The following is a 144,179-nucleotide window of genomic DNA, read 5'->3' on the forward strand; positions in this document are numbered from 1 at the left end:
GTAATTGTCCCCATATAATCTGCGCAGATTCTAATGTCCCCATTTGCCTTTAATGGGGTAACTATGGGGGTCTCCCAGTCCGCCCCATCTACCGGCGTCAGCACCCCGTTCCACTAACTTATCCAATTCCTGCTCAATCATATGCTTGAGCGCAAAGGGAACTCTCCTCGCCTTCATCCTGACCGGTGGGACTAGGGGGTTTAATTTAAAAGAAATCGGGGGCCCGGTGTACTTCCCCAACCGTTCGTCGAAGACATCCGCGAACTCCCTGCAGATGCCCTCCAGGGAGGTGTGGCTCTGCGTTTGGTGGATCCCGGTGATCCCAATGCCCAACACCCTGAACCATCCTAGCCCCACAAGGCTGGTCCGTTGCCCTTCGACGACCAGCACGCTCAACTTCCCCTTAAACCCTTTGTAGTAGACCGTCACCGACACCTCCCCCCTGACTTTAATCGGAGAGTTCTGGAAGTCTGAGAGGGTCAGTTTGGATGGCCTCAGGGGAACCCGCTGGCTGCTCCGCTTGCAGATCTCGCTGAAAGTCCGCGCGGAGATAATGGATACGGCTGACCCAGAGTCAAGTTCCATTACGCAGGGAACCCCTTGAATTTTGACCCTCAGTTTGGTTTTTGGGATAAGGGGTGGGTGTTCCCCGGTTTCGCAAACAGCCGACCGTCCCGCCGTGTGGCTAACCGTAAGCCTCGGCGACCTCTCCCCTGTACCTGTGGCCAGCTGGAAATCCGCCTCCACCTCGTGCAGACTGCCCCTTGGCCGGCCCCGACAGACCTCCGCGATGTGGCTGGTCTTCCCGCACGCTCTGCACTTCGCCGATTTGAAACGGCAGGTAGACCGGGGGTGCTGTCCTCCGCAGCTGGCACAACAGGTAGACTGGTTGGAATTTCCTGCCCCGCTGCCGATGCACGGGGTAGACCGGTGTTGCCCAAATGAGCCGGGCTGGGTAGACCTGGGGCCGCCGCCGCACTGCTGGGTAGATCGGGAGCGCTGGGTGCTGCAGCCGGAGAACTGGGTAGACCAGGGGCCGCTTGTTCTGCATCCGCACTCCTGGTACCGCTGCTCGGCCGTCCGTCGCTGGGCGCTGCTCCTTCATGCGGTCCCGGGAATAGGTGGTTGATCGCTGCTGGCGTTGGATGGCGTCCACCTCGAAGTCTCCCCCTTCTGCGTCATCGTGGCCGGACAGCTGATGGATGGCCCCGTTCTCCCTTGCGTCGGACTCCTCCGCTACGTCCCAGGCTATGAACTCCTCCTGGACGTCCCGAAGGGTCAGCTTCTGCTTGGCAAACATCTTCTGCCGCAGCTTCCGGTCCCTTAGCCTGCAGACGATCCGATCCCGCAGACAGACTTCGAGGTTGTCGAAGTTGCAGAGTCTCGCCGCTTGTCGCAGGGCAGCCATGTACTGCTTCGCGGTCTCGCCTGGACTCTGGTCCCGTTTCTCGAAACGGTACCGCCAAGCTATCTCTGATGTTTCGGGCTTAAAGTGTTCCGTTAGCTTAGATATCAGTTCGCTGTACCCGACGGCGTGAATGTCGTCGGGCACGCACAGACCAACCGCCAGCTGGTACGTCTCCGTGCCACAGCTGCAGAGTAGCGCCGCCGCTCTCTGTCGGTCGTCCTTGACCCCATTCGCCCGTAGGTAGCACTCGAGCTGACCTACGAACGCCTCCCACTCCTCAGGGCGGTTGCTGTTGAAGATGGGGTATTCTCCATGCCATTACCTCGATCGGGGTCGTCCTGCGTCGGGTCCTGAACTGCCGATGGGGTTTCGTCTGCGGCTAGCGTTTTCCGGAGCAGGATCCCACCTTCATCGCCAGTGTAAAGTCGCGTGTTTCACATAGAGACGGACACAGAGCTGGGGTGAAGATGAGTTTATTCTGAACAGAACGAACTGGGGAAACGGGGAAGCCTGGCGTCTATTTGTACCTGCCCAGGTGGATGGCATCCAATCTGTTCAAACCTGGGCTTCCTGCCAGTGCAGGTGACAATGGATGTAGATCCTAGCTTCCCACCAGGCTGACCATGCCTGGGGCTGTCAACAGCTTAAGTCATTAGGCTTATCCTGAGTGAGCAGTTATCCTGTCCAGCCCCTCTGCTGATCTGCACCATCAGCCTCCTGCTGTGCTGTCCTTTGTGTATGCTGGGAGGCATACACTGCAGACAGCATGCAAGATTGCGTTGCATCAGATTTATTTGGGAGAAAAGCTATTGGTGATAGTTCATTATCGAATGATAGATTGTCTAAACCAGGGGTAGGCAACCTTGGCTCTTTTATGACTCGTGGACTTCAACTCCCAGAATTCCTGAACACCCATTCTGGCTCAGGCATTCTGGGAGTTGAAGTCCATGAGTCATAAAAGAGCCAAGGTTGCCTACCCCTGGTCTAAACGAAGCGCTTCCTTGGGTGACAGGAGAGAATGAAGCACAGCTGCAAAGGGAAATGCAAACATTTAGACAGGAAGGAGTCGACAGCTGACGCATTCTACAGGAGGGTAATTAAACAAAACAAAACAAAAGCTCTCAACGACGCAGCTCACAACACAGAGAAAGGAAAGCGAAGGAAAAACATACGTTTCCGCTTTCCTGGCGCCGCCCCGGAAGTGCATTGGATTTGGGAAAGAGGAAGCTTTAGGTTGGCTGCGGCTTTTGTAGTGGAGTTAAAATGGCGGCGGTGCAGACTCAGAGCGGGATTCTTCTCAGTGCGGTGAGAGACGGAATAAGATTTGGGTGGTTTTTTTTCTGGCCAGGGGAAAGAAGGGGAGGCAAAGGGCGGAGGAGGTCCTTGGAACACTCCTTGCGAAGCCAAGTAAAAGACTTTCAGTGTAGTTATGAATGCATTCTTTTTTTTTCTTCCCTCCGACAGCGCTTGAATTGCGGGGTGGGTTGGAGGGAAGCTTTCTTCTCCAGTCTCGAATCGCGCTTTTATTTTTTGGTCTGGTTTTGTCGTTCGTGCTACCTTGAGAAACGGGAGAGGGGTTGCTTGATTTCTTTCCCGTTAACGGATTTTTGCAGTGAAGTCGCATTTGGTTTTCTGTTTTAGTCCCCGCAGAGCCGCATCGCTGAGAACGTTTTCATTCTTAAAAAGTCTACGGAGATTCTCCAATCATCCAGGTCATGAGGTGTTTTGTTGTTGTGGTTTTCAAAAGGCAACTGGATTTCCTTGTTTTTTGTTGTTGTTTTTTTAAGAAAACATTCCGCTGCTTCTTAATCTGAACTGAAGAAGCTTCTTGGATGAGAAGCGAAGCGTTTTTAAAGCGGGGGGGGGAGAAACCCCAAGAAAATCCGGTTGCCTTTTGGAAACAATCACCCTTGGGAGTTTCATTCTTAAAAGTTATTGTCACTGATGTCTTAAATAATTTGCAGAGTTTTAAGAATTGTGTTAAATGAGCAGATAAGGTCGACCCGAATTACTTCTTTGTAGCTCGGAAAGAGGATAAAGTGCATGACTCTGAAATGGTATTTTCCGTTCAGATCTTTAAATGTACAGGAGTTTTATTGGGAGACCGAGGTTAGGATTTGATCTGCAATCTCATAACAATTTCGTGTTCTTTCTCGTGGGATATGTGGTACCACGACGAAAAATAAGAATCCCAAGGAAGTAACCCATTTGGATATTGGAGATAGCTTTCGCTTCTCTATAAAGTGAGGTGGAGTCTACAATCACATGCTCTTGTGGTTTTGTTTGTTAAAACAGCCAGGACTGCAATCTTTGATATAAACAGGTACAGCTGCCTTATCAATCCATTAGTACAGTGGCTTGTTGCAATTTCAAGGCAATGTTTCCTTACCATGTTGTCTAAGATCTTTTTAATTTTAATTTTTGTAAGATTTGCCTCAGAAATGTGAGAAACAAGGCTCACACTCAAATTGGTGGAAATAACAAAAGAGCCTTAGCAAAAGCTAGTGGACCTTTAAACCAGAGATCCCCAATCTTTGGGCTGCGGCCCACTACCAGGCTGTGACCTCTTGGCCACTGGGCTGTGTGAGTAGTTGGGCAGTGCATGCGCACTTGCCCTCATGCCACTGTTGCTGTGGGCAGCAGCACTGCTAGTATCATGCAGGCAGTGGTGTTGCCATGAACTTTATGTGGACAGCGGCAATGCCACAATGGGCTGCAACAAACCTCACGTGGGGTAACAGTGCAATCGTCGCACTGGTGGTAGCATTGCTGCAAGCCTGGTGGCAGTGCTAAAAGCCTCGCATGCTTGCAGCCTGTTTGTGTGCACACGGGCACATATGGCCACATTCACATTTGCGCATACACGTGTAAAGCGTCTGCCCCTCCCTTTCCCACCAGGCCGCCAACCCAAAAAGGTTGGAGACCCCTGGTCTAAGCATACAAGCAAGAGAGAGAAACCACACTGGTTACAGATTTCAACATATTTTATACATTCCTATCACCGGCCGCTTGTCCATCCTTCCCAGGGCCAGTTGATAGGCCCAGGTCAGTCACATGCTAACAGTCCACCTATAATTTGCCATCATACCTAAATGCTTAAAAGTTAGTTAAGGCCTTATTGTCATCCAAACTTGATAAGCACTCAGCCCCTTCATTTCTCACCTCTTTGGTATTCCCTTATCAGTTCTCTTGCTTATCTGTACAATGCAGCACCTGGTACATATCTGAAGCCAGACGCTGTGCACATCACTTCCTAGCAGAGTTCATGCATTGGGCAAAACATGGCTGTGGTTCGGATATGCAGTAGTTTGGTTATACTTTAAAATACTAGCTCTATAGGTAGTTTGAGCAAAGAATAAACATTATTTATTTATTTATTTATTTATTTATTATTTAAATTTATATACCGCCCTATTCCCGTAGGACTCAGAGCAGTTTACAGGGAAAATTAAAATACATAGCATACAAAATTAAAATCAGTTAAAACTATTAATTAAATTACAGTCCCTGAAGTTAAACTAAAACCCAATTAAATTAAATTAAATTAAAACCCCTCGGTCTGGGCCAAATAGCTCAAAGAACCAGGTTTTCAAGTTCCAGCAAAATGAGCGAAGGTCGGGGGGGCAGTCCTGAGTTCCGTGGGAAGTTGGTTCCATAGGGCCGGCGCACCCACAGAGAACGTCCTTCCCCTGGGAATAACCTGCCGGCATTCCTTAACCGGCGGTACCCTGAGAAGGCCCTCCCTGTGGGAGCGCACAGGACGATGGGAAGTTAATGCCGGCAGCATCACTAAGCTATATGCTAGTCTACATTACGAAAAATTACAACTTATGATATCACAGAAATGTTTATCTAATGCTGTGTGGGTAAGAAGTGCTTTGAATCAAAATAATAAAGAAACCAGTAAGCAGTAAAAGTACAAGTGATAAAACAATAATAACCAAATAATTAACAGTGTAAGAGTGTAAAAGCCACAATAAGGAGATAAAAACTATGGCAATGATAATTGAATCTTCAGTAAGTATACTATATATCTTGTGTTTGCTTGGATACTGATACTGGAGATAGTTGCAAATACAGGTAGTCCTCAGTTTATTTAGTGACCAAAGTTACAACAGCACTGACTGACTGAGTGTTCATGGCTGTTTTCCACACTTATGGCCATTCCAGCATTGCCATGGTCATGTGATCAAAATTTAGACACTTGGCAACGGACTCGTACTTACGAGGGTTGCAGTGTCCCCGGGTCATATGATCACTTTCTGACAAGCAAAGTCAATGGGGAAGCCAGATTCACTTTAACAACTATGTAACTAACTTAACTGTGGCAAATGGGGAAAACTCGCTTAATAAATGTCTCAGCAACAGAATTTTTGGGCTCAATTATGGTCATAAGTCAAGGACTACCTGTATTTAATATCTGGATATCTTATTTACATCTTCTCTGTCTTATTAACAATTATTATATGAAAACCTTGGTGCAGGTTAATATCTACAGGACCATTTGGTAATGACCATAGGATACTAAAGATTGCAAGTGTGATATACAATAAGAGCAGTAAACGGTAAAGAGCATAAATTTAGATGAAAATGAAGGAAAATATGTTGGCTTTCTGTCTATGAAACTAAGGAGCGGAAGCCTCTAATAGATGTAAATGAAGATTTGTTTGATCTTGTTGAGATAAATTGATGCAGGGAAGAATTGATGCATTTTTAATATGAATTAAATGATTAAAATTTATGCTATAAAAATGAATTAATATCATTTAGATTATTGTTTGTATAATTGTTTGTATAAATATGATTTTATAGTTTCTGATGGTTGCACATTTCAGCAAAGACAATGCATTTGCAGAAAAATTGTGCAATAGTTTGAAAGAATTTTATCTAGGAGAATAAATTACTCCATTAGGTGAAAAGAATAAATGAATGGATACAAGATACGAGAACAGAAAAGGCTGTTGGGACATTCGACATCCAGTATTGAATGACAGTAATGACAGTTTGACGAGTATCTCCTAGGAAAAATTTCTGTTCAGACATAAGCCTGTTCGTTTGTGCATATGGAACCAGAATGAATCTTGTTTAGGATGATGATTACATTAGCAATGTTGATACAGTTAGAAGTTCTGAATATGGCTATAGACTAGTGTGTGGGAATAAACTAAATGCTTTCTAAATGGGTCAGAACTGAGCTAAGAATAAACAAGTATGTGTGGTGGTGTCTCCTTGATTGTTTAAATGGTTTATAGATTCATGTATTAGAGAATAGTTATGATAATATTAGAAGTGAAAGCACATAAAATGGGTTAGTGAAGAATGCATAGAAAAAATTGAAGTAGTGCAAGATCAGATGTGGAAAGAATTTATTTGCATGAATTGTTGTAGTTTGTGCATCTACATTTAGTTCTTTTCTTTATTCTTATGTAATGCCCTTAATTTTTAAGCATATTATTTCTTATTCCTTTTATGTATTTTCAATTGCTTTTCCAAAAAGGAATGGCCTGATGAATGGCCTTGTATGTATGGAAAGTAAAATTATTTAGAGATAACATTCTGTAGATGGGACACTGTAGTGACATCTGAAAGTATGGAATCTAATGAAGGACTGTCAGATTTTGCATTTTAATTTAATTTTTCAAATTGACGTTAATCATTGCGCTGGAAGGGGATATTTATCACCAACCTACAATATAGTTAATATATCTTCTTTGGTACTCAGGATTATACTTTGTAGAAATCTCATAAATACAGTACTCTGTTAAAGGTTGGGCTGTTTTCTCTGTCTCATACATTTTACTGACGCTATGAGGTTTGGATCAAGAAAGAATCTTGACCCAAAGGAATAGTGCAGGGGTATCATTCTGCCTGGCTGAGGAATTCTGGGAGTTGAAGTCCACAAGTCATAAAAGGGCCAAGTTTGAAGACCCCTGGAATAGTGTTATGTTCTTTTTTACAGTATTGGCGATTAATGCACCTAAAATGTGCATTAAAGCTATATAGTTAGTGGAGCTTGGTTATTAATTTTAATCTCAGGGAAATATTTGAATTTTATCTAAACGAACTTATTAAAGACTAGTTCATAGTCACAACTGAATCTATTATATTAGAATATTCGCTATTACAGAAGAGTTGATTACATAATTTCCAACTCTGTATCCTCCTCAAAAAGTGTCAGGAAATTATGTTATTACAATTGTTTTTATCCCTGTACATTTTAATTTTTTTGTTGGATTTGGATATGAGGCAACAGTATTGGAAAGCTTAATTTACTCCTTATGTTGTATATAATACTTTTATTATTTATGTTTATTGCACATAGACAGTACAGTGCCTATAACAGCCTCCGGGTAGTGCTCATGCCATTTTCTCAGAACATTACTAACTTTCACAGAATATTGGAGCTTCAACAAGAGAGCTCACGGTGACAATGCTAAGATCACATGAGATTTCAGCCCCCTTCATTTGAAAACAATGCTCAACATTTACTTTTTGAATTGCTGTGTTTCTTTTTGATGTTGCCAACACATTCCAAGAGCACATCCCAGGTGCACTCTTTTTTCCCATTTATTTATCTATCGGATATATCCCAATACATAGGCTCTTAACAACTTTTTTACTTCTTTAATCTCCATCAAATCCTTTAAATTATTTTAGTTGGTTATGGCCACATATTGTAAAAGGTTACTCTATTTGTCCCAGGAAAAGCAGTTCCCTTGAAACTTATATCCAAGACCAAGAAGAATATTCTAGAAGGAGAAGCTGAAAATAAAATAAAATATTGTCTTCTTTCTTCATAAATAATTTGTGGGTCCTCTCATGTCATACAGATGTAGGCCAGCTAGCTATCACAGCTGATTCATAAGCCATTGTTTTAAAATCCTGAATATGCTTAGAGTAATTAAAGTATTTCAATTTCCTATATATCTTTTTTAACTAGTTAAGTACAAACAACAGCTAATACAAATATATGTGCAGTGTAGTTGTTGTTAGTTGCGAAGTCGTGTCCGACCCATCGCGACCCTATGGACAACATTCCTCCAGGCCTTCCTCTCCTCCACCATCCTCCGGAGTCCATTCAAGCTCACACCCACTGCTTCAGTGACTCCATCCAGCCACCTCATTCTCTGTCGTCCCCTTCTTCTATTGCCCTCAATCTTTCCCAGCATTAGGCTCTTCTCCAGTGAGTCCTTCCTTCTCATTAGATGGCCAAATTATTTGAGTTTTAGCTTCAGAATCTGGCCTTCTAAAGAGCAGTCAGGGTTGATCTCCTCTAGGACTGACCGGTTTGATCGCCTTGCAGTCCAAGGGACTCGCAGGAGTCTTCTCCAGCACCATAGTTCAAAGGCTTCAATTCTTTGGCGCTCAGCCTTTCTTATGGTCCAGCTTTCACTGCCATACATTGCAACTGGGAAGACCATAGCCTTGACTATACGCACTTTTGTTGACAGGGTGATGTGTCTGCTTTTTAGTGTGCTGTCTAGATTTGTCATGGCTTTCCTCCCCAGGAGCAAGCGTCTTTTAATTTCTTGGCTACAGTCCCCATCTGCAGTGATCTTGGAGCCCAGGAAAATAAAATCTGTCACTACCTCCATTTCTTCCCCATCTATTTGCCAGGAATTGAGAGGGCCAGATGCCATGATCTTGGTTTTCTTAATGTTTAGTTTCAACCCAACTTTTGCACTCTCCTTCTTCACTCGCAACAAGAGGCTCTTTAGTTCCTCTTCACTTTCTGCCATTAGAGTGGTGTCATCTGCATATCTTAGGTTGTTAATGTTTCTTCCAGCAATCTTAATTCCAACTTTTGATTCATCTAGCCCTGCCTTTCTCATGATGTGCTCTGCATATAAATTAAATAGGCAAGGCGACAGTATACAGCCTTGCCGGACTCCTTTCCCAATTTTGAACCAATCAGTGGTTCCGTGTCCAGTTCTCACTGTTGCTTCTTGGCCCGCATATAGATTTCTCAAGAGACAAATAAGATGGTCTGGTATGCCCATCTCTTTAAGGACTTGCCAGAGTTTGTTATGATCCACACAATCAAAGGCTTTAGCATAGTCAATGAAGCAGAAGTAGATGTTTTTCTGGAACTCTCTAGCTTTCTCCATGATCCAGCGTATGTTAGCAATTTGATCTCTAGTTCCTCTGCCTCTTCGAAATCCTGCCTGTACTTCTGGTAGTTCTCGATCCACATACTGCTGGAGTCTAGCTTGTAGAATTTTAAGCATAACTTTACTAGCATGAGAAATGAGTGCAATGGTGCGATAGTTTGAACATTCTTTGGCACTGCCTTTCTTTGGAATTGGAATGTAAACTGATCTTTTCCAATCCTGTGGCCACTGTTGAGTTTTCCAAATTTGTTGGCAAATTGAGTGTAGCACTTTTACTGCATCGTCTTTTAAGATTTTGATTAGCTCAGCTGGAATACTGTCACCTCCACTAGCTTTGTTGTTGCTCAGCTTTTCTAAGGCCCACTTCACTTCACATTCTAGAATGTCTGGCTTGAGGTCAGTGACTACCTCATTGTGATTGTCAGGGATGTTAAGCTCATTCCTGTATAGTTCTTCTGTGTAATTTTGCCACCTCTTCTTAATCTCTTCTGCCTCTGTTAGGTCCCTGCCATTTTGGTCCTTTATCATGCCCATTTTTGCATGAAACATTCCCTTCATCTCTCCAATTTTCTTGAAAAGATCTCTGGTCCTCCCTATTCTATTGTTTTCTTCTATTTCTTTGCATTGTTCATTTAAGAAGGCATTCTTATCTCTTCTAGCTATTCTTTGGAATTCTGCATTTAATTGGGCATATCTTTCTTTTTCTCTCTTGCCTTTCGCTTCCCTCCTTTCCTCAGCTATTTGCAAAGCTTCCTCAGACAGCCATTTTGCTTTCTTGCATTTCTTTTTCTTTGGGATGGTTTTGGTTGCTACCTCTTGTACAATGTTGCGAACCTCTGTCCATAGTTCTTCAGGCACTCTGTCTATCAGATCTAATTCCTTAAATCTATTTGTCACCTCTACTGTATATTGAACAGGGATATGATTTAATTCATACCTGACTGGCCTAGCGCTTTTCCCTACTTTCTTTAATTTAAGCCTAAACTTTGCAACAAGAAGCTCATGGTCTGAGCCACAGTCAGCTCCTGGTCTTGTTTTTACTGACTGTATAGAGCTTCTCCATCTTTGGCTGCAGAGCATATAGTCAATCTGATTTCTGTGTTGACCGTATGGTGATGTCCATGTGTAAAGCCGTCTCTTGGGTTGTTGGAAAAGAGTGTTTGCTATGACCATCGTATTCTCTTGACAAAATTCTATCAGCCTGTGCCCTGCTTCATTTTGTACTCCAAGGCCAAACTTGCCTGTTATTCCGGTTATCTTTTGGCTTCCTACTTTAGCATTCCAATCCCCCATGACGATAAGGACATCATTTTTGGGTGTTAGTTCTATGTGCAGTGTTATTTGCAGATAAATCTTTGCAGTCTTTGAGAGCAGGTAAAGTTTATATTAGAAGGGACGCGGTGGCTCAGTGGGTTAGGACGCTGAACTTGTCGATCGGAAGGTTGGCAGTTTGACGGGTCGAATCCCGAGTGCCGCGTAGCAGAGTGAGCGCCTGTTACGCGTCCCAGCTTCTGCCCACCTAGCAGTTCGAAAGCACGTAAAAATGCAAGTAGAAAAATAGGGACCACTACGGTGGGAAGGTAACAGTGTTCCGTGCGCCTTTGGCGTCTAGTCATGCCGGCCACATGACCACGGAGACGTCCTCGGACAAGCGCTGGCTCTTCGGCTATGAAACGGAGATGAGCACCGGCCCCTAGAGTCGGAAACGACTAGCACGCATGTGCGGGGGAACCTTTACCTTTACCTTTTAAAGTTTATATTGCAGGAAAACTATTAAATAAACTGTTTTGTACTAACCATTAAATCTTTTTTCATTTCAGTTGTGTCCCAAATTTTTGCATACAAACTCAACCAGTCACACCTGGCCTTTTAGTGCTGTGGCTGAACTTATAGGTATGTGAACAGTAGTCTACCTATTCAGTTGAATATTTTTATTATGTTCAGTGCATTTCTGTATATAGTTCATTAATATCTGTTTCAGACATCTTTGGAAGTCATGATCTAGCTATTCTAACTTTGGAACTCATGATTTAGCTGTTCTTTATATTGTAGATTTGCTGTTAATTTCTGCTGAATTTTTAATGAACATAATTTCAGAAGGTGATTTTATGTCTTAAAGTAAGAGAATATGTCACATCTATTTATTTGTCAAATTTACATAATTGCCCATTTAACCAAAAGACCTCTGGATGGCAAACTAAGATAAAACATAAAAGTTAAAAGAGAATGTCTTACAATCTAAATTGATTTGTGGCGATTTGATAGAACATTCATGTTTGTACTTGTGGAAACAATATATAATTGGTTTGCCATTGCCTTTTCCCATTGTTTTCCTGATTTCTATTTTCCTCTCTACCTAGATGATCTCAGAAAGAAAATTTTTGTTTGATTGTAGTGATAGAATATTTTTGTGCTTACACAAAGTCTATTTTATGTTTATGTTTCTAGCATTACAACAAACTGATGCATATTTTGAGATGAATACAACTGGGGAGGAGAAATAATCATGTAAATCATCGTGATAATCCTAATAATACTTATGCATTGTTATTTTAGATAATGCATATGATCCTGATGTAAATGCTAAACAGATGTGGATTGATAAAACAATTATAAATGAGACTGTATGTTTAACGTTCATGGATAATGGGAATGGCATGAATGCGGATAAATTGCATAAGATGTTGAGGTAAGCAAGGTTTACTTCCTATCCATGCTGAACACATCTTAGAATTTAAAAATATAATTGTATAGTCCTCGAGTTACAGCCACAGTTGAATCAAAAACTGTTGCTGAGCAAGACAGTTGTTAAGTAAGTTTTGCCCCATTTTACAATCTATCTTGTCACAGTTGTTAAGTGAATCACAGCATTGGCTTAATTAACACAGTTATTATGTGAATTTGGCTTAACCACTGACTTTGTCAAAAGATTGCAAAAGGTGATCACATGACCCCAGGATATTGCCAAAGAGGTATGGTGGTTTAGCAGCTTAAAGATGCTGGATTTATCAGCTATAGAAGGTCAGCTCTCTGTATTCCAGCAGTTTGAGGGCTAGTATTGTATGATGGAGTGGGCTCCCCTCACTTGCCTCAGCTTCTGCCAACCTAGCAGTTTGAAAGCATGCAAAGTAGATAAATTGGTACCACTTTGGTGGGACTAATAGGGGAAGCAAGAAACCAACCAGCGCTGGACCAGCCCAAATGAGAGGTGAAAATCTGAGGGGGAAAAGGGCCAGATGATACTTACACTCCCGCAGAATGCCGTTAATTGGTTTATGTATGGAGCTCATTTGCTCCCTGTGGTGCACCCTTCATTCTGCATGAGGGTGAAGTTGAATGGACTAGCAGCCTTAGGCAACCAAACCTCTACTCTGTAATAACATTGTAGACTCCTGGCTTTCATGTACCAATGGCATACGCCAAATAAATAAATAATAAACCGCACCCATCATAAATACATGCAGTTGCCAAGTGTACAAATCTTGATCACATGACCATGGAGATGCTCCAATGGTCGTAAGTGTGAAAGCAGTCGTCAGTCCCTTTTTTCAGTGCCTTTGTAACTTTGAACGGTCCTGTGTAAACAAAGCATAATTTGGGATGAAAGGTTGAACGGTTTTATTTAAATAGAATTGTTTGTTTGCCTTGCATGCATTACACATAAGTCTCTGAAATTGAGTCTATAATTTTATGTAAGTGTAATTAGCTTAACAACTACATATGTTAAAAGAAACAGATACATAGAGGCCTAAACCCACGAAACATTTTGTGCAGACAATTAGAGAGTGCTCTAGAGTACTATGGTAGCTATGTGGGAATATTAGGAACTGCTCTGGAAAGCTGCTTTGAAAAACAGTAGCATAAGGAAAACTTAGTTTTTACATTAAAATAAATATTAGAATCTGAAGAAATATGACCTTGGGTTGCACAGGTTTATATTAAATGCAAATTGGTATTCTGGGGAGTGATGTCTTTAAGGTTTCATAACAAGTTCAAAATGAATGACACCCTATATACACAATCTTGTTCATAGTGAATGTGTCAGTGTCATCTGTATGCACAGAATACACGTGTCTGGGCTTTTGTTAGTCTTTAAAATAAGAGGAGGGGGACAGATAACCATCATAACCAAGATGTGTAGCTTTATCCTGCTATATTTTCAGTATAAATACAATATACAGTGTAGACCTACTTTTTCAATTTCAGATTATATAATTTATAATGTACTATACAGGTCTAGCAATATTAATTGTTGGAAATCAATTATACCAAAAAATGCTTCTAAAATGTATTTGTTGACCAGGATTAAAGTTGCATTGTATTTTAGGTTAAAAGAAGAATATTCACGTGGATATTCAGCTCTTATATTAGTAATGTAACATTAAAATTCTTTTCATCTTTCCAAACACATTTCAGTTTTGGCTTCAGTGACAAAGTTACCCTGAATGGCCACGTTCCTGTTGGATTGTATGGAAATGGATTTAAATCAGGATCTATGCGGTTGGGAAAAGATGCAATTGTTTTCACCAAGAATGGAGATGTCATGAGTGTGGGTCTGTTATCGCAGACATTCTTGGAACTTACAAAGGCAGAACATGTAATTGTTCCCATAATATCTTTGAACAAGAGCAATATCCTTTTGATGCTTTTTCTGAAGGAAATCAGTTATTCCAATCTGTATATTTCCTAGCATCTATAATTTTCTTACAAGTTCTTCAACTAAAAAATTGCTGCATTGCGTTACAATGTAAAATGTATATAGATAATTATTTGAAAATTTGGTTTGCTCAAGAAATTTCACATCTATTGTTCAATGAACTTTTGAGGATTGCTTTCATGCTGATGGTTTCTCTTTTGGTTTGGGTATATTAATGCCCAAATCAGTATAAAGTTAGTGCAAAATTTCAATGTAGCTATTACTCCTAAACTGGCCTTTTAATATACTTAATACTAACCATGATTGCAGCTATAAAAGGTCAGTGACATAGTGTAGGTAGCTCAAAAGCATAGGGAGATGTTCAGTTTATTCTATAACAACTCATAAAATTCCCCTGGTTTTGGTGTGGAGAGGCACACATTCAACTGGAGCTTATTTATGTGAATGGAAAAAAAGAGGGCAGATGTTGCTATATTTATCTTTTTTAAGTACTACATATACCACAGTTCTTGGAGGAAAAGAGAAATGTTTTATGGTCATGATTTTATACGTACTTATGTGAGAACAGATTCTAATTAAAATACTAAGTATTAGGTCTAAGAAAGAGTGTACAGAATTAAGTTTCATCTTCAACAAATCTATACTGCCCTGAATTGTTGGGAAAACAGAAGATGTACTTATTTTATCTCAAAGAATAGAAAAGCTGGAGAGTTATACTCAAAATGATAGTTTTCTGTGTATCCCACTATTATATTTCATAAGAAGGTTTTTCTATTTTTTACTGTGTATCCTCAAACTAGGGATATCCCCCAAACTTAACTCCAAATGATTCTCAAGACTCTTTGGAGGTTCAAAAATAGCAAATGTTAAGAATGTCTCTTCATGTATATTTATCCATACAAATATAACAACTAAATTGTGCATACTATCTTGGCATGAAAACATCTGAATGTCAGGAAAAACAAGATAGGGCAAAAGTGTTTTGAGAGGCAACAAAAACACTTTAATTTCTTTTGCAGATTTTTTTTTCTTCATTACATTTTTGGGGGTGATTTCTAATTCTGTATCTTGCCCCTACCTGCAATCCTGTGATAATGGAAAACTCATTTGCTGACTCCTTTGCAAATATTAATCAGCAAAATGTTAGCCAAATATGCTTATTCCCTTTCCAAAATGCAGGTTAAACAAAGGAATGTGAAAGGAAAATTTCAGATCTGGAGATTGTAGTCTGCTTGTTTGCCTAACATATAGATAATAAAAGCAAGAGTTGTAACATCCAGAAGCAGTACTTTGTATTTTGATTTTTGTCATATATATCTAGTAGCCACAGCTTTGTAGTTTCTGATGTGGTTATTTTCTCTAACAATATTTTACTAAACCAGTAAGGTCAGGAACAATTCTAGAGCTTTTTCATAGGCAATTCCGTAGAGCCAGGAAAGCATCTGCAGTTATTGTGTATTTCAGGGCACAACCTTAAAAGTTATTTTGGTGAAAAAAGACAATAGACTTCAAAAACATAGATACAATCTTTATTACAAAAGGTTTGAATATTATGTAGATAGATTCTGCCAGCAAGCAGGATGTCTGTAAACATACAACCTGTAGTCTTCATTTTCAGAAGATATGAATAGAGAGGCCTGTGTCAAGGATGTAGTACTTTCTCACCCATATGAAAGTTCAGATGTGACATTCAATTTTTGTCTCAAAATTCACTGTATATACTAGTGAGCTCCGTGCTATGTGATCTAGTCTGTAGGCAAAAGAGTTTGACTAAAGAGAAAAAGACACAGTGTTATGTCCACATCTTAGAAGCAAAAGATCTAAATCTGCCTCTATTCAGTGATTACATCTGTGGAGAAGTTAAAAAATGGGACAGAAGAATGGAATGAAGTACTTGAGGTCTTAATAGAATGCTGAGCATAAACATTTCACAATAGAATGCAGTATCCCATATACAACATTCTAGAAATATATTCTGAAAAAAAAATTTAGTTGCAGACCTGCTCTTTGAGATAATGCTGCACTTAATATAGCCTTCTGCTCTTATTTGATCTGATGGGCTTGTAAGAAGCAAAAGGGAAGAACCAGAAATATAGAACAGGAATAAGCAAGCAGGAATAAGGGACGCGGTGGCTCAGTGGGCTAGGACGCTGAGCTTGTCGATAAGAAGGTCGGCAGTTTGGCGGGTCGAATCCCGAGTGCCGCGTAACAGAGTGAGCGCCTGTTACTCGTCCCAGCTTCTGCCAACCTAGCAGTTCGAAAGAACGTAAAAATGCAAGTAGAAAAATAGGGACCGCTACGGTGGGAAGGTAACAGCGTTCCGTGCGCCTTTGGCATCTAGTCATGCCGGCCACATGACCACGGAGACGTCCTCGGACAAGCGCTGGCTCTTTGGCTTTGAAACGGAGATGAGCACCGGCCACATGACTAGGGAGACGTCCTCGGACAAGCACTGGCTCTTCGGCTTTGAAACGGAGATGAGCACCGGCCCCTAGAGTCGGAAACGACTAGCACGCCTGTGCGGGGGAACCTTTACCTTTACCTTTAAGCAAGTTAGAAAACTAAGCTAAAATTACAATTACTAGAATATTTTATAGTTAAAATCACATTTTAAATTATGCTGTATGCTTACAGTTTTAAATATGTATGATGCAGACAGTAGTGCAAGAGCAAAGAAATGTGTAGATTTGGTCAGAGATTTCCACCATTACATTTGCCAGCTCTTCCAGAACATAAGAGCAGAAGGTGTCCAGATATCAGCAGAATTGAATCAAATGCTCATCAATTGCTGCCCTAATGCAGAACATTATAGCAGACAAATTTTGTAAAATTGATACGGACTACATCCTTAACATATTTTACGGAAAGTGATGAAACCAGATGAATCAGCAGCCAGTTTGAGGGCTATTCTGGACCACTCCTTGTTTTCTACTGAAGAAGAGCTGCTTGCAGAACTTGATGCAATTATAGGAAGAAAAGGGACACGTATTATTATTTGGAACCTTCGAAGGTAAGAGGATATTTTAACTTTGATAATGCAATGTTCATTAATTTGTTAACTCTATATAAAATAAGGCTGACTTTATATTTAACATGATAAATTAATGTGGGATTGGAATTAGTGGAAAAAATAGCAAGGGTGTCCTTGCATCAAGCCATATTTAGCGTACTTCAGGAACATGTACTTAGAAAATTGACATTACCCAGAATAATAAGGAAGAGTAAAGTTTAAAACAGCAGGAAATGTCTGCGGTCTTAGCCACAAGAGCTTATGGGAATGCACACGTAACAAAAATATGAACCGCTTATTTTTTTTTCTTATGCCTATGTACATGGATTCAGAGAAATAGGTTCTGTTGGTTAGGCAAAGCTGCACCTACTCACTGCTGATAGAAAAACTAACCTGAAAAGGGCAAAAGCAAACAAGGGGAAGGGGGCCCTAGGCAAAGGGGAGTGGAAGACGTAAACAGGGGCGGAGGTTCACATGGGTTAATTAGGCGCTTCGGATAGGCTGTAAACCTTGTGGATCTTGTCAAATGGGAAAACAAGGGAGGGACCTGTGCTTCAAGCCGAGGGAGTAAAATGCTGCTAAAATCTTATTATTGGATGTGCCTGCTTGCTAGCCACCTGCTCTTGCAAGAAGGTATTTTTCAATAGACTGCTTGCTGCTTCATTGAATGACTCTCAAATCTTTGAAAGCTGAGTGTGCACTCAGATTTATATAGAAATTTTTAAAAGTAAAATAATATTAAACAATGATTTGATTTTAAAACATTCAAAATTTAAAACTTTTATAATGTTTGAAAGTTAGACTAAAAAAAAAAGGCATAAGTTGATTTTTCATCCCAGCCTCAAAACAAAACGCGCAAGGTTTGTTCTGAACTTCAAACAAAACGGCCTGCTTTGGGAAATATTTTTTCAAGTTCTGAGAAGTCTCAAGTCCCGTGATTGACTTATTCTTTTGCAAACTGTAATTAGTTTAGTTTTTGTTTTGACCTCCAACATAAAAGAAGAGATGCTGATTTCAACTGTATCACCAGGAACTAGGTGAGAGAGAAGCAGTTATTTAATTATATATTGAGGTAGCTGTATAGGTGCTGCTGGATTTCAACCACTAAAACATCTGACGCAGACTGGATGCTACATCTGCATGTAAATGCATGAAGAGAAAGCACTTGTGTTGGGAAGTGCTCCCAAAAACAGGAAAAAGCTGAAAAGCAATTGTACCTCCAAGAAATATAGCTGCCTTTTACATTACAAACACTGATACTTGAGGGATTCTCCTGATCCATTTTACATTTTGTTCTGCTGTTTAGGTCCATATTATGTTTTGCTTCATTTATATTTTTCTGCAGTGCATAATATAACTTGTTAATAATTTCTTTATAATGTAAAACATTTGCTGCATTTTTATAAGCAAATGAAAAAACCAATATTGAATTGTACAATTAGAGCAGAGATCCCCGGCCCTTGGCCTACTACCTGCCTGTGGCCTATTCAGAACCAGGCCCGTGAGTGGCGGGCCGGTGCATGTACACAGTTCAATTTGCACAAGCTGAGCTGTACGTGCGGACCGGCTTGCCGCTTGCGTGACCCAGTTCCCACCTTCCCCCTGCTGGGCCCCCTGAGCCGGAAAGATTGGATACAACTGAACTAGAGTGATTCTGCTGCTTTGACCTAGGTAGATAAAGTTTGTAAATAAGATTGGGATATGGACTGCTAAGTTTGCGATACTGCACTCAACGATTTCCATCCCAAATTATGCCCTGTGCTTTTAGCTAAGAATTTAATCAGATCGTGAGATGAGGTTGTTCAATAAAGGACTTATCCTGCTATAATAAAATTATAGCTGCAAAGATGGCTGTGCACTATGATAATTACGTGGATATTGCTGACAGGGTTTTCAAGCAACTGTAAAATGCAAATGTCATATTGATGAAGTTTTGGAGGCATATACTAAAATGTTGTGCAGGTTCTGAGGTTTTGCTTGATAAAAAAAATTACAGGAAACCAGAAGTTGCCTTTAAGCTTTACGTTTTTACTCAGCTGAACAAAGACGGGCTCCTCTAAAAGAGAGAAGCCCTGAATGACAAGAAATCCTTATATTTATTCTTTCTGATTACATAAGCAATCCACCCAACAAAGCTGACACACATAAGATAAAGATTTCACCCAGTAAGTCTGGCACACTGTAGATAAGAAGGGAGAAGGCAGAAGTAGCTAAAAATGTTCCCTTTTGGGTGTTTCCCTAAAGACATCATATGTTCCCGAGTGGGTTAGGACATTGGGTGTTTTCCTTGCTGTCCTTCCGTGACCTTGCATCCATGACTCTGCAAGTGCCCAAAGACAGCAGGGCCATCTGCACATATTCACAATTGATACTTCCTATGCTGTCTCCTAATTCTGGGTCAACAATAACATACTTGATGCTGAGTTTACCCGCCCTATGCTAAATGCACAAACAATCTAGCTTTAATTCTTTGCTGAAAATTACCATTAAATGTTCATTGTAATTGCACAGAGAGAAACTTCATTTCAATAGTTAATGAAGTGTATTTTTTGCTATTACCGGTAGTTATTCTTGGCTTATTTTTAAATTAATTGTCCTATGATCTTTGTTGAGCTTCAGTAGCCATTAAATCATGTTTAAACTGTTGCCTTCACTATTTCCCAAGGAAGATTTTAACATGTTTAAATTTTTTACAAATCCATCACCCTCTTGACCACATTTTCTCTAAGTTGTCTAAATGACGGCATAGCGTATAATACCACCATGTTTTTGTAGTTATAGGATAAAAAAAATGAAACAAAGGCTTATTTCAACTAGAAGATAGAAGATAAATTCATTTCATTCTAAATTCTGTTTGATCAAAATACCACCAACTATTACCCAAAAATGATTTCACATATTTTCTGCATGTAGCTAATACATAATTATTTTATTAAGGATTTGGTTAAGATTTCCAGGTGAAGGTATTGCATTAGTAATTTTTCTAAATATTTTGTTTTTTTTTAAGGATCAGTATTACATACATGCTTAAGTTCAGTTTCTTTGTATTTTCTTTCACAGAGAGAAAAATGAACAAACAGAATTTGATTTTGATACAGATAAGTATGATATCAGAATTCCTGCAGATTTGGATGAAGTAACAGGAAAAAGAGGCTATAAAAAACAAGAGAGACAAGATCACATTGTTCCTGAAAGTGATTATTCATTACGGGTACGTTTATTATTCATATTTTAAACTATAACTTGCAGTGCAATATTCCACAGTATATATGTTAGTTCTTGGTAATTGGCTGTATAAAATATTTGGCTTTCAGGTAGATTCCAGCTGTCATCTTTTAACAAAATAATATTTCAATAAGGAATGTTTATATTTATTTGTAAAGGAAATATTTATTTCCTTAATATTTATTAAGGAAATAAAAAATAATAATAAAAACTTTGTATAGTGTCTAATCTTTTTCTTATCCAAAGTAAAATAACTACAATTATTCTGTTTCATCATTGTTGCTAATAAAATTTCTAAAGTTATTTAAAATGCAATGTGAACAGGTAAAAGATAAAAACTGACGTAAGTAATGTAATAATACTTATAGCCATGGTGGCACAGTAGTTATAATGCAGTATTGCAGGCTGATTCTACTAACTGCCAGGAGTTCGATCCTCACCGGCTCAAGGTTGACTCAGCCTTCCATCCTTCTGGTGGAAGGTTGGTAAAATGAAGACCCAGATTGTTTGGGGCAATATGTGGACTTCGTAAACTGCTTAGAGAGGACTGTTAAGCACTGTGGAGCGGTATATATGACTAAGTGCTATTTCTAAAGTAAGCCATCATTATTCCAAGATGGCTTTCCTCTGCTGCTGGTGATTTGAAGAAATGACAACTTGGTTTCTGTGCCTTTCATATTATCAGAATAACTACCTCATTTTTATTCAATATATTTTTTTTATTCACTTATGTGGATGAACATTTAATTATTATTTTTACATTGTTACTTACATATTTATAACCATATTTTAGATTACAGTGGGTAACAAGTATAGTCCTGTTACACTTTATGGCTGAATGGTTTTTAAATTGTCTGACAATTGTATATGTAAATTCATTAATTTGCTCCTAGAGTCATGAGGCACACATAACTTCGTGTTTTAATCATTTGTGTAACATAGTTATCTGATTTATAAAAATAGAAACATCTAGACCACAGGTCTGCAACCTGCAGCTCCGGAGCCGCATGCGGCTCTTTCAGACGTCTCCTGCGGCTCCCAGTCCTCTGCCATGTGCAGTCCAAAAAAAAAAAGTTCAACCAATCAATTCAAATATGCAGGGTAGGTGCATATCTCGCCTTGGCTCCACTCTTCAATCAAACCCTGTTCTGGGCATGCACGCATGTATGCACATGCGCACACATTTTTTGCGGCTCCCAGTTTTTCCTTTTGTGAGGGAACCGGTTCCGAGTGGCTCTTTCACTGTTTCAGGTTGCTGACCCCTGATCTAGACAGAGTTTCAGTTACATATTTTGTGAGCTTTATAATTATGAATGGGTTATTTAAATTCCTCTGACTTCCTTTAAGATTTCAGTACCTAAGGAAGATATAACTATATACTTTCATTTGCTTTTCAGGCTTATTGCAGTATTTTATATTTAAAGCCAAGGATGCAGATTATTATCAGAGGACAAAAAGTACAAACACAGTTGGTTTCCAAAAGTCTTGCCTATATAGAACGTGATGTTTACAAACCAAAATTTTTGGCTGTATCCTTTATGACTGTGGGCTATGGCATGTTGACTATGAAAAGATAACCTAAAGCAAAATCTCAGTCTGTCTTCCTACCCACTCTCGGACCATATGATAATTATTTTTGGAATGAAATTTTGTCAGAAATGCTCTCTTTTGTATGATTGTATTGATTTTGTTCCAGCATATATTGAAAAACCCACAGTATTCCGGATTGTTCATGTGGAAATTTTAATCTCTAGAATACATAGTGTTAGTGCATGATCATGTTATTCTTCAAGAATTGGTATAATATGTAGCCCAATAATTTAAATTCCAGAAATCTTTGAACATGCACAGATATTTTGATAAGACAAGATCTTTGGAAGTTCTGGACATAAGAAAGCAATCTCCAAATGAGGAACTGAGTAAATCCAGTTTGTTAATGAAAATAATAGTATAATTATAGTGGTCAGAGAAAGGCAAATTGCTAAATAGTTGGAACTCCTCAAATCATCTTTTCTGAGCAAGTAATTAAGGTGAATGAATAGTGTTATAATGAAGTGGCTATATAGCTGGATCAAAAATTGTATTCAAATTGGACATATAGCACAAGATTTAATCCTAGGCCAACTGCAATAATTGGACTTGGAACAAGAGCTAGTCATAATTGATAACGGGGATAAATAAAATTCAAAATAAAATTAAATTAAAAATCGCCTTAACAACTCAGAGAAACTAGTAACCAATTGAAATATAAAAGAGGCAAATGCAAAGTTCTTAAATTAATAAAGATAAAATATACAGATACACGATGGGATACCTAGGTAGGTAATAGACTGTGAAAAATATCGTTGGATAATAATAGGTTGAAATCTGAATAGGATTCTGAAAAGTAATATGATTAGGGTACTAGGCTAGAAATCAGGAGAGAGAAAGTTCTAGTCCTTCCTTAAATAAGTAAACTGAGTGGCTGATTCTCTTAACTAAACTCATCTCACAGGGTAATTAAGTTCACTCTTACAAGGAACCAGAATAAATGTTATGGCCAAATTAATCACTTCTGAGATTCTGTTCAAAAAGCAGAATTTATGTTTATGAGTATTTATGATTAAAACAATGGCTTCAATCTCCTATACAGTAGTTCATTTGGCTAAATTTTAAGGATCCTCTTGTTCTGGACCCATCACTCTCCTATATATCTAGTAAATGTAGCAAATCAGAAGTCTTAAAAAGAGAAATATTACAATGTGCTATTGTATACAATCCTTTTATATGGAACAACTTGCCTCCAGAACTTGTGGATGCTCCCAACACTGGAAGTTTTTAAGAAGAGATTGGAACAACCATTTGTCTGAAGTGGTATAGGATTTCCTGTCAGAGCAGAGAGTTGTACTAGAAGACCTCCAAGGTCCCTTTCAACTCTGTTATTCTATTCTATATATAATTTTAATTTCAAAGTTCTTAAAGCTACCTAGTAAAAAAAGTTTTTTTTAATTTACAATTCTTTTTATTAAGAGGGATATTAAATATTTTTTTTAAAAAAAAGACTGCTTGCAGACTGGTGAAGTTCTAATTTTATAAGACTTTGTATACTGACTGATCATTTTTGGGTAAGAAAAGTCGGAAGAGTCACATGTTTTTCTTAACGTGCACAAATAAGCCCAAAACAGTACGAATTACTTTTGGATTCAACTGCCGAAATAAAGATCATTATGGGATGATGATGTACCATAGAAACAGGTTAATCAAAGCTTATGAAAGAGTTGGCTATCAGCTAAAGGTAAGACAGATTTATATAAAAAGATTTTACACAACATTTTCAAATTATCAATATAACAAGACATTTTAGAATAGAGTGAAATAGTGGTTTTAAAAACAGTCTTTATTTTAAAGCTGTTTGAAAATTTCCTTCAATATCTTGATAGTCCCTGCTCAATGGGTAGCTGAGGCTTGGAGGGCCTTTGTACAACTTTGTCTTGATTGTGCCAGTTCCTGGATTGGGAGTCTCTGCTCAATGCCAGTCATTCTCTAGTCACTTCTTAACTATTGCAGGGCCTCTATCTCTTCATAATGCAGTAAGTCAGGTATTTAGGGATACACTTTGGTGTGTAATGCAGTACCTCTAGATCACAAGCTGCAATGGTTTCCTCTCAGCTTCTCCAGTTCAAGAAGCTTATTCCTTGTAATGACCGATATGGCACAAGAGCAGATTATTTACAAACAAGATCATCTCTATCTAAAGATATCTGCCAGGATAACAGGCTGAGCTCAATTGTGGATCTTTTCCTTGAAATAGTGCCATCTAATAGTGCCCCAAAGGTGACCCTTTTCTGTGGCAGCATCAGCCCTTTGGAAAGTTACCTGTTTGGATGCCCCTGACCCATTATAAAAGTAACTATCCCCCCCCCCCAGGTACTGCACCTGGGTTGAGTAAATTCCCACACGGAGTGGGTCATGAATGTGAGCCTGGCCTCTTATTAATACTTGTTTTTGATGGCTGTTTTTAATCTCATAAGCTGTCAGTGTTGCATTATTTGACTTAGGTGGCCATGTAAATTATTTAATTGAATTAAATAGATTAATAAACAAGGTTTTACAAAGAGCCGGCAATATGGTACTGTTCCAGATATTTTGTACTTTTACCTTCTGTCAGCATGACCGGTAGTAAAGAATTGTGCCAGTTGTAGGAACCAGGTTGCCTGCCCTAAATGTTTAGTGTATTTTAAAAAACATACCTTTTAATAAAATATTTTCACTATGTGGAAAGATAATTTTCTGTTTTTCATTTATTTTTCTGTATTGCAAATTCCCCTACCTTGTTTAAGTTTTATCCTAACCAAGGAAAACAAGGTAGCTATCAGTCCAAAAATATTTGCTCATCTTAACTTATGTATACTTTTGCATGCATCTCTTGTTTAAATAATTTGTAGATAGTTTTAATATAGGAAAAACAGCCTGCTTTTCGGATATTATTTTGAAAATTGAGCTAAAAGAACAAAAGAACAACTATGCAAGATCAACCAATGGGTTGCCATGAATAATCTAGCGTAACATAGCACACAGGATCGCAAATTCTGCATCCTGGAACGTGAATACCAAGGCCTGAGATGTTTGTTTGAATTCCATAGATGGTGCTTAATTCTGTTTTATCTACAATTATTACTTAAAATACATTGATAATTTAAATGAGGTATTTTAAAGAGCTAGCTGTTCTTTGCTAATTGCAGAGTATTTCTGGAAACTCATTCTTCTGGAAGTTAATTTTAGATTTAGTAAATGGTTAAAAAGTGAAAAATCAAAACATTTATAGTGTCTGATATATACTTAAATATACAAATTAAATATATTTTATGGTCCGTTGAGAATTATATTTCATTCTTCCTTGCTACATTTTTTCCATTCCAGCCACATTCTGAATATCTTGGTGCCATCCCAAGCTTTCTGATGTTAAACCTGATGGAGTTATTACATGTGCCAGCTGAATTCTTTGTTACTACTTCACATTGAGGTGGCATCTGTTCAAGGCCCAAGATGTAGCTAGATATATGAGGTTTATTGAAAATCATCTTGAGAGGCAGGTTCTCTTTGTGGGATTCGTTGTCTAGTTGAAATAAACAATCACAAGCCAAAACTTGCAAGAGAAAACAATGGTAATTTATTTGTACTCATTTGCAAAGGGGATGCTCCTTGTGCATGCAAGGACACAGTGGACACACCCCAGATTTTCAATATTCGTTCTTTATACTCCATTGCCATTACAAATTTATCTCCCACCTCTTCTTCATTGGCTTGGTAATCATGCTGTAATCATAATAGTCACAACCTATCTAAAGCGAATACATGATCTCCGCTCCTGATTACTTCACCCACTCCCCTAATTCTATCGCCCCACCCCCCACCCTTATTTACGAATTACCTATTATGGTAGTTAGTTCCGAGGGATTGTCTCTAAAGTTGCTATCATATCAGTAAATTCTGGTTGGGACCAATTTTCAGCGTAGCAGAGACCTTCCTAGATACAATTCTCAAGCTTCAAGCTACGCTCATGAGATTAAAATATATACAATGTATTTGCTTCACAGGCTAGCACGTCATCTCACAGTTCTGTAAAACAATAAGCTCTTTTTTCCCACATCTAGAATAAAATACAAACATTATATAATTTATATATATATATATATATATATATATATATATATATATATATATATATATATATATATATATATATATATATATAGTATTGTCTCCTCAACTCCACAGACTACTAATATAACACAGAGGGGGAAAAAGAAAAACACAATTTTTCTAGAAAGAGAACTGACATTAGATGTTACTAATATGACTTTTATAAAATAGGACTGCTTTCATTCAATAATTTATACTTCCCTGATTTTTATTACTAGTATCCTGAAATACTGAAATATTTACATGCTCAGTTTTAAAATACATTTCCAGAATCTTAGATATTCAGTTTTACTATCCATTATTCAAGATGCCTATTGTGTTATCCAAAATATTTCCTTTATTTAACTTTTCTCCCAACAAATTGTGCTTGGTGGTCCAAGGATATTTGATTCTGTTAATTATTGCCATTCTTTCCTAAAACCATAAAAGGTCAAAACCTAGATGTCATAAAACCATAAATGCATGCTGTAAAACCATAAACTATGAGAACCAGTTCTCTGGTTTCCATAGTTTATGGTTTTACAGCATGCATTTATGGTTTTATGACACCTAGGTTTTGACCTTCATGGTTTTAGTTTTATTTGTTCTATAGAAAGGATTTGTAAAATCCTGTGCACAGAAAATACTTTTTCTCTTTACAAACATCTCGGATGGATTGGCCCTACTATAAATACATGGTATACCATTCACTTGAATATATTAAGATACTAATTTTTTTAATACATTCTGCTGCTTTCCAGATCATACAAAGTAAAATCAGATTGACAAAAAATGGAGGATCTGATTTTGAACTTTGAAAGAAAAAACAGCATGCTTCACTATAAATGCAGCCTTCAATTATAGAATAAAACTTTAGCTGAACAAGCCTAAAATATGTATTATAAGCATAAGGGCATATGACATTTTAATCTGCAAGCTGTATGAGCTGCAATAGACTCAACCAGCCAGTAAATTGTAATACAAGTAGCAAGCAGTATTTGCCCCAAAAGGAAGGAGCCATGTTTTGGGAGACAGGATGTTTTTCCTTGTTTATAGCCGTGGGTTCCCAACCTGAAATTAGCAATATAGCTATATGGCAGGACTATTCCTCTTAGGAGCATACCCAAAGCACAGTTTTGCTACATTACTGACTTCAAAGGGTTCCTGTGGTTTTAGACTTAAAATATGTTTAATAAAAACAAGTAAAAAGGTGGATTTCTAATGGCATATTTCCCTATGTAGAGTTGTTATTCTTGGTTTAGACACCTATAGTAAACTTCTTCTAATGGACTCAAAAATTAGACGTAAAAGTTAATAGAAGAATCTTCTGAAACAAACATTATGTTAGCTACTTTGCAAAAATCTTATTCTGATCCAAAAATACTATTCTAGAGCTATGAACCCTAAAAACCTAGTGGATTAGCGTGTTATAATAAGACAGACATTTTACGGCTCCCGGATCACATCCAGCCCTTTGGCTGTTCCCATATAAGGTCATTTGGAAATTAGAAATCAAATGTAAATAAATGTATGCCATGCAGTACAACTGCATTGCTTTTATTTTGAAGGCAATTGGTATTTTTTTAATTTAGGGGTGTGTGTGCATGCATGCCTATGCATCTTCACAATCCTATTGGTTTGGCCCTCCACTACAATCTCAGTTTCTTATGTGACCCCCTGAGAAAATTAATTTCTCACTTCTGCTTAAAAAATGGGATTTCATCAGCCCATTTTTCCCCTCTTTTAAATATAATGTCTTGCAGAGAGGCCTGTTTTTTCTTGTGCTAGCTAAACCAATTTGCTCCCCGCCATGATGTAAAATGTTCACATAGTATAAATAACCTTATTTTAGTTACTTTTAAAAGCTTGAGAATATTAATAGTTTCTCCCAGTTTCTCTATCATTTTAATCGTACCTTGCTGCACTATTTTCTGTTTAACCTTTGAAGTGAAAAACTGGAAAATTATGTTTAAAAACATTTTAAACAGTTTTATTTAAAATAAAGAACTCTTAGGTGTATTTTGGAGATTTGTGTTTTATAAATATTTGTGTAACACATCTTGATTAAGAGCATGAATGTTCAGCTATAATAGTTTTGAGATATTAACACATATAAACATATGTGCATTTTTCTCTTTTTTCTTCCACAGGCAAACAATATGGGTGTAGGCGTAATTGGTATTATTGAATGCAACTTTCTGAAACCAACCCATAATAAACAGGACTTTGATTATACTAACGAATATAGGTAAATGTTTATAAAAGGTTTTGTGCATGTTAAATATTCTTATTTATAACACTAGATATTATACCAAGCTGGATGAATTGAACTTCATGCCAGATGGATCCTAGCTTCTCTGTGTTGAGAGAAAGACCAAGGGTGTGGCTATTTAACTTTCCATAGAAATAGAAGACATCATGCAAACGGAAGCCTTGCTTTATCAGGATATTTGATACTTAGCCAGATAAAAGCCATATTCTACTCTGAAATGATTTAGTGTCTGTCTTGTGTGTGTGATAGTATTAAAAGGAAGACCAGCATACTGCATGTTTATCTTATTCTGATGCAATTGCTTACTTCTATAAACGAGTGCTCATATTGTAGGTGTTTCAGGGAAGCTATTGAGGCGGAGAGCTTTAGCCTTTTAAGTAGATCCAGTTCTCAATAGTCAATTTGGCATAGTGGTTAAAGGCACTGATAAGAAACCAGGAGACTGTGAGTTCTAGCTTTGCCTTAGACATGAAGCCAACAGGCCAGTCATTCTCTGTCAGGAATAAAACAATGACAAACCACTTCCAGAAATGTTGTCAAGAAAACTACATAGGTGTGTCCAAGCAATCACCAGGAGTCAAAACTGTCTGAAAGGCACAAGAAAAAAAAATATTACCAGCAACTTATGGTAAAACAATGGTGCCCAAGGAATAACAAAAAATTGACTCCTTTTCTCTGGGGAGGAATATGCCATCAAAGATATTCATTGGACATTTGAGTCCAAATCATTGCTTTCTTATTCTCTGTTTCATTTCTGTGATAATTATATTTGCTGTTAAGTTGTATTAGGAACTTCAAAGTAGTCTTTCTTGTTTATTAGGCGTACAATACATGCCCTTGGTGAAAAACTTAACGATTATTGGAATGAAATGCAAGCAAAGAAAACAGAATATCCTCTGGAAGTATTAGTTGACGATACACAGTAAGTTTTTATAAGCATAAATCTTTCCATAATACTTCTGGGCTTGAATAATTATAAACTATAGTTGTACTTTTCTAGGTCTTATATAGCTCATAATTTGTTACAGGAAACGGCCTGATCAGACCTGGGTTCAATGTGATACTTGCTTAAAATGGAGGAAGCTTCCAGATGGAATTAATCACTTGCCAGAGAAATGGTACTGTTCATATAACCCTGACCCTCAGTTCAGGTAAAATAGGTAGAAATGAAATAACATTTTAGGTGTAATGTTAGCTACATAAAAATTAACAATATCTTACTACTTTTTAAATTAGAAATTGCAATGTGCCTGAAGAGCCTGAAGATGATGATTTAATACCATATGAGAAAACACATAAAAAAAAGTGAGTATTCAATAACAAGCAATTTGAAATATACTTTCATGTATCTTAAAAGCACTTCTTAGACTGTGAAAAGACAAGGTCAGCATAAATGCTATTCATTCTACACAGTTTAAAATTGGTTTATTTTATTTGCCCCTCTATAACGGATGTAGAATTCAGGCAAATTATGGTAGGGTTTAACTGTTTCAATGAAAGAGATCAAGACGATTATACTTTTTATTGAAGATTTTAGTTATAGTAATAAAAACAAGTACAAATTAAACTCAGAGAAAGGAAAATAAAAAGTAAAAGGTACCAAGAAACAAAAAGAAAAAAGAGTGGGAAAAATATATTGTTATCAACTGAAGACCACAATTGGACTTGAGATGATGCCAGGGATGCTGCAAGTGTTGTCGATACATGCCAGTATTGACTTTTTTCAGAGCCATCTTAATTTTGAACAGTCATTAAATGTATGATCATAAATCAAGGGCTACTTGTAATAAAGAAGTAGCTTCCAATCTTTAACATTAAGTATGATACTACATAAATAAGTTTGGTAGCTTTTCACCTCCTATTGACATCTCTTCTTCCCATAACCCATCCCATAAGACATCAACGCTTTGCAGGCATTAGCAAAAAGTCTATAAAACGTTGCCAGAATTTTATAAAACGTGTCCTATTTTAACCTTCATCAAATAAGCCAACTTTATATTCCTTCTTTTTTACTTCTGAAAGTCTTAATCTTCAACTTATTCAAAACTGTCATAGAATTTATTTATTTATTTTTTCAATTCTTTGTCCCATCACATAGGCTTTTACAAGGCTTTAACAAGCCTCATTTGTAAATCTAATGTAAAGATATTACCCAGGTTGTTCCCCTGGTTTATCATTTATATTTGCTCTGTAGTTTTTTCATCCAGCTTTTGTATAGTTCGGGGGTAGGCAACCTCGGCTCTTTTATGACTCATGGACTTCAGAATTCTGGGAGTTGAAGTCCATGAGTCATAAAAGAGCTGAGGTTGCCTACCCTTGGTATAGTTAGTAAAGTGTCCTTATTTGGGTCATTCTCTTAGCCCGTCACTTTTACTTTCATTTCAAATGCCTTCTCTATCAAGTAACCAGAACTTTTTTAAATATATCAGTATTTATAGTTTAATATTTCTGCATCAAGCAAGATTTGTTTCACATCTGTTGAAGTAAAGGTCAAAAGACTCCTTTCCCTAAAAATTTAATGTCTGTAAGGAAATCTTATTTTAGCTTTGTAAACATTTTGCAATCAGTTGCTAGAATATAAGCCGTAATGAAAATAGCTTGGTCAGTAAAACACTCAGAAATGCTTCCTCTAATGAAACCGCAAATGTAGTTAAGAGATAAGACAGCTGCATAGAAAATAAGAACTTGGGGGTAGCAAATGCTGAGAATTGCATAAAATGATGATTGTGCTACAATATATATACAATTTGCTAAATATAGGTAATGAAAGTAATTAGTCTTTTGGGTGATCTAAGGGGATGGCTTATGGGGCTTATGAGCAAGTAAATTTATAAAAAATATATTATTTAAGGTGTGGCCTTTGTACTGGCCTAGTGGAAGTGATCCCCCTGTGTCCTTCTGTGCAGATTAAAATCTTTTGTAGTCTCATCTTGATGTGTTTTCATTGGGCACTGCATAACAGACAAGACCAGTTTTCTGTGATAATACTATCATTCTTTCATTAACATCCTTTAGACATAGTCCATCCATAGAAACAGACAGTGTTAAATATATATTTTTGTTTGTTTGTTTGTTTGTAGCCACCCCTCTCTGGGTGGCATGTACCATAAAACATAAAAACAAATTTAAAACAATTTAAACAATACAAAATAAATATATGTGTTTGCCACATAGCACTATTGCCATAGATGCTAAAACAGCCAAGAGGTGGGGCTCCAGGCCAGACACACAACCAAATCTTCCTGTGTTTACAAAAGGTCAACAGGATGGGGGTCATTCTGATCTCTGAAGGGAGAATATTTGAGAGAAGTGGGGCTACAGCAAGGAAGGCATGTCTTCTGGTCCCTGTCAGCCAACATTCCTTGGCTTACAGGACCTATAATATGCCCAACCTGCTGAATGGATAGGAATTATTGGGAGAAGATAGTCCCTTAGGTAATGCGGCCTCAAGCCATGAAGTATTTTAAAGGTGATAACCAGTATTTTGAATTACTAGTAGTAGTACAGCTCACATAGTAGTGGTGTTATTTACATGAATTACCCAACACTCTTTACTATCTGTGCAGCCTTGCCATTGGAAGTTTCTAAAGGCTCTTTAAGGGCAGCCCTGTATAGAGGGTGTTGCAGTAATCCAGATAAGAGGTCATGAATGTCTTGTCAGCAAAGCCTTCCAATCCAGGACTGGATGCAATTGCTGTACATCCGTAAGGGGTTAATGACTTCAGAAAAGAGGTGGAATCCCTGACAAAATGGCCTTAAGGGGCAGTTATCAATGATCAGGCGAGATCTTGCCACACCACACCCCAGAGTAGCCATCTGGAGTGGAGACATTTATTTGCAACAAAATAAAATCAACAGGTGGACCAGGCAATACTGCTTGTACCAAGCACAAGTTATAAAAATCTACTTTTGAGGGAAAGTGCCTATCCTATGGGTTGACATTGGGCAAGTCTTCCTACCTTTAAGTAATAATGGTTTGTACTTGTGCTGAGCATCCAGGTCAAGCAGATTAACCTCTCAAAATAGAACACAGTTTCCTGCATCATAATTTATGTTAAAATCAAATCTTGAGTGTATATAATAATACTTCTTTGTATCAAACAGAGACAGAGAGAAATTAAAGAAAAGACTGGAATACAGCCAACAGGTAATTGAACATATTAAAATGCATATGTGTTTACTTTTATTTTAAACAGTTCCACCAGTGAATATGTGCTTTTCAAAAAGGCAAGTTCTTCCGGCAGAAAAAATTAAGGAGTTAGAATCAGGGAAGGAATGAGGGGAGAGCTTTGGTGCAGGAAGGGTGCGAGAGAAGAGGGGTGGGGAAGTTACATGGGTGCATAACTGGCCAATATGATACAAGCACAAAGGGACTAAGGCCACATGGATGGGGAGATCTCAGCAACTTGTGATCTTCCCTGCAAGCTTCTCCATTGATTTTCTGGAGAAGCCACAAGGAGAGTTGCAAATGGCAACAATGTGATTGAAGGCATAGCAACCAATCATAAACTGGTTACCAAGAGCTCAGATTATGATCAGGTCACCAGGAGGTGCTGGGATGGCCTGAACTGTGTGGACTGATTACAACACCATTCCTTCAGTCATGACTTCAAATGTTCACTGAACAAATGATCATAGGTCATAGAATAGACTATATTTATATGTATAAATATATTCGGTGAACATTTTATGTTCTGTTTGACATCTAATTCAAACAGTTGTGAGGTAAAAAATAAAGTAATTGTCCTGGTGTTATCATATCTGTTCTAGTTATATATCACCACTTTAAAGGGAAATATCTTGAAGAAAAGTGATTCCTCTCTAATTAATATGAAATGATGCATTTTCTACAGATATATAATGAAATGTATTTGCCAATATCATCCGTCTTGTCGAACGCATCCCCAGCAATGGATGAAAGTATTTCAGGATTGCATGTAGAAACTTCAAGTACACCTCTAAACAGGAATTTAAATATATCAGATACATCAGTATCTTCTCCACATTCAGATTCTGAAAATAGGTCAGTACATTTATTTTTTAATGCAACTTTTATACCATTTCAATCATTTACTGGTTCTACAGAATAATATAACTATCAATACATCCCCATATATATTTTAATACAATATGTATTTATTTCCTAATGTAACTTGATATAGCATTGATGGCACCCTATCTCTATCAAAATAGTAATGTAATCTTTGAAAGCCTACCAATATTCCACAATTGTGGAAGAGGAAAGGGAAAACCCCTTGCCCTTTAAGTGTATGGTTTGAGCCAAGTTTATTGTAGCTGTGCAGGTGAGGCAGGGGTTTCTACCCACTCATAGGGCATCAGGAGAAAATTTATTTAGTGATTTTGTTTACATAAGCAAAAGCAGAATCCCTTAGTAACTACCCCACCCCCAACTAACCTGATTTTCCCTTTTAATTATTAGTCTTGATTCTATCAATTCAGCATCCGTAGCAATTTTAGTGGCCTGCTTGCCTGTTGTTCCTGAGGTTTCTCTGCTGTGATCTTCAAGCTGTGTTAGCTTTTTAAATAAACTCTGCTTTAAGCATCAGGCCGTTGTTTTAATGTCAGCCAAAGCCATTTTTAGGCAAACTCTTTCTCTATTGAGTTTGTCTTTCAAAGACCATGAGAGGGAAGGACAGACTGTTCCAAAGTGGGAAGCCACCAAATAAAATATCTGCTTCTTTCCCACCTAGTAAGGCACACTCTGTACATATTGGGTAAGCAAGTTTGTCATGGGATAGATAGTCTTAATGATACCCAGTTGCCCAATTACATAGGGTTTTATAGATAACAATAAGCAACTTGAACTGCTAAATAAATTAGCAACCAGTGCTGCTCCCATATCAGCAGTGTAACATGACAATAGCAGATACAAGTAACACACAATCAGTTACATTTTTCATTAACTGAAACTTCTGGGTATCTTCAAGGCCATCTCATATAAGGTAAATTACAGCAATCAACAGTAATTTGACAAATGACAGGTATGAGTGACTCCACTCAGGCTACATTATCAAGCTATATTATCTAAGTTGCCACAGATCTGTTCATTTGGGGGAGCACAATCCTATAAAGAGGCAAAGTTGGTAACAGTTCTAGGAAAAGCAGGCTTCTGAATGAGTAGTCACAGTATTTTATTTAACTTGAGTTTAGAGACCACATCTCTTCAGTGGGCAAATCAACATATCATTCTACTGGCAGCTGGTACCTCTCCCACCCATACGAGGCATTACCTACCAATATCCAGCTGCTTGTCCTTTCTCTAAGTGTGTAGGCCCACCCATTGCAAGAACCTTTCAATTTATTATCTCTCTTTAAATGGACTTTCTATTTAGAAAGCAATGCACAGAAATACAACAGACATGTCAGACACAAGGCCCGGGGGCCGGATCCGGCCCGCAAAGTGGTTTCATGTGGCCCGCGAAGCCATCCTGGAAACAGTGAGGGAACGGCCCCCACTGCCTTGGCCCTGGCCCAGAGACCCTCCTTCTGCCAGAGACCCTCAGATCTGTCCCACTCCTGCCCAGGCCCCCATAGGCACCCTTGATGCGAACGATGTAGAGCTGGCCATGCCCACCCAGTAGGCCATACGCACTCTAGCCACACCCACCCAGTAGGCCACACCCACCCTGGCCATACCCACCTGGCCCCTTGAGGGCAACTGCAATGCTGATGCGGCCCTCAGTGAAATTGAGTTTGACACCCCTGAAATACAATGTTACTTTTCAAATGTTGGTATAATATACATCTTTTGCTGTTTCTGTAGGCTTAAACGAAAACACAGCAATTCTGATGTACCGCTGCAAATTAAGATCACGCGGGTGACTAGCCAAGCATTTGAGAACAAAAAAAATGATGATGATGACAATGATGTCATCATTTTGGAGGAGAACAGTACTCCAAAGCCTGCAACAGAAGACTGTGACATCAAAATAGTAAAAGTTGAAGGTGGTGCCAATTTAGATTATATTGGTGGTGATGGAGAAGATTCCAAAAGCAAAGATGCTTGCTCGGAAGTAGAATGTACAAAAGGAACTGCAGCCACCCAAACAGAAGTAGAGTGGCTTGCAGTAAAGAAAGAAGAAGAAGAGGTCAGTGTTGAAAAGAATCAGCTACCCAGATTGGAGCCTGAATTGACCATATTAGAACCTGCTGGCATTTCTGAGTCTGCTTTGGGGGAGGTGGACAGCAAAATAAATGAATTCAATTTTCAGTTGCAATTAGCCAAAAATGAAAAAGAAAAATACGAAGAACAGTGTAAAATGTTGTTCAAAGAAGTAAAGACATTGGAGCAAAAAATTGTGGAAATGAATGATAAACAAATGAAAAAGGAAATGTGCCATCAGTCAACGGAAACAAATATCATTCTATCAGATGAAGAACTAGAAAAAATTAAAGGAAGAAGTCCAGAGGAGATTTTGATTCTCTATGAGCAGGCACTAAATGAGATGAAAAGGCTGAAAAAACTATATACTACATTACAGAATTTAAAATCTGAATGCACTAAGTGTAGAAACAGTGAAAGGAAAACTGAAGTTGATGAGATGGCTGTACAGCTGGATGATGTCTTCAGACAGCTGGACAGGTGCAGTATTGAAAGAGATCAGTATAAAAATGAGGTAAGTTTACAAATACATATGTAATGAATCAAGTTGATTGTAGCTAATTTTTTCTCAGTTTTTGCAGTTATTGTAATATTGCACTTTTTATTTTGTTCCATCAGATATTTATGTGGTAGGACTGATGCATTGCAACTTAATTTATTCTCAAGCTGCATTTGTCAGGATTTGTCCTGCACCTTGTGTATAACAACTTTTATTTTTCTGAAAATCCCATTAGTATTAATAAATACATAATTATTTAGTAGGACTTCAGTCTAAATAAAAGTGCATTATTTCTACTTCAGTGGGTTCTGTCAAATTACATCTGATAGAAACAGAAAACTAGGTAAATAAAGAGCAGGCCCATTTTGATATAAATATGCTGTTGGTCATTTAATCTAACAAACTAATTAATACAAGACATCAGTTCTTATTTCCTAAATAGAGTAGTCAACAATACATAAAAATGAAGTCTTTGATTCAGTCTTGTTTCCTAGTGACTTCATGGACAAAGTGTCTACCTTGAAACTCTAGTATTTTATCTAAGTACTATTCACCAGGTCTAGTTCTACTTAATTTTTTTGACATTAGGTAAGATTGGCTAGTTGCTACTGTGTTTCCCCAAAAGTAAGGCCTACACCAACAATAAGCCCCAGCTTGATTTTTAGCAGTGAGCCTAATATAAGCCCTAGCCCAAAAATAAGCCCTAGTTTTGGGGCAAGGCACACACCTAAAAATCAAGCTTGGGGGAGTGGAGCTGCCCCACTTACCCCGCACCCACTTACCTTGCAGCCAGGCCTCGTTGCCAGTCCACTTCTTCTTCTGAGGCCACTTCTGCAGCCAGGCCTGCATTTCTCAGTCACAGGGCTTTCTGGAAGGCCTGTGCAACCGAGCTAAGGATTCAATCCATAGCTCAGTTCTGCAAGACCTCAGCAGCCGAGCACCAAGTTATGGATTGAATCCATAGCTTGGTATTCAACTGCTTAGGCCTTCTGGAAAGGCCTGACTGCAAAATGCAGGCCCGAATGCAACTTCGGCTCCTGAAGAAGTGAACCAGCTGGGTGGAATTGTTGGTGTCGGAGGTGAGGTAAGGCCTATCCCGAAAATAAGATCTGGTGCCTCTTGGAGGCCAAAAAAAAAGACCTGGTCTTATTTTCGAGGAAACACAGTAACACTTTAAATGCTTACAGCCCAAAAGCTAGCCTTTACATTGAGGATTCAGTGATTTGACAAAAATCTGTACAGCCCTGTTTTCCGAAGTCAAATAGCAACAGAAGAATTAAGTGTTGAATTCATATATAAAATTGTTTTTTTTTCAGTTCATATAATCTAAAGTTAAGAATTGCTTTTCCAAGATAGCAATTTTCATTTTCATTAATATAATATCCCAAGAGGCACAGTAGTACGCATATGAATTATAAGTTTTCAATTGGATTTATTCCAATCGTACATAGGTTTGTATTTGTTGGAATTTGTTAAAAAACAGTTTTGTAATATTAATAAACTAAATCTTACAGTTGCTTATGTTTTGAATATTAAATTAAATCAGACCATTAGTGTTATAGACTGATATGGCAAGATTAATATTTCGGCCAAAATTCAAACAGATCCTTGTGGCTTCCCTCATTTTTAAAAAACAGTAAATTTGATTCCATATTCCATCTGCATTTGTTCATCTTCTGAATGTTGGAAGACAGGCAGCCAACGAGAAAGAAGATTGTGTTTATCTATCCATCAACCTACCTATCTATCTTTAACTTTTGGAAGGTCATCTGAATTGTATTTAAACAAAAACAAAAGCTCAATATGCAGTACTGTATTGGATAATACTATATCAGTATATAGCAGGGGCCAGCCCGCAGGCCGGATGCGTCATCCCAAAACCGTGCCCATCCCATTGCCGGCAACGGAGAAAAAGCTCCAATACGTTGCACGATGTCACATGACGTCACGAGTTTGACAAGTCTGGTATATAATATTATAGTCTAGTATTTTTGACATTTATGACTACAACTCTCTTCAGCCATAGTCAAGCTATGAAATAATGTGAATTATTGAGAATACTTATTTTTAAAAAATCTGGAGAACATCTGGTTGTTTGCTTCCATTCTTTCTTTGGGCTTTCTTATTTCTTTTATATATTTGTATACAAGAGAACCTATTTAGTCTTCTTTAATGTAAATAATCAGAAAGCTGTACCATAAAAACATTTTGAAAATTCAGTCAGTGTAGGGGTTTGGTTTTGGTTTTGTATGACATCCCACTAATAACATATCCCATTCTGTTCCTAGGTATTTTGTGCATGGTGTTCAAAAATTTAAAGCCAGGGGTCTAGCGATAATACTAAACAACAACAATAATATATTAAAAACTTGCTCCCCCAACTTACATGTATATAATTCTGCAGAGCCTTCAAAAAGGTACTTCACAATGCATATAAGTACACACTCTTTCTGAATTGTTAAAATAGCTGCATTGTTTGCAAATCTTGCATGCAAACTTTTAGAAGCTGCTGCCATGAAACAACTTAGAAGTCATCTATGCAGTCTTAAGCATTGTGAACCTTTTGAAAATTTTGCACAATCTGAAATATACATAGTTTAAATACAGAGTTGTGAATATTTTGAATGGAAAGTTTTGACTTATCTCTTTCAGATTGAACTCCTTGAAATGGAAAAAAACCAACTGCATTTTCAGTGTGAAGAGCTAAAAACAGAAATTGGACAGTTAAAAGCTTCTGTTCCACAAACGGTTTCACAAACAAATGATTCTGTGGCTAGTAATCTTGAAGAACCTGTAAATTATTCTGATGGGGAAAGGTAGATTTTTTTTTGTATCCATGAAAAAGCGTATTAAAATCTTCATTAATACCTGAAAATTCTATCTACTCCAGTGGTTCCAACTTCTATCTACACACGTGGTCTGCAGACCCACGAGGTCCGTGAAGACTTGAAGAAATGTTATGATTTAAATCTTAACATTTAAAGGTGAAGAAAAGGTTGAGAACCACTGATCTATTCCATAATGATTTTCACCTAAAATTTTATCTCCTTAATTCATCCACATGTCTGCTAGGAGTGTGCAGTATATTGTGAGTTAAAAGTTTTTCAAATTCAGAATATCCACCAATGGTTCTTATTTTAAACATCTGTTTTGAATTGAAAACAGTATAAACAAAAAATGTTTTGCACTGTACTGTGGTCAGCCAAAAGAAACACTAATAATTTTCATTCTAAATTATGCTCTTAAGCATGTAAGTGGTTTAAGCAGGGCACTTCTCACAATTTTTGTCCTTCGTGATTGAAAGTGTTAAACAAAACTCCTTGCAGAAAATGTTACAATTTGTCAAGATTTTTGAAAAAGCTGAAACTTTGTTCTGAAGAGCAGAGCAATTCCTAACTCATTTTAGTTCAGAACTAAATTTATTCAAAGTTCTTCTCTGTTCAGTAACCACATTGTCAAGATGCACTTTAAGGTGGGGTACTTTAATATATATTTAGAATACCTTAAAAATAAGGAAAAAGTAAAATGCTCAGGAAGTATATTAAGTGTTGAAGTTGCATGTATAATTGTACGTAAAAGTTGTATGTAAAACATTTTAACTAATGTACTCAATGTTGTCTTTTCTGTAGCCTGAAGTTGCGATCACTGCGAGTTAATGTGGGACTGCTACTGGCAACAATAATGCCCGATCTTGACTTGAAACAAGTGAACTACGACGTTGATGTAGTTGATGAAATTCTAGGACAAGTTGTAGAACATATGAATGAAATTAGTAGTGCTTAATGTTTTTTTCACTGCCATATCATGCTTTGCTCAAATTTGTACTCTACTGTGAAGCTTCAAATTTCAAAAAATAAATAAATAAATATCCAAATTATTTAGGAGTTAAATATATTCTTGAAATGTTTCAGCTAGATTTTTGAAGTGTTAATAGTGCCACAAACAGAGTGAACGTCTTGAAGACATTGTGGAAGGAAATGTTTCTTTACTGTTGTGGTTATGACAATAGTTGTGGCAAGTAGCAGCTCATGAAAGCAAGATCTGTGGTGGAACTATAGACACTGCTTTCTGGGGTTTGTGGTGACAGGGAAGGACACTTGTCATTGCTAAATTGGAAAGAAAACTTGGGTTAATATTTTATTTAGCATAGCTGGTGAAAATCAAAATGTGCATGTGTGGTACTATTAACAGAAAGACAGTTATAACTCCATGTCAAGTTTTATCCTAATTTCAAAGGCTTCAAATGCCACTACAGGTGCATTGTATTACCCCTTTTGAATTTTCAGCATTTCTTATAGATATATTTAATTTTTATAACGCATTTAGAAATTAATCACAGATACTATAAATAGTGTTATATACCTTTTTAACTTACTTTAAAAAAACACTGGCAATTTTGTCAAGTAGCATTTTCCCCAAATTACTAGTATTTTATAGTGGCCTATGAGTATTTCTGAGTTTTGATATCTGATGATGTATTATAAATACTGATTAAGAGTATTGCATAATGATTGTTATACTATGAGATCACATTTTGTTGAATAGGTATGAGTGTTTTATCAAAATAAGCTTTAAGGGTTTATTTTTTCCACATTGTTTTTCCTAACTTTGTAAGTTATATATTGTTCACTATTCACATTATTGCTTGATAGATGAATGTACTGTAAAGTCTGAATAAAATAAATCTTGTCTGTATGGAAAATGTTATTTAAATTTATACTGTACATTTACACTTTCATGAAAATAAATAACTGGAAATAAGTTTTTATTTACAAAAATGAGAAATGTATATATTTTGTACTAAATGGTGAAAACATTCTCATGTTCTGCATAACAGGAACAAATGTAAATACACAAATACATTTTTTCTAATAATAAATCACATACACATATTGACTTCTGTGTTTTTTATTCTATCCAATCCAATAAAAATTTGGAAATAAACAATGTAAAAGCACTTAGGATTCTATCAATAGGACAACCTGCCAAAAAGAGAATAGGTTCAAATTTTGTGTTGAGGAAGAAGCTTACAAAAGGAGGATTGCATTCATAAATGAATTGGAGAGCAGTGGAGAAAAAAAATGGATAATTTCACCTGTGCGCAGTGCAGCAGTTGAGGGGTTCGGGACTCCATGCGCTCCAGCTGTGTTTCCTGTTAGGGGACCCTAAATAGGCCAGAAGCTGCCCCGGAGAGGTGGCAATGAAGAAAGGAAGTACCAGGGACCTGGGAGAGATGGCGGTTGACCTGATTAGTCCAGGAGAAGCCTTCCAGAAACCAACAGGAGAAAGGCTAGCCTAACTCCTGAATCTAGCCTAAGCTGTGAGCAACCGAAGTTAAAAGCACACTATTTTAAGCTGATCGTAAACAGTGTGCTTGGTAAGAACATTGATTTTCTCTATCCTACCTATCAACTTTCCTGAAGGGGAGAAATTCCCAAAAAGCAAAAAAACCCCAAAAACCTCAGAGTAAAGGAGGGGGGTTTCTGCCCCACCCTTTCGCTAATAGAAGCAGTGAATTGAACCTTTCATACAGGAATAAAATCTGAAAAATGAACCAGTGCTGACACCTACTGGTAGATGAGGATTATGACAGTTGTAAAATGGAAAAACTAATCTCTACTTTGACGTTCAAAGCTTTAACAATAGAGAACAGCTGTGTAGATAAAGTGAGACTTACAGACCTGAGGGGAAAAACCTCATGGAAAATCAGATTTATAGAAAATACTTATCAAGAAAAAATATTTTTCAAGAGGAGATATATGTTGCAACTAATTCAAATAACGATCTCAAATCACAAATTCAGAATAACTTTGAAAATATAAATCAATTCAATTTTATACCAAAAAAACCCTCAGGAAAACACAACAGAGAAGGAACAGACAAAGCAGATGACTGAATATAAATTTGAGGATAGAGAATTAAAGATGGAATTCTACAAAACAGGAGCATGATTTAATCCAAGTGGAATTTTTTTTACAAGAAATACTAGATTTGGAAAAGACAATTTATATTTCAACAGTACAAAACAAACTTGAGGACAAGAAAAAAAACTGGATAAAACGTACTACAGAGATACCAGGGAAAACACTGGAACTGGAGAGAGAAAATGTGATGAGAAGCAGAGAGAAAAAGAAGGGAAAAGATTCCCAATAAAAATGAGTGGGCAAATGCCCCTAACAAAGATACTGATTTACTTTTTATATCTACAGCAACATTTATGAACATACAGAAAAACCTTTTGATTCAGCAAAATACATCAATTAAGAAAGATACTGGGCAAAGGAAAAAGACTAAGGTGGAAACCAAGAAAATAGATGATGGGACTTATCAGACAGAATACTTAAAAAAGAAATATTTGTTTGAATGTTGTTAAAGAAATAGAAAAAAATTGGAATATATATGCTATTCTAAGAGGGATGAATTCTCTAATGTATGCTTTTTTCTCTTGTGTTCTTTTTCTTGATATGAGTAATATAAAAAAGTTGAAATGACTTAAATAAAGGAAATGTTTCAGATACTTAAATATGACTGAATTTAAGAAAATTATAATGGATAAAAAATGTTTTGAATAAGAGTTAAAGGACTAGATGACTAGATGTATTGAATGGAATGTTTAAAGATTAAATATATTCTTAATTATGGTTAAAATAAGAAATTGATGAAATAAATATATATTAGCCTAGGAGAGAGAGATATTTTAAGTAGTATGTTATTTCTTATGTTTCTTTACTCTTGCTCTCCTTTCGTTTTTTTTTTCATCGTTTTATCTATTTCTTAACAAATGTAAAAGTGTGAGATGGCTTATACGGAAAAAATAGAGTTAAATTTGTAAATTTAATTAATTTTTGAGAAAATCTTCACCAGTAGGAATATCTAGAATTTGGTGGGAGAAATAAACTAAAATAAGGATTGTAACAGGATCTATGATAAGGCAACCAGAATGACTGAATAGAAAAGAAATATTATACTGATATAATTAGGGAGAAGGGCGGTATACAAATCAAATAAATAAATAAATAAATAAATATGATTATTATTTTTAGGAATATTGGGGAAAAATATATATTCAATTGTTATTTATCAAAACAATAAGAATTGTATTAACCCAATGTTTGCAAAAGAGAATATTTGGGGGAAAGAGGAAATCAACTAAAATTATGTGGAATATGGATTATAGAAATTAATTGTTAATGATTGTTTTACAAATGTAACCCAGACAACACGCTGTTCACCAATTATTAAGTGATTTATGTTTTTTTTTAAAAATCAATAAAATATATTACCAAAAAATTTTCTTCAGCCATTTCAGAACGCTGCCAACTGCTCCATTCTCAAGTTTCCCTCCCTGCTAAACCACATGAACAGTGCAAAACTGCTACAAATTTGGAAAAGTGTACAGTAGTCCTTGTTTAGCGACTGCCATTCCAACAAAATGTTCATTATCAGCATATTTGCTAAGCAAACCACCCTGCAAAGATCACTGGATGCTATCATCTCATTCAGATAAAAGTCTTCATACAGTGTCCTGTGCCTGACCTGTATCCCCTTCCCCTCCTTTTCACCCACTCCTAGGATAGAGAAATTGCCAAAACAAACTATCTGTGAGCTGATGTTTCCCTAGCACAGTGCTTCCTTAAAAAAATACAAAGGTCAAGTTAAGCTCAGCACTGGGACCTTGATTTAGATCTCTTGGGAGTTCTTCAGGCAGTTGCTGCCTGAAACTGACCAGATCTTAAATCAGTTTCAGAATGAAGGCTTCTGTGATGTAAATGCAGCCTAAATTGTTTATTGCCATCCTATTTGAGGCATTTTCTAAATAAGGGCTATCTGCATTTTGCTTTCTTTCCCTACCTAGCTTGCTCTTACTACAATTAACTTAGTTCAGTCATGCATGATTAGATATATACAGTACTCAGTTATGGATAAAATGTTAACACTTGGCTAAATACATTACTGTATCCAAAGTAATGTTTATGAATTGTATTTACTGAAAAAATTAACTTGCTGTATATGTACATATATAAATTAGGTGGTTAATAATGTGCCATATAAGATAATACAACTGAAAATTGAAATGTAAAACCAAATTCACTACTCACCTGTGGTATCTAAACTGCTTAAATGTGCAAATGCTTGTTCTCATAATTCTGTAATGTAAAAAAGGATGGTCTAAATTTTCACATGTATAGGATGATCTACGTTTTCACAAATTTTCAGAAAATGGGACAATTGAATAAAATTGCTTGTTTGCTTTTGATGTCCAAAGTTCGAACAATAAGCTCAAGTGCATAAATTGGGTAAAACAGAAGAATTGTCAGTGTTAATATTTAAACTTTGGGTATGGGTTTTAGCCAGGATATGTTGTTAAATACACTGGCAATAAAGGTAAAGGTAAAAGTTCCCCTGCACATGCATGCTAGTCGTTTCCAACTCTAGGAGCCGGTGCTCATCTCCGTTTCAAAGCCGAAGAGCCAGCCCTTGTCCAAGGACGTCTCCGTGTTCATGTGGCCGGCATGACTAGACACCAAAGGCGCATGGAACGCTGTTCCCTTCCCACCATAGTGCTCCCTATTTTTCTACTTGCATTTTGCACGTGCTTTCGAACTGCTAGGTTGGCAGAAGCTGGGACGAGAAACAGGCGCTCACTCTGTTATGCGGCACTTGGGATTCGACCTGCCAAACTGCCGACCAAGCTCAGCGTCCTAACCCACTGAGCCACCGCGTCCCTGGCAATACATAATCCAAAACAATTGTAACCTGCCCGAATTGCAAAGGCTTTTTAATAGGAATCTGATATTTTTTATTTTAAAAAGTAAAACTCGAGCATCAAGTCGGGTCTGAAACTATAACTTATGGTAACATACGTTTTAAATGGTTAGGCATCAATTATATAGTGAAGCGCACAACCCTGTAAATTCTGACCCTTGCAGTCAGGGGAAGCCTAGTAAAGCCTAGCGAGACGAAGCGCGTCGCGTCCCGGACGCTAGGTGGCGTTTTTCGACACCCTAACTAGGAAAGCCTCCGAGCGACCTGCTCTTCCTTCGGGACGCCCAATGACTCCAATGCGCAAACGCGAGCGCGGGAACCTGAATTAGTTTCGTTGGGCAACTGGACCTCTGTGCCGATTCCTTTTTGCAGGTATTACGGGGTGGGGGGTAAGAAACTGGCAGACAAGAAAGCAAAAGTCCGGGTCGGGTGCACGAAAGAACGGATCTCTCGCTTGTGCGGAGAAAGGGCGGGAAAACGGCTTGGGCACAGTAGGAGGGAAACTCTTATATGGAAACTGTCACAAAGGGTTGCGTCCCTGAATTGTGCTGTGTTGTCGGTAGGTTCGGGGGAAGTTTTCCTTTTTTCTGGACAAAAGTGGGTGCGCTGTGCTACTCGCCGAGGGTTAAGATGAGGGCGGTTTATTTTAGATTAAATAAAAGAGTCCCTTCCCGGCACACGGTGCAAGAAAGTAGCTCTCTGGACTCAGACGGTCGCTCCTCCTCCTCCTCCTCCTCCTCATTGCTTATCTAAAAACAAGGTAATATGTTGACACACAAGTAGCCCTTGGCTCCAGGATTAAAGGGAGGGTTTTAAAATAGAGAAATGAGTAAGTTGAGTGAAGGGCTTGCTAATTTAGCTAAGAATATGGCATCCTCAACAAAACGTGGATCCAGATCTTGACTCCAAGAAGCGTTTATAAACAAGTGGAAGAGCACTTTTATTTGTGCGGGTTTGGGATCATTTTCCCCTGCTTCCAAGTCTAAAATTCCGTGATCGAGGAGAATAATAACCAGCCCCAGTCATGAACGGGAGGACAGATAGGTTTAGGGTGTCTGTCTCTCATCTTCCATTGTTTGTATTGTAACCCTAACCCTTGGGTGCCTCAGAGAAGCTTAGATAATGTAAGTTAAATGCTTTGAACGTTTCTGAAAGAATAGAATTTAAAGTGTTATTTTTGCAAGCCCAGCTTTGCTCTAGTCTTCTTGTGACTTATGTCTCCTTGAAGTTTCAGCAGTCCCACTCTTGCTTTTCTTAGTAAAAGCTGAAGGATTTATTCAGTTAGAAGAGAAATCAGAGCTCTCATCTTTTGTTTTAACAATATATTCCTGTGTATGCTTTAATTATATACAATTCAATTTTCATCTTATGGCTTCATTGTCATTGGTCTCCTTTTGAAGAAGCTTAATTCTTAGCAAAAGAACTATAATGGAATGGTTTTATTGAGAAAAGACCAATGTGTGAGAAATGAGAGCATTCCTCTTACTTGTCATAAAATCCCTAGGATTGTAACAGTATCACTACATACACTGGGCTTTTTAAACCTTTGCATTTTTATTCTATAAATTTATAAGTTGTAGAATATGGTGAAACTAAGAACAAAGGGGGAAATGATTAGCTGTCTACCAGCCATTTGAATAGATCTAGAATATCCAACTGACATACTATAAATTACAACAATGCTAATTTGTGTGATATTTGTAAGATAACAAGCCATAGGGCATAATTCTTTGATATGTTTTCCATTGTTTAGGTTAGTATTTTTCAGAATGGTAGGTCAGTTTTATGTTTAAGTTTAAAACCATAAATATACAGGACCAGTACAGTGATAGCCATGCATTGGGCAATGCTAATTTCCATCAAAATAAAGTTATCTTCAAACTTTTTATCTGCTTTTTACAGAATGAAAGTAATTACATGTGAAATTGCATGGCACAACAAAGAGCCAGTGTACAGCTTAGATTTCCAGCATGGAACTGATGGTAAAATCAATAGACTGGCTTCAGCTGGCGTAGACACAACTGTTCGTGTGAGTTAAATGTCAATGATATTGCTGTATTTTTACATGTTCTCTTCCAATATGAAAAAATTAATTTATGGAACTGGACAGTTTTATGTATATATCCCCAAAGATTTAGAAGTTTGGTCATAGAACAGCAAATATTTTATTTCTGTACATATATTCAAATTGATCATGAAAATATTAAAATATTTTATCATCACATTTTATATATAACGTACTACTTTCAAACTGTGTTATCGTTAGGATTTGTTTTGGAATTTTCAGTTTTTTAGTTATTCTGATATTTTTGCTTTGGACGTTGTGTTTTTATAACCAGATATGGAAAGTAGAAAAAGGACCAGATGGGAAAGCAATTGTGGAATTCTTGTCCAATTTAGCTCGTCATACCAAAGCAGTGAATGTTGTACGTTTTGCTCCCGGTGGTGAAATTCTGGCATCTGGTGGTGATGGTATGTGTAAAGTTGGCATTGAAATACTGATTTTAAGTTTCTTAACATTCAGTAAGAAAATAAGTGTGTTTATTTTATATACTGCATTTATTCCCTTTTATAAAGGAATGAGGGTGCAATGGCTCAGTAGTTAAGGACTCTGGGTTTGTCAAAAAGCTGATAGTCCAGGTTTTAGACCCGAGTGCCGTGCAATAGAATGAGCTCCCTTTGCTCGCCCCAACTCCTGCTCACCTAGCAGTTTGAAAGCATGCAAATGCAAGTAGATAAATAGGTACCATATTGGTTGGAAGGTTCTGGGCACCTCGGAGTATAATCATGCTGGCCATATAACTATGGAAAATATCTTCGGACAACACTAGCTTCCTCCCTAAGAAACAGAGATAAGCACTGTCCCCTAGAGTCGGAAATGACTGGACAGGGGAAGCTTTTACCTTTACAAAGGAATAGCTTAGTAGCTTTTCTTGTAAGGCAATTATGGTTATTTTTCAATCTCTGAATCTTATAAAAGACAATTATACTTTAAACATTAAAAATAATATTATAAAGTTATCAGGTTATTTAGAGAAATGGAATTGCAGTAGTAGCAATACTGTCTATATCTTGTTCTTAATTGGCATGTAATTTTTTTTCCTGAATTTCATAATTGTTGTATAATGCATTGAGTTGTGGAAACAATTTTCTACTGCAGTCGTATAGTACCCTTGATGTAACAAGGAGCAAATAAGCTGTTTGAGTGCTACAGATCCCAAAATTTAAATGAAAGGCCAGAAACAACTAAAGAAATCCCAATTTTACACTGAGGTTTAGTACTCGGTGATGGGGGATATATATTGCTTAGTTCAGTCATTTATTTATTTAATTCCATGAAGTGTATATTACACAGAAATAAGTTCCATTAAATTCAACAGGTTTTATTCCAGATAGACCACAATTCTATCTATGCCTAACTCTAATTCTGTAGTGGCTAGCCTCATAAACCACTGTTGTGGTTAAGGCATCAGGCTAGAAACCAGGAGACATGAGTTCCAGTCCTGCCTTAGGCACAAAGGTGACCTTAGGCCAGTCATTCTCTCTCAGTCCTAGGAAGGTGGCAATGGCAAACCACTTCTGGAAATCCTTGCCAAGAAAACTTTGAAGACTGGTCCAGGTAGTTGCCAGGAGTAAAAATCTGACCTGAAGGAACAAAATAAAATTTTGTAATACTATGTCATAATAATAAAATAATGGTTGGAAAATTGCCAAAGATTTTTCAGAGAAATTAATGTCCACAGATGCTGCAATTTTATTATGGAAGTTGAATGACAACAAAGAGTTAGAAGCAGTTGCATTTCAAGATGATGAGGATGATAACCAGCTGAACAAAGAAAACTGGACAGTAATCAAAACTTTAAGGTAGCTTTCTTAGCTTTTATTGAAATTTCACTGAATGAAATAGTATCTTGAGCCAAGCTGCTAATATGACAAAATTGTAACAATATAAGACTGGCTTACTTGTGTACTTGAGCTCTATTTAAATAGTTAGCTAGAATATTTACCAGCATCATCCCATTAATAACTTACTTCCTTTTTATCAGTTTGTTTTTACTATGCTTCTTTTAAGAGGTCACCTGGAAGATGTATATGATATTTGCTGGACTCCTGATGGAAATTATATGGCATCTGCCTCAGTTGACAACACAGCTATATTATGGGATGTCAATAAAGGTAACTAATTGTTAAAGCTCAAATTGCATAAAATTACATGCAATGAAATCTGTAACAACCAAACTATTCACATGCTTTGAATAAATGTACGTATGCTATGTAGTCTTCTACATATTATTACAATCTCTTTCATTTTAATTGTAAAAGCAAATTGATGAGTCAGATAAAGCAGCATGCTAATTAATTTACTTGCCTAATGTATCAATAGAAGATTAGAAGAATTCAGTTGTGTATAGTATTTATATGCTGAGATAATTTATGGGAAAATTAGGAGTTATCTTTATTGATAATAGCAATAACAGTTTCTACTAATTGGAAAATGCTATGAATCGTAAAACCATGTCTATTTTTTTTATATCTGTTATACTTGCTAGAGCAAATCTTGACTGTTAGGCCATCACAGAACCCTTGACAAGGCACTGTGTAACACATTGGATCTGCAACATGAAGCAGTCGTAGTGTTTGATAGCGTAGGACAGCTGGTACACAACTTTCTCAAAGTTTTCTCCTATATGTTTGCATGTCCTGAACCACTTTTACCAGCTATTCCAGATAATAGAATATCTGCTGCTAACATAAACATTTGTCAAGATAACCTTGGAAAAGCACTGAAGCAGCCATTCGAAGCCTTCAAGTAGCTGTTATCAGTTTTATATCTTTGCTGTGTGAATCTAGAACAGTGGTTAAATTACAAACGAAATATTTTGTCAAAGCATGCAGACCTACTATCTATGCCAAATAACATTAACTTGGACTTAAATAGATTTGTAAGTGGATTGAGTGCCAATGTCACGGTACAACGTTACATCATTATAGAAAAGAATATTTCCAGCTACAGTAAAAGATTTCAGAACCCATTAAAAGGGATATTTACTCATGGTTTTCTTTCTTCCCTTTTAAATTTTATTTTGTAACATTTGTAACTCTTTGTGGATAATATGTTAGAAGCAGCAAAAAGAAGTATTAGTCTTAAGAATATTAAATTTGCAACCAAAGAGCATTTCAAAATTATTAGATTGCTGACTCTCCTATTTAAAACAAATATGCAGTTTAATTGCTTATAATAATACCACATATTTTTATATCATTAAAGAGTACATATTGATTTTAACTGCATAAAAATGAAATTGTTATTGTACTTATTTTTCTAATTAGTTTCTAAAATGGAAAGAAAAAATATAGGGTTATAAAAATTGATTGTCGATTAGAAGGTTGGCAGTTTGGTGGGTCGAATCCCGAGTGCCACGTAACAGAGTGAGCGCCTGTTACTCGTCCCAGCTTCTGCCAACCTAGCAGTTCGAAAGCACGTAAAAGTGCAAGTAGAAAAATAGGGACCACTACGGTGGGAAGGTAACAGCGTTCCGTGCGCCTTTGGCATCTAGTCATGCCGGCCACATGACCACGGAGACGTCCTCGGACAAACGCTGGCTCTTCGGCTGTGAAACGGAGATGAGCACCGGCTCCTAGAGTCGGAAACGACTAGCACGCATGTGTGGGGGAACCTTTACTTTTACCTTTACCTAAAAATTGATATGAGGGAAATTGCTATAAACAGAATTATTTGTCTCACTGTTTTGAAAATTAACTTAGTGTTGTTTCTAGGGCAAAAGGTTTCTATTTTTAATGAACACAAAAGTTATGTGCAAGGAGTTACTTGGGACCCTGTGGGACAGTACATTGCGACTCTTAGTTGTGATAGGTAAGTTTTTACTGCTTGGAATATGAGATTGTTATTTTAATTGATTCTGCATTGTTTAAAAATGTTTACAACAGTTAGGCAATATATCTAATGGTCCATAGTAATGCAGGCTAGGGGCCATAGAATCTTTTGTTTCATGTGCTGCTATGCACCAATAAAGTTTTAAGTTTTTTTCTAATATTAAAAAAATCATGTACTTGTTCTATTCAGATACATATATATTCAAAGATCATTGGAAAAACCCCTCAGATATAATACAGTAATCTTATGCATCAATTTCCTTTAAATATTACTGTATTATTATATTGTTCCTAAACAAAAATTGTATAGAACAGTGCTAAATGGTATTGTAGCCATTAGCGTTGCACAAGGCTTTGGTTTTGATTTAGCCGAGATGCTTCAGGATGCACAGGAGCTATCTCCAACTTATTCAGACAACTTCATCTTTTTTCATAATTTTACAGTTGCTGGAGACAAGCTTCCACTGCAGCCATGTGTGCCTAGAAATATGGCCTGTCTTAATGAGTTGTGGTCTGGTACTACGTTTATGATTCTGCACATCCTTCCAAATCAAATCCAAATCAATGTGCAAGCCTAATTGTAGAAGTGGAAATTGAAACAAGTGTTTTTTCTCGAAAAGCTGTAGAACGCACCCTTTTTTTTGTCACCATGCAGTCAATTAGTTCAATGTTTGTAATTAATACTTTTCTTTTATTTAGGATACTGAGAGTGTATAGCACACAGACCAAGAGAGTGGCATTCAATGTTACTAAAATGTTATCAGGAGGAGGATCTGAAGGAGAGGTCAGAATTAATTAAAACTCTTTCTAGCTATAGTTCTGAAATATTAAAAATACTTAGATATTTTGATAATTTTATTTTATTTATTTTATTTTAATTCCGTTTATATCCCGCCCTTCTCCGAAGACTCAGGGCGGCTTTACAAACTTAGCATAATATTCATATGATAAATAAAATTCAGCGTATTTATATTCTTTATCATTGAAAATATACACTGAAGAATATTTTCATCATTGCTTCTAATTAACAGGTTCTGCCCTTCATTTTTGCCCCAAAGGAGAGCAAAAGTGAGGAGACCAAGAAGGAATGAGAATTTTCAGAGACTACATCTCCTTTTTATCTTCCATTCTACATTATTGTCCTCATTTCAGATAGTAATATAGCCTTCCAAAAGAAGCTACTTTCATTCTAAACCACTCCAGCTGGACAGTGATGTGGGGAAGAGAACACCAAGCTGTTTTGAATGAATTCATGTCACTGGAGCCTGGCGGATTAGATGTCAGGGTGTTAAAGGAACTGGTGAATATTATCTGAGCACCGTTGAGGGTAATCTTGGAGTGCAGGGGATTTGCAGAAAAAGATTATATTATAATCTTTTTTAAGGGCAAAAAAAAAATTGACCCAGAAAGCTGAAGATCAATCAGTTGTACATCAATAGCTGGGAAATATTTAGAAAAAGATAATCAAGTTGTGGCTTTGTAAACATTTAGAAAGGGATAAGATCTTCACTACATACAAGATGGTTTTATTAAAAATAGATTGTGCCAGATTAATCTTATTGATTTTTTTTCTGATACAGTGACTAGATCAGCAGATCAAGGGAATGCTTTGAATATAGTGTACCAAGACTTCAATAATGCATATGATAAAGTTGACTATAGCTTCCTAATTAATAAAACGGAAGAAAATGGGATGGATGGTTTGATTACTAGATGGATTCAGAATTGTTTGAACCAATGTTCTCATCGTGTGTTCTTAATGGATCTACTATATCTATATTAAGAGAGTTATGTAGTAGGAACCTCAGGGTTCTCTCCGCGGCCAGGTATTCAACATTTTTATAAGTAACTTAGACAAGGAGATAGAAGGGATGGTCAGCAAATCTCCAGATGAAATACAGCTGATGTTGATTGCTAATATCTCAGAAAACAGGCTCAACATTGAAAAGGGTTTGCAGACACTTGAACCTTTTGCCTTTTTCAATAAAAATCCAATTCAGCAGTGAGAAATATAATATTCTGCACTTCGGCAGGAAAAAATCAGATGCACAAATACAAGACAGACAATTCTAGGCTGGTGGCAGTGCTGGTACATCCATAGATGAAGGGCAAAAACCAATGGATCAAGCTTTACAGAGAGGAAATGAAATTCAGTAAGGAATTCTTTATTGGTTATAGGAGCTGTTAAGCAGTGGAACGGCTTGCTTTCTGGAGTTGTGGGGACTTCATCAGTGGAGGTTTTCAAACAAATGTTGGGCAGCTATTTGTCTAAGATGGTTGAGGCTTCCCACCCATGGGCAGGGATGGAGCCAGAAGACTCAAGTTGCTTCTGCCCCTATGATATTCTGAACATTTAGACAGGATTGCTGTCACCACCATGCCTATAATTAGATATGGGATCCACATGTACAAACAGTAAAATATCAGAAGTATGTGGTGTATCATACTCAATTCAAGATTGTTTCACTCCCATTTTTTTAGTTAACTGATTAAAAGTTCCTCTTATGCCTTTGCTTCACAACTGGGTTTCCTAGCATGAGTCTTGCAAGTGTCTGTACCTTTCATTGGAACCTACAAAGCTTTCACATCTTTTTACATCTTTAAAGCTATTTTTTTATTAAAAAGTACCTGGCGTGCTGTAAAACAATTTGACTGAATTATATTTATTTCCAAGATTTTTTTAGCCACCGTATGAGCTAATGAGCTTTCTCAAAAAAATAAAAACGAGCAGCTATAGTCCAGTACTTTGTTTGAAAGAGTACCTATTTTTGCAGGAAAAAAAGAAATATAAGGGGGGTGGGGGGATAGTTAGCAATATAAGGTGCAGTATATTGGTGCTTTTAATTTTGTGACTAGCAAGATTTCCCAGCTACCATCTTGTGAAAGTTCCCAATCATATTCTCTGCGAGAATCCCAAAATTGGTAAACTGGATTTGCTTCAGTTGCTTCAGTTGAATTTTTTTTAATACATGAAATTATCCACTGAGTTAAATCAACTTAAAAAAATACCAAAAACAGGAATCAGATTGTTTTTAAGGTTGTTGCTTGTTATATTTGTACGTTGTTTTCTTATCTGACAAAGCAGATCTATAGATTCAATAAGCGCAAATTAAAAATGCACAGATACATGTAAAAAAGAATAATTTCCTAAAGATTGAGACATTATTTGTAAGTAATCCCCAGATATTACTGGATTGCAAGTCCCTTTGATAGAATTGGAATTTAGCAGCAGATTGTGATCATAGTATAAACTAGACTATGACTTTCTGAATAAAAATATCCAAAATCACTGTGTTTGTTCGTGCAACAATTGGTATTGAACAGAATTATTTTATCATTGTTAAAAAAAATTCAGGTGAAAAGCTATAGAATGTTTCACGATGACAGCATGAAGTCCTTTTTCCGGAGATTGACTTTTACTCCTGATGGTTCTCTGCTACTGGTTCCTGGTAAGCAGTTTTACTTTCGTTATTTCATACAGTTCTGTAGAGGTCATGGGTCTCTGAGCATTTTGAAAACAAAAAACAAAAACCTGTTCATGTTAGCATGTAATGTGAGGCATGTTGACATTTATTATTATTTTGATTACTCTAAATCAGATACATGACTTTTGTTGTCAAGGCCTGCATTCCAAATGTGAAATATTTTGGAGAGATTGGATTTTGCTCTTTAATTCCTCAACTCCCAAATACACAAGTATTTATATTTCTTTTGAGTTCAAAGGGGAGTGTTTAAATTGTGGGTTTTTAACTGTAGATTTTTAATGTTGTACACCTCCCAGGGTCACTGGTTGTGAGTTGCGTGGCTATATAAATTTGGTTTAGATAGCTAGATGGATGGATGGATGGACGGAGGGATGGATGCATGCATGCATGCATGGTGTATTGGGCTGAGAAGCTTGACAATCCTAGAATAGATCCAACTCACACAACGGCAGTTGTAGAAATTAAGACAATGGGGAGATCTCTGTATGTGTTGCCTATGTTTTGTCAAAAAATTAGTCTCCAAATCTACATTCCTGAAGTCATCATTAAGTATTTACTAGACTGGGAATGTCACCCCATTTATATCAAATTGCCCTTCCCAACTAAATCGATTTGCCTTTTTTTAACTAGTTTTAATGAAAAGCAGAACACTTTACTCATTGAAAGAAGATTGTCTCTGTTAATATGTTATCCAGATTCTCTTCCTCATAATATTTAAAACTTTTGAAAAATAAAAAAGAAAAGAGAATGTTGTTTTAGAATCACAAATACAGTAAAACAAGACATTACTATTATTTATTCCTGAAGACTTCCCATAGCATTGTATCACTGCAATTGCCATACAAAAGAAATGACAGGGCAATGTAGAAAAGATTTGCATTCCTTCACACTTTCTGTTTTTTAAAATTGGAAATCTATTAAATGAAATGACATCTCAACCACAGAAGATGTAAGAAATCTAACTCAAAAAATAAGACTGAATACACAGCATATAAAGCCTGAACCTTATGCAAAATATCTTATTTTTCCTTGTTTTCTTCACCTGTTTTTCTAAAGTGTAAGCATGTGAACTGTTTAAAATCAGAATAATTACTCAGTTTATTATCTTGTTGTTAGGTTCTTATTTCATTTATTTATTAAGCATGTGCCACCCACCTTGCCAAAGGTGACCCTAGGCCACTTAACAATGATATGGTATTTAACTTCAATTTTTGCCAATATCAAATTATCAAAATTAAGAGATTCTAAACTAATTAGATTTCTTTAGCTTATGATTCTGCTTGAATGCAAAAGCAAAAACATTTTAAAGCAAACTCAATTAGTATAATTACAAATGTAACTAAATTATATACGTACATTTAATAAGTATTCCAAAAGATGCTATGCAAAATAATGTTACATATAGTTTCATGTTTCAACAAAAGTGTTCCACAAATTTCTGCTGTACCGGGAATCAGGAATATGGCTGTTCCTTTGCATCTTTTAAAAAGAGCATTTTCTATTGCTGTCATCTCCTATGCGTGTTATTCTTTTGTAGTAATGAATTATGAATCAATTGCTTTCATGTTGAATGTTTTCTCAATAATGTGCCTCTAATGAACTTCTTTTAATTTGTCTTAATAGGAAGATACATGGTCAAAGATGTGCATTTCTAACTTTTGTCACATGTTATAAACCACTTTAAGTATAGTATGAATATATACAAGTATCTTAGATATAGATATTAGAAATTAGATTCTTTTCAATAAAACAATAATGCAAATCTTCATTATGGGCTATGTACATTTGAAGGAAATATAAACATACTGATTATTTAAATTGGCAATGTTGATTACACTTGGCATTATCCAACATTGTAAAACTGACATTTTGGCACTTTCATATTCTCAGCAGGCTGTGTGGAATCAGGTGAAAATGTAATGAACACTACTTATGTCTTTTCCAGAAAAAATCTGAAAAGGTGAGGGCTGAATTAACTCCATATTTTATGTAAATATTAAATGCATTCTGTAATTTCTATTTTTATTTTTAAAACCTGCTGTTATTTTTTTTTAGACCCATTGCTCATCTACCTTGTCCTGGAAAGGCAACATTAGCTGTTCGTTGCTGCCCTGTCTACTTTGAATTGAGATCTGCATGTAACAAAGGTATTTTGAATCTGTTAGATAGTTGTTTATATTGCAGGTTTATTAAAAATAAATTAAATATAATTAAACTAGTGACTATTCTGTTCTACATCTTCCTCTTTTATAATGCAAAATCACGAATCTTATTTGTCATCTCCAGCTCTCTGCTATTTACCATTACTGAGTTTTGTGCTGTTTCATTTTATTTAACTTAGTATATCACTAACCCCTAAAGTCTATATTAGCTTATCTTAAAAGAATATTTAGAATTAAAATTAAATTAAAATTAAAATGTTACATTATGGTAACCAAGAGCCTTGGTGGAGCAGTGGGCTAATGCCTCCTTAAGTAACACCAGCTGCCTGCAATTATTGCAGGTTCGCATCCCACCAGGCTCAAGGTTGACTCAGCCTTCCATCCTTCCGAGGTAGGTAAAATGAGGACCCAGATTGTTGGGGGCAATAAGCTGACTTTGTAATAATGCTGCTTGGGGGGGGGGCGAAAGCCCTAATAAGCAGGCATATACATAGAATGAAGGCTATTGCTAAGCACACTGATTTGTAAGCCGCCCTGAGTCTTCGGAGAAGGGCGGGATATAAATGGGAATAAAAAAAAACAAGTTAAATTATGCTATGACTTGTTCTACATCTATAGTAGGAAATAATTGTTTGTGTGTGTGTTTGTGCGTGTGTATACACACAAATACATATATACATACATATGGGGCGATGTGGTAGCTCAGCGGTTAAGATGCTGGGCTTGTCGGCTGGAAAGCCGGCAGCCCAGGTTTGAGACTCGAGCACCATGCGGACAGGGTGAGCGCCTGTTCTTGCCCCAGCTGCTGCCATCCTAGCAGTTTGAAAGCATGCAAATGCGAGTAGATAAATAGGTGTCACTTTGGTGGGAAGGTAACAGTGCTCCTTGATGTCATGCTGGCCACATGACCGCGAAAATGTCTTTGGAGTGCACTGGCACAATGGCCTTGAAACAGTGATGAGCACCGCCCCTATAGACAGCAATGAATAGCGGAGTAAAATCTGCAGAGACTCCTTTATCTTTTTTTTTATGTGTGTATGTATGCAAAAAGTTTTGGCAATTCAATATTCTTTCATTTTTCCAGTGCCAGTAAATTGTTTTCTATTTTTGGTAATAATATTCAGAGAGAGACTTCAAATCCCATACTGAATAAGAGTCCCCTCTACTCTGAATAATAATCAAGTTGATAATAAAACTTTACTAATAAAATTTAGAATAATTAAATTCTGTCTTTAATCATTCTTAAATATAAGAGAATCCTGCAGCAGTTTATAATCTTGTCAGTAAGGTATGATTTTTATAAGACACATTTTTGGTTGTTGTAGAAGAAACTTCCCAAAAGATTGGTCTAACAAATCTGCCTTATCGGTTGGTTTTTGCTGTTGCTTCAGAGGATTCTGTGCTCTTCTATGATACACAGCAAACCTTTCCTTTTGGTTATGTATCTAACATACATTACCATACTCTAAGTGACATTTCATGGTGAGTAATTTGTCTTTTTTCATGGTAAAAATCTGTCTTAGTTTGCATACTTAATACTGTTGAGTTTCTTACTACCTTTCTTCCAAATGAACAAGAAAAATATTGTCTAATTTCACAGTTTGATAACGTATTTTTAATATTGGCAAAAATGCATGCATGTATAAGAGAGAGACAAACGTAAGGAAAAGTAAGTTATTACTTTTGCAAATAGTTGTTCTTAGGCAAAATAAACAATACTGAAGTATAGCTTCAGAATGACTTCAGGACCCCAACCCCCCAGTCCGTGGCCCAGTGCCGGGCCGAAGTCTGTTCAGAACGGAGCTGCAGAAGTGGCGAGTGCCTTAAATGACATATTTTAATGAAAAAGGTCCCCAACTTTTCCGGCTCAGTGGACAGGCGGTGGCGGGGGGAGGGAGAGGGAATGTTTTGGTGCACGCGCATGAATGCCACTTTCACAACTGCAGCTTTGTGCGCGGGTGCGAGCACTCGCCACTTCTGCAGTCATTCTGGATAAGGAAGATATAAGTGTGTGCGTGTGCGTGTGCATCCCATTGACATGAGAAATTAGTCTTGCCACTTCCAGCTGAAACATCCTGTCAATTTTCTTCCCACCCCAAGAAATGTCAATGGGATGCACAAGCGCACACGTACACACACACACACACACACACACACACACACACACACGACATTTTGGAAAAGGACACAATATGTACAAAAATATTGAATTAATAACTCTTCAGTTTAGCTGCCTGTTAAATATATTAATAAATTGATCTCTATATGCAGATATATTCTCTTTTGCATACAGATTGCTCTCCCGTACCAGAACACATAAGCACTGAGACACCAATATGTTTTCTTTCCCTCCTTTCAGCAGTAACATCAGAAAAGAAGAAAATGGATGGGGTAAAATGAACATAAAATTATTGAGATGAAAGCAAAATGCTAACTGGATGAGGAAAAAGAGAACAGAATTCTGACTTAGACATTACACAAACATCAAATAGGTTCCTATTGGTTCCCTGTAATCTTGGCTGATTTATTTTATTTTTTAAAAAAACTGGATTAAAACACATTAATCAATCTTGCTCATCTTCAAAGGCTTTTCAGCATTGAACTCTGAAGTTATTTCACTTCTTACTCATGCTTCTATCTTCAACAATTTCTGTTTTTATCAATCAAAGTAATTTGACCCTTGTCAGGCAATTGAAGTAGAGATTACTCATTTCCTATTAGCTAAATCTGATAATATGTCCAAATATTTCACCATGTTTAATAGTTTCAGACGTTATAATCCATTTATGCTTTCATTCTGAATGGATCACTACTTGAAAGTAATCAGTTTTTATCTACTTTCCCCCCATAAAATATGCCAGGTCCAGTGATGGATCATTTCTTGCTATTTCTTCTACGGATGGATATTGTTCTTTTGTGACATTTGAAGAAGGTGAACTTGGAATCCCATTGAAAGAGAAGCCAGCCATTAATATCAAAACACCTAGCACAGCGGAAAAGAAAATTAAAAAGGGTCAGTCTCCGAGTGTTGTCTCTCCAGTTTCAAAACCAGTGGATGGCAGTCTTAAGTCTGGAGAACCATCATCTACACTGCAGACTCCAACCAATAGTAAAGACTTGTACTCCATACCTGTTATGGTTAAAAACATTTCCATGTCATCTTCGGAAGATAAAAAATCTGTGCAGGCATCAGTTCACACATCAAAAGTAAACCAATCCAGGAGGGTTACATTGAATACTCTACAAGCATGGAGTAGTAAGCCACCAAGGTAAGTTTAACGTTGCAATTTGGAATCGAGAAATAAACAGGCTTCCAGGAATGATACCTCTAAGGTGGAAGAGTCGGGAGAAACAAGGGGAAAGGGGAAGGAAAGTTGAAGGAGAAATGCATTAAAGAAAGCAGGTAGGAGGAAAACATACTTGCATATCTTCTAACGTGCCATGGGTTTTGTTCTTGTTCTCAGGAGAGTTGCATTGATTCCTCTAAAAGCAGCTACTCCAGATTCTTCCAGAAACACAACTCAGCATGGTAAAATGTCTTTTTGTTCATAATTTATTCAGATGTTATTGTAAAACAATTACTAAGTAAATTGATTTTATCTCTGTTGGTCATAATTTGATGCTGCTCATTCTGGTTGAACAACCCGTGCAGGGATAGCATTATGAATATATACGGCATCAGTTCAGGTTTTTAAAATACTAAAATGTTTATTGAATTCTTCAATTTTTCAGAGAGACCATCACCACCTGAAGACCAGTTACAAAATCCACCATCACCTAAGCGACTAAGAATGGATGAAACTCCATAACTGGATTTCCTGAAAATGAAAACAAAATATAAATCCATTGAAATGCTTTATTACAGTGGGGACCTTTTTCTACAACACAGTTACCCTACTCTGTGAAAGAGATTTACTCAGAATGGCATTTGCATTAAACATGACTTTGTGGTGAGGAAGAAAATGAATCAGTGGTTTTAGTATTGGCTATATAATGGACCAGTAAGGATTCACATATTATATGAGAAAGGCATAAGTGTTCTGCTCTGTATCTGGTGGTGAAATCATTGCTTTTCAATTGGCATTTACTTAATTATTTATCTTAACAAGCTAATTGGCACAGTATAACATTTGTAAACTAATACATTCCTTCTCTCTTTCAAATCTTTAAGATGGGCAGTTGGTTACTTAATTGCCCTACATTAGTTAAATGAAAGTATCAGTAAATCTGAATGTTTACCTTACACACCAAGTAAAATGTACCAGAGATTAGAAGTTGGATTTAAGTTTGAAAGCCTTCACTACTTAAATTTTCTACATTAATTGTATCCAAGCTCATTAAAAAGAAGTCTTCAAATGTCTATGTGATATATATTTGTTTATGTGTGGGCAATGGGTGCATTGTTTTAAAAAGTTATGAATTTCTAATTTTAAAGATTATGTTGTAAGAAAACTGTTTCAACTGTTGCCATAGTTATATAGAGCAGAATATTTAACATTAACATTCACACTTTTATCTGGTGTACATTTTAGTCATTTGCTTTTTAAAAATGGTTATTTCAGATTTAATTAAAAACAAAGCAAGATGGTATGAGGAAGCATGAGAAAGAAAACAGTCAACTTTCATTAAAAAAATAATGGAGGTATATAATATAGTATTCAAATAAATTGTGTTGCTGTTCAAATTCTTATTTAAATGTTAAGATTAATTCATAAGAAAGAACTTGGATTATTTTGCACTCATTTCCAGAAGAGCTAAACTATATTGTGACAAAAATATAACAAAGCAGAGCTGTGCCATTTAGGAGGCAAGCCTGAAATTCCATGCCTACTTGTCTAAAAATAAATCACATGATGCTTTCAGGCCTTTTGCTTCCATGTAACTGTTCATAGAATGTAGCTAATTTCTGCTTCACAGAAACACCAAGAGTCATTCAAGCTGAATGCAATTAATTCTGTGTGACCACTACATTAGTGCAAGCTTTTTTTATATTATCATTTATAACTGATTTTCCCTGTTCATGCAAACTCCAAGAGATTCAAGGTGCTGGTGATGACCTATAAAGCCCTAAATGGCTTGGGTCCGGGATATCTGAGGGAACACCTGCTGCCGGCATCAAGTTCCCTTTGTCCTGTGCGCTCCCACAGGGAGGGCCTTCTCAGGGTGCCGCTGGCAAAGGATTGCTGGCGGGCAGCACCCAGGGGGAGGGCCTTCTCTGTGGGCGCGCCTGCCCTTTGGAACCAGCTACCCGTAGAGCTCAGGACTGCCCCTCAATTCTTTGGCACTCAGCCTTTTTTATGGTCCAGCTTTCACTGCCATACATTGCAACTGGGAAGACCATAGCCTTAACTATACGCACTTTTGTTGACAGGATGATGTCTCTGCTTTTTAGTGTGTTCTCTAGATTTGCCATTGCTTTCCTCCCCAGGAGCAAGCGTCTTTTAATTTCTTGGCTACAGTCCCCATCTGCGGTGATCTTGGAGCCCAAGAAAATAAAATCTGTCACTACCTCCATTTCTTCCCCATCTATTTGCCAGGCATTGAGAGGGCCGGATGCCATGATCTTGGTTTTCTTAATGTTTAGTTTCAACCCAAGTTTTGCACTCTCCTTCTTCACTCGCAACCAGAGGCTCTTTAGTTGCTCTTTACTTTCTGCTATTGAGAGCTGTATCATCTGCATATGTTAGGTTGTTGATATTTCTCCCGGCAATCTTAATTCCAACTTTTGATTCATCTAGCTGTGCCTTTCTCATGATGTGCTCTGCATATAAGTTAAACAGGCAGGGTGACAGTATACAGCCTTGCCGGACTCCTTTCCCAATTTTGAACCAATCAGTGGTTCCGTGCCCAGTTCTCACTGTTGCTTCTTGACCTGCATATAGGTTTCTCAGGAGACAAATAAGATGGTCTGGTACTCCCATCTCTTTAAGAACTTGCCACAATTTGTTGCGATCCACACAATCCAAGGCTTTAGCATAGTCAATGAATCAGAAGTAGATGTTTTTCTGGAACTCCCTAGCTTTCTCCATGATCCAGCATATGTTGGCAATTTGAACTCTAGTTTCTCTGCCTCTTCGAAATCCTGCCTGTACTTCTGGTAGTTCTCGATCCACATACTGCTAGAGTCTAGCTTGTAGGATTTTAAGCATAACTTTACTAGCATGTGAAATGAGTGCAATGGTGCGATAGTTTGAACATTCTTTGGCACTGCCTTTCTTTGGAATTGGAATGTAAACTGATCTTTTCCAATCCTGTGGCCACTGTTGAGTTTTCCAAATTTGCTGGCAACTTGAGTGTAGCACTTTTACTGCATCGTCTTTTAAGATTTTGAATAGCTCAGCTGGAATACTGTCACCTCCACTAGCTTTGTTGTTGCTCAGCTTTCCTAAGGCCCATTTCACTTCACATTCTAGGATGTCTGGCTCGAGGTGAGTGACCACCTCATCGTGGTTATCAGGGATATTAAGCTTGTTCTTGTATAGTTCTGTGTAATTTTGCCACCTCTTCTTAATCTCTTCTGCCTCTGTTAGGTCCCTGCCATTTTGGTCCTTTATCATGCCCATTTTTGCATGAAACGTTCCCTTCATCTCTCCAATTTTTTTGAAGAGATCTCTAGTCTTCCCTATCCTATTGTTTTCTTCTATTTCTTTGCACCGTTCATTTAAGAAGGCATTCTTATCTCTTCTAGCTATTCTCTGGAATTCTGCATTCAATTGGGGGTATCTTTCTTTTTCTCCCTTGCCTTTCGCTTCCCTCCTGACCTCAGCTATTTGCAAAGCTTCCTCAGACAGCCATTTTGCTTTCTTGCATTTCTTTTTCTTTGGGATGGTTTTAGTTGTTGCTTCTTGTACAATGTTTTGAACATCTGTCCATAGTTCTTCAGGCACTCTGTCTATCAGATCTAATTCCTTAAATCTATTTGTCACCTCTACTGTATATTCGTCAGGGATATGATTTAGTTCATACCTGAGTGGCCTAGTGCTTTTCTCTACTTTCTTCAGTTTAAGCCTAAATTTTGCAACGAGAAGCTTGTGGTCGGAGCCACAGTCAGTTCCTGGTCTTGTTTTTACTGACTGTATAGAGCTTCTCCATCTTTGGCTGCAGAGCACATAGTCAATCTGATTTCTGTGTTGACCGTCTGGTGATGTCCATGTGTAGAGCCATCTCTTGGGTTGTTGGAAAAGAGTGTTTGCTATGACCATCGTATTCTCTTGACAAAATTCTATCAGCCTGTGTGCTCTGCTTCATTTTGTACTCCAAGGCCAAACTTGCCTGTTATTCCAGTTATCTTTTGGCTTCCTACTTTAGCATTCCAATCCCCCATGATGATAAGGACATCATTTTTTGGTGTTAGTTCTATAAGGTGCTGTAGGGCTTCATAGAACCGGTCAATTTCATCCTCTTCAGCACTGGTGGTTGGGGCATAGACTTGGACTACTGTGATATTGAATGGTTTGCCTTGGATTCAAACTGAGATCATTCTGTCATTTTGAGGATTGTATCCCAGTATTGCTTTTCCTACTCTTTTATTGACTATGAAGGCTACTCCATTTCTTCTGAGGGATTCTTGCCCACAGTAGTACACTAGTAGTATACTACTACTAGTATACTAGTAGTAGTATCTGAATTAAATTCACCCATTCCTGTCCATTTTAGTTTGCTGATTCCTAACATGTCGATGTTCAGTCTTGTCATCTCTTGTTTGACCACGTGCAGCTTTCCTTGATTCATGGATCTTACATTCCAGGTTCCTATGGAGAATAAAACTTTACAGCATCGGACTTTCCTTTCACCACCAGATACATCCACAGCTGAGCGTCCTTTCGGCTTTGGCCCAGTCGCTTCATTCTTCCTGGCACTACTAGTACTAGCCCTCTGCTCTTCCCCAGTAGCATATTGGATGCCTTCCGACCTGAGGGGCTCATCTTCCAGCGTCATATCTTTTTTACTTTTGGTACTGTCCATAGGGTTTTCATGGCAAAGATACTGGAGTGGGTTGCCATTTCCTTCTCCAGTGGATCACGTTTTGTGAGAACTCTGCTATGACCTGTTTGTCTTGGGTGGCCCTGCACGGCATAGCTCATAGCTTCATTGAATTACGCAAGCCCCTTCACCACGACAAGGCAGTAATCCATGAAGGGGCCAAGGTTAGTAGAAGACCTTAGTATGAACAGGAGAGAATAGTTTTTACCAGTTTATCTCCCATCTGTGATCTCCATGCTGTCTCAAAAGAATCTTCCCTCCCTTTAATCCCCTGGAACAGCTTGAAAGTTACAAAGGAAAGAAGGAATTCTGGAAATACAGCTTAATGTTAAATACTAGAATAAATATATTAAAGGGTTACCTGTAGTAAGTAGCTCCAAATAGGCTAATATTTTCTAAGCTGTAAAAATGAAGCTAAAAATAATACTTCACCAAATTGTACTCATAATCATTTAAATTGGTGGGTTTTGCTAATGTAAATTAATTCATATTATTGAACAACCATATCCAAGTCTTACCAGTCTCATTCCCAAAATGAATTCCACTAGAAATCATTTTAGCAATTTGAACTGCAATTCAAATGGAAATGCAATTTGCCTTAGACTACAGATAAAGTGCAGACATGCTGCTTGTATTCTCTCTCTCTGTCTGTCTCTGTGTGTGTGTGTGTGTGTGTGTGAAAGAGAGAGAGAGAGAGAGAGAGACAATAAACAACAGGAAATATGGAGCATATTAGCTCAGGTTTTGAAAAATATTCAGATACTGGCAGTGTAATGTTATGCACAATTTGGCCACTTGATGTCACTGTTTTATAATAATTCACAAAGTTTATTCTGGAAAAATTTTAAGTTTTTACAGATTTATTACTTCAGAAGGAGGAAAGCAAGTATAATCCAAACTACCTTTCTCATCACTTTCTCATCATTGCTAATGCTAATAATCTATTTTCAACTACATTTGAAATATATAGTACTAGCTATAAGATTTCTAGCATATGACCTGCAGGTAAAAACAGTTTTATTCTTTAAATAATGAATTTTCATTTTGCTTTTTTTTTAAAGGATATAACTGTACAATATTTTTCAAGCTGACGTTTTAATTTTTTTATCCCATATCCAATTTCCCATGAACAACTAATATGAAAGAAATAATAGTGGCTTGTTTTCATATACTAATATAAATGCCCCCACAAATACAGCTTTAGCACATGTCATGGATTGCAATAGTCTTGCTATAAACCATCCCTTTCCAATTTAATGTGCCTCCTTATGATGTCAGCGAGGCCTCTGGCTAAGAATTCTGGAGCTTTTGGTTTTTACGAATCTGAATGTACCAGGTTGAAAAAAGAAGCTCTAAAGAGAAAGCCATGTCTTTTGTTTTGAAAATAAACTATAATAAGCATAGGACTTAACTATATGAACTAATTTTGTTTCTTACATAAACATTAGCAAGGGCTAAGAAGAAACATAATGGAAAAAAATTATTAATAGGCATGATTATTCATAACTTTTGAATTGTACGGCAACCTTCAAGAGGGCAGGAAAATATAACTTATTTCCAACTTCCCCTTTCTCTAGGAACAGTTGTACAGAAAGTGGTACAACTCAGTCTTAGAGAAAGCAGACTATTTGGAGTCATGGTAAATATTTCAGGCCAGGATACAACAGGAAACTACATTTGTCACGCAAAGGGAAGTACAACGCTTCTGGTCCTCTTTGACCTTTCTGGCTTTTGATACCTTCAACACTGGCATCCTTTAATGGATTGATTATATCCAGAATAAATATGGGACTAAAAAGTTTCATTTAGCATTTGAATAAGTATTGATGTGATATTTATATTGCTTGTAGTCATTTTACAAGAGCTAAAGTGCGGTAGACTTAATAGCTCATTGTTGTTAGCATATGGTAGTTTATGATTGTTTTTACTTTTATACCTTGTATTTGGCTCTGGGAAGTCGGGGAGGGGGGGAGGGTTGGGTTGGGTTGGGAAGGGGGTGGGTGGGTGGGGAGGGGTTGTTTTGTTAAAGATAAAATGTATTGAAAAACTTTTCAATAAAAAAAAACACTGGCATCCTTTGGGACTGTCTCTAATGAATTGGGGTGGGGGGCACTATCTTGCAGAAACTGTTCTTCCAGAATGGGTGGTTCTAGTCAGGGAAGAGATGAAAAATTAAACCAAAAATCTTTACTTCTTTCTAATATCTTGGGAGTTTCTCCAATTTTCTATAACATATACACAAAATTGCTAGGGGACATCACTGTTAGTGTGTGTGTGCGTCTCTCTCTCTCTCTCTCTCTCTCTCTCTCTCTCTCTCTCTCTCTCTCTCTCTCTCTCTCTCTCTCTGTGTGTGTGTGTGTGTGTGTGTGTGTGTGTGTATGAAACAGGTAATGTGGTAGAAATAGCAACGCAGTCCCTGGAAACTGGCAAGGTTTGAAGAGAGAGAAACACACTTAGACTGAAACGTTCTGCCACAGAGCATGAAGTTTTGACTGGAGAGCATACAAAATCAATCGATCGATCACACTCAGCCTAAATAGCCTATGCTAATCAAATACGCTAATCAAATTATAGTACTGCTAGAGATTAACATGTGCAGCGACTAAAGACAAAAGTGAAGGGAAATAAGTGTACCTTCGAAGAAAGCGATTGACCAAACTCATAATTAATTGGTTCATTGTGGTAAACAATTGAAAGGAGCCTGTTTTCCCATCAAGTCACCCTATCTTCTTCTTTTCTTCCTCTTCCACCTCCTCCTCATCATCATCCTGAGTCATGCTCAAGTCCTAATGACTACATACACATGAACATATCTGTCTACTGTTCTTGACAATCACACAGGTTTGTTACTGCATTCTTCCGGGTTGCTTTTTCAACTTCCTAATATAGTTTGAGATGACACTCCCATATACTAACCACTGCACATTGTTAATTATATCTAGAAGGGGCAAATTTTCTCATTTACAAGGAAATGAAAATTACCTTTACAATTACCTTTACAATTTAAATGATAATTTGTCATTTACAAGGAAATGGAATCAAAAGGCTATTGAAATGGAATCATAACTGTTATGTATGTAAATAGTTAGCAATAAGCCATGGAAGAGATTGCAAACACAGTGCAGCTTGCAAGGTTTAAAGCGGGAAAATAAGGTGCAATCATTGGACGCCACAACCAGGGAGCGGGAAAAGAGACTGTTTGTATTGGTTACAGTTCAAACGCTTTCTCTATAAAAGGGTTGCAACATTTGACAGTTGGCAGTTGACTTTGTGTATTCAATAAACTCATTCCTTGTTAAACCACTCTGAGTCCTCGTCTATCAGAACCAAACAATTGGCGACGAAGGTGGGATAGACAGAAGACCAGAGAATTGGCGGAATTGTCGCGCAAAGGCGGCAAAATTCGAATACGTGTCTAAGTCAACCGAGCGGCCGCGGCAGAATAAGAAAATTCTCCGAATGGCGCAGATTGGGTCACTGAAGGAATTCGACCCTAACTTCCCCGAAGATTGGGAAGAATACATCGGTCAGGTCGAAGGATTCCTGTTAGTGAACGGAATCACCGACGACCGGAAAAAAGCGGCGGCACTCTTGACAATCTGCGGCACACCGGTCTACAGAGTTGCTGTCGGGCTGTGCCAGCCTCAACCAGTCTCCAGCGTGCCCTATGCCGACCTCCTCGCAAAATTAAAAGTTCACTTTACTCCCCGAAGGTCCGAACTCTTTTGGCGGCGCATCTTCGAGAAGAGAAATCAGAGACCGGGGGAGTCCATACAGAAATTCGTCGCTGCCGTCAGGGAAGCCGCAGTACGTTGCAAATACGATAATTTAGAAATTAGAATCAGGGACAGAGTCGTGCTGGGCTTACGTGATGAACAATTACAAAATAGAATAATCGCCAAACCTACCGGCGATTTACAGGACGTGCTCGACGAACTTCTAACGTATGAGTCAACCGGCTATCGCGACCCCCCCGCAGTAGCATGGCGGCAGCACCCGAAATTAACCAAGAGGGCTATGTGGACTGTGGGGAGGTGGATCAGCAGTGGGAGGAAGAGATCGCCGAAGTCTCCAGGCGATTCGGTAAGATGGCACCAAGACAACTCAGAAGCGAGGGGCCTGAACCTGGCCGCCGGCAACAACCCGCAACACCGCAAAGACCACCGACCGGGGCACAACGACCGTGGCGGGACACCGCAACCAGACCACGTGACAACGAAACCCAGAACCGATGTGGCAGCTGCGGCGGCAACCATTCCCGCGCTTCCTGCCGATTTCGTACCGCCAAGTGCAGGGCTTGTGGCAAGACTGGCCACATCCAGGCCATCTGCAGAAATCGCGTTCGGGACACCCGTCTGAACGAAGTCGATGTGTGGCCAGAGGGTAAGGTAACCCCTAATGCTAGTGGCAAGGAGACCCCTAAAACCCGGGTGAAAATTCCAACCCTAAGGGAGGTGGCCCGCGTCAATCGGAGACGGCGGGGAAGGGGGCACAATTTTCCGGACGGAAAATTAAAAATCACAGTCCTTCTGCAAGGGGTCCCTTGCAGAATGGAAATCGACTCAGGGGCTTCAGTGTCGATAATTTCCACTGAAACCCTTGAGAAAATTGAACAACTAAGCGGAAAAAGAATTCCACTTAAACCAACAAATATTCAATTAATGGACTTCCAAAAAAGTCCGATAATCGTAAAAGGGAAGACCAGCCTTAAAGTAAATTTTAAGGGGTTTAAGGGGGTCTTAGATTTGATAGTTACGGAGGGGAATAGGACCAGCTTAATAGGGCTTAATTGGTTTCCTGCCCTGGGAATTTGGATAGGGGGAATAAATTCTGTGATTAGAAATAAGACCCTCGAATCCGTCTGCAAAGAATTTGCAGACGTATTCGATGGGTCTCTAGGCAAGTACAAAGGGCCCCCCATTAATTTTAACCTAGACCCCTCAGTAAATCCAATCAGGCTAAAGGCCCGGAGGGTACCTTTTGCCTTAAAAGAAAAAATCGAGGCCGAGCTCGACCGGCTTGTAGGCCTCGGAGTTTTAGAACCTGTTGAGGGCGGTTTGTGGGAGACGCCGATTGTCACACCCCTCAAACCCAATGGGGACGTGAGAATCTGCGCCGACTACAAAGCCACCCTCAACATTGGAATGAAAAAGCATGCTTACCCGGTCCCGACGGTGAAGCAGGTCCTCGCCACGATCCAGGACGCCGCCATCTTCGCCAAGCTCGATTTGGCGCATGCGTACTTACAGTTGACTGTTTCCAAAGAGGCTGCAGAGGCACAGACAATTGTTACCCACAAGGGGGCGTTCCGAGTCCACAGACTGCAATTTGGAATTGCAGCAGCTCCAGGCATCTTCCAAGAAGTGATGGAGAGGACCTTAAAGGGCATACCTGGAGTATGCCCTTACTTTGATGATGTCCTAATAGCTGGAAAAGATGAAGGAATGTTAGTAGAGCGGCTGGAACAGGTACTGGGTAGATTTAGAAAGGCTGGATTAAAATTAAAAAAGGAAAAATGTAGCATAGGGGTTAAATCCACTGATTTTTTGGGGTTCAGGATTGACAAAAGCGGAGTCCACCCTACCCCTGAAAAAATTAAAGCAATAAAAGGGGCTCCTGAACCAAGGAACAAGGCTGAGCTACAGGCCTTCCTAGGCTTGGTAAATTTTTATCACACTTTTGTGCCACATAAGGCTGCCATTGCAGAACCACTGCACAGGCTTTTAGATAAGAAGACCCCTTGGCATTGGCAAGACAAGCACAAAGCGAGTTTCCAGACCTTAAAAGACATCCTTTCCAGTAGTTCCACAGTAACCCACTTTATAGAAAACAGACCAATCTACCTGGCGTGCGATGCTTCGCCTTATGGCGTTGGGGCAGTAATCAGCCATTTAGACACCCAGGGAATGCAAAGACCCATTGCTTACTACTCCCGCACACTAACCAAGGCAGAGCGGAACTACGCCCAAATAGACAGGGAAGCTTTAGCCATAGTGGCAGGAGTTAAAAAGTTCCATGACTACCTGTATGGCAGGAACTTTACAATACTGACAGACCACAAACCCCTGCTGGGACTGTTTACCACAGATAAACAGACTCCCCAAATTATGTCTCCCAGGATGCTGAGATGGTCCATTTTCCTCTCAGCATATTCATTTTCCCTCCAATACAGACCGGGCAAAGACATGGGACACGCTGACGCCCTCAGCAGATTGCCCCTTAGCATAACAGAGGAGGACCCTGCACCTGTGGGACAAATAATGTCCCTACAGGATATTCCTGATTTACCCCTAACTGCTAAAGACATAGCTGAGACAACCAATAAGGACCCCATCTTAAGGAGAGTAATGGCCTGGGTCATGAGTGGTTGGCCCAACGCCAACCCGGATGTAAAATACAGTCCATTTTTCAGAAGGAAAGATGAACTATCAGTTCATATGGGTTGCTTACTCTGGGGAACTCGTGTAGTAATTCCAGAAATCCACAAATCAGCTATTCTATTTGAATTGCATGAGGGACACCCTGGAATAGTAAGGATGAAGGCCCTGGCTAGGAGTCACTTGTGGTGGCCAGGTTTGGACCACGACATTGAGGAATGCGTTGCCAATTGCTATCTGTGCCAACGTTCCAGGCCCGAACAACAACACATCCGCACACATAAATGGGAGCTAGCTAGGAATCCTTGGTCCAGGATTCACATTGACTTCGCTGGACCTTTCCAGGGGTTAACGTTCCTTGTAGTGGTCGACAGCTACTCTAGATGGCTAGAAGTAGTACCGGTCAGTTCAGTAACGGCAGGCAGAACAATACAGGCATTAAGGGGCCTCTTTGCCACTCATGGGTTGCCGGATTTAATAGTGTCTGATAACGGGCCACAATTCACATCTATTGAATTTCAGGATTTCCTCAAGGCCAACTCGATTAAGCATAAGACGTCTGCACCCTTCCACCCCTCCTCCAACGGATTGGCTGAAAGGAATGTGAGGACCACGAAGGACGCGCTTAAAAGAATCATTCGAGGAGACTGGCATCAGAGACTAGCTGCGTTCTTGTTGGCTCAACACACAACCCCTTGTTCGGCTACAGGGAAAAGTCCAGCCGAAATGAGGTGGGGCAGGAAAATATTGACCAAGTTGGATAGATTACACCCTGACAGACTCCAACCAAACATTGAATTAGACATTCCTAACAGAACATTTGAGGTGGGGGACTTGATTTGGGCCAGGAACTACGGCCAAGGGGACAAATGGATTCCAGGGGTGGTAACTGAAATCTTAGGTCCCCTATCATACATCATTGAGGGGGAAGGGAATAGGATCTGTAAAAGACACATAGACCAGCTGAGGAAAAGATCTAGTGGGTGTGTGCCTGCTGAGGGGGACCAAAGATCAGTAAGGGGAAACAGTACAGACAACATTAGGCCTGAAAGCGATGTAGAGGTTGGGCATGATAACACATTCCCTGATGCCCAACAACAACAATTCAGTCCAATTGATTGGGAAATACCCCTGCGAAGTAGGCCAGTGACCACTGAATCCCAAACACAACCTATTACTCAAGACAGTACATCTGTAGCCAGTAACCCAGAGCCCAGGTCCAGTAGTAACCAGCAGCCTAGCAGTCAACCAGAAAGAAGGGTCCCTAATAGCCAAAGCAACAGATACCCATCCAGAATACATAGGCCACCAAAATACCTAATGGATTTTGTAAAGAAATGACACCAACTGGGGGGTAAGGGGTGTTATGTATGTAAATAGTTAGCAATAAGCCATGGAAGAGATTGCAAACACAGTGCAGCTTGCAAGGTTTAAAGCGGGAAAATAAGGTGCAATCATTGGACGCCACAACCAGGGAGCGGGAAAAGAGACTGTTTGTATTGGTTACAGTTCAAACGCTTTCTCTATAAAAGGGTTGCAACATTTGACAGTTGGCAGTTGACTTTGTGTATTCAATAAACTCATTCCTTGTTAAACCACTCTGAGTCCTCGTCTATCAGAACCAAACAATAACACTTTTAGATTCGGTCCTGGTGGTCAATGTCAGAGCCAGATTAACCTTACATCCACATTTCCTGCCTTACATCGCATGACTGATAGGAAACCAATACAAAGGGCGGAGCTATTACACAGCTTTGTTTTCTTTGTCTACATGTCTTAGAATCAGATACACACAAACACACATGTTTGTCAAAATATCCCGTAAGTATACAATGAAGTACAAATACAAGATTATCCATTTACATGATCAAAATACTTAGTATGAGACTACTTTGTATGATCACTACTAAAATAACAACACATCTGGGCCTTATTGTACCAAATGTGCCTTGTTACTCACAGTTCCACAGTCTGGAACTCTTGTGCTGAGCAGCCTGTCTAAAATCACAAACCATTTTTTGTAAATATTTGCAGTCTTTCTCTAGGAAAAGGCTACTTATTCTAATTTCAAGCTCCAAAACATCTTTTCTTTTAAAATTGCATTAATTATACAAAAAGTAAAATAGTAATAAACATGGAAATTATAGTACATTGATAACACTACAAACATCATAGATGTAATAACATAATTTGTATACACATATACAAACGTATTTAGAGAAACACTGACAGCAACATATACATAAGAGAAGTCCCACAGAATTTATACATAATCATTTAACCTGTAACCATTGTAAGAAGCGGATGCTTGTGAAGGACTGTGATTTGACTTGTAAGCCATTGGTGGTCTGCAGGATGGAGCTAATCTTGCACTTCTTGATTGTTGTTGGGAATTTATGTCATTCTCCCCCTGCTGACATGAAGCACACAAGATTATTCCACCAATTATACTCAGTGAAGCACACACAAAGCCAAGGTAAAGGGCATGCCCAATCTCATATTTCATCCCATCGGGCAACATTGGATTGTAGAAATTAGTCACCGCAACATTTGTCATCCAAGAAACAGGAATGAGACACACAATTCCAGCCAGTATGAAAAGGATGCCACCTAGGACAGCAAAGACCTTTTTGGTGGAGGACCCTTTAGCACATTGGGTACACTTCATGCCAATAACAGCAGTCACACAGGCTAGAGCTGAAAGAATGCACGATATCACCATCATGGCCCGGGCCGTTTGAAGGTCACGAGGCAAAGCGAGCGGTGAATGGTGGAACTGACACTGGGAGATCCCAGTACTGTGCCAAACACATTCCATCCAGAGACCCTTTATGTATACCACGGCTGTGATGATATTGGTTCCCATATGAGCACTGTTCCACCAGTGAGGCAGGATGGTTGCAGCGATGGTTCCAGCTAAGCCAAGAAGACTCAAAAAAAAAAAAAAACAACCCAGCAGCTGAAATGCCATGCTTTCCATTTCAGTGTCCACAGTACCCTAACAAGACTGTTGGAATTCTTCTGAAAAATCACCTTTTCCTGGTACATATATGGCGGATTTGCTTTGACACCTCCTGAACGCCTAATAAAGAATAATTGCAGAAGAAGAAGTTAAACATTACAGGAATGAATTTCCCGGTGACCAATAATGTACATTCCAAAGGTACTTAATGTAATGATTAGCATATTTCACTGACTTTAATGAACTCCATGAAAATGGGGAGAAAGCTCATTATTATTTACAAAATTCTGTCAACACCAAGAAGAAGACTATTGGAAACAAATTATGACTTAGAACAATGTTTTCAAGTGATTTTTTAAAAAAAAATTCTTTCTTTTAATAGCAATAACAAAATTAGAACATTCACTCATGAGACAAAAACAGATTTAGAAATTGTTTGCCTGAATGATACTTTGCAGAATGAAATGTCTGAAAAGTTCATCCTGAATTCCATAAACGTGTCCAAATGCATCTGGATTAAGTACAATGATAATAGTAATAATCATCACCACCACAATTATCGCAATAAAAATAACATAGGCCTTCCAGAAAAGTCTAACAAACAATGAATTAAAACCTGTTTTTATCACCTTCCAGTATTTCTTGAGACTGTTCTTTTAATAAAGGCCCTTGAAAGTAAATAATTTGCATCATCTTGAGGCAAGTGACAGCGTGTGAAATATGAAAACTATCTTATCATTTCGGCAGGGCTGTGCCTTCAGAATTACTGCAATTGTTCCACACAAAATCCAAGCTGAAACAGCACAAAAGAAGAACATTTTTTCCAACTGGAAATCACATTTTCAGTGGTTCCTGATAATGGATTTTTGCCAGATGCGTGCATACGGTAGCCTATGTGCCTGGTTACCCTCACATGGTTTCACCAACCTACCAGATCTGAGCTGCAAAAAACCAGATGAACATTCAAGATGTCACCCAAAGAATCCTACAAACATGTTAACATTAAGTAAAGTTAGACCAATCTGAGATAAAAAAGATTGTCTTTTATCAATATTAAATATTTGAGGACTATAACTAACTTTTCTTAAGTAGATTCACCTGCTATAAAAGAAATACTTCCATACATTTGGAAAACTATACTAAATCAGCTGCAAGTAATCCACAAGACATTTACCTATTGGAGAAGACCGCTAACTGTTCTGAACTTATTTTAAAATAATACAATCCTAAAAAGCCTTTCTTACAACCATGCACTCTTTGCCCAAGCACCCTGCTTATTTCATTCCATGCAAGATAACAGCTGATAGGAATGAACAATTGGTTGGCACGATGGTATGAAGATAGTTGTATGCTGATGATACCCAGCTTTTTCTTTCCACCCCGAACCAACCCAGTGATGCCCTTGACGTGATGTCCCGTTGCCTGGAGGTGGTCCGGGTTTGGATGGGGAGAAACAGGCTTCATCTCAATCCTGCCAAGACTGAGTGGCTGTGCATACCGGCATCTCAGACTAACCAATCTTTTCCATCGTTAAGTATGGGGGGTGAGGTGTTACCCCCCGTTGATAGGGCCCACAACTTGGGCGTCCTCCTGGATTCACGGCTCAGTTTGGAAGATCATATAGGAGCCATGGCCAGGGAGGCTTTTGCCCAGGTTTGCCTGGTGCGCCAGTTACGGCCCTATCTGGACCGATATGCCCTACGCACAGTCACCCATGCACTCGTGACCTCCCGGCTAGACTACTGCAATGCTCTCTACATGGGGCTGCCCCTGAGGACCACTCAGAGGCTTCAGCTGGTGCAGAATGCAGCCGCACGAGTTGTGATGGGAGTCTCCTGATACTCCCATGTAACACCTCTTCTCCGCGAGCTGCATTGGCTTCCAGTTGCCCTCTGGGTGAGATTCAAGGTGCTGGTGATGACCTATAAAGCCCTAAATGGCATGGGCCCGGATTATCTGAGGGAGCACCTGCTGCCAGCATCAATTTCCCATCGTCCTGTGCGCTCCCACAGGGAGGGCCTCCTTAGGGTACCGCCGGTCAAGGATTGCCGACGGGCGAACCCCAGGGGGAGGGCGTTCTCTGTGGGTGTGCCTGCCCTATGGAATCAACTGCCAACGGAACTCCGGACTGCCCCCGTCCTTTGTTCATTTCACCGGGACATAAAAACCTGGCTCTTTGAGCTATCTGGTCTGGACTGAGGGGTTTAATGTTTTTAAATTGTGATTTTAATTTTTTGCGGCTAGACTTAATTTAATTTAATTTTAATTTTATATTGTATTGTTTTTACATTTTGCCTTGTAAACCACCCTGAGTCCTTTGGGAGTAGGGCGGTATATAAACCGAATAATAATAATAATAATAATAATAATAATAATAATAATAATAATAATAATAATAATAATAATAATAATAATAATAATAAATGAGACATGTGGGCTAGATTATGGTTTGCTGTGTCTGTGAACTCTGTAAGTTGAATTACTTCAGTATGCATGTAGTTATTGTGTGTGGAACAATATTGACAATACGTTTAGATAAAAAACAACTCAACTATTACATTATTCAATAATTCTTACTAAGAATTTTTTAACCTGTTACCATGAAAGATTATCAGTATTTACAGTATATTTTGTTGAAATAGATAACTGCACCAAAGACTATATGCATGTCTTCTTAGTAGCAGCCCCCTATTCAGGTCAAGGAAACATACAAATACTATGAATAAATTATGCTTTATAATTGCTGCAACCATGCAAGCAATCATCTGAAATAATTCTACTTTAAATCATATAATCATATTTAGTAGTGAAGTACAAGAGACAATGGAACTTAAGACATCTAATCTTACCTGAATAATGAAGAATAAAAAATTTAAGATGTTTCAAATTTATGTCATGATTTTTGAATAAAATGAAATTTCAGATAATATATTCCCCAACACATTCCTCTGCTGATTATTTTGATTTCAGAAACAACATGCTGTTCAACACACATAGTTTATGTAACACCAATACGGCTTGATCAGTTAAAATAAATGCTGTTATTGAATTTTGTTTTCACATTGACTTTCATTTAACAAATTACTAATTTCTGTATTTTATTCGAAAGCTGTCTTATCTAAGAATCAATAAAGGTACCATGTGATTGTACCAAGATGGGTGGCCAATAAATTTTACAAATAAATTAGTAATTAACTTGAATAAACTCAGATTAAAAACAGAAGAATTGACGCAAATATAAATGAAGAATAAATATGGTTATAAATAGGAATATCATGTTAAGTATACCGTCAATAGCAGGTTATTCAACCTTGGTTGATTGAAAAAGCTAAGAAGTGTTGGACTTAGTACTTGGAGGGGAGCCATCCCAGGCTTGTAGTCCAAGATGTAAGAAAAAAAAATCCAGAAGAAGACAATAACAAATGATTTTTACATCAAAGGACACTATATAGGTATCTATATATGAGTAGTCCTCGACTTACAACAATTGTGATTGGAACTTCCATAGCTAAGTGATGCAGTTTTTAAGTCATCACATGAGCACACTCAGTTTTATGATCTCTTTTACCCTAAGTGTTAAGCAAATCTCATAGTCTGAATCTGGCTTTTCCCATTGACTTTGCTCCTTGGAAGCCAGTGGGAAGGTCACAAATGGTGATCACATCATCCTGGGCCACTACAATCATCATAAAGACATGCTGGTTGCCAAGTGCCCGAATTATGATCACCATGACCATGGGGATGTTGCAATAGTCGTAAGTGCATAAACTGCCATAAGTCACGTTTTCAGTACCAGTGTAATTTCAAAAAATCACTATATAAATAGTTGTAAGAGACTATCTATACATAAATAACATGTACAGTATATTATTAAGTTGGTGTATACTTATCTATTTGAAGTAAATCCCACTGATTAAAGACTTAGCAACAACTGAGAATCTGGAAATTATTACTGGTGTACTGATGACTGAAATTATTATTGTTGATGTTGTTATTGAAATTGTGAGATAGTCTGTTTGTGGATTTTTGTTTCCAGTAAAATTATTCAATGTTTGGCTTTATTTCATTGTTCTTTAATTGTATGCCTAGATCCTAGTACACTCTTGTTTTAACTATTTCCAGTTCAGTAAAAATATATGGTACCTATATGTACGCTGTATTTATTTATTTATTTATTTATTTATTTATTTATTTATTTATTTATTAAATTTGTATACCGCCCTTCTCCAAATTGTATGAGATACAATTTGGACACTTATAAGAAGACCTTTCAAGGTCAGGCCTAAAAGCTCACTGCTAATCCCAAAGAATCCCAAACAGAATATAAATACATGTGATTTATGCTACTAGTCACAGGAAATAGATTCCTGATTTAATGTAGGGCATGATACTGAATAGGCAGCAACTATTTTTAGAAGTCATTAAGCTGTTATTTTACTGAGTCTTGCTGATTTTGGAAACTGGTGTGTGATGGTCTCCCTTGCTTGACATCATGTTTTCCACACTTGTATTCCTTATATACTTTACCAGCTACGGCTTTAATTACCAAAGAATAATTGTTCATTTTCTATTTAATATTATCAAAACTGCTGAAAATCAACACATGCATTTGGAAGAAATTTGGTGCCTTAAAAACCCACTGCTATCCATATGTTTTATTTCCAGTGACTTGTATTTTCAAAATTTCTACCAAAATTAACATAATATAACCTCGTTCATGTTGCATACAGTTAACAATATATACAAGTACATAGAATTGATATAATGATTGATTTGGTTTACAGCACAAGTCATAAGCAACAAAAACAATATTTTCAAATAAGCACCCAATTTACAACTCAATTATGTTTTAATGTTTAATATATATAAAAAATATTTTCTGTTTTATTACAGAGGCACCAAGAACCATAATTTAAATTGTATCTTTTCTTAGGGCTAACAGAATTAGGTTTGGGAAGAATAAACTACTAGCAGCATGAAATCATTGAGATATGCTATGCTATGAGATAGGATATGATATAAGATGAGATAGGGTATGATATAAGGGTCACAGTGACTCAGCAGTTAAAGATGCTGAGCTTGTCAGCTGGAAGGCTGAAAGACCGGAGTTCAAGACCCAAGTGCCACACTATGGTGTGAGCTCCTGCCCACCTAGCAGTTTGAAAGCATGCAGATGTGAGTAGATAAATAGGTACCACTTCAGTGGGAAGGTAACAGTGTTCCATGTGTCTTGGCGTATAGTCATGCCAGCCACACGACCATGGAAATATCTTTGGACAACGCTGGCTTGCTCGGCTAAGAAATGAAGAAAAGCATCACCCCCTAGAGTTGGAAATGACAGGACATGGGAAACCTTTACCTTTATGATACAATATATGATTGTGGAAAACTGATCTGCTTTATTAAATTTAGTGAGAAAATTGGTATCATATCTGTTCCGTTTCAAGTAGAGATGTGAATGCTGATCCCTCTTGAAACAGCCAGAATAAACTCAAATGAAATGGGAATAACAAATCACTTTATTTCACATGCGTCCAATGTCAATAACTCACGGTTACATCAAAGGTCCATCCAGAATACAAGGTTGTAATTTGAACCCATCTCATTAGGTAAAAAAATGATGAACGTTCCATCCTGTGCAAAGTTACATTTATTTATTTATTGAACTTATATACCGCCCTTCTCCCGTAGGAACCAGGGCGGTTCACAAGGCAATTAAAACAACATTACAATACAAAAAGTTAATAACAATTAAAATAGATTAAATTATCCTTGATTAAAAATCTAAAACCCCTATAACTCTGATTAAAAAACCCAATTACAATAAGTTAAAAATTAAAAATTCTCAGTCCTGGCCGGAAAGTTCAAAGAGCCAGGTCTTCAGGTCCCGGCGGAACAAACGAAAATCAGGGACAGTCCTGAGCTCTATGGGTAACTGGTTCCAAAGGGCAGGCGCGCCCACAGAGAAGGCCCTCCCCCTGGGTGCTGCCCGCCAGCAATCCTTTGCCGGCGGCACCCTGAGAAGGCCCTCCCTGTGGGAGCGCACAGGACGAAGGGAACTTGATGCCGGCAGCAGGTGTTCCCTCAGATATCCCAGACCCAAGCCATGTTGAAAATGGAGCTTGATATCCCCAGCCACGCCAGGGTTCATCCAGAGAGATAGTACAAAGACAAAGGCAGAAAGTCCTACCATAAACTATGAAAGCTCCACCCACTTAACTAGAAAGCATGGTATTCACTATACAGCTAGACTACAATTCCCATAAGACATCTCTTGATGAAATAATGTTTAACCCTGTAAATGCTACATGTTCTTACATACAATGCTACTAAGGGTGTTGTATTAACTCTGTAAATGCTGTATACACTAACACAGTTCTTAATTCCTAAACTAGATATAAAATGGAGCAGCTGAATATATACTGGTCCAGCACAATATCTGAAATTATATTAACAGAACTTTCCCATATTATGTTGGACCTGTAACTGTTCCAGCATAGCTGATTCTTCTACAGATGGAGCTCATACAGCAGTAGGTTACTAGTCAGTGCAAAGTACAGAAATCATATTTTGTGTGTGTATGTTGAAGATCTGCAGTGATTGCCACAAGCACAATTTAAAGTACTGATGAATCTTTAAGCCCTAAAAAGCAGATTAAAGGGGACAGTTTTTCATGTTATGATCTTGTTTGTCCATTAGGAGCTACAGAAGAAGCCCTTCTGGTTTTGTCCCATTATCTCATTTATCTGTCACAAAGAAAAAAAACATTTTTGTTTTGTTCCCTTGCTATAGAATAAACTCTTTCAGGACTTACGTTTAGTACCTCCTGTCTCATATTTCAGAAAAGGAGCCAAAAATTTCATTGCTTTCCAAGGCAACTATTTACCTTTCAATTTACTTGTTATTCTTTAGCTCTATTTTTGTGTATTCATTAGTTTAACCTTCAGTGTTCTTTGCAGACAGAAAGTCAGCAGGGTATATGCCTGATTATGATTACGTATTCCTGGTTATTATAAGGGCTAATATTCTGTTTGTCTTAATAACAATTATCCATGTTCAGGTGCTACGTTTGGTGGTTGTAAATTGCCAGTATCTTTGTAAATATCTCAAAATTTCAATCATGTGCAAAGCTATTCTTTATATATTACCTAATTTCCCTTAGTTTGAGGCAGATTGTCTGTGATGTTTAAAGTAAATTGCATTCCAAATTCTCCCTAAGCTACTTATTTTATTTGGAAGTAGTAATTAAATATTATCTACTCTATGGTTCACTGCACAGTCAGCCAGATGTTCGGAGGGGATTTGACATTTTTATACATCTATCAAGTCCTTCCCAAGGATCTGGGATAGGTGGATGTTTGAGGGTGTTAAAGGTATTGTCACAGGATGTAAGCCATTTCAAGCTGCCTTTTGCAATTAACTGATGGTGAGTTTGTCAATGCCAATGGTATTCAAGTGGTACAGTTGTTTTGGGATTGCATCCAAGGCACCTATCACTATTGGTATTATCTTTTCAATAGACACAGACCTCTATTTGTAATTTTCTCCAGTTCTTTTTCTTCTATTCTGATATTTCTAGGTATTGCCACATCCACTATTCAGAATTTTTTCTTATCAACAATGGTTAGGTCTGGGGTGTTATGTGGCAGGTGCCCATCTGTTTGAATTCTAAATCCCAGAGCACTTTAGTTTCTTCATTTTCTCTTACGTTTCTCTATTTTACGGTCCCATTATTATTATTGATATATAAACAGGATGAGTTTTCCTCTTAATTTTTTAAAAATCAGATCTGTCTATTGTCATAGAACAGAACTGGAAAGAAAAATGTGTCGAAGGCACATCATGAAAACTCATCATGACAAAATTTATTTTACTAGTGCAGGGGTCTTCAGACTCGGCCCTTTTATGAGTCATGGACTTCAACTTCCAAAATTCCTCAGCCAGACACGCTGGCTGAGGAATTCTGGGAGTTGAAGTCCATGACTCATAAAAGGGCCGAGTTTGAAGACCCCTGCACTAGCTTATTCCAGATATTGGAAAGTATCAACATCATCCTTTTAAGTGGCCTTTATTTCATAGTCATACATCATCAGAGAAGAACTAAGTTAAGGAGGATTGGTCTAATGATGGTCTATGAATCAGTTTGATGGAGTTGAGTCACTCTTCACAGAGTGCCACAGGCAGATTCTTCTGCAGGCTTTTCATTGATAGAGGCAGTGTCAGCTTGGATTCACCTACCAGAATGGAAAGATGGGAAGAGGACAAAACAGTCAATGCTAATAATGCCACAATTAAAATCCCACACCATTTGTTCATTTGCATAATATGTGACTTTCCTAACCTTTTTCTTTTCTTCTTTGCTCCCTCTCTCATCTTGCAGATGCTACTGACCAGAAGGATTCTAGAGAAACACAATAAATACACAAGACATGAGTATTCAGACAGAGTCCTGAAGCCAGACCAACTCTATTTAGTTGCCATAGCCTGGCTCTCAGGTGCTTTTTGGATGAGATGCTGAAGAGGAAGAACAGCAAAGGAATCATGCTTTGCTTATCATAATCTGCATGTGTGTAATCAGCACAGCCCCTTTAATCAGTGAGGCAAGAAAAATAAAATATGGTTCCACAATTGGGAAGCAGATTTCAGGCAGCAGTTTTCTATTGATACAGTGAATATGAGTGAATAGGACTTTAACGGTAGAGAAAGGCTCAAAGTTTGCTTTAAATGAATTTGTCTATGACAGGGGTAGGCAACCTTGGCTCTTTTATGACTTGTGGACTTCAACTCCCATGTCTGGCTCAGGAATTCTGGGAGTTAAAGTTCACAAGTCATAAAAGAGCCAAGGTTGCTTACCCTTGGTCTTTGATATCCAACTCCTTAATTTGGGAGTATCAGATTTTCCTTAGCAACAGAGTCTATGTCAAAAAAATGTTTACACGTTTCTCAAATTTATTGATTTGTAATGTAGATACATACCTGTAAAAATATATTCAGTAAAAATTGTGTTTTTTATTCCTCACATGCAACTGAAAATATTCAATATTAAAAATAATAAATATTTTCTTGAATATTCTCTTTGTTGCCGGTGTCAGCAGGCTAAAAAAAAATAGAAATTAAGTGTTATTTTTCTTGACCCAGAGATATTGTGATCGTTAAGGTACAAGCCAACTTACAGAATTCTTGGGTGAGTTTCATTTTTTTCCACCATCACACACATGTTTGAAGTAAATTGTTTGGAAAATCATCAGAATATAGAAACTTTGTATACTTTAAAATTCTGCTGTTAGTGTTGAGTGTAAATAAGTGTTGGATGGCACTGTAATTGAGGTTTGTTTACTTTGGTTGACGGTGATTTTTTTTTAAAGTACAGCAATAAAGACATATGAGGATTCATAATGGTTGCCAGAGCTCCTACTTGCCTAAGGGAGAGATGGGCCTTCCTTGTATAACTTAGAAGCTATCAGTTAACCCAACTCCCAGAAAGATTGAACCAAGCACCAGGACCACTACCAGATAGATATTGTTAGTACATCTTAAATATAGCTGTTTTTCACATTGTTCTGATGAAAGTCTTAACACTTTCAAAAGAAATTTTCTGATCATAGGCTTAGGAGTCCAGGAAAAGAACAAAGCACTGCCTTTAACAAAATGCAAAGAACATTCATGGACAAATAAGTCAGAACCTCAATTCTTTGTCCTTCTAGACTTGATAAGCTAATTTGAAATAGAAAATAGGCCAAAAGAAATAAATTACTATAAAGTGAATTATTATATAATTATATAATAAATATATATGCTTGTATTATATTACTGGTAAAATCATTATAAAATAATATAATACTTCTAATTAATGAATTCTAATTCATTAATGATAAATGAATACTTTTTTCTCACATTCTTTGAATTTCCATTTATGTTAGCCTGAAGAAATAGAATATATATTAATGTTATCCACCATAAATGAATTCATCTTTCCCATAACACTCATGAACACTGCCATGATTTAACTTCTTTTTTTTAATCTTACGACTCTCATAAAGCTTAACTCTTCCTATTTTAGATACGGCTGTGATTATTTAATCTAGTTCAGTCCTTTTTTTTAAGTAAACCAGGAATGGAAGAAATGCCAATGAGCAATATACCTTATTTACAAAAATGGGACTTTTACGATACAGAGATACTGGGGCTCCTTGCATGTGCCTTATCTAAACAGTGCTTGTTTAATTTTGTCACAGTAAGTGAAACTGTAGCATGGTTATTTGAAAAAGCCATACATCTGGTTTAGCATTATTCCTTTTTATGTACAGCATCTAATGAAATACCTCTGTATTTTAATTCAGAGAGGCAACTTTTTTTTTCTTTTAACAGTAGTTAGATTTGGCAGAAAGGAAAACACAAGACCATTTTTTTTCATCATGAACTATTTTGTTTTTCCAAACTTAAAAAAAAGACCATTCCAGATATATTATCACATCACATTTGTTGATTTGATGTGAATTGTGGGGTTTTAAATTCTTTTTTTTAAGGAGGAGTTGACTGAAGTTTCTATCTGCTTTGAGCTTGCATGCTATACAGCAGACATGTCAAACACAAGGCCCGGGGGCCGGATCCGGCCCGCAAAGTGGTTTCATGTGGCCCACGAAGCCATTCTGGAAACAGTGAGGGAACGGCCCCCACTGCCTTGGCCCTGGCCCAGAGACCCTCCTTCTGCCAGAGACCCTCAGATCTGTCCCACTCCTGCCCAGGCCCCCATAGGCACCCTTGATGCGAACGATGTAGAGCTGGCCACGCCCACCCAGTAGGCCATACGCACTCTAGCCATGCCCACCCAGTAGGCCACGCCCATCCTGGCCACACCCACCCGGCCCCCTGAGGGCAACCGCAATGCTGATGCGGCCCTCAATGAAATTGAGTTTGACACCCCTGCTATACAGGGATTCCATTCATATCCATGGTGGTTTTTGAAAACTTAATTCTAATATCTTTTTTAAAAATAATTTTATTAAATATAATTACAATAGTACAACTAATGCAAACTAAAAGAAAGAATAAAAATGGAAAGAAAGAGTAAAGGAAAAGAAAAGAAAAGGAAAAGAAGAAAGAAGAAAGAAAGAAAGAAAGAAAGAAAGAAAGAAAGAAAGAAAGAAAGAAAGAAAGAAAGAAGAAAGAAAGAAAGGAAGGAAGGAAGGAAGGAAGGAAGGAAGGAAGGAAGGAAGGAAGGAAGGAAGAGAAAGAAAGAAAGAAGAAAGAAAGAAAGAAAGAAAGAAAGATAATATAGTGAAGAAAAAGAAAAGAAATGTGTAAAAAAAAGTAATTTCCAACCTTCATCACAATGAGTATAATTTTTCACCTCTTAACTTACAAATCTCTTCATTCCATGTTCTGCCCCATATCTGTAAATAAACTATAAAATATTATCATTTCAATCCTGGTGTCAGTAAAAGTTAAAGGTTGCCAGAAATAACAACATATCAATTTTAACTAAGCCAACTTAATATTCTTTTCTTTTACTTCTAACAATCTTAATCGTTAGTCCATTAAAGTAATGCAGTACAACTTTCTTTTCATTTCTTTTTTATCTTTTTCCACAAGATTTTCCGAGCTTTAAAAAACCTCTTTCATAAATCCAATGTAAAAGAATTATTCAGGTCACTCTATTGGTTAATTATGTGTTATTCACTTTTCATATTTTAAAGCATCAATCTATTTCTTTTATATGCTCAGTGAAATATTTTTCCTATGTCATTTGTGTAGCTTGTCATTTATAGATTTACTTTCAATGCCAACTTGGTCTCTTTTTTGTCAGATAAATTTTTTTCTGCCAGTTCATCCAAAACATCTTTTGGATAATCTATCCATAGAAGGAAAGATCTCTATAGATGTTGTTGGGATTAACTTCTGATTCCATTTTTCAAAACATTTCAGTATGTCCAATGAAATATAGTTATGGTCCTGAGATATGTTTACTATCATTATTTAATGATGCAAATCAAAGAACAAAAAACTAAACTAAACAGCTGATCAATTCATGGCTGTTTATAACACAATATAGAAAAAATCCAGAGCTCTATCACTAAGGATCTAGTATTAAAAACTATGGAAAACTCTTATTATGGAAAAATGAAGAAAAACAGGAGATGTTGGAATATTTTTTATTCAATTTGAGAAAAAGCAATCCTTTCACAATACATGTCAAATTCCATTTCTTTTTATTTATTCCAGTACATGAAAACATTGGTATGGGAATCTTAACTTGTTCTTAGATTATGTTGTTTTTTAAATTAATAAAGTACCGGTATATATTTTTAAAAGATCACAGAAATATTTTATTTCCATTTTTTGGTTCTTTTTTTACTGTAATTAAAAATATATTTAATCTTTAAATATTCCATTTAATAAATCATCCTCTAGGCTTTAAACTCTGATTCAAAACATTTTTTAATCCATTGTAATTTTCTTAAAGTTAATCGCCTTTAGATATCTAAAACATTTCCTTTATATAAGCCATTCCAACTCTTTTGTATTAGTCATATCAAGAAATAAAATAAAAAAAGAAAGTACTATGTTAGAGTTAGTTCCCTCTTAAAGTCAAATTCACATCCAAAATTTTTGTATTTCTTTAACCATATACAAACAGGTGTTTGTTTTTTAAATATTCTCTCTGATAGGCCCCATCAATAATTTTCTTAACTTTCACTTTTAGCCTTTTTCTTTTGCCCAGTATCTTTCTTAATCAATATGTTCCGTTGAGTCAAAGAATCTTTCCATATTCTTGTAGGTGTTACTGTAGATATAAAAGGTAAGTCAAATACAATATCTTTGTGAGAGGCATTTGCCCATTCATTTTTGTTGAAAATCTATTTCTTTCTTTTTCTCTCTGCTTCTCTTATCATTTTTTGTCTCTCCAGTTCTAGTGTTTTTCCTGGCATCTCTCGAGTCCATTTTGTCCAATCTTTTTTCTTATCCTCAAATTTGTTTTCTGGTGTTAAAGTATAAGTTGTCTTTTCCAAATCCAGTATTTCTTGTAATTTTTTTTCCACTTGGGTTAAATCATACTTCTTTGTTTTGTTAGGTTCCATGTTTAAGTCTCTATCCTCAAATTTGTATTCAGTTGTCTGTTTTATCTGTTCCTTCTCTGTTATTGTTTCCTGGGATTTTTTTGTTGTAAAGTTAAATTGGAGATGAATCGGTTTATATTTTCAAAGTTATTTTGGGTTTCTTTGTGGTTTGAAATCATTGTTATTTGAATTAGTTGCAACATATCATATGTCTCCTCTTGAAAAGTATTTATTTTTTTCTTGATAGGTTCTTTCTATAAATCTCTGGTTTTCCATGATGACCAAGAATCCAAATTTTATTTTCTCTGTAAATGGCCTTGGTGTCAGAGTTAAATAGATATTTGTAATCCAGAAAGTTTGGAAAAAAATTTTTTTGTTCCCTGAAGTTTGTAAATCTCACTTTGTCTGCAGCCTAGATTGTTTCTTTTTTGTCACAGCTGTTCTCTATTGTTAGAGCTTTCAAGGTCACAAGTAGAGATTAGTTATTTTGCCAAGTCTTGCATGAAAGCCATAGCTGTTGTAGTCTTCATCCACCACTAGATGTCAGAACTGGTTTATTTTTCAAATTTTCAAAATGAACAAATGAACAAAAATGAGAATCTTAACCATTCAGTAATTTCATTTCATTTCATTTCTATATGTTTTGGTCCTCCATAAAAGGTTTAATTTCTTCAGGAAAGTTGATAAGTAGGATAGGAAAAATCGATGTTCTTACCCAGATTCAAACCCACTGTTTACAATCAGTTTAAAATAGTGCTTTTGACTTTGGTTGCTTGCAGCTTGGGCTAGCTTCTGAAGTTAGGCTAGCCTCTGAAGTTAGGCTAGCCTTTCTCCTTTTGGTTTCTGGAAGGCTTCTCCTGGACTGATCGGGTCAACCGCCATCTCTCTGAGGTCCCTAGGACTTACTTACTTCTTTGCTTCCTCTTTGGGGTGTCTTCTGGCCCATTTAGGGTCCCCTAACAGGAAGAAACTCAGGCAAAGGGCACAGAGTCTCAAACCCCTCAACTGCTGCACTGCTGCGCAGGACCGGAAGTCTCACAGAAATGTTTTCACCATCGGGAGCCCTGGTGAGCAGTGGTTAGAATGCAGTATTGCAGGCTAACTCTGCTCACAGCCTGGGGTTTGATCTTGACAGGGTCAAGGTTGACTCAACCTTCCATCTTTCCAAGGTCAGTAAAATGAGGACCCAGATTGTTGGGGGCAACATACTGACATTGTAAACTGCCCAGAGAGTGCGGGAAAGCACTATGGAGCAATATATAAGTCTAAGTGCTATTGCTATTTCTATCAGGCATATTCAGGTGAGGGTGAGAGCAACACAATCAAGATGGTGGCCATGATTATGCAGTTGAAGCCCTGCCCCCCTTTTGCATCTGATGCACACACACAAAAACTGAGAATTCAATTGTGTGGTCTCATTGCTGGCCAGCTGGTGCAGAGCTAGATCACTCCCCAGTGGAGCACCAGTGCAAGAAAGGGACTAGCGACTCTTGGCTGCCAGAACTACTACTGTGTGTAAACATTGTAGACTCCCTGGCCTTGTAAGCCATACGCTAAATAAATATAAACTATGGATCCTGACCATGTGGCTAACAGCCACTACCTACATGACCCTTGCTTCCACTTTTCTATCTGCTCATTGAACTGTCCAAAGGAAAGTATGTTTCACATTCTTAAGCTATCTCCTTACTAAATCCTTACTTTTGCCTACAAATACATTTGAATATAGATAGGCCAAATTATATTAAAATACAAAATGCTTACAGGTATTTTTGACAAAATGACAGTTACGTAAATTGTTTTGAAACAATTTGAATAAAAAATAAACAGATTTCATTCATGGATACTCCAACTACCCAGACAAACAATTTTGTACGCTTACCAAAATGAATCTTGCAGAAACAGTAAATTGTTGGAGAATTTTGCTTATTGTGCATTATTTAAAAATGTAGTTAAATTATCCTGTAGATAACAAGCAGACAAACAGGTTCATTCTTAATCTGAAGAAAGTCTTTTGCCACAATTATTAAATAAAAATTTGTGTAGCAGTGATGGAATGCTTTATTATCCTTGTGACACCAGGCATAGACTTCTTGATATTTTCACAATGTTAAGAAAAATCAGAATTGCCAGTAGACATTCACATTTAAATATGAGTTGTACATTTTGTTTTATTTGCATTTTAAATGTTGGCTTTGTGACCCAATTTGGAAAAGGGATTACAATGATTTTTTTTATGTTTTGAATGTGAGTTGCCTTCAATAGGACATGTTTTAATAATTTTTTATTTTTATTTGTTTATATATTTATAATGATTTTAAGCCTCTGTTCATCATCCAGAGTCTCGTGGCAAGTGGATGGCTATACAAATTTAAGTAATAAATACAGGAACAAGTTGAAATACCAAAACTATAATAATCACTCATAGGATTACTATACACAGGCTTAGCTGTAGTTAAGAGTCAAATTATGAATGCTGTTCTTAAGGTTCTCTTACCATACCTGGAAACATGTTTGTCAGTGAAAAGCATAATATGCATTTTAGGCTATATTTCACTTGGGCCAAATGACATGGAGACCCCCTTCATCTCTCCCTTATTAACACAAGGAGAAATTTTATTTTTTCCCGTTACCTGAGTTTACAATTCCAAAGTTACTTCTAGCGCTTGCAAACACTTTTATTTAAGGTACTGCTGTTTGCTATGGGCGATGGGGTGAAAAATACATTCACACAAGGAAGTTTCAAATGCCAGAAATACTGCCGTTTTGACTGTTTCTGTTTTGTAGGCTGCTTGCTTTAAAGTTCAGTGTTTTAGCTCATATGCGTTATGGCCCTGATCCAGGAAAACACTTAATGCTGACCTCATAGACATACACCTCATACACAGAATTATATTAATTCTGCTGCTTGACTAAGGTCTAGTCCAGGTTCTTCCAACTCACCATTTCCTTCATGTATAGTTGAAGTAGAAAAGCAAGTGGACTTATTCTATTAGTAGTGCATACAGGATTTGAACAGGTGTCTAATTCAACTTAATCACAGTCAGTGTTTTATTCTGTTGCCTGCCACCCAGCCAAGAAAAATACAGAGCATACTGTACTAGGATGTTTGCAAAAGGGAAATAATGTTGGCCCTCTGTTAAATGTTAACTTCAGTAGGTCACTCAGGGTCAAATGAGTACCTGAAGTTTGATGGACAGTATTTTTCACGTGTCCTTGTGTGAGTTTCACTTCTGTGCTGATGTACACATTGTTTTATGTCTTCTAACTGACCCTCATAGAAAGTTTCAGTGGATACTATTGATTTATGGAACTTCTAATTTTCATCATTACTTTCCAATAAAAGCAATAGAATCATTGGCACTTAAAAAGGGACTTCCTGGGGCAAACGTTGCCGTTCATGCTTGTACAATAATAAACTTGCTATAGACATAGACATAGGGACGCGGTGGCTCAGTGGGTTAGGACGCTGAGCTTGTCGATCAGATGGTCGGCAGTTTGGCGGGTCGAATCCCAAGTGCTGCATAACAGAGTGAGCGCCTGTTACTCGTCCCAGCTTCTGCCAACCTAGCAGTTCGAAAGCATGTAAAAATGTAAGTAGAAAAATAGGGACCACTACAGTGGGAAGGTAACAGCATTCCGTGCGCCTTTGGCATCTAGTCATGCTGGCCACATGACCACGGAGACGTCCTCGGACAAGTGCTGGCTCTTCGGCTTTGAAATGGAGATGAGCACCAGCCCCTAGAGTTGGAAACGACTAGCACGCATGTGCGGGGGAACCTTTACCTTTACCTTTATAGACATAGAGGGATCTCAAGAATCTTTGTTATCACTGCTGTTTTCTGGTAGCAGTGGTAGAGCCATTTTGCTGTTTTCTGGATCTTTGGGGCCATGGTTCTATTACCTATCAGCTCTTTGTCATTTAATTCAGAGAAAGTAATTTCCACCTTTTGATACTGACTATGGTCCAAAATAGACTGGATGAAAAGGAACAAGCTGAAATAGACGTCTGGCAAGATTACAAGTTCTTAGGTTCTGTGCCGCTTGGGAAGATGATCCACTTACTTATCATATCATGCTGCTTATCACACATTAGAAAAAATGCTGAAGAATCACTTTTCTCCTTGGCTTGAATTTCAGGGATTTTCCACACCCTGTCTAGCCAAGATGTTATCTTTATCTCCATTCCCACTCTCCACCTGCTCTAGCTGCCCTGCTGCTTTAACTTTAACTATAGAGTTGCTGGTTGCTGGTTAATGGTTTTGTCATACACAACATTTTTTCCCCACCCTTCCAGTGGTCAGCTGAAACAATGGCTGACAGGCAAGAGAGCAGAGAAGAGGACAGCAATCTCGATCTCCTTATGTTTCAATTTCAACCCAGCTCTATTAAGTTCAAGAAATAATAAAGAGAATTGGGACTTCGGGGGATTGAGACACTCTTCTCTCATCACTCATATCATATCTCATTTTGATCATTGTAATGTTGTCTACATGGGGCTGTCCCTGATGACCACTCAGAAACCACCACTGGTCCAGGATGCAACAGCGTGAGTATCAAGGAGCAAGTCTTGTTGTGCCCATGCAATATCTCTGTTTTCCAAACTATATTAATTTCTGGTTGGCTTCTAGTGCAATTCAAGGTGATAATTGTTACTTATAAAGCCCCTCATAGCTTTGGAATTTGATATCTATAGAACTGATTTTGTCTGGGTTTTTTTTCTGACTGTCCAGTAAGATCAAGCAGGGTTGCATGCTCCATGTCTTATCAATGAAGCAATGCTATCTTATGGGACGGCATGTCTTCTCTCTGCCCTCTGGAATATGATTCCCTTTGAAATCCAGTAACCCCAGCTTTGATGATATTTAGGACAACCTTGAAGATCTGGGTTTTTAAGCAGGCCCTGGTTCAGAGAGTTTTATGATCCCACTCATGACCTTGTTTTGTAGACTCAGTATTGGTACTGTTGGTTCCCCAAAGTGACTTGTTCCTTTTCCTTTCTTACTGCTGAATCCTTGTTGTTTGTTATTGCATTGTTTTTAAATGATGTTGTTGTACATCATCTAGAATTGCTACAGAGTTTAGCTCGAGGCAGCCAGCAAATCAAATAAATTCAATAAAATTAACAACCTTGGCTAAGTACCCATTTCCACTGTACATTCCACAGTGGGAATGTTCCTTGCATACACCATGTTCAAACTGTTTTGCCTGAAACTTTTTAGGTTGCCTTTCAGGTTGTGCTAAAACAGTCTCACTGGTCCTTAAAAGTAGTTTTGCAGAAGATGTACTGCAAAAGGAAGGAGGGATCACACGACTGGTCTCCCTCCATCCTCCCTCCAGAAGAAGAGAGAACTTCAACTAAGCAGTATTTGGATCCAGCTCAGTATTTAATAGAAGCTTAAGATTCCATTAAAAAACAACCACAGTATTTTCCAGTAAACATGTGTAGCTGGCAAAGTTTTGATGAGTGCACCTGGCTGAAAGAGTTAGCTATTCGGAGAAGCCTAATATGTTAACAGTCACATCCTAGTTACCTTAATTGAGACATGCAAAGCAGAGCGAACTTCTCTGACAAAGCAGCTTTTCATTACTCAGAAATTTTCCCATCCCTTCTGTCTCACTGCAACCGAGGAAAGCCATCAAGCGCTAAACCTGCACATCCTGTAACCATTTGTTAAACTTCAGGAACAACATACTCTTTCCAGTCCAAGCAAAGTTGTTAATTCTTCTATTAAATCACCTGCACAGGCTCAAACAGAGGTGGTTGCTATGAAAAGCCAGTAACATTTTAAAGGATTCTGTGTTTGGGATTATAAAAAGAATTGGCCCTTGTGGAAAGAGGGCTTTGTCAAAGGACTCAGTGCAATTCGTGAGAAAAATTATTCATACTGCTTCCAGCTTGGCTCCGAAAGTATATATACAGTGACAGGAGTATTTATTTATTTTGGAAAGCTTCGGATAACTTAAGCCCTTTTTCTTTAATGTGCATCTCCTCAAACCATATGCCAATGCATTTTTCATGAGCTGATGAATGTATCAAGTTAAGGTGCAGAAGGAAACAGGAGACACTTTTACTCTATTCCACTAAATGAGAAAAATATAATTTCTTAGGTTTATTTTCATTAATTTAAGTAGAGCCCACTTGATTGCCCTGGGTGCTTCTATAAATATGTGCAAAGGAGGAAACATGGAGGTGAAGAACACATTCCCAGCCAATAGCAACGCACAGAGTATTCTGTATCCATTTCCCTTTTTGAATTAGTCACGTGGTGGAGAGTGTTCAAGGTTAGTTTTTCAGACACTTTTCATTCCCATAGCATTTTACTTAAAGTGTTGTTTATGTAGCAGATAGAAAATTGGAGCTTTTTCCTTTTTAAGAAGAGACTGGACAGCCATTTGTCCGAAATGGTATAGGGTTTCCTGCCTGAGCAGGGGGTTGGACTAGATGACCTCCAAGGTCCCTTCCAACTTTATTATTATTATAATAATAATAAAGCTAGTGGCTCAGTTTGTTTGTTTGTTTGTTTGTTGCTTGTTTCCAAACAGAAGCAATCAAGCAACTCCACTTTTCTCTCTATCTCATCCTCTGGAAATTGTTCAAACTTGTAGTTGCATTTGAATGATATAGAATCCTATGGCACTGGCTTTCCTTCGTGGATGAACTTGATGCCCATACACACGGAAGTGTATAAAAGACAATTGAAAGGAAGATTTGTTTTGTTTTAGTTTGCCAGAGTGGCACTAATGGAGATTTCTTTTCCTTCTAAATTTAAAGGTTGAAGGAGTGGATTTCTTTTTAGGATTATGTGAAAAGGTAGACAAATGTATGAGACCAATAAGCAAGAATGATGCTAAAAGAACATAATACCAAGTTCCAAAGAATCATTACCTATAAGGGTTTGTAGGAATCATCTCATGCAGCACGGGTCTGCACATCCTGCCAATTCTGGAGGACATGAACTAATAGCATCATCTTCAATTCACCTCTAATCAGTCAAGGAGGCAGCTTCTACTCATCTTTTTTTGTTCCACATCAAGATATCTACTGGCTTAAACATTTGCAATATCTACTGGCTTAAACAGTGTTGTGAGATCTGTCTGCTGCACTTCCTCGCTTTGCAGGCGATTTCTTTGCTCCAACTAGTTAGTCTCTGCTGTGCATGCACTACCCCTTCTCTTCTACCATCAGTTGCTGTCCTCCACAGCCGTTTTTCCTTGGGATGTTGGGCTCATGAAACAGTAAAGTTGTGTGTATGTGTTTGTGTGTGGGTTTAGCCAGCCCTTTTTCTAAAAAAAAGTCTACTGATAACCACCATTTGGACAAAACATCTGGCCATCTTTGTTGCCACCGTTGGGAACAAGAAGAGCAATTTCTAAACCAGCTATATTTCAGCCAGTAGCAATACAGAATACAAACAGACTGAGGCTGTTAGGGATAATCTCAGTCATCCCTCTACCCATACAAGCTACCACACAGTTTCTGTTTTAAATAGTTCCAGTGAAAGAAAGTCCTTCTAGCTTCCAAGGAGTAGGTCCCATTCTTGAGAGCTCTTAAGGTTAGGAAATTCTTCCTGACTAGAATCTGCTTTCCTTTCCTTTAATTCTATTGGTCCTTGTCCTCTCTTCAGAAAGAAGTTTGAACAACTCTACACACTGTTTTCTACATTACAGCCCTTCAAATACTTGAAGACAGCCATTGGGTTTCCTGTAGTCTCCTCTATTTCAGGCTAAATATGCATAGAACCTTCAACTCTCCCTCTTAAGTTTTCCCTTCCAGACTGTTTATGATCTTGGTTGCTCTCCTCTGAGAATACTCTAGCCAATTTTCAGAATACTCTACAATTTTCAGGCAACTGAGCTCATAATAACAGATTTGTGGCTCAATATCTCCATTTCTTCTTCTTTTTCTTTCTTTAGTACCATTCAGTTAACCTCTAATTCTATCATTGCTCCTTAGGTGTGTAACCTAGGTTGGGCATAATTCATTATTCGGTGGTGGTGTGCTGCCTGCATAAATGCAGGTTGTGGGGAAGCTTCATAAAACCCCAGTTGAAAAGAACAAAGAATTCCCAACAAGAGTGTTTTGAGAACTACTGTGGTTGTCTAATGACGTTATAGTTGGTATCATTGCTTTTATACAGCAAATTGATCTCCCAGGAGCTTATAACTACTCAATAAATTAGCAGGAAAAGTCCCACATCACACCTATCCCCTTTCTATGAAACAGGACTGTGTTTTCCACAGCAATTAGCCAACTGAAGGTACCCTTGCAAAACTAACTACAGATGTCAAAGCGGTAGACAGTCTGGCTCCAAAAAGTTACGACTGTATCAATTGTTCATATATAGCCCCACAAGAAACACAACAGATCACTGCATCAACAGGTTTCATGAAATAAAAACTCATTCTATATGATTAAGAGAAGCAAGGGAACAATGTCATAAGGGAATGTGAAACATAGAAAAGAAGTGATAAATGCTTCCCGGAAATCACTTAATCCTGTTTTATACTTGTTTAAGAACTTTGAATTCGGAGAAGATAACAACAGCTGCTCAATCCTTGAATGGGCTCAAGGAATAATAAAAATAATATGTGTGTGATGTGCATTGGATTTTTCTTAAGACCACTTTGTGTAGAAGAATTCCTGTAAGAGTTATCTATTATCACAAAAATATTTTCCTTTTGGGAAGTTTGCTATGAAAAATTCAGTTAATGAAACTAGTTACAAAATTATGAATGGGTGTGTTTGGAACGTGGCTCAATGTCCCAAAACAAACAAACTCCCTTGGAATTCCAGCAACAAAGTTTTATTTAAAAAGAAGCGTTTGCAAAAGCTTGGTGAACTGAAACACACACAGGAGTTCAGTCACACCTTACAGAGCTGTTTGACACATTTTTATATCCTATCCCCGACGCAGATTCCACCTCCCCTATCGCACTCAACACCCCTTCCCTAATCATCCGAAAACTACTCCGAACCGCCTAAAACCACTGCCCCCTACCCTACCGTTTTCCAGGAAGTCCCCTTTGTGCCCATTCTATCTGTCACCATCTACTATTCTATGAATAAAGCTTGCTTTTTATCTGTCTGCAGTTATATATTGAGCTCTAAACTTACAGGTGTTATTTTTCCACTACTTGTGGTTTTAGGTAGCTAGCGATTTCAGCTTGTCACATTTGTATTTGTCAACTTTTAGATGAGATGAGACAACCGTTATTACTTAGGATTTTCAGGTGGCTTCTTCCAATGTCCTTTAGACTCATTAGAAATTTCTGAATAATATTTTATTCCTTTCAGGTGCTACTTACTAAAAGAAAGTAAGGTTTTTCGTTATATATTAAATGACATTTATACGTTTAAGGGACGCGGTGGCTCAGTGGGTTAGGACGCTGAACTTGTCGATCGGAAGGTCGGCAGTTTGGCGGGTCGAATCCCGAGTGCCGCGTAGCAGAGTGAGCGCCTGTTACTCGTCCCAGCTTCTGCCAACCTAGCAGTTCGAAAGCACATAAAAATGCAAGTAGAAAAATAGGGACCACTACGGTGGGAAGGTAACAGCGTTCTGTGCGCCTTTGGCGTCTAGTCATGCCGGCCACATGACCATGGAGACGTCCTCGGACAAACGCTGGCTCTTCGGCTTTGAAACGGAGATGAGCACCGCCCCCTAGAGTCGGAAACGACTAGCACGCATGTGCGGGGGAACCTTTACCTTTACCTTTATACGTTTAATTCATTCGGTAGTTGCTAAGAAACTGGCACTTTGAACTGAATCATTTTTTTGACTCCTCTCAAACTTCTTGCCTCTGGTAAACTCAAAATGACACTCAAAATGCTTATGGAGCAATGCCCATGAAAGTCATTTGTTAGAAATAAGATTTAGTAATGGAACTTGTTAAAGATCGTAGGATAATCAAGAACTAATAATGGTGGACATTTGGGGATGGTATTTACAGTAGATCTTAAAAATTAGTATGTTGTTGTTGTTGTTGTTGTTAGCTGCGAAGTCGTGTCCGACCCATCGCGACCCTATGGACAACATTCCTCCAGGCCTTCCTGTCTTCTACCATCTTCTGGAGTCCATTTAAGCTCATGCCTACTGCTTCAGTGACTCCATCCAGCCACCTCATTCTCTGTCGTCCCCTTCTTCTATTGCCCTCGATCTTTCCCAGCATTAGGCTCTTCTCCAGTGAGTCCTTCCTTCTCATTAGGTGGCCAAAGTATTTGAGTTTTAGCTTCAGGATCTGGCCTTCTAAAGAGCAGTCAGGATTGATCTCCTCTAGGACTGACCGGTTTGATCGCCTTGCGGTCCAAGGGACTCGCAGGAGTCTTCTCCAGCACCATAGTTCAAAGGCCTCAATTCTTTGGCGCTCAGCCTTTCTTATGGTCCAACTTTCACTGCCATACATTGCAACTGGGAAGACCATAGCCTTGACTATACGCACTTTTGTTGACAGGGTGATGTCTCTGCTTTTTAGTGTGCTGTCTAGATTTGCCATGGCTTTCCTCCCCAGGAGCAAGCGTCTTTTAATTTCTTGGCTACAGTCCCCATCTGCAGTGATCTTGGAGCCCAGGAAAACAAAATCTGTCACTACCTCCATTTCTTCCCCATCTATTTGCCAGGAATTGAGAGGGCCAGATGCCATGATCTTGGTTTTCTTAATGTTAAGTTTCAACCCAAGTTTTGCACTCTCCTTCTTCACCCGCAACAAGAGGCTCTTTAGTTCTTCTTCACTTTCTGCCATTAGAGTGGTATCATCTGCGTATCTTAGGTTGTTGATATTTCTTCCGGCAATCTTAATTCCAACTTTTGATTCATCTAGCCCTGCCTTTCTCATGATGTGCTCTGCATATAAGTTAAATAGGCAGGGCGACAGTATACAGCCTTGCCGGACTCCTTTCCCAATTTTGAACCAATTAGTGGTTCCGTGTCCAGTTCTCACTGTTGCTTCTTGACCCGCATATAGGTTTCTCAAGAGACCAATAAGATGGTCTGGTACTCCCATCTCTTTAAGAACTTGCCACAGTTTGTTATGATCCACACAATCAAAGGCTTTAGCATAGTCAATGAAGCAGAAGTAGATGTTTTTCTGGAACTCCCTAGCTTTCTCCATGATCCAGCGTATGTTGGCAATTTGATCTCTAGTTCCTCTGCCTCTTCGAAATCCTGCCTGTACTTCTGGTAGTTCTCGATCCACATACTGCTGAAGTCTAGCTTGTAGGATTTTAAGCATGACTTTACTAGCATGAGAAATGAGTGCAATGGTGCGATAGTTTGAACATTCTTTGGCACTGCCTTTCTTTGGAATTGGAATGTAAACTGATCTTTTCCAATCCTGTGGCCACTGTTGAGTTTTCCAAATTTGCTGGCAAATTGAGTGTAGCACTTTTACTGCACTGTCTTTTAAGATTTTGAATAGCTCAGCTGGAATACTGTCACCTCCACTAGCTTTGTTGTTGCTCAGCTTTTCTAAGGCCCACTTCACCTCACATTCTAGGATGTCTGGCTCGAGGTCAGTGACCACCTCATTGTGATTATCTGGGACGTTAAGCTCATTCTTGTATAGTTCTTCTGTGTAATTTTGCCACCTCTTCTTAATCTCTTCTGCCTCTGTTAGGTCCCTGCCATTTTGGTCCTTTATCATGCCCATTTTTGCATGAAACGTTCCCTTCATCTCTCCAATTTTCTTGAAAAGATCTCTGGTCCTCCCTATTCTATTGTTTTCTTCTATTTCTTTGCACTGTTCATTTAAGAAGGCATTCTTATCTCTTCTAGCTATTCTCTGGAATTCTGCATTCAATTGGGCATATCTATGTTTTTCTCCCTTGCCTTTCGCTTCCCTCCTTTCCTCAGCTATTTGCAAAGCTTCCTCAGACAGCCATTTTGCTTTCTTGCATTTCTTTTTCTTTGGGATGGTTTTGGTTGCTACCTCTTGTACAATGTCGCGAACCTCTGTCCATAGTTCTTCAGGCACTCTGTCTATCAGATCTAATTCCTTAAATCTATTTGTCACCTCTACTGTATATTCAACAGGGATATGATTTAATTCATACCTGAGTGGCCTAGTGCTTTTCCCTACTTTCTTCAGTTTAAGCCTAAACTTTGCAAGGAGAAGCTCATGGTCTGAGCCACAGTCAGCTCCTGGTCTTGTTTTTACCGACTGTATAGAGCTTCTCCATCTTTGGCTGCAGAGCATATAGTCAATCTGATTTCTGTGTTGACCGTCTGGTGATGTCCATGTGTAGAGCCGTCTCTTGGGTTGTTGGAAAAGAGTGTTTGCTATGACCATCGTATTCTCTTGACAAAATTCTATCAGCCTGTGCCCTGCTTCATTTTGTACTCCAAGGCCAAACTTGCCTGTTATTCCAGTTATCTTTTGGCTTCCTACTTTAGCATTCCAATCCCCCATGATGATAAGGACATCATTTTTTGGTGTTACTTCTATAAGGTGCTGTAGGGCTTCATAGAACCGGTCAATTTCATCCTCTTCAGCACTGGTGGTTGGGGCATAGACTTGGACTACTGTGATATTGAATGGTTTGCCTTGGATTCGAACTGAGATCATTCTGTCATTTTGAGGATTGTATCCCAGTATTGATTTTCCTACTCTTTTATTGACTATGAAGGCTACTCCATTTCTTCTGAGGGATTCTTGCCCGCAGTAGTATACCTGATGGTCATCTGAATTAAATTCACCCATTCCTGTCCATTTTAGTTCGCTGATACCTAAGATGTCGATGTTCAGTCTTGTCATCTCTTGTTTGACCACGTCCAGCTTTCCTTGATTCATGGATCTTACATTCCAGGTTCCTATGGAGAAAAAATCTTTACAGCATCGGACTTTCCTTTCACCACCAGACATATCCACAGCTGAGCGTCCTTTCGGCTTTGGCCCAGTCGCTTCATTCTTTCTGGCGCTACTAGTACTAGCCCTCTGCTCTTCCCCAGTAGCATATTGGACGCCTTCCGACCTGAGGGGCTCATCTTCCAGCGTCATATCGTTTTGCCTTTTGGTACTGTCCATAGGGTTTTCATGGCAAAGATACTGGAGTGGGTTGCCATTTCCTTCTCCAGTGGATCACGTTTTGTCAGAACTCTCAGCTATGACCTGTCCGTCTTGGGTGGCCCTGCACGGCATAGCTCATAGCTTCATTGAATTACGCAAGCCCCTTCGCCACGACAAGGCAGTAATCCATGAAGGGGAAAATTAGTATGTATGTATTTAAATTGTTAGTCTAAATGTTGGAGATGTGGTTGTGATGATGCAATGTATGGTTGGTTGAATTGTACAAGATTACAATTTTAAAAGTTAAAGTAATTTAGTGGAATATGTAAGATTTTTAAGAAAAAGATAAGGTTTTTTTTCTTTTTCTTTTTTTCCTTTTTTCTTTGTATAACTATTTTTGTAGGGTACTATTATAGATTGTATTGTTATATAAATTAAATTTAATAACTATAGTAGAATTTTTGGTACTGTTATATTGGAAGAAGGCTGATTTGTTTATTATAGAAGAATGGATTTTGAAAGTTTTGAATTAGGTAGAAATGGTAGAATTTGGAATATGTGAAGAATATTTGTAATGGAGATATATTGTGATGTTTAAGGAGAGTTAAAGCGCAATTGGATTTAAAGTGTAATTATAGTTAGTTAGTATAGTTTAGATTAAGATTGTGAAAATAATACCCTGTATTCAGCTTTGGGAAGTCGGGGTGTGTGTGCGTGGGGGGAGGTAGGGGTATTGGGTGGGTTAGGGTATGGGTTAGGGGTAGGGGTAGGGGGGGAGGGGGTTTATGTTTAAAAATGTACTTTAAAACTTTTTAATAAAAAAAGAAAGTCATTTGTTAGAACTGGTAATTGCCACATCCCTGTCCTTGAATCTCAGTTGATGCCACATCCAAAACCAAGCTGGGCATAATTCTGAGAGGGAAACACTCCATTCTGGACCCAGCGGGTTACCTTAAGGCTGTTCAAAAAGAAATAGTGTTAGCTTGCAGCATGAAAGGAGCCAATTTTTTCAGGCAATAGGCCAAGAAAGCTGTTATCTGTTGCCTGAACAATATATAACTGAATATGCCAGGTGCTTCGTGTCCAGGTGCTGCCTGACTGTGGATCAAGACTGTGGATCAGCACTAGTGTCTTTTTCCTTTTTTTCCCCTTTTCTTGGAGAAATAGTCACTCTATAATTGAAATAAAACAAATAAGTAAGCAGCAACAGGAATTATTGAGCCCAGTTTTCTGTGATCACCAATACTTAACTTGATCACCCATTATTTATAGCTAAAACAATAAGCTCAGATTGCTAACAGAATTCTTCATGTCTGTTTATTTAGGAGGAAATCGCTTTGATAATTTAATTTCTGCTAAGTATCAGGGCATTCTTCAGCAAAATGTTTTCATGTCATCTTCAGCGCTATACTCATTTCTACTCAAAGCAGCTATATACTGTATATTTCTGCATTCTTAATGCAAAAAACCATCAGAGCAATGAGAACAGCTGCCGTAACATCTTTATTACCATGCCTTGTTTTTCCTTCTAGGGATTTCAAAAATGAGTCATAGTCTACTTAAGCTCAGTGCTTCAATTAACAGTTTAATTTCAAAATGAACAGCAGAGAGAATATATGTATAACGGCTTACTAAATGAGTTCAGTTTTGTAACTTGATTTTATATCCTGAAGCAAATGCACAGTGGGACCAGATGAAAGCTTTTATGCAGGATATAAATATGTGTGTCTGTTTGTGTTTATAGCAGACTACTAAGTGAACGGCAATCCATGTTTATATGAAAAAGCACAGGTAATTTCTGGCTGGCATCCAGTCTACAGATTTGACAAACAAACTTCCTAAATGAGATTTTACTCAGTTTGCAATTATAACACTAAATAAATACAAGAGTCAGGAGAAAGATTTGTCATGTTTTTGCCATTTTCGGCTCATTAATTCTGTAAGAAAACTTCCTAGTAAATTTTCCCATGTATTAAGTAAAGTTACACCCAGGTTTCGGCTCAGTTTTTACTATAGTTGGGTAGCAAAACATTTCATAAAAGAGACCAAATGCTACAGCAAACTTTACTTGAGTAGAAGCAGCCAGCGCTTCACTGATATGGGATATTCTGACAACGTAATCCAAAAAGGTAGTTTGAAATGTAGGAACCAATGTCCTCTCATTTATTTCAATTGGGAGGGGAGAAATTTAAAATAAATTTCTCCAGGTTTGTTACCAGGATGGAGCACTGAATATTCTGTTTTGAAAATTTGTTGCCACTTCAGTACCTCTTTCAGAGGCTTCATTACCAAATATTCTGGATATGTCTGTGATACGGTTTTCCTACATGCTTTGCTAGAACATCGAAAATGAGTAGATGTTTCTGTTAGTGGAACTGTTTTCCAATCCATCCTAAATTCTTTCAGAAAAGCAGTTGAAGGAAGGAAGGAGATCATAATACATTAAATATGTTGTTGTTTGGTGTATGTGGACTTAAAAATAGCCCATCTTTTGCTCATAGACTGAGTTCATAGCTCATACTAAACCATAATATTTCTTTGATTTGAGTTTAGTAATTGTGCAACTCAATCATACTTCTAAAACTATAGTTAATGACTTCTAATCAGTCAATTTAAAGAATGTCTATGGAGATTCTCAATCATCCAGGTCATGGTTGTCCCAAAGGTGCTTTTTCACAAGGCAACTGGACTTTCTTGTTTTTCTTTTCAAAGAGAAAAAAGAAAGTCCAGTTGCCTTGAGAAATAGCACCTTTGGGCCAATTTAAAGTAATTGTGGATTTGTGCAATGCATGAATTGAGTCCATCTAGACCAGGCATGTCAAACTGCCGACCTGCAGGCCGGATGCATCACGATGAAACCACGCCCTCCCCATTGCCGGCAATGGGGAAAAAGTCACGATACATCGCATGACATCACATGACGTTGCGAGTTTGACATACCTGATCTAGACAACAACTACAAAAACCAACATCTTGCATTCTATAATGCAGTCAGACACATATCTCTGGGTACCCAAAACTGGACTTAAAAGCAACCATTCTTTTGCCCAGCAACCCTTCTTTCTACCATCCTGCCTCTCAACACGATGTCTACATGGCCATCATGGCTTCTAGTCTTTGAGATTTCCTTTCTTCAACATTCAAAACATAAGTAGTGGCCAAAATTATGGAAATCTTTTGGGGAAAGTGTGTTTTTGAGGTTTGATGGCTAATAACACCATTTTTGTTTGGAGTAGGACCATAAAATTATATATCAATGGAAAGATAATTTAATCAAGAATGTAATGCAACAAAGTTTGTTCTATTATCTGTACTGTATTCTATGAAAAGTTATTGCCAAATAACCAGAAAAAGGAAGCACAACTTGCTTAAGTTGATATCAGGTAGCTTTCCTTCATCTGATTGTAGCAAATGAGCATGAGTGTTTAGAGAGCAAATCAGGTGTCATGTTGTTTTGGCAATGAACCAATCAGATCACAGTAGGATTCAGTTATGGATGTCATGTATTGAAGCTGAGAGGAGGACATTTGTCAGTGAGTTATGTGATCGCTATCAAGTTGGTTGGTTTTTCTTTTCTTTCATTTAGTGAGCTTGTAAAACGTAATAAAATTAAAGTAATGGTGCAAAGAGTTGACTGGTTGCCCAGAAAGCGATGTAAAATAGTATTATTAAGTGAACAAGGCTACAGTTATAAAGAAAATAGAAGAAAAATTGGTGGAAACTTAACCAAAGGTGGCATTTCTACTGTACATTTTTCCCAAAAGGTTTCCACAATTTTGAACACTATTGTAAAAAAAAATGTCTTTAAGGAAAATTCAAGTTTCTTTCTGTTGAGTATATATATATAAAATGTTTGTGGGATAGTAAATAATATAAAAAGAAAGAGGATTTTGAACTTCCTTCTCTCATTTTTATAAGAGACAGTATTCCATTAAAATGATATAATGATCAATAACCTGTATGTAAAGTGTCTTGCAAAACATCTTGCCTAGTTGAATAAAGCAAATCAACCAATATCTATCATTCAGAAGAACATGAAGAATCAGAAATGAAACACTTTTTTACTGGGTTTCTGGCAGGAAAACTTCCTCTGGTTTCTGAAAGGTGTGTATTGGTTACTTATCTGTATAAACACATACAACAGATTTTTAAACCAAAAGGGAAAAAGTTCCATAGTTTTTCACACTGCCATTGTTACTATTTAGTAGATAAGTCTGAAGCAGAATATGATTGAATTAACATTCCCTGTGTATTATGTTTGCCTAAAACTTGTTCTGTTATTCATGGGCTACAAAGGACATATCAGCAGTTTCTTTGAAATAATTTTAGGGGATCTGTGCTCTTTTATTTTTTAAAAATTGGAATAAATCACACTTCTTCTTCTCCTGTCCGTAATCAATGGAGTTTGATTCAAGATCAGAACTTGGTCTTTTAAAATCAGTAGTGTGCCTTTTATATTTCAGATCCACACTGTTTCTTCTTCTTATACTTCTTTTTAAAAATCAAATACATACCTTTTGTCATATGAGCTTTGAGAGTGTAACCAGTAAATATTATATATTGTTTTGTTAACTGTAATATATGAATCACAAAATACAACTTTTTAATCTTTAGATTTAGTTTTTTCATTATCTAGCATTTTTAACTGTTTTAAGTTTTGAAAAAAATATATATACCTACAAATGCTACTACTTAAAATGCTCAGTCAGATATCAGTTCTTATAGTCTGAAATCAGAGAGAAGATAGCTTGCCGTAATCTTTTCAGAAAAGTATATACCACTTTTTTTTCAAGGTTGGAACAATTCTTCAAGTGATCACTAGATGCCGCTCTCCTCTTATCATAATTGTATTTTGCATTGTGGCTCTATAACTTGCTTAGTTTCGTTTGTCTATTCTACAGTCGCTATGCACTTCACTATTAAATGGTTATTAATTCTGCTGCTTGTCAGAAATCATTTGGAGAGGTGAAGAGTTTGTCATTAATTTGTTTAATCAGGGAAGTGAGGAAAGTTCAACAACATCTCACTCACAATTGGTTTGATTTCATGCAGTTGTTGGGTGCCATGAAGGAGAGGATTAAATCCTGTGCACCCAACACCGAAGCAACTGCTAGACCAAGTATTCTTTGTCATGGGCAATCTCAAATCTTGTCCAAAGAGAAATTATGAAGAATAAATTATCTTGCCAGCTCTTTATTCTGTCACTGTTGTCAGCTCCACTTTTACCAGAGCCGTCTTTGGTTTGCCATTTCTTCCCTTTAAAAAAAATCCCAAGAACCCTGCAAGTTTTTAACAGTACAATTTCTACATAACTATTGATATTTTAATAATATTTTAATGTTTTTAAATTGTGATTTTAATTTTTTGGGGCTAGACTTAATTTAATTTTATTTTAATTTTATATTGTATTGTTTTTAAATTTTGCCTTGTAAACCGCCCTGAGTCCTTCGGGAGTAGGGCGGTATATAAACCGAATAAATAAATAAATAAATAAATAAATAAATAAATAAATATTACAGAAGATGCAATCACAGATAACAATTGTTATCCTAACAAATAATTATCCAAAATGATTAAAATAGCATGCACATAGAGGAAAATTTAATAGAGCCCCAAACTGGCCTGCATTCTACTTCAGTTGCCTCAGCTGTAATGAGGGAGCAAAACAGGAAATACTATGGCCATTGGGCATTAAATAGGTCTAATGGGTTACCTCTTCTAATCATAGAACTACTCACTGTTTGACCTCTTTCTGGTGGAAACACAAGAAATCATAAAATGGTTTGCATATCCTTTCTAATCACTAGGGACGCGGTGGCTCAGTGGGTTAGGACGCTGAGCTTGTCGATCGGAAGGTCGGCAGTTTGGCGGGTCGAATCCCGAGTGCCGCGTAACAGAGTGAGCGCCTGTTACTCGTCCCAGCTTCTGCCAACCTAGCAGTTCGAAAGCACGTAAAAAAATGCAAGTAGAAAAATAGGGACCACTACGGTGGGAAGGTAACAGCGTTCCGTGCGCCTTTGGCGTCTAGTCATGCCAGCCACATGACCACGGAGATGTCCTCGGACAAGCGCTGGCTCTTCGGCTTTGAAACGGAGATGAGCACCGGCCCCTAGAGTCGGAAACGACTAGCACGCAAGTGCGGGGGAACCTTTACCTTTACTTTACCTTCTAATCACTAACTTACTGCAGCTTGTATATAAATGAATATTCAGAGAGCCTATGTTGATCCACTGATTAAATTAAAGCCCAATTAAATTATTAATTAAAGCCCAACCAATTATTATTTTCCCCCTTTTCTGTGGTTACATATGGGTTGTTTAAAGACATCTCTGTATAATCTGTTATACTTAGAAAGGCAATAAAATTGTTTCTTTACTTGGTGGGTCTGGAAATGTAAGTTCTAATTATTTGCCTTTATTTTACAGGATGTTGTGCTTGCATTTTTAATTAAGTTTGAAACACAGCTCACCTCTTTGCCACTGAGCCAAAAGACACCTAACAACATATAAAATAAATAACTCTTTTTGCTTCGGTATTTTTAAAAACATATTTCTGAGCTCCAATATCTCAGGGGCTGCCACAAAGAAGAGGGAGTCAAGCTATTCTCCAAGGACCTGAAGGCAGGACAAGAAGCAATGGATGGAAACTAGTCAAGGAGAGAAGCAGCCTAGAACTAAGGAGAAACTTCCTGACAGTTAGAACAATTAACCAGTGGAACAACCTGCCTCCAGAAGCTGTGAATGTTCCAACGCTAGAAGTCTTTAAGAAGAGACTGGACAGCCATTTGTCTCTAGGGTTTCCTACCTGAGGAGGGGGTTGGATTAGAAGACCTCCAAGGTCCCTTCCAACTCTATTGTTGTTGTTGTTGTTGTTTTAAGCTTCTAGATATAAAATATACAAATAAATGGTTTTTACATTTTTTATATTTAAATTGGATAGATGAAGCTTTTACAGTTTGGATTAAATTATATCAAGATGCATAAATGGCACTAACATAGGAGGTGTTCCAGATAGTATTTTTTTTTTTTTCAAAATGTCAGATACTGTAGTAGATTGATTCCTCCAACTTCTCAGCTTGAAACTGTGGGAGGTTTTTCCAGTAATAAGAATGAATATAAATCCCAAAGCAATGAAGAAAGTATTCTCCATCTTTAAATAAAGTTTGATTGCATAGTTAAAGTACTTTGAAATATATATCCAGATTTCGTTACAAGTAAATCAAATCCACTAAAATCAGGCAGGAAAAACAGCACGATTAAGTCTGAAGCCAACTAACTTCCCAACATTCCCTTTAATATTTTTTACTGTGTTTTGCACTATAAATATTGCCCCTTAATATTATTGCTATTTCAAAAACAGCCTTGATTTTCTATGAGTTTCTTCTGAATTTCAAAGAGATCTTCTAGCCAATACATTTTTAGATGCATGTTTTTTAGATCTTGTGAAAGGCTGAAATTCCACCTGTAACAATTATTGAAACTTTGTTTTATGTTTTAATAAAACTGACAACTGGTCAGCTGATATCCACTAAATAAGATCAGGCCAATTTAAATAAAAGGAATGTGGGTAATATAACCAGAAATAAAATACCATCAAAATTTTTGTAAGTGAAATGATAAATTTTAATATGAGAGACAAAGCTGGCTGTACATCACAAATTCAATCAATTCCTTGATTTTGACTACCTGCATGCCAATTTTAAAATATTTTTGAAACATATAAAAAATGCCAGCTTCAAATTGATTTGATCTATGGCTCTTCCCTCAGAGATTAATTAATTTAGTTTCTTTTATTACCTAGAAGAAATGGTGGCTGTTTTTAAAAAAAACACTTATGCATGCTTTCACTACAAATGAGATAATTTTACTTGGTTGTTGCCCCAATAACTGAAAATTATTATTAAATTTTTACAGAGAGCTAAATAATTATTGTACAAGACAACTTCCTATATTTTCTGAAATATAGGAACTGGGGTAGATACAATTCAGAAAACTACCTGGCCAGCTTTGGAGCAACACTTAGGAAATGTTATGTTCCATGGTACTGATTTGGACATTCTTGGGGACCTCAATATTGCCACATAAAAATTATACTTGTAATTATTCTACATTCTATGTTCAAATTGGTCTTCAGACCAGAATGCCCTAGTTTATATAATAATTTGGCAAATCTTATAAAAGATAAACCTATGAAATATTCAGAAGTCATTCATAGAAATCTCACCCTTTTGCTCTTTGTGATATAAATTTATATTTATACTTAACATTTTGGGTGTTTGGGATGTAAATGTTACTAGTATCAGTGATGTTGCATAATTTGGTAATAAAATGTCTGCAAGAAGACCGTCAAGCTCAGAGAGCACCAAGGGCCATACAGGATGTAAAAGTCACTGCTTATACATCTAAAATGGCTCATTCGTGGAACGAAGGGCAAATGGAGAATCAGTAAGAGAACAAAGTACATAATACTCTATGTGGATTGGGCAGCCATATAAATTTGTCTGATAAATAAATTGATTGATAGAATAGAACACAGAAGCACTGCAAATTTCATCATTTAATGGAAATCTGTGGATTTCGAAATATGTGAGAAGTACTGCAACTATCAAACAGGTTAAAAGACAAACTGAAGTGACTGAGATGATACAATGGTCAGACTGGATGAGAATTGGAAAAAAATGCTTCCCCTTCTCTAAGAAGACTAATATTGCATATTTCAGAAAGTTTTTTTTAATCTGAATCTCTTTGAAGATTGTTGATTAACTTTGGCTTATTTAGTGTAGATTGAAATTGAGCTGCAAGAATTTCATACTGGAAACCTTTAATTAATACCCATTATTCTCAAGGAGAGCTGAATGTTTCTATCAATAAAAGAGGCTTCTAGAAGACTTCAGCAGATCTCAAAACATGGCAAATCAATATGGGAAGAAATCTTTCAATGTTTAATTTTCGCATCTCGTTTTAGGTTTTGGATGTCTGTGTACAAGCACTTTGTATTGAGCCTAGATTTATTTATTTATTTTATTTTATTTTAATTCCATTTATATCCCGCCCTTCTCCGAAGACTCAGGGCGGCTTACAAGGTTAGCAGTAGCCTTCATTCTATGTATATGCCTGCTTATTAGGGCTTTCACACACACCCCAAGCGGCATTATTACAAAGTCAGCTTAATTGCCCCCAACAATCTGGGTCCTCATTTTACCTACCTCGGAAGGATGGAAGGCTGAGTCAACCTTGAGCCTGGTTGGATGCGAACCTGCACTAATTGCAGGCAGCTGGTGTTACTTAAGGAGGCATTAGCCCACTGCTCCACCAAGGCAGATAAAAATAGGCAGCCAGCGAAACTCTAAGAACAGATGTCATGTGCATAAACCTAGCTGTACCACTGCGGCAGATGTATTCTGCGTCAGCTGAATTTTTAAAATCACCTTCAAGGGGAGACTATAATATGATGTATGAATCCAATTTGAAATTTACCAGAACACCTGGATTACAGTGGACAAAATTTCCCTATCCCAAAAACAGTACAGCTGATAGAGTAGCCAGAAGGACCCCAGGGGCTCAAGTCTACCAAAATCATCTGCATTTCTATAATATATACCAGATTATGAATGTACAGACCGATAGAACTTTGAGGTTATTCTGATTCCAGATTGCAAATGAATATTTTTCAGTGTTCTATTGTGGGGAAAAAAATTAGCAGCAGGGACTTGCTGAGGCTAGAACTGTTTTCCATGATATTCTGTTATTTATACAAAGAGGAAATGATTGCCATAAAGTTTGATATTAATACCGCAGCAGGAAAGAACGCTGGTAGTTCAATTCAATGTTTATTGTTGTGAATTCATCTTTCCAGAATTCCAATATAAGTACAGTAAGGCTTATCTAATATTCTATGATTTGTTTAGTTTTAAGCAGTGTTAATCATTTTCAACTTTCTTCAATGTTACGTAATGTTATCTATTGGGGCTGCATGGGAATGCGGAAGGAATACAGGTGAAGTTGCACAGACATGGATAAAAAAAAATCCCATTCAGAAGCTGAGAAATTAAAGAAACTATGGATAGAGAAGAAAGATATTGACATCCAAGATGCAAACTTATTGTTTTCATAGCATGACTTATTCCTGTTGAGAACCAAGCTTGCTTTTTCACTTGTTCACTGCATTCATAAAAGGGCTGCTTTGGCAAGAAAACACTAATGCCTCGTTCTCACATGGAAGATAAATAATGTGAGCAGGAAGGACCTGGCAAGTCACATTAATCATGTAGGCAGGATTTTTTTTTTAGTTCGCGGATTGTTTTATTAAATCCAAAAAGCATCCATCGCATGCCTAGCTGATAAAAGCATTTTTATAACACAGAGCGTGCACCTTTATTTTATTTTTCTAATGTTCTGAATATTTTAAATGTGGTGGAAGCAATCTGTGTAAGATTATGAGATATTTTTTTTAAATTCGGTGTTCATAATATTTGCAGAATGGAACATCTCCGTGTCTGTTAATGCCTAGTAGTCAAACTATAAAAGCTTCCCCAAATGTATAATTTTTCTTTCAACTTTTCTAATGATGGCTTAATAAGAAAAATTGCATAAACGCTTTCATATCAAGAAGAAGAGAAGAGAAGAGGATACATAACAGACTTATTATCAAATAGCTTTTTTCCACAAATGTTCTCAGGAATGACCCATTCACCGGGGAGCTGCCTAACATTTCAACAACATTTCCATCCACCCCAGATGTGTTCATTTGCCTACCTCTCGCTTTTAAGCAGCACATTTTATTGTTACATTTCATGTTTGCTGATTTATATCAATGTGATATTACTTGGCCTACTGTTTGTAGTGCTTTTGCTGTTGTTGGTAATATGGTTGTTCAGGTATGAGTAGAAAGGAAACACATAAATATTTAAACAAATAAAATAACTGTCACGCTCAATATTAGCTTAGTTTTTTTAAGTCCACCCTCTTCTTTTAGTAATATAACCCTAACCTCTGGAGAAAAAAATGAATTGTTTAATAAAACTATGTATCTCTTTGTATTGAAAGAACTACTATTCATATTACAGTACGCTGGTTGAGTGTTTTTATGTACAGAGCTAATAGTTAGACGCATATGTGGTCTCAATTGAATCTCAAGTCAATTGCAAAAACATTGTTTCCAATCTCAATGTGCTTTGGGAGGATTGTAAAAGTAAATTGATATTCCAGCACTTTTGATGTATTTTGTGACCATGAATCTGAAAGAAGCATCAGCACTATGATTTTCCAGTAATGAAAGACAAGTGATGGTGAAATGTTTGCACACAGTTTCCATTCAGTGAGTAACTATAGTTAGCATTCTTCCCCAAGTATGTGGAATTCTACATACAATCTTCCCCCCCACCCAAAGGCTTTCCAAGCACAATAGATGTATATCCCAAAGTAAAAATACAGAAAGGGGAAGAATTCCTTTTGGGAAACTCCAGTCTTTATGATGTGATGTGTTGTGATGTGATATGATATGATATGATATGATATGATATGATATGATATGATATGAAGAAATACTATGGATAATTCATTGAAGCATACTCTGAGTATAGTGCCATCCATCTGCTTCACCGTGAATATGTTGCATGTTATACCAGTTTTGAGAATAAAGCTTTTCCACACATCCTACACATGTACCAGGGGTAGGAAAGTTTCATAGAAGTATCTCAATACACTCTTTACAAAAGCACAGCATGAGATATGAATTCTTTGTTTCCCACACCTAAATTACTGAAATTTTGTAGGTTATTTACCTAGAGAACCCCACATGTATGCCATTTTATAGACCTTAGTCTTAAAACAAGAGAAATGCACATTTCTGGCTAAAAGGTAACATGTAATCCTTCCAGATCTGCAAACCTCATTAAATTCTGATGGGAAATTATTATATCACATCTTTTTTTAAAGACACAAAATTTATATGTTATTTATATGTAACATCCCAACTGCGTATGTCTAAAACTTGACATTTGATCTATTTATAAGAAGCCATCTTGATTTTAAATTGAAATTCAATTATACAAAAAAATGTAGTTATTATCAATGTGGTAACAGGAAACTTGGTTTCCAAAATAAAAGTCTGCTTTGGATTCAAAATGAAATTGGTGTTTTCTAAAGTAGCCTGAACTTACTCAACTCACCAACTAAAGGGGTTCTGAGCAGAATCTTGTGTTGTATGTCTGAATGGCTATTTATAGTAGCCAAAATAAACTAAAATCTAATTGGTCAAATATTTAGTAAGCATAATAATATATAGAAGTTTTGGTTACAAGTTTATTTGGATGGCAAATTGCCTTGTTCTTTGTAGACTCCGAGAGTTCTTATTTTCCTGGCCAGCTGAAATGGAGAGTAAATGTTTTAAAATTTTCTATTTAAGCTTCTGAATCGAATAACTGTCCAAAAAGGGCTCAGAAAACGTTGCTAAATAGATGTTAAGTGCTTTAAATTGAGCAAGATATATACAGTGTTGAAATATGAATGAGGAAATGAAAGTTCACTTGAAAGGGCTTTCTATTATCAGTGTTACAGTAGGTGAAATATACTGCGGATTTTCAAGGTTGAGCACATTTCTATACAGGAAATTGAGAGGGAAAACATGGTTAGGTTGTAACATGTGATGATAATGGATGCAGGTATCGTGTTGCACTATCTACATATTGGTTTCTTATTATTCTCCGTACAGAAATATCTTCCATTTTAAAAAACCTTTAAAGACTAATACCTCAACCTGTTTTCCTTTTACAATGAAGATAACTTAAATGTAAGCTAGTCCTAAGTGGTCCAGGAATTAATTTATGTGAGTACCATAAATAAATAAATAAATCCCTGAGAAAATGCTCACTGGTTTCTTAATAAATGTATTTTTCAAAACTTTCTTTAATTCATTATAAATCTTTTCCCAGAAGATTAAGAAACCAGAAGCCCTCTTATTGGGTATAGTCGGAAAAGAAATTCCCAAAAAAGATGTTACTTTCTTTCTCTATGCCACAACAGCGGCGAGAATTTTGATAGCCAAGAATTGGAAGACACAAGAAATACCAACGGTGGTAGACTGGCAGATGAAAATGATGGACTATATGGAACTCGCTGAACTGACAGGGAGAATCCGTGACCAAGGAGAAGAGTCGGTGGAAGAAGACTGGAAGAAATTCAAGGACTATTTGAAGAAATATTGTTATATCAACTAGTTTGAAATGGACTTGGAAGTGTTTATAAGTTGTAGTTTTAGAGTTTAATGTTTAATATTAAGGACAATATGAAATGATGATTGTTAAATGATAAGAAATTAAATATAGATAGATATTAAATACGATTTAAAATTATGAAATAGAAATTGCTAATGATGATTAATGAAGAAACGCAGATAGGGGGGACTCGAGGAAGTCACCCGAAAATGATTAGTAAGATTAGGAATAACGGAAGCTAAGTATTCTTGTTGTATTTTTGTTGATTGTATTGTTTATGTTATGTCTTTTTTTTATATGTATATATATATATTTGTTTAAATATATGTTTATATAAAAGCAATAAAAATTTATATTAAAAAATAAAAAAAAGAGAAAATGCTCACTGAGGCTTACGTATGTGCAGACAAGTATAGTATAAAATTACCATACAACAGGTTTCCCCTCACTTTTGCCATCCAACGTAAAAGTCAGAAAATATACACCCTGATGATGTTTTTCCAAGCTATGGCCTTTCATTCTTTTGTCGGTTTTTATTTTTCATGGTTTCTAGCTCCCTCAATTGCTTTGCTAGTTATTGATGTATACTGATTTTGAAATATTGTCTACAAAATGACGTTCGGTTTGATAGAAACTTGCTCTGACTCTTTGTCCTCCGACCTAGGCTCTATAATGAATAGCTCTCCAAGGCTAAGGTATAAATCTTTCTCACCATCTAGCAAGCAATTGAACTTGAGACCTTCACTATATCAAAATGAGCAAAGATTTTTGCTTTACCGTTCTGGTTTCAAGTTCTTAATTGAGTTGTTCCTTGCTTTGGAATGATTAATGAATGAAAATATGGGATACCCACAATGAAAAAAATAATAATATAGTAGATCTTAAAATATACTTCAGCGGATAATTTCCATAACTAAAGTAAAATATCTAAAGGATCCATACCTTTTTTATATTTGCTTGTCATCGATGACAAGCAAATAGAAGCAAGACAAGCAAAAAGTACCCTCTTGAGAAGACATCTGCCAGCAATTCACGATATGCAACATGAAGGAGCACATCCCAAGTCCCCAAATCATTAAACTATTTGTTCAGATGCAGTTGGAGCAGTTGAGCTTTGAAGCCATCTAAGCCAGTTTGGAATTGTGGAGTCCCCACCTGCTTGCTTTTAATCTAAGGCAGGGGTCTTCAAACTTGGCCCTTTTGTGACTTGTGGACTTCAACTCCCCGAATTCCTCAACCAGGCAAGTTGGCTGAGGAATTCTGGGAGTTGAAGTCCACAAGTCATAAAAGGGCCAAGTTTGAAGACCCCTGATCTAAGGCATGAAAGACCATTCATTTCTGATGGCCCCTTTTTATTATTAATGTTTGCTAGTTTATGTGGAATATTTTATTGGGGTTGAGATTTTATTGGGGTTGGGATTTATTACCACCCAGTCCCCACCACTGAATTATATAGAAATGTTTGTCTAAATAAAATAAATAAAGCATAAATCCAGATTGCAGAATCAGCACAGTAAAGGCTTGTGGCTATATCTAGTTTCTATTCTTAATCAATTAAGCCATTAAGAAACAGTCTTTTACTTATCTAGGCATTGGTTGATGAAGATAATGTGTCTGAGTTCTTTGTTTCCTTCTTCAACTCTCGGTTAATATTTTTTAAACTGGTATATTGGTGGTTTACATGTCTGCTAATGGCTGATTTGTCAGAATAAGCTTCAAGAAATTTCCTAGCATTTTGGGATTTGGTTTGATATAATATCTTTCTCCCTTTCGCAGTAAAATATAGGGTTGAATTTGTCCATGTGTTGGGAGATGAAGGAATTTGCATCATGTCTTGACTGATATTTAATATTGGTGGATAGCTATCAATCCTACATAGTGACTGTTATAGTTTTATTTTGTTTTAATAAATAGTTTTTGTTTATTTTATATTTTGCAAACATCTCTAGCTGCCTTTGTACAAGCAACAGTTTAAAACTATGTTAGTAACAACATATAGCTTTGAGATTCTTAAGAGTGCATCTCATATTCTGCTGAAAATACATAGATTTACAATCATTCTTCATCAACACTGTCACACAAATTCTTATATTAAGAGTCTTCTCATTTTTACTTACAGCATACATAACTGAATGTATACGTTGTACTGTTGGTCACAGTCTTCACAATTTTGTATTATTAAAAAAGAATCTGTATTTACATGAAGAAGGTTCTTCTGTTTACCATGTTCTCAGTGACTTGAGAGTTTAATAGACTATCCTGGAAAATGTAAAGCAAAATTAAAGCATGGCAGATCACTTCACCTTTGAGATTGGTGCCAAACATATTTTGTGGTGTTCTAGTGAAACAGGACACTTCCACTCCAGTGGCTTGTTAAGTCACACAGAAAAGAAAGCAGCACGTGAGCAATTTTTTTTTATTTTCACAGGATAGCTGGAGTTTCAGACTTTCCAAGTTTTATTATTAGAGTTTATTAGTAATTTTATGTATCTGGTTTCATTAAACGATTTAGATAGTTTTAACTTGATCTTTTTCCAAATATTTGCACAGTATGGATCAACATGCCAAAGTATTTTGATATTCTCACTTTCATAGGGCCAGGACTTTGAAATCTAGATGAGGCCACTTAAGTGCTTTGTATAACTTTTTCCTTTAACTAGAGAAGCCATGTTCAGCCTGGCCTCAGCAACCTTTCTGAGCAGATTATAAATGGTGTGTGTGTGTGTGTGTCTTATGTGGAAGAGCACTGAAAGTCGGAAGACATATGTCTGCCATAAGGAAAAAGGGGGTATTGGAACCACTAACTGACTAAGAGCTATTAACCTCTTGGGAGTGTGAAGGTTAGGACAAAAGGAAATAGGGAATATTAAAGAAGCAGGAACTACATTTTCCAGAGCATATATTCCTATCATTGTGAACTGCAGTGAAGCTCTGGATAACATCATGGACAATAATAATTCTTCTTCAGCAAACAAGGAAACATTTTGGAATCACATTGATTCTATATTTGATTACTTAGATGATAAATAGATAGCTATACATAGATAATTTAATTTAACAGGAAGGATACATTGTAAAATAACAAGAATTACAGAGTGAAAGATTACTTTTACCACAATTTTTCCTCAAACATAGATTTTAATATAAAGAATCCCTTCTGGGATAAAGGCAGATGTTTGTGTATTGCCAGGAGTACATGAACGCCATGAAAAAAAATTACACAAAATATCAGTACATTATTATAGATATGCACATGTATCATCAACTGATATTGTTTATTTCTAAATCCTAAAACGTTACACCCAGAACCTCCTTAATTGTTTTCCACTTCAGGGATACATGATAAAAATAATATTTTCTGTACACAAGATCATGGTTCATATTTATATCTACTTAATTCATAATTAAATGCTTTTATTTATTTACTGATTAATTTAGCTGGTGTCAATCTCCAACAACCCTGAGCAGCTAATGGTCAGAAATATCTTTTTAAAAAACCCTTCAACAAACAAAAAAACAAAATAAACTTGAAATATAAATTAATAAATAAATCCATTTTGTAATAAAGAGGCAACTTAAAAAAAAGATACAAAATCATGAGAACATTAATGCATCGCAAAATATGTAACCTGCCTTCTTCTTAATCTTCCTAAGCCTGAAAAACCTAGGCTTGAAGTACACTTCTGAACCCTGGGGGGGGGGGGGAAGAGAGAGAGAGAGAGAGAGAGAGAGAGAGAGAGAGAGAGAGAGAGAGAGAGAGAGAGAGAGAGAGAACAGGTGTCAAATTCACTGCGTCACATGACGTGTTGCAACATATCACGACTTTTTTTGCATTGCTGGAGCTGGGTTGGATATAGCCTCTGTATGATGCAACCAGCCCATGGGCCAGCAGTTTGACACCCCTGTTCTGGAGCACAGGTGTCAAACTTGCTGCGTCATGTGATGTGTCACAACGTATCGTGATTTTTTTTTGCATTGCCAGAGATGGGGTGGGTGCGGCCTCGGTATGATGCAACCTGTGAAACACAAGTCACTTTTTTCAGTGCAATTATAAATTGAACTGAACTGTTGTAAATTGAGGACTACCTGCATTTCCATGGTATATTGTGATTCCTACTTTTAATTTTCTAGTAAGTATTTCAAAATTATTTTATAACATCAGATTATGTCTCACTCCTTATTCTTATGTCCATTGGAGCAAGCACACTCACTAAATATGCACAGAACGCTCCAGAGAAACCCTCCTGAGTCAATATCAGTGACTCAGAAAATGCTGAGCCCAGTTATCTTTTTAGCTTCAATACTAAGATACCAAAAGATACAGAGAATAAGAATCCCCTGAGGTTATGGGTTATAATATGGAAACGCTTTCAAAATGGCATCTCCTACCTAGAATATACTGTAGTACAAGTAGCAGTTCTGGCAGTTATTTGGCTGAGCTCTGTTCACAAGAACAAAGAGAGTGTTTCTAAGGAGCAAGCCTTTAGACAGAACATGGAACATAGAATAATAGAGTTGGAAGGGGCCTTTGAGGTCTTCAACCCCCTGCTCAAGCAGGAGGCCCTATACCATTCTGGACAAATGGTTGTCCATTCTCTACTTGAAAACATCCAATGATTAACCATCCACAACTTTCAGAGGCAAGCCATTCACACTCTTAGTTCACACTCTTAGGAAATTTTTCTTTAGTTCTAGGTTGGATTTCCCTTTAAAGATCTTCCACTTATTGCTTCTTATCCTGTCCTCAGATGCTTTGGAGAACAGATTCACCAAGTGTTTTCCAATATAACCCTAAGAAGCTTTTTAGAGCTTTGTTTACATTTGCCTTTCTAATAATGAAGAACATAAATAGAAGGCAAGAGGGATATACAGTATGTTTTACAGTCAGCATAAATCTCATTCATAGTAGGTGATTTAAAAACAAAGCCAATCTTAACTCTATAGGTCGCCCGTGCTTTTAAGCAGTGCTTTTTTTGTAAAAGAAAAAGGTGCCGGAACTCACACGTCATACAACCCGCCTTGCCTACCCTACAAGGTTCCATCCAAAAAAGGTGCTGGAACTCCATTCTGGGCGTTCTATGACAAAAAAAGCCCTGCTTTTAAGGCTTCCCCATTTGCAAGATTTTCTCCCACGAGAGTCATTTTATAGTGATTCCCACAGAGGAATACAGGTAGTCCTCAACTTACAACAATTCATTTAGTGGCCATTCAAGGTTACAACATCACTGGAAAAAAGCGCCTTACGACCATATTTCACACTTACAACCATTGCGGCATCCCTATAGTCAGGCAATCAAAATTTAGATGCTTAGCAACTGACTCATGTTTATGACGGTTGCAGTATCCCAGGGTCACGTGATGACCTTTTGTGACCTTCTGACAAGCAAGGTCAATGGGCAAGCACTTAACAACCATGTTACTAATTTAACAGGTGCAGTGATTCACTTAACAACTGTGGCTGGAAAGGATTTAAAATGGGGCAAAACTCACTTAACAAAACTCTCTCTTAGCAACAGAAATTTTGGGCTCAATTCCAGCCATACATCGAGGACTATCTGTAGCTGATAAAAGTATTAGCATCAGATATTAAGACCTTATCTCCCACCACAAAACCTTGCATTTTGTTTGGGAGACTCTCACGGCATTGGCCTTATCCTTGCATTGGAAGTTCAGTTCAAGCAGGTAATAAAAGTGCAAACTGCTTCCACTGCAAGCTAGGAAATGTCTTGTTTTCCTAGCTCTTGCCTTTACATTGGGAGCCATCACCTTTGAAATACATTTCTCCCATACTTTGCTTCTTCCTTGGATAGGCTGACTGCCAGCCATTCTTCTTGCCCCCCAGCTGATCACTTAACAGAAGCTGCAATCCAGAAAGTGCAATTGATGGGAAGGCAGAGATATGGTGCCTTACAAACAGCTTGTAGATTGCGGGACGGGGTGGGAGTTTAGGGCCAAGGGATGTCATGATGGCTGGCACCTGTTCAGAAATGTGATCTGTGATGGGAAGTTTGGGAGGATTCCCAAAGAAATCCTCCCAGCTTTGCAAGACTTCTAAATTGTTTTTCTCATTTCAATTTTTCTACACCTACACCTACATTGTCATGAGTGATTGGATATCTGGATGTTAGGAAGAGGAAGGTTCTAATATAATTGCTAACTTTTTTCTCTTATAAGTTATGGCCACATCTAAATTCAGCCTTCTGATTGTATTCTGAAAATTTGCTGGTTTTCACATTGGTGAAAAATGCACTTAACGTATGTAAGCAAAGAGTTGCTTATCATTCTTTTCTGAAGAATACCATATGGGCCCTGAATACTAACATATCTGTTCCTGAGAAATACTTCCAAAAGGAAGGCATGACATCAACCCCTTCAACACTGAGGCAGTGCGTATCAAACTGATCCAGTTAGAAAACAATTAAATACGTAAAGCCTATATGATGAAAAGTCTCTCTATCTGTCAAGACTAATCGTCTTTCAAAGTTACTTGCTAATGGCCAAAAGCCAGCTGGATGGGCCTGGATGGGGCCACCTGTTTCACATCTAATATCCTATCATTCACTTTGTTCTACTTCTCCCTACCTCTTTTTATTTTGAATAACCTTTCATCTGCCCTCTTCTCATCTTTATTCCCCCTCTGGTAGAATGATAAGGAAAGGCCATGCATTGTTACGAGAAGGCAGAACTGATGATTTTCAGAAAAATTCTGAAAATTACACAGGACTCCACAAAGTTGAGCTGTGAGACACATTTCCTATCCCTGAATGAAGAGACCAAATCAATGTCATCATCAAACGTCACCGGGCAGTGTACAGCTAGTCACTTTATTTCAGGACGCTTGCACTGTACAACCTAAAGCGGTGCCATACCATTTTTCCAGGCTCTGCTGCTGAACAATGCCTCGTTTTCAAGAATTTTGCAGTGCCAGCTGAGAAGAGAATCCTTGTTTTGGAAAGTTCTTGTCCTGAGCAAGCAGCTTAGAGGATGAGAGGACCTCTATGGGAATACACACAAAGGCAGCCCACCCCCACAAAGAAGGCTACCTGGAGCATGGGGAGCCACCCCAAAAACCCTCACAAGTAGATGGGGACTAAATGAAAGATCTGCCTTTTGTTACCTGGCTAAACTATCACCCTGACTTTCACTTGCAAACTGAAGGGAGACTTGGCACTAGTCCACCAAATTCTCAGTTTTTCCAAACTTAACCCTCCACCCATAGGAATAGTCTCTAGGCTGAAGTCCTGCAGTGCATTTTTATACTTTCTGAGCTGGAAGAACTCATCCCAGTCATACATGCATCCCTGATGAACCCAAAGACACTTTCCTGTATTTTGTACTCAGAAACCCCAAGTTGTTTGCTATGGATGTGCAATCAACTCCACTGCCTGCTTGCTGTCCTACAGCCTATACTGCTAGAAGTTAATGGTAGAAAGGAAGCAAGATAGGCTGTTGGGCAGCAAGCAGGCAGTGGGAGACACCAGAACCAAGCCAGATGTCTCATCCGATTATGAAGAATCATAATCTCAATCAGTTGCCCTCTGATTTTGATAACAATCCTTGTTGCCTCCTTTGGTTTCAATTGCTACTTTTTGCTGCAAAAATATAGTTTCCCAACACACACACTATCTCATTACGTTCGTGCTCTTATTGTTTCTTAAGGGCCACATACAGCTTCTATTTCCACCTTTAATAACCAAAGCTATTTCTTTCAGGTGGTCTGCTGACACTCTGAAGTCATAGGTTATGATGTTATCACCAAGGTTTTTATTTGCTTAGAGCTCTACTTCCTGAAGAAACAGGATTTTCTCTTAAATGAAATGATCCTTAGCTAAATCACATTTCATACTAAGACCAATCCTATTGCCAAAACCGGGCAAGTCACACTAAAAGCATAATAGGATTTAATCCATAAGGCTAATTTAAAGCGAAATAAGATGAAAGTTCATTCTCAATTATCTTCCTCTGAGATCTTAGAACAAGGCAAACTAGACAGAAAAAATTATGTGAAAGTCTGGAGTATGTTCTTTGCCTTGCTCTCTCAACCCATATATAATACTGAAACTTTAGAAATAAAATGATCATGCCTCCATCCTTTCCTTTACTGAACATCCCCTTTCATTTAGTGCTGCCTCATTGACCTCTGTATCAGTTTCCCCACCCCAGAGTATTTTATTTATTTAAGTATTCACTATCAACTTATTTCTGAAATACCCCAAATAAGAAAAGCCCATTCATGCTTTTTTAGATTTTACCATTTGTATTTGAAATTATATTTACTGTTGGCATTTTCAACTGTATGTATAATATACCCACACAGTATATTAGTATACGTGTACCATATGTATATATGCAGATGATACCACTCTAATGGCAGAAAGTGAAGAACTAAAGAGCCTCTTGTTGCAGGTGAAGAAGGAGAGTGCAAAACTTGGGTTGAAACTTAACAATAAAAAAACCAAGATCATGGCATCCGGTCTTCTCAATTCCTGGCAAATAGATGGGGAAGAAATGGAGGTAGTGACAGATTTTATTTTCCTGGGCTCCAAGATCACTGCAGATGGGGACTGTAGTCAAGAAATTAAAAGACGCTTGCTCCTCGGGAGGAAAGCCATGGCAAATCTAGACAGCACACTAAAAAGCAGAGACATCACCCTGTCAACAAAAGTGCGTATAGTCAAGGCTATGGTCTTCCCAGTTGCAATGTATGGCAGTGAAAGCTGGACCATAAAAAAGGCTGAGTGCCAAAGAATTGAGGCCTTTGAACTATGGTGCTGGAGAAGACTCCTGTTCTGAACCAGCCCTCTTCTCGCAACCCCTAATTAAGAGAAGAGTCTGGAAAGCGTCCAAGGCTAAAAGGCTTCTGCCAAGATTTAATTACGCAGTTAACAAAAACACAAGAGCTTGTCTTCTCAAGCGGAAAAGTTGCTTTCAGCAACCAGCCCCTCCCCAAACACTTCTTTTATAGAGAGCTCAGGGCGTGGTCTCCCTGTGCCTCCTCCCGAGGAGTCCCATAGTCTTTCTTTGTTTGTCCCTGCTCGTCTGCCTCCTGCGTCGGGCGTCCTTGAACAGGGCCAGCTGTGGGTCATCATCCTCCGCACTCTCGGGCTCACACAGCTGAGAAGAGGTCCCCGGCTGAGGACTCTGCAAAGCCTCCAAATCATCATCAGCCGGTTCGTTTCCCTCCTCCCCCACATCTGAGTCCTCCGATACATCGGACCCGGCTGTCGGACCCACAGGCTGGCCCTGAGTCACAACACTATCCTGCACCGCAGGGCCCTTCCCTCGGGTCTGCCGATCCGGATGCGGTCGGGATGGGAACTGTTCGTGAAAAGCAGTCACCAACGCAGGGGCATGAACGGCGGTCGCGTCTTCCCATGTGAAGTCCTCCGGCCCGTACCCTTTCCACTCGATCAGGTACTGGAAGCGACCTTTCAGCCAGCGGGAATCCCTGATGCTGGCGACCTCGTACTTGGGGGTGCTGCCTCCATCACGAGTTCCTGATGGGGGAGGTTCCGCTTGGCGAAGTGGACAGGCCGGTTGTTCGGGGACCAACAAGGACCGATGGAAGACGGGGTGCACGCGCAGGGAACGTGGCAGAGTTAAACGATAGGCGACCGGGTTGATGACGGCCTCGACTGGGAACGGTCCAAGGTAACGGTGGTCCAGCTTCCTCGCCGGCCGAGTGGATGGTAGGTTCCTGGTGGACAGCCAGACCCGATCCCCCACCGATAGTGGAGGCGTATCCCTTCTCGACCGATCGGCGAACCTCTTGTAGTCGGCCTTGGCCTTCTCCAGCTGCCGTCGCACCAACCGATGGATCGCCTGTAACTCCGCCATGAATTCGTTCGCTGCCGGCTCCGGTGAGTCCACGGGAGAAAGAGGGAAGAACCTGGGGTGATAACCCACGTTGGCCAAGAACGGTGTCATCTGCGTGGAGGTGTGTTGCGAGTTATTAAAGGCAAACTCGGCTATGGCCAAATAGTCCACCCAGTTGTCCTGCTGCAGGTTAACATAGCAGCGCAGATACTGCTCTAAGATGCCGATGACCTTCTCGGTACCCCCGTCGGTCTGAGGATGATGCGCGGACGAGAGGCAAACCTTAATGTCCAACGCCCGCATCAACTCCTGCCAGAAGCGGGCTGTAAACTGGGCCCCCCTATCGGAGACGACCCTATCGGGAAGGCCGTGCAGCCGGAACACCTGTTGGATGAACATGCGACTAGTGGCGCGAGCTGACGGTAAGCCGCGACAGGGGATGAAGTGCGCCATCTTGGTCAACATGTCCACCACCACAAACACTGTCGTGAAGCCGGAGGATGGGGGTAGATCCGTCAGAAAGTCCATGGACACAGCCCCCCAGGGTCTCTTGGGCGTTGGCAAAGGCTGCAGTAAACCAGGCGGGGCCCCTGTCGCTGACTTGGCCTGCCTGCATGGGACGCAGGAGGTGACATAAGACTGGACATCGTGTCGGACTCGGGGCCACCAGAAAGTACGGGAGACCAGGTTCAGAGTCTTGAACAGGCCAAAATGCCCCGCAGCCGGGTTATCATGACATTGGCTGAGGACGAGTCCCCTGAGTGGCCCTCCTGGAACATAGAGCCGGTCACGATAATACAGGAGTCCATCCGTGACCGACCAAGGCGAATCTGGCCCCACCTCTTCCTTCCGCTGAGCCACCCACGCCTCCTGCTGCTGCGCCTCCCGGATCCGAGCCCGTATATCCACCGGCTCCCGTACCGCAGCAAAAGACTCGACGGGGATCACTGTCCTGGGCGGAAGCTTGTCTTCCACTCGGGTGTACTCGGGCTTCCTGGACAGAGCATCCGCTCTCTGGTTGTGCCCGCTTGGTATGTACCGCACCCGAAAGTCAAACCTCGCAAAGAAGAGGGACCACCGGATCTGGCGTTGGTTCAAATTCCGAGCGGTCTGCAGGCTTTCCAGATTCTTGTGGTCCGTCCGGACCTCGATTTGATGCCGCGCCCCCTCCAGATGATGCCTCCAAGCCTCGAACGCCGCCTTGATGGCCAGCAGCTCCTTCTCCCAGATGGTATAGTTGCGCTCCGAGGGATTCAATTTCCGAGAGTGATACGCGCAAGGGAAAAGGGTACCGTTGGGCGTCGCTGCCTGGAGTAACACGGCCCCAATGGCAATGTCGGAGGCGTCCGCCTCCACGACAAACGGCCGTTGCGGGTCAGGATGCTTCAAGATGGGCTCCTTCATGAAGGCGTCCTTCAAAGCTTGGAACGCCTGTTGTTCGGGGGCGTTCCACTGGAACCGAGTCTTCTTCTGCAGGAGCCGGGTGAGGGGGGCTGTCAAGGCAGCAAAGCCAGGGATGAATGTCCGATAGTAGTTGGCAAATCCAAGAAGTCGCTGAACATCCTTCACGCGACGCGGGGGTTGCCAACTCTGCAACGACTCAACTTTACTTGGATCCATGGCGATGCCCTCGGGAGAAATGCGGTGGCCCAAGAAATCAATGGTCACCTGGTAGAACTGGCACTTCTCCAACTTGGCAAACAGCCGATGTTTCCGGAGGCGCTGCAGGACCTGACGGAGATGCTGATGATGCGCTTCACGCGACGGGGAGTAAATCAGGATGTCGTCCAGGTAAATCACAACAAACTGGTCCAACAGATCCCGAAAGATGTCATTCATAAAATGCTGAAACACAGCGGGGGCGTTGGTCAGGCCAAACGGCATCACCGTGTACTCGAAATGTCCATAGCGAGTACCAAACGCTGTCTTCCACTCATCACCCGGCCGAACCCTGACGAGGTTGTAAGCTCCACGCAGGTCCAGTTTCGTGAAGATCTTAGCCTCCCGGAGTCGGTCCAAGAGCTCGGGGATGAGGGGCAGCGGGTAGCGGTTACGCACCGTGATAGCGTTGAGTTTCCGGTAGTCACAGCAAAGCCGTAACTCGCCCGACTTCTTTTTGACGAAGAGCACGGGCGCAGACACTGGCGAGGACGAGGGCCGGATGAATCCACGAGCCAAGTTCTTTGTCAGGAAGTCCCGCAATGCAGCCAACTCGGGCTCCGACATGGAGTACAAACGCCCCACTGGGAGAGGCGCATCAGGAACTAGGTCAATGGAGCAGTCGTAGGGCCTGTGCGGGGGTAATTGGTCCGCCTCTGACTCGCTGAACACGTCAGCAAAGTCGGACAGTACGGGAGGCAAGGAAACCCCTGAGGAACCCTCCACCTGGCCGGCACAGATATGGCGGGTGTGGTCCACGCACTGCAAACTTGGGAAGGTGACCAAGTTCTGAGACCAATAGATCTGTGGATCATGCGCCCGGAGCCACGCCAGTCCCAAGACCACGGGGAAGTGCAGATCCGAAGTGACGTAAAACTGAATGGCCTCCACATGGGTACTGATGGCCATACACACGGGTTGCGTGGCGGCCGTGATAGGCCCGGACAGGAGCACTCGACCATCGATGGTCTCCACAAGCATGGGCGGATCCACCGGACACTGGGGAACAGCCCATTTGTCCACAAAGGCCGAATCCATAAAGTTAGTGGTAGCCCCAGAGTCAATTAAGGCATGGACCGGAATCCCCTCTGGCTTGCCAGGAAGGATCAGTCGTGCCTCCAAAATCAAATGCCGTGGAGGTTCACAGGCACCGTCGGAACGGCGTCGCTCGGCGTGATCGTTGTGGGTCGCCCGATCTTTCACACCGTCTAGATCGGGCTCGGGCCGTTTCCCGATAGCAAAGCAGGGGACTTTCTCGGGGCAGGCTTGGTCACTGACGCCCGCTGACGCTTCTTTGGGCAAGAAGCAGCCAAATGTCCAGGGTCCCCACAGTAAAAACACAACCCCTCCGATCGTCGTCTGTCCATTTCCGTCACCGATAGACGGGACCTGGCGGCACCCAGCTCCATTGGCTCCTCCCTCTGGACTGGGGGCTCACGCACAACAGGGGCGGCAGGGGTCTGTGGGGTGGCACGGCGACTCTTACGCTGCTGCAGCCGGGCATCGATCCGCAGACAAAGATGGATCAGCCCATTCAGATCTGAGGGAATGTCCACGCGGGCCAGCTCATCCAACATCTCCTCTGACAAGCCATCCTGAAAGGCATCCACGAGCGCAGCCTCATTCCAGGCGGAATCCTGGCTAAGCAGCCGGAAATCGCTGATATAGGCCTGTAGGGGGCGCTGACCCTGCCTCAAAGCTTTCAGACGTCGGGTGGCGGTCTGCGCCTTAATCGGGTCCTCGTACATGAGGCGCATATGGTCACAAAACCCCCCAAAGTTATCCAACAAAGGGCTAGGCTGTGCCAACAGAGGCGTGCCCCAACGAGCTGCATCTCCCGACAGAAGGCTCAACACGAATCCCACCTTATCTCGGTCAGTGGGGAAATCAGCTGCTCTCACGCTGATATAAAGCTGGCATTGTCCCAGGAAGGCAGGAAACAGTTCTGGTTTACCAGCAAATTTATCCGGCATAGCTAACTGACATTTCCTCCTGGGTGGGGGGGCAGCATGTACCTGAGCCTGCAGTTGTGCCACCTGAGTGGCCAGCAAGGTGAGTTGCTGGTTGAGCTGGGCATTCTCGGCAAGAAGCTGCTCCATCGTAGTATTAAGGGGTGGGGGGCTGAAAGCAAACTGTTCTGAACCAGCCCTCTTCTCGCAACCCCTAATTAAGAGAAGAGTCTGGAAAGCGTCCAAGGCTAAAAGGCTTCTGCCAAGATTTAATTACGCAGTTAACAAAAACACAAGAGCTTGTCTTCTCAAGCGGAAAAGTTGCTTTCAGCAACCAGCCCCTCCCCAAACACTTCTTTTATAGAGAGCTCAGGGCGTGGTCTCCCTGTGCCTCCTCCCGAGGAGTCCCATAGTCTTTCTTTGTTTGTCCCTGCTCGTCTGCCTCCTGCGTCGGGCGTCCTTGAACAGGGCCAGCTGTGGGTCATCATCCTCCGCACTCTCGGGCTCACACAGCTGAGAAGAGGTCCCCGGCTGAGGACTCTGCAAAGCCTCCAAATCATCATCAGCCGGTTCGTTTCCCTCCTCCCCCACATCTGAGTCCTCCGATACATCGGACCCGGCTGTCGGACCCACAGGCTGGCCCTGAGTCACAACAACTCCTGCGAGTCCCTTGGACTGCAAGGCGATCAAACCGGTCAGTCCTAGAGATCAACCCTGACTGCTCTTTAGAAGGCCAGATCCTGAAGCTAAAACTCAAATATTTTGGCCACCTAATGAGAAGGAAGGACTCACTGGAGAAGAGCCTAATGCTGGGAAAGATTGAGGGCAATAGAAGAAGGGGATGACAGAGAATGAGGTGGCTGGATGGAGTCACTGAAGCAGTAGGCGTGAGCTTAAATGGACTCCAGAAGATGGTAGAGGACAGGAAGGCCTGGAGGAACGTTGTCCATGGGGTCGTGATGGGTCGGACACGACTTCGCAGCTAACAACAACAACCATATGTATATATGTATAATGTATAATACTGTTGTGCATAATATGATTACAGAAATTCGCCATCCACTGGAGAAAACAAGAGGGGGCCAAGGGATGAAAGATGATTGTGATACAAGTCTGTGTAAATACCAAACAGCAGTACTCGGGTTACAATAGGTTCGTTGTTTTGATATTATCATCATTACGAATGAAGAGCCATATGTAAAATAAGTCAAAGGGTGAAGGAATTAGAGTTACCTTTATTCTCCTTTAAGTAAATAAGTAAGACACCCATCAGGGAAGCAGAGAAATTGGCTCTTTTATAGGGCATTGAAAGTGCTCTGCTGTTGTCCTGTCCATTTTCTGCACACATACAACCTTTGGGATAGAAAAGCTGTGAGCATGATTTCAGCATCCACGGCTCCCTTTCAATACAGATAGTCCTTGCATACCACTGTCTTGATTTAGTGACTGTTTAACATAAAGACACCCAGATTTGCCTGCTTTTGTATTTACAACTGTTGCAGCATTCCCAGTCATATGATCACAGTTCAGGCACTGCACAACTGGCATGCATTTACAACTATTGTAAAGTCCCACAGTCTTGGATCATCACTTCTGTGCTTCCCAATCAGCTTTTAACAACTAGAATTAATGGATAATGCAGAAATAAATTCGTAAGTTGTGGTCATGTGATGTCTTGCTTAATAAGCAGATGAAAACTGAGACCATAAGTCAATTGCCTTCACATGATTTTCCACATAGTGAACACAGTGCTTAGTGACAGAGTTGCTGGTCCCAATCGTGGTTGCTAAGCAAGGAATACCTGTATGATATGTTTACATTAATCAACCTCCAGAGCCACTTGAGATATTGCTTCTTTTATTAAACAAAATACTGTTACATTCAGAAGTATGGTAGTGCCTCCACAGATTGTTACGCTATCAATATGGGGCAAGTTCGACATTGTTTGATTGGATTATTTATTTATTTGTTTGTTTGTTTGTTTGTTTGTTTGTTTACAAGAAATAAATAGTGAGAGGGCTATGGATCAGAATAATGTACAGTCCTACAGAGTGATCTATTCTTGGCACATTCCCAGATGATTTTCTTGTGTTGCATAGAGGAAGAGAAAAGGATTAGCTGCTTTTTTATTAGATTTGACAGGGCACATCTAATTTTCTCTCTGGGAACTAATGTTTCAATACAGGATGGCTTATATGAACGATCCCAAGGAGTAAGTAATTGCTTACTACTCCGACTCTGTATACAGATAAGTAGCTTTAACATTTGTTCTCATAAAATGAAAGTACAACAAATATGCAGTTGCAAAACACGGGAAATAAGTGTATTCTCAGAGGCAGGGTCATTTTTAGCTTCAAGTCCAAGTATATACTTGTTGACAATCAGAATCATTGTCGGTTGGCTATGTCAACTGCACATAGCCCAGCCATTGCCATTCAGTGGAGTTCACTGAATATACTTACGCAAAAGGATAGCATACTCCATCACTCCAACCCAACTGGAGTAGATTTGTTTGAATTCTAGTTTTTCAACCTAGTGCCTCCTGTTATATTGGACTTCAGTTCTTTTAGTTCCCAATAGGGGCATCATCACATGGCAGCCACAAACGTACCCAGAATATATTCCTGAATTTCAGTCAGCCTAGCACAAGGCCACTGATTTGGCCACTGCATTAATTCCATGTTTTCGGGTGCCATTAGCACACAATTAAATACTTAACAAAAGAGTTTTCAATAAGGTATAAAGACTGGAAAAATAGGCTATTTCCACATATTATTTCACAGTATGCAGGAATAATTAATGCATGTATCGTTCAATCAATGATATGTTGCATTATGAGGTTAGGTATGTAGCAAATTTTTTCCAGAAGAATTTAAAGTATGTTTTCAACTTTGTTCAGGATAGTGCAACTTTCCCTACCGAGCAGATGAGTAGCTGGTGCAGTCTTTAGGGGATCCATAATCAGTATAGCTGATGGGAACTTGGCTTCCATCAGCAAATCTTCCTATATGTTTTCATTCAAAACATAAAATACTAATTCAATTCAGCTGGAATCTGAAACTTTTGGAATACCCTGCCCTAAGTCAATATAAATACTTAAGGCTTGTTTTGTATCTGAAAATTGTTTCACTTATAGACACAATACTTCACTGCTTTTCAAACTGCTTCCTTTATAAATTCAATCTGAGCAGATTGGTGATAGACAAATTTCTCTTAGAAGCAGGATAGCCATTGCTGGCCTCTATTCAAGAACACAGAGTATCATATTTCTTTTACAGTCCTTTATTTAGAAACTTGGCCCATTGAATCAATGCAAAATCCAAGTATGTGCATTTTATGTCAACTTTATGCTGATTTTCCTACGGGCCAATTTCACCATCGGTTAATACACTTCAGACCACACTAGATAACAATTCCTCTCATCTCCAACCGTTGAAAGGAGCAAAATATAGGAAATTATTAACACAAAGGCATGACATTTGCAAACTACTCATGACTCCTGTATGATTCATGGGCAGTTGTCAGAAAATGTTTTGCCAGTATCATTCCGCTTAAAAGCAAACCTCTAGCTTATCAAATAGAAGAAGTGTCAGGAAATGGTATTTTGATGATCCGCCAGTCATGTGCATGTAAATTTACCTTTAAGCATTCACATACTTTTATCGGAAAAGAAAAACCTCAAGGCAACTTAAATAAGAAGTATTTGGGTATAGTTCATATTTAAAGGATAGCCAGTACTGAGCAAAGCCCATCTCTAGGAGACACAGCCTGAGGTAGCTGGATACATTCATTCCCAGCACAGCCTCCTTCAGCGCTGATTATAAGTCTCCACTAGTGTTTGCAGGACAGATTAGTCATTCTCCTTGTATATAAGAGACACTGTTCAAAGAGGTTGGAATGCAGCTGCCTCTTTATAGACTTTACCTAGTTTTCAAAAGGACAAGGATCATGTGACTGAGGCATGTATGCCTTTGCAATGGAAAATCTAAATTAATCTTCATAGAAAATAAAGAATCTTGTTTGGATCTGGCAGAAAAGAAGAGCCACTTGTAGGTGAAATCTTCTTAAGACCAAAGTGAAACTTTCAAGGAATCCTGTGAAAATTCGGGACTGGAAGACTTCCTAAGCATGGCCAACAAAAGAAATTAGCTTTCTGAATAAAACGTTCTTGGTTTAAAATGTAAAAGTTTCTTGTCTTAAGAGCCTCTGCACTGCCAAATGCCTGAGAACGCAGCATCTAATCCTCTTGTCTATTTACTGGAATAGCTTTTGATACTGCCTGTGTTCTCCTTTGTAGCTCTCTACTGCTTTACATTCTTTTCCTTCACTCTTTTCATCATTAGGGGGGAAAAATCAGAGCTGTACATGGCATTTGAGAAGTGAAAAAAAATGTGCTTTCTAAGATAACACTTAAACATAACGTACAGTAATAAATTCTTTAAATTTTAAGAACATCACTATATCCCTCTGAAACGTTATAAGTAGATAGTTGGAATCTGAATTTAGAATAAAGGGAATACAAAATAGCACATGTAAGCCATGCAATTGTTAGGGAAGAACCCTGACTAGATCCACTGGTGTTAATACATTCAGATTTGAACATCTACTGCAGAGGCCCCCAACCTTTGGGGTACCAGGGACCAGTTCCATTAAGAGAGGTTTTCCCACAAACCAGAGGGGGTGTAGTTTCATGGGCTGTCTGCATTCTGCGAATGGAGATTCACTTGTTTGCGCGGCCCGGTTTCTGGCATGTTGCGGCCTGGTGCTGATCCATGGAATGGGGGTTGGGGACCCCTGATCTACTGGATGCGATCCACCTATATAAATCTATATTTGACGTACCTCAGTGCACCCAGAATCATGACTGCAATCCTTCAGAAAATAATACTTCCTTGAAAAGAATAAACCAGCACTATAGTAGATAAAGCTCTGTTTTATGAAATCTCTGGTGACTCTGTAAGTTACAATCTTCTCAAATATTAAATGCAGTAAACTATATGAACAGCATCAGTAAAGTTAACATAATATCAGACAACAGCATAAGGCAGAGAATTGTGTCATTTACACCCATCTTTTGCAGAGATGCTCATAACAATAATCATTGGCTTCAAAATGCAGATGTGACTGGGTGATCAAAGCTTCACCCCTTTTTAATGTGCAAGCACATACATTGCATGTATGTAAAAACCTCTATTTTTCTCCCCTCCTATAAACCTGCCCAACCAGTAGGAAACCATCTATCTGCAGCAATCACATGGTGTTACCTAATGCAAGTTAATGCTCCCCAGGTGTTCATGTAGATGTTGGGTACATGTCAGTTCAGCTGTGGATCTCCTTGAATTAGACCAACAATGATGGGGGGGACTTCACAGTTGCTGTGGTTAGGTTGATGGGGATTGGCAGGAGTAGTGAAACTCAAACCTCTATTTTTCTCCCCTCCTATAAACCTCCCCAACCAGTAGGAAATCATCTATCAATTATTCTACTCAATATGGGATAGAAATAAGCTTTGGGAGGAGGTGAGTGTTGACTGATGGCCAAACCAACCGGTTTAGTTGTCTGTTAAAGCTTGCTCTGGTTTTTGTACAAGTGTGATGCATTCAGAGGAGGTCAGTTGGTTGCTGATAGTTTAACCCTATTCCAAAATAGCACTTTAGCTATTCCAGAAGAAAGCTTAATCTGTGTGCAAGAGCAACTCAATAGCCGACAGGAACACCCAGAGAGTTTCTCTGCAAAGCAATAGAACTGGAGCCAGTCCTTATTCTCCCTTCCATCTGCAATGCTCTCCCTACACACAAACACACTGCCTCATCTGATCAGCTGCTGATCTAGGCCTGAACAGGAATGGATGCTTTCCATACAAACTTCAAGGATCATAGGGATGTGGAAATGGTTTACAGTAAGTAATCTAGACATGGAAGGCTAATTCCAGCTCTTGCAGTGTTCATTTGACTATGATATGGACTGATCAGTAAAGTATTCAGATTGCCCTCAGAGCAAAGCTTCCATGGCTTATGCCTTCCTTAAAGAGGAAAGCATTATTTTTATGCTGAAACATCTAAGAATAACCAAGCTGCCTTGCGTAAGGGCTGAGCTAGGCTGAGTTGGGTCAGCCTGGGCTGGGCTTAGGTAGAGGTGAGATGATAAAATGAGATGAGATGATGATGAAGGACATAGCAGAACCAAGATGGCTGGGACATGAGTGGGAAAGCATTACAAAGATGGCAATTCAAAGTAAAGACTAGGAGGCAGCAGAGTGTATGGAAACTAATCAAGGAGCTGGAAACTAATCAAGGAGAGAAGCAACCTAGAATTAAGCAGAAAATTCCTAACAGTGAGAACAATCAACCAGTGGAAACGGCTTGCCTTCAGAAGTTGTGGGTACTCCCTCACTGGAAGTTTTAAAGAAGAGACTGGACAGCCACTTGTCTGCAGTGGTATAGGGTCTCCTGCTTGAACAGACTAGAAGACCTTCAAGGTCCCTTCCAACTCTGTTATGTGTATGCACAAAGGTATCACTGTGTCCTTTACTGTAGTCAGAGCCTTGGCAAGAACCTAGCAATGCCACCCCTGGTAATACAAAATTGTCAGTGAACACAAGGGTTATCTAATCCAACCTTCTTGCCTATGTAGAAAACTAGTAAACTATCCATGACAAACAGCAGTGCAACGTCTTAAAACCTCCAGGTTTGGAGAACTCCCAATCTACAATGACTTCTAGGGAAGAAATGGCAGACTGCATTGGCAATGATCACAGCGAAACAATGAGTCACTACACAGATTGGTGCCTTGAAATTCCTCTCTGGATAAAGGAGAGGACCTTGTGACCCCCACACAGATGCTTTCCACAAGGAGACTGTAAAACAGTGGTCTCTGGTGGGTTTAGAGCTCTGGGAGACGTCGGTTTTGCCCATGCCGAGATTTAGAGCCTTCAAACAGATGCTGGGTTTGCCCACTTCCTTTCTCAACCACTTCTATTGGGCTATTAATGACTTTAAAGATTTGTTTCTATATTAAGAGCTAAGATGTGGGAAGAAGAATTTTTGTTGTATTTTCAGAGAAAGTGATAAACTATGTTGTAAAAAATAAAGGAACATAAAGTTGACTTATTTGATTAAAGTTAAAATATAACTGCTATTTCTGGTACCCTTTAATGCTGAATTAATTAGGACTGAATGACAAAGCTCTAAAATGTGTTTATAGGTAAGAGATATGGGAAGAAGAGAACTTCTGTTATAATATTAGAGAAGGTGATAAGTTCTGTAATTGTTTCCACTTGTCTTGATAAATGGAGAAGTCCTTTCTTTAAATATAAAAGATTTTCTTTTTTTGTATGTAGTTTTTTAGCATTTGCTTTCTTTGGGGTTTCTTTTTTTAAAAAAAAATCACTGCAGTTTTTTAACTTTTATATTCTTCTTAGTCTGCATTAGTTTTTTATCTTTATATCCTTGGTGGAGCCTTGGTGGAGCAGTGGGCTAATGCCTCCTTAAGTAACACCAGCTGCCTGCAATTAGTGCAGGTTCGCATCCCACCAGGCTCAAGGTTGACTCAGCCTTCCATCCTTCCGAGGTAGGTAAAATGAGGACCCAGATTGTTGGGGGCAATTAAGCTGACTTTGTAATAATGCCGCTTGGGGTGTGTGTGAAAGCCCTAACAAGCAGGCATATACATAGAATGAAGGCTACTGCTAAGCTTGTAAGCCGCCCTGAGTCTTCGGAGAAGGGCGGGATATAAATGGAATTAAAATAAATAAATAAATAAATAAATATCCGTAAACTTTAATAAAATTATTATAAAAAAGTCAACAAGCCCACTCCCCCTCAAAGAAGAGGACTTTGAAGCTCCATAGATAAACTGTTGCTTTGTCCTTCAGATCTTATTGTCTGGAAGTTTTTCTTTATATGTAAAGGAAATCTGGGTACTTTTCAGTTATACTCATTATTTCTGGTCCTAGTTTCAATGATTATGGAAAATACTTCTTCACTGTGTTTCCTAAAGCTTCTCTTTGTGTATTTGAATATGAATATGTCCACACATACCATACCAAGTTACTTCTTGAAGTCCTTATATTGTTATAATTGAACTCACTTTAGCCTGTCAACATCCTCCTAGAAATGTAGAAATACATCAGGTGTGGTCTCACCTTTGTAGAATAAGAGGAATAATGATGTCAGATGTCTTTGATACAATTCTTCCTCTAATACTTTAGAATTGCATTAGACCTGCCAGCCCGAGGTTTCCCAACTCTGAAGTGTAGCTACATCAAACTTTGAGGTGTAACTCCCTTGTAGAGGTGCAGACTGTAGATTGTATATTATTGTGCCCATCTGGCTTTGCCCTGTGCCAGTGGCAGCCCTACCTTTTGGCTAAGTGAGGCCTCTCTCTCAGATGTTAGATTTGGGGCTGGGGTGTCCTAGTCACACAGCTATTCCTCCTGGATGTGTACAACAGGCTAAAAATCAAATTGTCCAAGTAACTTTTTGTGTAAATAATTTCTCCTGAAAGCAGGCAAGGTTCTGTAGGGGGGGGGAAGGCAGGTGCTATTACAGCTTGGTTTATATTTGCTCTATAAACAATAAAAAATAAAATAAAATAAAATATTCTGTTAAAAGGTATTATGAATTTTAAGGTAGAGAGAGAATAGAGTAATTTTTTGCTCACATTCAGGCAAAATATCTATCTGCAAGTAAAGGTTGCCAAAGCCAATTCCCCAATAAATTCCAATTCCTTAAATAATTTAGGAATTATAAGTTCTGATGTGCTGTTTAATTTCAAAACTGAAAAAATGATGTGCTGTTCAGTTCTTCTGAGAGATCTGGTGAAATGCAATGGTTAAAGTGCTGAATTACAACCAAAGGGTCCTAGGATCAGGTCTACATTCAGTTTACCGAGTTCTGGGTTGGTGAGAAGCCAACTTTTCTCACAGATTTATTAATGTGGAAAAATATTGGAGGAATGAGTGCGATGCATACCACCCCAAGAGCAGAAGAAGGAAAGATGGGACCTAAATCCAGTGAGTGAATGAAACATCAATCAATCAATCATCCAGCAAAAGTTGTATCCGAACTACTAAAAAGTGCATCTGAATCACAGGTATGCAAAGCAGAAAACCTGTTTAAAAGAAGTGAATTGAATTGTGGGGCTTCCCTTTTTACCTCAGCAGCCATGTCTTTGAAATTCAGAACATTCCTCCATCCAAAGATTACAACTAATATACAATAGAAGTTTGATGAGAGATAAATGATGACAGCAGTTTAAAATGTCAGAGTTAACTGAGAAGGGTGGAGAATTGTTTTTTTAAGACAAAGTCACAAAAAAGTAAGATGACTAAATTCACTGCTGATCTGGCCAGTATAAAAGTATTTCAAAAACAGGTACATTAGCAGCGTAACAAAATGCATGTGAATCAAGCTGTTCAGGCATACTGCAGCAAAATCCTTTATTTGTTTAAAGGGAACGCTATAACAATGGCTGAGCTTGCTTCAGCAAGCATGGCTTAATGTTTAATAATACCCAGATCTTTTAATTATTATTTTAAATGGAGGTTTCCCTCTTCTGACAATGTTTGAACAGATGTTCTGCAGTGCCAATTTTGCGATGCTAAATTTACTTTACTAGAAGAAATTCTTCAGGGAGCATATTTTGAAATCTTTCTTGTTAAAATGCTAGTTATTGACATACTGGAACATTCCCATTATGTGGAAAAAATGATAAAAATGGCATTAAAAAGACAACCGGTATCAACTACAAGAATGCTTTCAAATGGAATGGGAAGTCCTTAAGAAGAAACATTTATTCAAATTTCTATCAGTAAGTAAAATAGTCAGAGAAGCCTTGAGACAGAATCTTTTAAGAACTGAGACTATAAATGCCCCCATCACATTCAAGCAATGGCAGGATTCACGCATCCTTTTAAGTCATAATATAGGCAACATAGGGATAGTTTGTAGGCTAAAAAAAATCCACGATGAGGTGGAAAATGGCTGAAATATAAAATGAGAAACAAAGGAAAACTGAAATAAAGGAATCCTTCCCTTCCTATTGTTTGGTATTGGAAGCAATACCATTGCCTCCTCATTTTATTTTATTTATTTATTTTTATTTATTAAATTTGTATACCGCCCTTCTCCCGAAGGACTCAGGGCGGTGAACAGGGCAATACATATCAAAAACAAGATACAAAAATTAAAAACGATTAAACAAGATGCCCACGAATAAGTAAAAACACATTAAAAGTAGGTTAAAACACATTAATAAAACCCAACCCCATCCCATCAGGCCAGGCCAGCTTGTTCAAAAAGGTAGGTTTTGAGATCGCGCCGGAAGGAGCGGAGGTCAGGCGCCATCCGGAGCTCGACCGGAAGATGGTTCCATAAATCCGGCGTGCCCACAGAGAACGCCCTCCCCCTGGGGGCCACCAGTCGGCATTCTTTGACCGGTGGCACCCTGAGGAGGCCCTCTCTGTGGGAGCGTACTGGGCGGAGGGAAGTTGACGCCGGCCGCAGGTGCTCCCCAAGGTATTCCGGACCCATGCCATGTAGGGCTTTGTAGGTCATTACCAACACCTTGAATCTCACCCGGAGGACAACTGGAAGCCAATGCAGCTCGCGGAGCAGAGGTGTAACATGGGAGTGTCGGGAAACTCCCAACACAACTCTCGCGGCTGCATTCTGTACCAGCTGGAGCCTCCGAGTGGTCTTCAAGGGTAGCCCCATGTAGAGAGCGTTGCAGTAGTCCAGACGAGAGGTCACGAGCGCGTGAGTGACCGTACGTAAGGCATCCCGGTCTAGATAGGGCCGCAACTGGCGCACCAGGCGAACCTGGGCGAAGGCCCCCCCTAGTCACAGCTACTATATGATCTTCTAGAGAAAGCTGTGAATCTAGGAGGACTCCCAAGTTGCGAGCCCTATCTACGGGGGGTAATAACTCACCCCCCATAGAGAGAGATGGGATATCCTGAATATCCCGAGATGCCGGTACGCACAGCCACTCGGTCTTGTCAGGGTTGAGTCGAAGCCTGTTCCTCCCCATCCAGACCCGAACCGCCTACAGGCAGTGGGACATCATGTCGAGGGCAATTTGCTGCTTAAGGCCAATCAAACAAAGTTTTCTTCTTTTGCTTTGTTTAGGTTTTGTTTGTTTATTGTTTAAGATTTCTGGTCCTTTTAACTACTTATGATTTTTTTTAATGTCGGTAATCTGCACTGTGTGTTTCTGTTTCACTATTGTGGTTCCAAGGAGTTATGCGGTGTCTTTTAAATGTGTTGAAGCTAAAGTAAGCTGCACACCAACAATTCCAGTCACTCCAACATGTTGGAAAAGTGCCGGGCTGAAAAAGACTATTTGGCATATGGGATGGCAGATGGGATGACCTATAAAGCCCTACATGGCATGGGTCCGGATTATTTTAGGGAGCACCTGCTGCCAGCATCAACTTCCCATCATCCTGTGCGCTCCCATAGAGAGGCCCTCCTTAGGGTGCCGCCGGTTAGGGAGCGCCAGCGGGTGATCCCCAGAGGGAGGGCATTCTCTGTGGGTGCGCCTTCCCTTTGGAATGATTTACCTGTGGAACTCCAGACTGCCCCCGATCTGCATTCATTTTGCCGGGACCTGAAAACCTGGCTTTTCGATTTATCAGTCCTGGTTTTAGCTTTTTAAATATTGTTTTAATTGTTGGGCTTAATTAATTTAATTTATTTTAATTTTATATTATCTTTTATATTGTATTTTATGCTGCCCTGTAAACCGCCCTGAGTCCTTCGGGAATAGGGCGGTATAGAAATCTAATTAAATAAATAAATAAGTAAATAAATTAGGTGAGGTGAAGAAATAATACAATAATTTTATTCTGCCCGTAAAGCCACCTAGAAATGCTAATTCTCACAGAAAGACTGGGGCATACATTTAAAAAATAAAGATAAAGTTATGGTGGTGGGCTGCAGCTGTATTTTCCAGAAGGACCCTGGCAGATGTAATATCAATCATATGTATGCATAAAGAAAACTTTACCCATATGTATGAATTTGCTTCATCATGTATGCCAGTGGAATCTAGCTGTTAACTGGTTCCTGTTGTCTTATTGCAAACCTTGCTGCCATGATTTCAATTGCCATTAAATAGGGCTTGAAGCAATAGATTAAGTTCTTATGAGAGAAGAGTTCAATGTACAGTTTTAATTTGTTTCCCATTGTCAGTCTAAAATGAACATAATGCATCTCCCTTTTATAAATGGGAGTCATAGGAAAATGCTTGCTACCTGAGATAAAGTTTCTGTAAATCAGTGAAGCAAATAGGCCATGTGGATTATGTTGCATTCAGAGCTGATCCCAGCTTTTGTAACACATACTAAACAGCAAAACGCAGGAGATGAGGGTTTAATAAAGCTCAACCTTTCAGCTGCACACACAGCCAATAAAGATTTGAGCATCCTGGGCATGATCAGCATACTAATAGCAGCCTGGAGAAATTCTCAAGCTTGGCTGTTTTGAATAGCAAACCAAATCTTTGCAGAAGCCAAAAAGAGTATTTACTAAAAGAAAAACTTTGTGCCCACCTGTAGCAGGAGGGATATGTATATCTGTGCTTTAATATGAAATACTTTGTTGATCTTTCTCAGTTGATATTAAATATCAAACGTGAAATAATTTTATTAAAGGTTATAAAGCATTTCAAAAAGGGTCTACCTAGCCTGCTTCTAAAATTAGGCTACAGAGAGTAGGTAACATCAATACTTCTATTATTTGTGAAAGGCTTTCTAAAAAGAATAGTAGAATTGGACTGAATTTGTGGCTGGGCCAAAACACGGCAGCATTACATAAAGTAGCAGGACCAAGGACTTTACAACTCCCCTGTTTCTGGGGCACATATAAGAGCCTAATAGAATTTCTGGTCCTCACCCTGTATTGCTAAACTGCTATATGCAGGTTGATTCCCTGGGAAACATCTTTGTCAACCTGCTGGAACACTAGTCATTACCATAATTCCCACCATAATCTGCTTCCCCGGTTATAATATCTCCTATATAATTATTAAATAGGAGAGAAATGATGAAGAGTTTCGATAGTGGTTATTTAACACCATTAGAGGACTATCAGGTAAAGGTAGGCAGGGGGTGTCCTATGAGACAGTACCTTGGGACGCTATACCAAAGGCCCATTGAAGTCTACACTGTGTATATTACATGGTGGAGCATCGTGCCTTATTGGTCTCTTTTAGAGCTTAGAAATGTTTTCAAAGAGCAATGCAATAATATTTCTTTTCTGAAACAAAATGTCAAAATACATTTAAATATTTAAATAAATGTGATGCCTTCCTCAGAAAAGGAATTCTAAAGATATTTTAGATATCTCTTTTAGTAAGTCTTGGCAGTAAACGACGGGCTCATAATGTAGATCAAGAAGCTAATATGATTGAATATTATCAGTAATAACATAGTTCAGTGACAGAGAATCACACAGGTAGTCCTCAACTTACAACAGTTTGTTTAGTGACCGAAGTTACAGTAGCACTGAAAAATAAATAAATAGATAAACAAATAAACAAACAAACAAATAAATGTTCAAGGCATCTAACAGAAAAAGATGAAACAATTTTCTGCATAAATGAAAGTATTGCCAAAAGTGCATAAAATGAAACAACAATAAATCAGCACTGTAATCATTCAGCCCAATATCAGAGATGTGCTTTAACATCCATTCTAGAAGGTAAGAGGGTGGGGAACCGTTCATAATTCCCAAAGAAGGATGTCCTACAAGTTAAAAGCAACACAGTTGGGGGAAACAATTCTTCAGTTTATCGAAGGGTTTTCTGTAGAGGCCATCCTCAGAAGGGCCTTTCCTGCAGACCTTAACATGTCAACCATTTCATAACATGAATTCTTATTTTCGAGTACAGCAGAAACACATCAGATCAACAGCCATTATCATCTTCCTTCTGGCTTGTTTCCCACCCACCCCCCGTATCTAACCTTCAGTTTTGTTTCCAGTTCTACCTATTACTCTTCAGATAGCAGGAAAATGATGGAATTCATGTTGGTTACGGTGGTTGCCCAGCAGCTATGGTGACTTCATCTTATCACCTTATTTAACTTTAAAATTACTGTAATTTAATAAACCGAGTAGAAGTATGAATGTCATATAGTATAGCATAAATTGATCTATTATGAAAAGAGTAAAAATTAGGCTATTAAATGATCCTGTAAATTAAATGAGTACACAAGTACATTAATGAATTGGCAAATAAATAAATGCATACATACATACGTACATAGTTACATACAACAATGGTGGAAAACCTGCATCCTTAGTTAATAATAATAATAATAATAATAATAATAATAATAATAATAATAATAATAATAATAATAATAATAATAATAATAATAATAATAATAATAATTTTATTTGTATACCGCCCTTCTCCCCAAGGACTCAGGGCGGTGAACAGGGCAAACATATAAAAGTACAAAGATACAAAAGTTAAAAAAGAATTAAACACAATGCCCAAGCTAAAACAATCAATAAATATATTAAAAACAACAATAAAATCCCAACCCATCCCCCATCAGGCCAGGCCGGCTTGTTCGAACAAATAAGTCTTCAGATCGCGTCGGAAGGAGCGAAGGTCGGGCGCCATCCGGAGCTCAACCGGCAATCGATTCCATAAATCCGGGGCGCCCACAGAGAAGGACCTCCCCCTGGGGGCCACCAGACGACATTCTCTGACCGGTGGCACCCTGAGGAGGCCCTCTCTGTGGGAACGCACAGGGCGGAGGGAAGTTGATGCCGGCAGCAGGTGATCCCTGAGGTACTCTGGACCCATGCCATAGGTTGCCAAATGTAGTCTTGTTTTATTGTTGCCTTGGAGCCCCCTTTATCATGATTGCTAGAGGTAGATGACGCAATTTTCTGCTATTTTGTGAATGGCAAGTGAAATAAAATTGTGATACAAGGCTTAAATTGGTCCCAATTTTAAAATGCCAAAATTTCCAAAACTCTTTGACCCATGCCGTCAGCCCTTCAAGTAGACCAAATCTGTACACCAAAGACTTGCAGGCTAATACTACTTTTGCCGGAGGTTACAGTAACAAAATTATGCAAATCTGAATGTGCTCCTCCTCCCATCCTTTATTCTCATGAGAAGTAGAGAGAGTCAGGTCTGAGATGCTACGTCAAATTATACTTCTATGGTAGAAGTTCTACCAAAGACCCAGATTCCTTTTATCTGACTCTTATCTTGTCTGCAGTTCTTCCTCCTGTTCCTCAATGTTATTCTTTCTCCCTTTACACAGACACTTTGAGGGAGATGGGCAAACCCAAAATGTGAAATATAAATAAAATAAAGATCCTTGATCTACAAAATAATTACCCCCCCCCAAAAAAAATTAATGATATACTTGGCCACAGAAAATTGGCCACTCATGCAACCTGAAGTTCATTAGCAAAATGAAGATTTCACAGCAATTTCTTACTCTCATGATGGTGTAAGCAGCTCTGGCTGAATTATCCATTTATGTCCAAAAATTAGAATTAATATTACAAAAAAAACCTTACATGAGAAGCCCTTCTTTTGCTCTTAGTATACGTGATTAGTTTAGTAAGTTCTTGCTATGAGGTTACTAAAGTCCAGTTTGTAGATATTATTCCAATTATTAAAAAAGAAAATATACCTAAAATGATGGTTTACAATGAGATTGGCAAATGACATAGATGGTAATGTAAAATATTGGAGGTTTACATTATTCATGATTCTTACATCTTTGTTCTTGAGAGCAGCTGACAGTTTTCCAACCACTGAGCTATCTATTTACAATAGTTAAACATTTTGTCTTTACATCCCAGAGTCCATTTCTTGCCAACTCAGGTTTACAGTATTATAGAGTTATTCATTACAATGTTAATAGCTTCTCTCAGGATTTATTGATTTTGAATCAGCTTCTCTCCAAATAATTCAATAGTGGGTTTTTAAATCATATTTGTACCGATAAATACGATAAATGCTCAGCAAGAATGATCATTACTCAAACAAAGCTACAGGGCTGATGTATTAAAACGGCAAAAAGTTTCATCAACATTGATAAGCCATCTGAAATGGGAACTAATTAAACTGCAGTTCTTAAGTGACATACATCCTGTCTTTGATATGGTTACTTTTTAATGTCAAAGTAATTATCAATAGATATGGTAGAGTCAATAAACAGTTTCTCCTATTTGCTGCAAAGTTTGCATGCTTTCATGGCATGTTCTTTACAGACTTTAAAAAAAGAGATAAAAGTTAAAACTCTAAATTAAATTATTTAGTATATTGAAAGATGGAGTTTTATAGTAACATAGTAAGAAATGTAGACACAGCTATATGCTATCTCACTTTTCAATAGTAACAGGCAGAAGACAGCAAGCAAGTGTGGTGAGGTTTACAAAGATTTACACTGAGAAGAAAGAACATTTCAATATTCAGTCTTTGTCTCTTACTTCTGCATATACAGTGTGACTAGCAATTCCCTCGATCAACTGATTATTTCAAACAAAATATTAAAAATGATTACATTTGATATACCTCTCTTCAGCGTATAGTAATAGCAATAACAATAGCAGTTAAATATATATACAATGCGTTACAGCAGGGGTCCCCAACCTGTGGGCCATGGCCCACTACCAGTCTGTGGCCTGTTCAGAAATGGGCCATGTGAGTGGCTGGCTGTGCACAAGCACATCCCAGGCAATTATGGCCTCACTCATGCAGGCACAAATGCTCATGGCACCACTCACACGAGCATTACAGGTGCTTGGGGCCTTACTCATACAAGTGTTGCAGATACTCATGGCCCCACATGCACAAGTGTTGCGGATGCTCGCAAACTCACACGAGTGCTCAGGGCCTCGCTCACGCAAATGTTGCGGGTGCTTGTGGCCCTACTTGCATGAGCGTTGCAGGTACTCGCAACCCCTCTCACATAAATGCTCAGGGCCTCACTCACATGAGCGTCATGGGTGCTCTTGGCTGCATTTGCATGAGGAACAGATGCTTGTGCATGCGTCTGCCCACATGCACGTACCTGCCCCTCCCATAAAACCATCCCCTCTTTCCCCCCCTCTCCCCCAGGCTGCCAACCCAGAAAGATTGGGGAACTCCACTTTACAACACTCTTTAAGCAGTTTACAGAATCAGTATATTGCACCCAAGAATAACTTAATGTCATAATCAAAGATTATAAATTACATAATGAATTGCTAAAAGTGTTTCTGCATGACTTTAGGATCAATTACATGGTTGAATGTTCGCTAATTTAGAAAATGAAGTATCAGTAAACAGGGTATCAGTCACTCATTCACTTCTCTCTCTTTTACTAGCAGCATAGAAATATCTTGATACGATAATATCAAGCTGATAGAAGTCCTTTTAATTGCTTTGTATTAAAACTAACAAATGGGATGAACTGGGGAAAAAATCATTTTTTCACAATCAATAAGACTAAAGGCCAAAATCAGTTTCCAATGGGCACTGAAGACAGATTGGGAAATATGCAGAAGGAGCCTAGCAGTACAACTGACTGCAAAACTATGAAAGTTTTGTCAGGCCAGGACAGAAAGAGCCCGTCTGTAAATAAAGTTGTTTTGTTGTGTAAATTGCTTGTATGACATGTGCAAGTGGAAAAGCAATGTTATCCCTAATGCATCTGGGAAGTACAGGGATCAGTTCCAGTCTGAAGGGATAGAACAAGGCAAAACCATAAAGTTTCTGTAGTCTGCTAGACTCATGAAGAGGTGCAGTGGCTGGTCAAAACAGCACTATTGTCCAAAGTTCAAAGTCACGTCTAGCTGATGATACACACTCCTTCTTAAATCAGCATGTCATGCTGTCAAATGTTGATGTGTTACCAAGTGCATA

At 38.5% G+C, this 144,179-nt stretch overlaps 3 protein-coding genes across 5 annotated transcripts; 2 read left to right on the plus strand and 1 right to left on the minus strand.

Annotated features, from left to right (window-relative positions):
- Window positions 1-2,631: 2,631 nt before the first annotated feature.
- On the plus strand, window positions 2,632-40,859 carry MORC3 (MORC family CW-type zinc finger 3). Of its 2 annotated transcripts, XM_081327317.1 has the most exons (17): window positions 2,632-2,713; window positions 11,340-11,412; window positions 12,076-12,208; window positions 13,936-14,150; window positions 17,039-17,186; window positions 20,247-20,397; window positions 21,809-21,940; window positions 23,566-23,685; window positions 28,223-28,320; window positions 29,165-29,266; window positions 29,373-29,495; window positions 29,581-29,649; window positions 32,449-32,491; window positions 33,198-33,367; window positions 35,129-35,981; window positions 38,619-38,782; window positions 39,596-40,859. In XM_081327317.1, the coding sequence occupies exons 1-17, from the start codon at window positions 2,672-2,674 to the stop codon at window positions 39,747-39,749; spliced, it is 2,790 nt and encodes a 929-aa protein (XP_081183443.1). In that variant the 5' UTR covers window positions 2,632-2,671; the 3' UTR covers window positions 39,750-40,859. The 2 variants fall into 2 exon arrangements, with proteins under 2 accessions (XP_081183443.1, XP_081183444.1); XM_081327318.1 differs by lacking the exon at window positions 39,596-40,859 and having other exon boundaries at window positions 38,599-38,719.
- Window positions 40,860-45,051: 4,192 nt separating this feature from the next.
- On the plus strand, window positions 45,052-60,881 carry CHAF1B (chromatin assembly factor 1 subunit B). Of its 2 annotated transcripts, none has more exons than XM_081328044.1 (14): window positions 45,052-45,104; window positions 46,635-46,761; window positions 47,072-47,204; window positions 48,476-48,596; window positions 48,805-48,908; window positions 50,511-50,607; window positions 51,327-51,411; window positions 53,983-54,076; window positions 56,003-56,072; window positions 56,168-56,259; window positions 57,600-57,756; window positions 59,136-59,543; window positions 59,739-59,803; window positions 60,007-60,881. In XM_081328044.1, the coding sequence occupies exons 2-14, from the start codon at window positions 46,636-46,638 to the stop codon at window positions 60,081-60,083; spliced, it is 1,629 nt and encodes a 542-aa protein (XP_081184170.1). In that variant the 5' UTR covers window positions 45,052-45,104; window position 46,635; the 3' UTR covers window positions 60,084-60,881. The 2 variants fall into 2 exon arrangements, with proteins under 2 accessions (XP_081184170.1, XP_081184171.1); XM_081328045.1 differs by having other exon boundaries at window positions 56,006-56,072.
- A 12,016-nt stretch (window positions 60,882-72,897) lies between these two features.
- On the minus strand, window positions 72,898-73,614 carry CLDN14 (claudin 14; the record flags this gene model as incomplete). The annotated part of the gene is made up of 1 exon (XM_081326523.1): window positions 72,898-73,614. The coding sequence occupies one exon, from the start codon at window positions 73,612-73,614 to the stop codon at window positions 72,898-72,900; it is 717 nt and encodes a 238-aa protein (XP_081182649.1).
- Window positions 73,615-144,179: the final 70,565 nt, after the last annotated feature.

The sequence above is a fragment of the Vipera berus genome (genome assembly GCF_964194415.1).
Source record: "Vipera berus genome assembly, chromosome: 4".
Taxonomy (NCBI): domain Eukaryota; kingdom Metazoa; phylum Chordata; class Lepidosauria; order Squamata; family Viperidae; genus Vipera; species Vipera berus.

Excerpts from the sequence above, each read along its gene's own strand:
- MORC3 (XM_081327317.1), top strand. The coding sequence starts at position 2,672 with ATGGCGGCGGTGCAGACTCAGAGCGGGATTCTTCTCAGTGCG. Across the intron at positions 28,321-29,164 it reads GATTATACTAACGAATATAG|GCGTACAATACATGCCCTTG; the intron begins GTAAATGTTTAT and ends CTTGTTTATTAG. Across the intron at positions 29,650-32,448 it reads GAGAAAACACATAAAAAAAA|AGACAGAGAGAAATTAAAGA; the intron begins GTGAGTATTCAA and ends TGTATCAAACAG.
- CHAF1B (XM_081328044.1), top strand. The coding sequence starts at position 46,636 with ATGAAAGTAATTACATGTGAAATTGCATGGCACAACAAAGAGCCAGTG. Across the intron at positions 48,597-48,804 it reads ACAGTAATCAAAACTTTAAG|AGGTCACCTGGAAGATGTAT; the intron begins GTAGCTTTCTTA and ends GCTTCTTTTAAG. Across the intron at positions 48,909-50,510 it reads ATTATGGGATGTCAATAAAG|GGCAAAAGGTTTCTATTTTT; the intron begins GTAACTAATTGT and ends TGTTGTTTCTAG.